This window comes from Carcharhinus amblyrhynchos, chromosome 26 (assembly GCF_965287045.1).
Source record: "Carcharhinus amblyrhynchos chromosome 26, sCarAmb.v2.hapA, whole genome shotgun sequence".
Taxonomy (NCBI): Eukaryota; Metazoa; Chordata; class Chondrichthyes; order Carcharhiniformes; family Carcharhinidae; genus Carcharhinus; species Carcharhinus amblyrhynchos.
The window spans coordinates 11,663,173-11,807,351 of NC_137349.1; the positions used below are offsets into that span (position 1 = coordinate 11,663,173).

General features: G+C 43.8%; 1 protein-coding gene across 1 annotated transcript; it reads left to right on the forward strand.

The window, feature by feature from the left end:
• Window positions 1-11,725: 11,725 nt before the first annotated feature.
• LOC145358860 (solute carrier family 71 member 1-like) lies at window positions 11,726-81,945 on the forward strand. The gene is made up of 12 exons (XM_080213204.1): window positions 11,726-11,921; window positions 44,837-44,932; window positions 46,339-46,401; window positions 48,490-48,617; window positions 49,569-49,683; window positions 56,476-56,694; window positions 58,032-58,145; window positions 62,154-62,225; window positions 62,436-62,548; window positions 65,952-66,049; window positions 68,566-68,732; window positions 70,710-81,945. Exons 1-12 carry the CDS (start codon window positions 11,841-11,843, stop codon window positions 70,920-70,922), a joined length of 1,479 nt encoding a protein of 492 aa, XP_080069330.1. The 5' UTR covers window positions 11,726-11,840; the 3' UTR covers window positions 70,923-81,945.
• Window positions 81,946-144,179: the final 62,234 nt, after the last annotated feature.

A 144,179-nucleotide genomic window follows, 5' to 3' on the forward strand; every position in this document is an offset into this window, starting at 1 on the left:
GTTGATCATATGTTTGTACATCACAGCAAAACGGGAATAAAAGAAATCCAGTAATTGGGAATATGTTCTGGTGGTTGAATGTTTAAAGGAAGAAACAAGCTATTTTTAAAGTGGAAATTAGACACAAGAGATGCTAATTAACCGAATAACACAGTGAACCTAAGGCAAATTGGTAATAGTGGAAGTTGGAGATGAGTTTCACATTTACATTCGAAATGGTGAGCTCATGTAATAAAGGTAATTAAGAGTAACATCCGAGAAGGTTAGCTTGGATAAGGAAAGATCAAAAGAGAAAACAGTATATCAGAGGTAAATTCACTCGATGCAAGGGAGCTGTTTTGAGACCATAGCCCATGTGGCGGGAAGCTTTGCCCACTCCTAACAGGCTGTGCCTGGAGAGAGTCTTTTCTCAGAAGCCAATTGTCTTTATTCTAAGAGAGAAAATGCTGGAAAATCTCAGCAGGTCAGGCAGTATCTGTAAGGAAAGAACAGAGCTGATGTTTCAAGTCCAGATGACCCTTTGACAAAGGGACTTCTGGACTCAAAACATCTGTTTTTTCCTCTCCTGACAGATGCTGCCAGACCTGCTGAGATTTTCCAGCATTTTCTCTTTTGGTTTCAGACTCCAGCATCCACAGTAATTTGCTTTTATCTTATCTTTATTTTACATCAGAAGCAACCTTTTGGCCTTTATAGCGAGGGGGATAGAATATAAAAGCAGGGAGGTGTTGCTGCAGCTGTACAAGGCACTGGTGAGGCCGCCATCGGAGTACTGTGCGCAGTTTTGGTCCCCTTATTTGCGAAAGGATATATTGGCCTTGGAGGGAGTACAGAGAAGGTTCACCAGGCTGATACTGGAGATGAGGGGGTTGGCTTATGAGGAGAGATTAAATAGACTGAGCCTGTACTCGTTAGAGTTTAGAAGGCTGAGGGGGGATCTTATAGAGACTTACAAGATAATGAAGGGGCTAGATAGGGTAGAGGCTCGAAGGGCTAAATGGCCTACTCCTGCTCCTATTTCTTATGTTCTTTAACCTCAAAAGATGCCAGTTGCTGATGTTGGAATGATTGCTAGATTTTACTCACAGTTTTAAAACCAATGGGATGTTGTTTGCAGACATTTAGTTCTGAGGTTCGGAAAATTGAGGGGTTTGAAACTGATTAAATTTGAAGATTGGACCGCCATTAATGTTGTTAAGTGTATTCTGTTTGTTTTCCTTGCTGTGTTTTATTATTTAATAAACATTTATTTTGTTTAAAATCACCGGTGTGTCACATAACTAATGATAACATTGGATCTGTTGCAGTGACTAATGGTAACACGCTGTAAGGGTCAGCTGACCCAGTAAACTATGTAACCAATGACAAAATTATGTGGTGGTCAGCTGACCAGCTGAGCATAAATAAGAAGCTGCTGGGGTTTGTGGATGTTTGGAATGGCCCAGGTTGAGGCCTCAAGTGTTGGAGTAATGATGTTTCTTTATTAAACATTTTGCTTTGCTTTGCTTTGCTTTGCTTTGTAAATTGGAGTAAGTTTTGTTTCATTTTATTGCCTATAACTGAAGAGTTCCTTCTGCTGATCAACAATGGTGATGGATATGTTGGGTGACCAATGCCTTCACTAAGGAGCTAGGGCAGCAGAAAGCGGATATTATGCAATGAAACCTCCAAGAATACATTCACCCAGAGTTGGCGACCCACCCCTAGGGTATAAAACATTAAAGGATGGGAAGTTTGTTCAGTGTCAAAAGGTTAACACAGCAGAGCCTCAGAAATTTCACAAAAACTAAGTTTGCTCATAGAAACATAGAAATATTGAAGATAGGATCAGGAGGAGGCCATTCGGCCCTTTGAGCTTACTCCACCATTCATCACAGTCATGGCTGATCATCCAACTCAATAGCCTAATCCTGCTTTCTCCTTATAACCTTTAATCCCATTCACTCCAAGTGCTATATCTAGCTGCCTTCTTGAATACATTCAATGTTTTGGCATCAACTACTTCCTGAGGTAACGAATTCCACAGGCTCACCAGTCTTTGGGTGAAGAAATGACTCCGAATCTCCATCCTAAGTAGCCTACCCTGTATCCTCAGACTGTGACCCCTGGTTCTGGACTCCCCCACCATCGGAAACATCCTCCCTGTATCTACCCTATCTAGTCCTGTTAGAATTTAATAAGTCTCTTTGAGATCCCCCGTCATTCATTTGAACTTCAGCAAAAATGATCCCAATTTAGTCAATCTCCTCATACATCAGTCCCGCCATCCCCGGAATCAGCCTGGTAAATTTTTGTTGCACTCCTTCGAGAGCAAGAACATCCTTCCTCAGAAAAGGAGACCAAAACTGCGCACACATGCTTTTACTTGCCCTTGACACTGCAGGCATAGAAGCAGCATCTAAAGAAGCAGTTTCTATCAGATAGCCCAGTCGGTTACTCATTGCGTTTTTCAGAGCTGTGGAACGCTCAGTCTTTATTAATTTGAAACAGGCAGATGTTGAAGGCAGTGGCTTAGCTGATAGCACCCTTTCCCCGAAATAAAGTGTTGAATTCAGATCCCATGCCAAAGATTTGAACACAAAAACTCTCAGACTCCCACACCAGTCAATGCTGAATAACGCTGCCTAGTCGGAAATGCTGATGTTTTGAGACATTAAATGAGACTCCATCAGTTCTCTGAGATGGATGCAAAATATCCTAAGAACAGTGAATTTATTCTTAAAATTCTTGTCACTATTTGATCCTAAACCAACAACACTCAGAGCAGATTATCTAACTATTATCACATTGATGTTTATGGGGAACTTGCTGTGCAGAAATTGATTGTTGTGTTTCTCACATTACGACATGACATCACTTCAAAAATACTTATTTTATTACATTAACCCGGTGTTGTGAGACTTCTCACTGTGCCCACCCTAGTTGAACACAGGCATCTCCGCATCATATTTTATGTAAAGCACTTAAGATTGTTCTAAAGCTGTCAAAGGTGCGAGAGAAATGTCGATCTTGTTACTGAAAAAAGTCACAGGAGGGAAACGAAGGAGAGTAGAGAATAGATCCCATTGGCCGAAGGCAGTGTGATGGTGGTCAGCACTGACACAAAATATATTAAGATAAGGAGCGTGATAATAACTTACCTTAAAAAGACAGACATCAGTTAGCCTTGCTTCGCATGACCTGCATGAACAAGACACTCTCAACCAATAGTTTTAGCTTCCACACTTGGAGTTCAAATGTTCAAGGTGAATATTTAAAGGAAGAGCAATGAATGAAACAATACTGAGTTTGACATTATGGCTTCCAAAATAGCCTGTTGAAGGTTTATACAGGAATTATAGATACTTGGAATTAATATCCAAAGAGAGTCAGTGTGTGTGAAATCCCTACCCTAGTGAGACTCAGTCTGTGCTGAACCCCTACGACAGTGACAGTCACTGTGTGTGAAATCCCTACCCTAGTGACAGTCAGTGTGTGTGGAACTCATACCCTGTGAGAGTCAGTGTGTGTGGGACCCGTATCTCAATGAGAGTCAGAGTGTGTGGGACCCATGCCCCTGTGAGAGTCAGTGTGTGGAACTCATACCCCTGTGAGAGTCAGTGTGTGGAACCCATACCCCAGTGAGAGTCAGTGTGTGTGGGTCCTGTACCCCAGTGAGAGTCAGTGTGTGTCTCTGGAATTCTCTGCCTGTTGAAGTGGTGGAGGCTACCTCACTAAATATATTTAAGTCATGGGTAGATAGGTTTCTGATAGTCAGGGGAATTAAGGGTTATGGGGAGAAAGCGGGAAAGTGGAACCGATCCACTTCAGATCAGCCATGATCTTATTGAATGGCGGGGCAGGCTCAAAGGGCTAGATGGCCTACTCCTGCTCCTATTTCTTATGTTCTTATGTGTGTGTGGAACCTGTATCCCAGTGAGAGTCAGTGTGTCTGGGACCATACCCCAGTGAAAGTCAGTGCCTGTGGGACCTGTACCCCAGTGAGAGTCAGTGCCTGTGGGACCTGTACCCCAGTGAGAGTTAGTGTGTGTGTGGGACCATACCCCAGTGAGAGTCAGTGACTTCAGGAGTAGATTTTGCTTAGGGAGATGGGACCACAGAAAAAGATTATTGAGAAAGGTTTAAGGGCTAGTAATGTCCTGAGCTCTCTGAGATTCAATCTTCTGACTGAAGTGAGGGAACATTTGTCAAATTAGGATTCTCCTGTTCACCCACTGCCTTCTGAATCACTGGAGGAGCTGGGGCATTCTTGACCAGCATGTAGGGCAGTCTGAGACAAGACTTTAGCAAAATCAATGGAAACTGAAAGCTTTGGCTCTCCAGAATAGATTAATTAAGCACAGAATCTTACAATAATTTGGCATGAACACTTGGCACAAAGCGATGAAAACTTCCACAGTGACAGGCTGAGGTAACATCACTACGATGCAATTGGCCCAGTTCTCCAATTGTTCTGCGCTATCTATTCCTGTCAGCTTTGTCCTGTTCCACATGCCTGTCCCAGAAAGATCAGCAACTTTGTCTGAAATGGGTTTTGACTCCAGACTTGTCCCTGTTTGCAATTCATCTTCATATCTTGGCTCTGACTTTCTTGGCAACTATTTAATATTTATTATCTCAAGTTAACAACTTTCCCATCAGTGGATGTAATTTTTCCTGATTGAAACCCCTGACATTTTCATAGAATCCCTACAGCACAGAAGGAGGCCATTCAGCCCATCAAGTCTATACTGACCACAATACGACCCAGGCCACATGCATTTATCCTGTTAATCCGCCTGACACGAGGGTCAATTTAGCATGACCAATCAACTAACCTGCACATCTTTGGACATTTTGAACACCTCTATTACAAGTTCATCTTCTGTGTTCAAAGGAGAACAACTGCAACTTCTGAAATCCTCCTAGATACTGATATCCCTCATTGCAAGAGTCCTTTTGTTCAGCAGCACAACCTCCTCAGCACCCTCTCAAAGGCTTTGACATCCTTCCCAAGATGCAATGCTCAGAAATGCCCATCACATTCCAACTGGGGCCTAAATGTTTACTTACTTGCTTTTGTAAATACCAGTGTCTTTTTTCATTTGGCTGTTCTTCCCACTGAGAATGTCTTTTTGTGATACACAATGATATTGGACATTTACCAAGCACAACATGTAGCTGGAGAGCAGAAAGAATATTGAGATGTTTTTGGGAAGAAGCACTTTGCATTATTCTCATAAGGAAGGCTATAAATTGCATAGGTTGAGGCAGCCAGCAATTATTAGAGGCTTATAAATGCAAAGTTAATTAACTTCTTTATAATTCAGTGTTTGTCCTTTTAATCTCAATTACACAGATGAGTCCAATGCCAGGAATATTAATGGCTGTCATTGGCAGCCACATTTTCATGCAGGCAGTGATTACAGCTGTTAATCAATCAGTGAGACATTGGATTATGCAGCAAATTAATTACCAGAACATGTCAGAATAGTTTCCATATATTTTTAAGAATTTTCTTGAGGGACCACTTCCACTTCAGAAGGCACTGACTCTCACTGGGGTACGGATCCCACACACTGACTCTCCCTGGGGTACGGGTTCCACACACTCTGGCTCCCACTGGGGTACGGGTTCCACACACTTTGACTCTCACTGGGGTACGGGTTCCACACACTCTGACTCTCCCTGGGGTACGGGTTCCACACACTTTGACTCTCACTGGGGTACGGATTCCACACACTTTGACTCTCAATGGGTCTAGGTGCAACACACTATAACTCTCACTGGGGTTTGGGGTCCACAAACACTTACTCTTACTGGGGTTGGGTTTCACACACACTGACTCTCCCTGAGCATGGGTTCCACACCTACTAACCCTCACTGGGATATGGGCTCCACACACACTGGCTCTCACTAGCGTACCAGTTCCACACACAATGACTCTCACTGGGGTATGGATCCCACACACATTGACTCTCAATGGGGTACAGGTCCCACATGCACTAACTCCCACCAGGATATGGGTTCTACACATACTGACTCTCACTGCGGCATGGGTTCCACACCCACTGGGATTTGGGTCCCAAACACACTGACTCTCACGGGGGTATGGATCCAACACACACTGACTCTCACTGGGGTACGGGTCCCACACATTGCCTCTCACTGAGGCATGAGTCCCACACACACTGACTCTCACTGGGGTATGAGCTCCAAACACACTGGCTCTCACTGGGGAACAGGTCCCACACACACTGACTCTCACTGGGGATTGGATTCCACACACACTGACTGTCACTCACTACAAGTTCCACACACACTGACTCTCACTGGGGTACGGGTCCCACACACACTGACTTCCACTGGGGTATGGACTCCACAAACACTGACTCTTACTGGGGTACGGGTTCCGCACACACTGACTCTCACTGAGGTATGGGCTCCACACACACTGACTCTCACTGGGGTATGGGTTCCACATGCACTAACCCTCACTTGGGTATGGTTTCCAAGGATTCACCCTTCCTGTGTAAGTGTAACAAAGGATGATCAACAGACAGTTTTGGAGTGTGTTAGCTGAGATTAACACTGTTCTCTTCAGACACTCTCCCTGTTTGCTATCGAGCAATTACGTTCGCTCACGCTGTTTTCCCTTTCCTTATGTTGGAATGCCGGTAGAATTAGAGTTGCAACCTAGTTCAGATCAGTGCTGCCTACATTCTGAAGGTGTGAGAATCTCATCTGCAAAGTTCACCACAACATCCAGTGGCTTACAAACTTAAGCACTTGACGAGTAAACAATGTTTTTGGCTCCATTTGAGAAACTTATTTGTTGAAATAGTAGCTAAAGTCACTTTTCTAGGAGCTACTCCATCTACTTCAAAGATGTGCAAGTTAGGTGGATTGGCTATGCTAAATTGACCCTTGAGTCAGGGAGATTAGCAAGGTAAATATGTGGGGGTTTACGGGGTTAGGCCCTGGGTGGGATTGTTGTTGGTGCAGGCTCAATGGATCGAATGGCCTCCTTCAATAGTGTAGGGATTCAATGGATTTTCAATTACTTGGAAAATTACTTGAAACAAAATGGGGAAAGGACAGGAGATTGGTGTGTGTGTATTAATGATATGAAAGGCATGATCGCTCAAAAGGGATTGTGCAAACACATTGTAGACTCATTTATTAAATCTAGGCACACGTAACATATAAACCTGGATAGGAAATGCAGGTATTGCAGGTAGCGCATGAGATTCCAGTAGGAGGTCATTTAGGAGTAAGGAAAACTCAAGCAAAAATATATAAAAATGTTTTTATTGGCTTGGACTGCAAAAAGTTTAGCAATTGACAAAACCCTGCAGTTGAATTTTGCCATCCATGTCACACATGTCAGGTAACAGGGAAACGTCAAGTAGTAATCAAACCTGCACCCTTAATAATCATTCTGGCATTTGAGGAACCTATTTCAATTGTTCTCATTGATTGGGTGCGACCCCCTGCCTAAAACAAAATGTGTGGAATCATTATTTGTCCACCATAATGGATGTGTTTATTAGATTTCTGGAGGCCTTTACATTATGTGATATGGTAGCTAGAAGTATCATAGACGAGTCACTGCCTGCAGAGATTCAATGAGATCAGGGATCGAATTTTATGTCAAAGCTGTTCAGGAAAGTTAGGAATAAAGCAGTTTAATTCAACTGCAAACCATCCCGAATCACAGGGAGAGTTAGTACGGTTGCATCAAAATTTAAAGACCATGTTGAAAGTCAGTAGTTAGCATTATCCAGATGAGCAGGTGCAGAGACAGATACAAGAAAAGCTCCAGGCTGTTAATCTAAGTCAAAGCAAGTATCACTGGGTTTATTAACTAGTTTTAAAGTGGAGCATTGGCTGGGAATTTTTTGCTGTCGGAGGTATTCTGCAAGCTGCTGAAACTCACTCTTTCTCTCTGAAAGCTCCATGACTGTTTCCATGCTGTAAACCTCTATGACTTTATTATGATGGGTATAGAAGGATATGGGCCAAATGCGGGCAATTGAGATTAGCTTAGGGGTATTAAAAAAAGGGCGGCATGGACAAGTTGGGCCAAAGGGCCTACTTCCATGCTGTAAACCTCTATGACTCTAAACCTTCATGATTATTAACAAAGGCAGGTACGCCTGTGTTTTGCCAATTGTGTTTTAAGTCTATAAGAGAAATATCGCTTATTTGGAACAATTTGGAACTGATAAAGTGATAAGTTGAACTTCGAGTTGGTTTCTTTCATTTTAGGTATTGTTCAACTGTTAAAGAGTAAGCTAATTAATTTGGTACAGTTAAACTGTGTTGATAAAGTTTGATTTGATGACATTTAGCCCACCAATGCTTCTACTTTCTCAGAAGACTAAGGGAATTTGGTATGTCAGCTACGACTCTCACCAACATTTACAAATGCATCACAGAAAGCATTCTTTCTGATTGTATCACAGCTTGGTATGGTCCCTGTTCTACTCAACTCCGCAAGAAACTACAAAAGATCGTGAATGTAGCCCAATTCATCACGCAAACCAGCCTCCCAACCATTGATTCTGCCTACACTTGCTGCTACTTTGGCAAAGCAGCCAGCGTAATTAAGGTCCTCACGCACCCCGGACATTCTCTCTTCCATCTTCTTCTTCCATCAGGAAAAAGATACAAAAGCCTGAGACAACGTACCAAATCAAGAACAGCTTATTCCCTGCTACCATCAGACTTTTGAATGGACCTACCTTGCATCAAGTTGATCTTTCTCTACACCCTAGATATGACCGTAACACTACATTCTGCACTCTATTATTTCTTTCTCTATGAACAGTATGCTTTGTCTGTATAGCACACAAGAGTCAATACTTTTCACTGTATACTAATACATGTGACAATAATAAAATCACTCAAATCAAATCAAAAAGCTCCTCAGTTTGTCAGTAGAATCGCACCTGGAGCAAAAACATTATATGAATTTATGTCAAAATAGAAAGATTGTTGGGGTTTACTCTGGCTTCATAATATGCCATGGGGTTCTGATCTGACACCCTAGCAAATCACCAACACAACAATTCTATCTATCAGATTGGTGTCTGAAAACTCACAGTTTGTACTCTTTTCCCTGCACCTACTGATAAAGTGGTCAATGGATTCTATAGGCTGTTGGCAAAATGACATGAACTGTTGCCAATGAAAACGGAACCTGATATTGAACGAGTCTTCCAATGCAATCCATACCTTTTGAAGAGGCAACGGCCTAATGGTATTATCGCTAGACTATTAATTGAGAAACTCAACTAATGTTCAGGGGAACCACATTCAAATCCTGCCGCAACAAATGGTGGAATTTGAATTCAATAAAATATATCTGGATATAAGAATCTACTGATGATTATGAAACCATTGCCGATTGTCAGAAAAACCCATCCAGTTCACTAATGTTCTTGAGGAAAGGAGATCTGCTGTCCTTACCTATTCTGGCCTACGTATGAATACAGATCCACATCAGTGTGGTTAAATCTCAATTGCCCTCTGAAATGTCCTAGCAAGCCACTCAGTTCAAGGGCAACTAGGGATGGGCAATAAATGCTGGCCAGCCAGCGATGCCCATGTTCCACAAATGATTAAAAAAAAGGAAGAAACTGGTTAGTCCTTGGTTAGACCCACCGTTCAATGCAATCATGGCCAAACCAATGACCTTACCTCATTGACTCATCTGTATCTCTTATTAGACAAAAATCTATTCAACCCAATTGTAAAATTAACAATTGATCAAATGAGAGTTGCTGTTTGTAGATGAGTTCCAAACTTCTCCTACATTTAAAATTGCTTCCCAGTTTTACTTATAAACAATTGGTTTAGGCTATGTTGTCCAGTCCTAGGTTCCCCAACCAGCAAAAACAGTTTTTAACTATCTTTGAAAACTTCACCTCTCCTTAAATAGGCAATTTTCTGTGATTTCTGCCATTAGGGCACTGTGGCGGACTCATTGTGTGACAATTATATTCCTTAAAAAGAGTCTGTGTGAACTGCAGCAAATCCATGGGCACCACTGAGGTCTTCAGTGCTCGTTAGGCACTGCGGGGACTGGGTGGAGAGTCTAGAGTTAAGATCTCAAGCGAGACCATAAAATCCCACCCTAGGTCAACGGACATTTCCGTTATCTGCTCCTCACCCGCTTTGAATCCATGGTGAGCGAGGCAGTGGAGTTCAGGTGAAAATCTTCATTGATTCAATTGTGTTCAGCAACAGTTGCGAATAGATGGCCTCCACTCTGTTACACAAATTTAGAGAATGATACTGTTTTCTCACACTGTGCCTCGGCTGTAGCAAAAGTGGTGATGTTTTCACGGAATCAAACAGCACAGGAAGAGGCCATTTGGCCCTTTATATTCAACAAAAACAGCAAGTGCCAGAAAATCTTAGCAGGTCTGACAGCATCTGTGGAGAGAGAATAGACATGATGTACAGATACTGGCATTGGACTGGAGTAAACATAGTAAGAAATCTCACAACACCAGGTTAAAGTCCAACAGATTTATTTGGTAGCAAAAGCCACTAGTTTTCGGAGTGCTGCCCCTTCATATGGTGAGTGGGAGTTCTATTCACAAACAGAGAACATAAAGACCCAAACAAAGTCACACTATCTGTAACCCCCACAACTTACCTAGACTTGCAAACTCTCACTAATTGTCCTGTCTGGAGACAATACACATCTTCTTAACCTGTGCTTAACGCTCTCTCCACTCACATTGTCTGTACCTTTAAGACTTGATTACCTGTAAAGACTCGCATTCCAATCATTACTTTGTAAGTTGAGTTTGTGCCTTTATATGCCCTGTTTGTGAATAGAACTCCCACTCACCTGACGAAGTAGCAGCTGTCTGACAGCTCGTGGCTTTTGCTACCAAATAAACCTGTTGGACTTTAATCCTGGTGTGGCGAGACTCCTTAATGAGAGTGAATAGAGCTAACATTTCACGTCAGGATGACCCTTCATCAGAGCTTTTATCAGCAGCCCTTTATATTTGTGGCTCGCATTATTCAATCGGTTCTCTCAGGTGGATGTAAGGGGTGTCAGAAGCACTACATTCTGCACCCTCTCCTTTCCTTCTCTATGTATGGTATACTTTGTCTGTATAGAATGCAAGAAACAATACAGTTCCCAAAAGAGAAAATGCGGGAAAATCTCAGCAGGTCAGGCAGCATCTGTAAGGAGCGAAAAGAGCTGACGTTTCAGTCAGTCAAAGTGAAGCCCAGATGATCCTTTGTCAAAACCATGTCATTATCAACTCTCTTTTGGTTTTCAGATTCCAGCATCTGCAGTAACTTGCTTTTAAGCAATACTGTTCACTGTATCCCAATAGACAGTAGAATAATAAATCAAATCGAAACAGAGTAGAAGGCCCAGTGTCCAGGCTTCTGCAAGTTCCTCTGGAAAACCTTTCCTTTACCAAGATGGTGGTTATGTGACGTCATTGTCCGATGTGTACGCCCGTCGTTGCAGACAGTTTCCTGTCGAAATATGATTGGCGAATTCTAGATGATTGACAGCCATTCGGACCAATTAGAAACAGAGCAACTCCGCCCAGCCCTGGCATTGCGTGATCGGGACGGGCCAATAGGTGTGAAGGAAGGCGGAGTTGTCGAAGGTAGTGGGCGTGGTCAGGGGCGGCGTGTCAGCAGGTTCGGTTGCGGTCGCGTGGCTGGCGATTGGACGGCTCGGCAGGTTCGGTTGCGGCAGAGGTGGTGGCGGCTGTCTTTGGAAAATGGCGGCCGGGGTGTTTGGTGCCTGTCCGCTCCGGCCGTTTCTATGGCGATGAAGCGGGTCGGGCCGGCTCGGGCCGCGTGAGCGAAAAATGACCCAGGGGAAGAAAAAGAAGCGGCTGAACCGCAGCGTCCTGTTGGCCAAGAAAATCATCATCAAGGATGGAGGCACGGTGAGGCTGAGGAGGGGCCGGCCACAGCTGGGGAGGCCCGAGAGAGGAGGCTGGGGGGGTTGAGGGCAGCATTGAGCGGGGAGGGGGTATTGGGAGTGGGGTGGGGTGTGGGGGGCATTGGGAGTAGAGTGGGGTGGGGTGCGGGGGGGCATTGGGAGTGGGGTGGGGTGCGGGGACGCATTGGGGGTGGGGGGAAGGGTATTGGGAAGGGGGTGGGGGGAGGGGCCTTTGGAGGGGTGAAGGGGGCCTTTGGAGGGTTGAAGGGGGCATTCGGCTGCATGGAATTGGGGTGTATGTAGGGTATGTTTGTGCTGCCTCTGAGAGAGGGTATTTTGGGGGATTGTGAAGGGGGTGAGAGTGTATATTTTCAGTGTAATAGAGGAGGTGGGATGTGTTGCTGCTAGAGTGGATGGTGGATGTGTTTATGGGCTCTACAGCAGGAGTGGGTGATGTGACAGTCTGAATTGGGACATATGTCAACCTTCAGTGCTGCAGTGGATTGAGTGAATATTTGGGTGGAGAATTGATTGGGGGTGGGATATTTTAAGAAGCGATGGATGAAATAAGTTTGTAATCCCTCTAGTGCAGAAGAAGGCCATTTGGCCCATTGAGTCTGCACTGACCACAATTCCACCCAGGCCCTATCTCCATTACCCCATGCATTTACCCTAGCTAGTCCTCCGGACACTGAGGGGCAATTTAGTATGGCCAGTCCACCTAACCCCGCACATCTTTGGACTGTGCGAGGAAACTGGAGTACCTGGAGGAAACCCACGCAGACACGGGGAGAATGTGCAAGTTCCACACAGACACTTTCTATGCCTTTTGACTTTGACAAGGGGTCAAAACATCAGCTCTTTTCTCTCCTTATAGATGCTGCCAGACCTGCTGAGATTTTCCAGTATTTTCTTTGGTTTCACACAGACAGTGACCCAAGCTGGGAATTGAAACTGGGTCTGTGGTGCTGCGAGGTAGCAGTGCTAACCACTGTGCTGCTGAAAAGGACAGGTTGGGGTATGTAAGGGCTAGATTGGAGGGTGGAGTATGTTTGTGGGTGTTGGGAAGTGCAGTTCAAAAAAAATGATGGATTTTCGTTGGCCTCAATGAGATGAGGGACAATATTGGGGAGGGCGAAGTTGGGTTGGATGAGTGAGCTTGTAGGATATTAAACTATGCTTGGTGGCTGTACTAACTTACTTTGGGGTTGGTGAAATCGTGGGCTATATTTTAATTGCTTGTGGAGAAGGTGGGATATTTTCGTACCTCATTAGAGGGTGTGAGATATTTTGGAATTGATAAGGGGTGGGGTATAAAAGTCTTAAATGGGAGGTTTGGCATTTGCTTGGGGCAGTAGACTGGATGGGTTATTTTGGTTGGTATTGAGGGACATGGGATACATTTTATGACCAAGTAGAGAGGGTGCAATATATTAGTCCAGTGGGGGGGGCTGTTATATGGAGGAGCTGGAGTGGTGTTGGTACTGGGTGCTGTCATTATGAATAAAGTTCGTAGAGTTGTGGCTATAAGTGCTGAGGGGGTTGGGTAGGTGGTGGAATTAAACAAGTGAAGACAAAGTAATGGAAATGAGTAACAATAATGAAAGAGAATCGTGAACAGAGAGCTGGGGCAGAATAATAAGTGTGGAAAAAGTAAGGATAAGGTTATGTGCAAAGGCCTGGAGGGGGTGGGGGGGGGCAGTGGGGTAAAGATGGCATTAAAAAAAAATTAGTTTTTGGAGATTGAGGGAAAAGATGAAGGGAGGCTGAAGTAGCAGACAAAGCAACATGTGGAATGCCAGGCCAGAGTGAGCAAAGAAACTGAGATTGAGTCGGTAACTGCAAGTGAATTTGGATGAAGGGGTACATTGGGCAATTTAGTTTGCTGGAGAACGAACATAAGGAACTACAGCAGTGGACTTGGATGTGGGTGTAGTCTGCACTGATTGCTCAGAGAACTGAGTAGTATTGTTTGTCATTCAAGTAGATAATTGCCATACGTGATTCCCAGTGGTGTACTGTTAATTATTGGGCCAAGCTGTTTTGACTTTTTGTTTGCAGAAATATATTTTATACATAAAATATCTGAACCAAAAATAAAATATTTCAAATAGTACAGGAAAGTGCAATTATATTCACATATCAGAGCATTGCAAACATTTTAAAGTGGCCATGACAGCTTGATCATGTGTACCACTATCTTTTAAGAACTCTCAAAGTCTTACTGTAGTTTTGTCTATGGCTACATATCTCCTTCAGTTCTCCACTCTATCTTTTGTAAGAGATTTTTGAGATTTCGGTTTGTTAACTTGGGTTGCATATTCCGTGTCTCTGGACCATTGTTACAGGGAGTATGGTTGCACATAGTTGCTCAAGATAATCTCTTTGACTCTGTGGAGAACTCCGTTCGATGCATTAGGGAGTTGCACTTAGGAATATTTGATCTGTGTTGTTTGGAATTTTGTGATCTAAAAAGAATGATATGCTTTTATATCAATTTGCACATAGCAAGCTCCTACAGGCGGCAATGACCAAACAATGTTTTAATGATGCTGATTGCATGATTAGACTTTGCCCAGGGCACTGAGAATTCCCTCTACCATTCAAACAGGGCCATACAATAATGTGCACCTAGTCGAGAGGACAGACAGAAGCTCCGTTTAATATCTTATGTGAGATGAATGTTACACAGTGAGTTGTGTAATCTGGAATGTACTGCATGAAAGTCTGATAGAAGTAGATTCACTAGTAACTTAGAAAAGAAAGATCGATAAATATTTGAATGGAAAAAGTCTACAGGCCTTCAGGGAAAGCAGGAGAATGAGATGAATTAGGTTGATCTATCAGAGTCAGCACAGGTACACTGAACCAATGGTCCCCTCCTGTGCTGTATTATTCGATGATTCTAAGTTAATTTAGAAGCCTTGGATGTGTTATCTGAGGGCAGGAAAACTAGACCAGTGATGACTCCCGGGAGCCAGTTTGTAAAGAGTTTTCGTGTGAGGATTTTAAAAAAATCCTTCAAGACTTGTGGATTTCGCTAGCTAAGTCAGCATTTATTGCCTATCCCTAATTGCCATTGAGAAGGTGTTGGTGAGCTGACTGCTTGAACCTGCTGCGAAACATATGATGTAGGTGCACCCACAGTGCTGTTAGGAAGGGAATTCCAGGATTAAGACTCAGTGAAGGAACGACAATGTAGTTGCGAGTCAGGATGGTGAGTGGCTGGAGAGGAACTTTCAGGAAGTGATGTTCCCATGTGTCTGTTGCCCTTGTCCTAGACAGTAACAGTCATGGATTTGGAAGGTACAGTCACAGGAGCCCTGGTGAGTTCCTGTAGTGCATTGTGTAGATGGTGTGCACCACTGCAGCTGTTTGTTGGTGGTGAAGAGAGTGAATGCTTGTGGTTTGCATGCCTGCCAATCAAATGTAGCTTTATCCTTTTGTTTTGATTATTGTCACATGTATTAACATACAGTGAAAAGTATTGTTTCTTGCATACTGGACAGACAAAGTATACCGTTCATAGAGAAGGAAAGGAAGGGAGAGAGTGCAGAATGTAGTGTTACAGTCATAGCTGGATGATGTCAAGCTTCTTGAGTGTCTTTGGAGCTGCACTCATTCAGGTAGATGGGGAGAATTCCATCACACTCCTGACTTGTGCCTTATAGTTGGTGGTCAGGCTTTGGGTAGTTAGGTGAGTTACTCACCACAGGATTCCTAGCCTCTGACCTGCCCTTGCAGCCATAGTATTTATATGATTTGTCTAGTTCAGTTTGTAGTCAGTGGTAACCCTCAAGATTGTTTGTAGAATTGCCATCTCGTGTTGCATTGTTTAACGAAAGAAAAATAGAAGAATATGCTTATCAGTTGAGGGGGGCTCATCTGGTGTACTTGCATGAGCATAGACCAGCTGGGTCAAATGACCTGTTTCTGTGCTGTGCAAAAATGTATAATGTTTCTGATCTAGAGTATGTATTTCAAGTAACCAATGACAGTAGAGTACTCACATTGCCAATTTCAAAATGCTAGCAACATCCAGATGTGACAATGTATTTGTAATCGCACCTTTTATAATTTGGTGAAAGAAAAAAATGCTGTAATATATTTTCTTCTTGCCTGGCGGCGGTTTAGAACGGAGTTGAGGAAGAACTTCTTCACTCAAAGGGTGGCGAATCTCTGGAATTCTCTGCCCGTTGAAGTGGTGGAGGCTACCTCGCTAAATATTTTTAAGACGCGGGTTGATGGGTTTTTGATAAGGGAGGGGATTGAAGGTTATGGGGAGAGGGCGGGAATGTGGAACTGAGCCACGACAGATCAGCCATGATCTTATTGAATGGCGGGGCAGGCTCGAAGGGCTAGATGGCCTACTCCTCCTATTTCTTATGTTCTTGTTCCAACAGTCTCATGATTAAAAAATTCCATGTAAATTATTCTATATTTTCCTCCATAATTAATGAACTTGGAAGGAAACACCTAGCCAGTAGAATATGTATTTTGGATTTGCTATTGGATCCTGTTTTGTACTATGATTCCAAACTGTGGAGGCTTTTTAGTAGTGTTATAGTCGCAGTGTGGATAGAGTAAGAAGTCTCAACACAGGTTAAAGTCCAGCAGGTTTATTCAGTATGGTGAGCTTTTCAGAGCACTCCTTCATCCACATCATAACTGTGTGGATTGGCAGCAGACTTGTAGGGCTACATTTGTGTTGGCTGTTACAGCAAGGAACCCAAGCAAGCAGGATCCTTATTGAGTCAGTCAGGTCTTCAGTCTGACCACCTTGTACATGGTTGCAAATTATTTTCACTTCCCTCCCAGACTCCTTTAAAGATCAAACAATTGGAGAATTCTGATGAAGGCCTGTGGCCTTTGTCTGTCTGAGGTTGTTTTGAATATTGTGGTTTAGGCAATTCAGTGATGTCAGAGAAAAGGGATTCAATTAGCCTCAGCATACATTCTTGGCACAGTGGCTGGCACTGCTGCCTCACAGCACTAGGGCCCTGGGTTCGATTCCCGCCTTGAGTCACTGTCTTTGGGGAGTTTGTATATTATCCCTGTGTCTGCATGGGTTTCCTCCCACAGTCCAAAGATGTGCAGGTTAGGTTGATTGACCATGCTAAATTGCCCCTTAGAGTCATGGTGATTGGCAGGGTAAATGTGCGCAGTTGCAGGAATAGGGCCTGGGTGAGATGTGGTCGGTATAAATTTGATGGGTCGAAAGGCCTCCTTTTGTGCTGTAGGGATTCTATGATTAGGTCATTGTGGTGTTGTGCAGTTTTGTTGTATCAGTTCCATAGCCTATCCAGTTGAAAAACTCCAACAATCCCCTCATCACACTTAAACAAAGGTGCACAATAAAGTAAATGCTGAAAAAGTTCAAGTACATTAACATATTTGTGAAGGCTCACATTGATAAGGCTCCCTCCTTGAATTGTCAAAATTCAAATGTTTGTTGTGTTTGGATCAGGTGGAGGAAGATAAATCTGTTTATTTTGGTTGGGGCTGGAGAGGGATGTGGGGTGCAGGAAATGCCACTGATTGAGGAAACTAACCAGAGCAACTTGTCAGAACCTGTTGCTGCACAGCATGGTGTGTGCTGCTTTGCTTCATCTTGCTATGGTTGTTGGGTAAAATTGCCTCATTATTGCTAGTACTGTACTCTGTCATTTACTCCAGACCTCAGGCTCAGTTGAAATCTATTTGTTTTACTTAAAACATATATTCAGTCCAGTGATGTTTGCATTAGTGTTACTTCTTGTCCCTTGAGAATATCGTGGTGTGAGCTATTCCAGTCCATGTGGTTTAGACAAACCCACAGTGCTGTTATGTAGGAAGGGACCAAATGGCCGCCTCCTGCACTGTAGGGATTCTATGGTCTGTCAGTCAAAGAATAGTAAGTCTCAACACCGAGACACAAACTCAATTTACAAGATTATGGTTGGAATGCAAGTCTTTACAGGTAATCAAGTGTTAAAGGTACAGACAATGTGCATGGAGAGAGGGATAAGCACAGGTTAAGGAGATGTGTATTGTCTCCAGCCAGGACAGTTAGATTTTGTGAGCCCAGGCAAGTAGTGGTGATTACAAATAGTGTGACATGAACCCAAGACCCTGGTTGAGGCTGTCCTCATGTGTGCGAAACTTGTCTATCAGTTTTTGCGCAACAATTCTGCGTTGTCATCTGTCGAAGAATATCCAGAATTTTAACTGCGCTACGATGAAGGAATGGTGGGGTACACACAAACCAGAATGATGACTATGTCCCCATAGTGTTCCAATGCCCTCATCCTTGTAGTTGATGGAGATTGTGGGATTTGGAGGATTTTGTTGAAGTTATTTGGGCCTAAATTTTGCAGAAAGCTGTGAAGCACAGCTCTCCTTTTAATAAATTTATGAAACAGCCTGGTTATGCACCATTCAAGTATTTTTTAAAGTCCCAGTTTTATTAATGTCACAAGTAGGCTTACAGTAACACTGCAATGCAATCACTGTGGAAATCCCCTAGTCACCACACTCCGGCGACTGTTCAGGCACAGTGAGGGAGAATTTAGCATGGCCAATGCAACGAACCAGCACGTCTTTAGGACTGTGGGAGGAAACTGGAGCACCCGGAGGAAACCAGACACGGGGAGAGTGTGCAAACTCTGCATAGACGGTGACCCAAGCCGGAAATCGCACCCGGGTCCCTGGCGCTGTGAGGCAGCAGTGCTAACCGCTGTGCTGCCCTATTACTATTAGACAGTATAATGCAAAACCTTGAACATCATTCAAAAGCATCAGTTTCCCCATTTGCATTGATGGCACACATTTTGAATTCACCACCATCTCTCTGCAGCCCATCACTGATTTGTCTGACAATCAGACCCAGGTGAACTAAAATTTCCTCCAGTTAAATATTGGGAAGACCCAGATCATTGTCTTCAGATCTGTCACAAACTCAGTTCCCAGCCATCGGCTCTAACTTTATTCTCTTGCCACAGCATTGGGTTGAAGCAGACTATTTGCAACCTATTTTACTCTAAACTGAGCTCCCATCCATATACTGCCTCATTGCCTAGACCATCTACTCACCTCTAACCAGCAGCCTTCTCCCTTGCTCGTCTGCTGAAACCTTCATCTGTGACATTTTTTAATCTCTAATATTAAAGTCCATAAAATTTATGGACTTAACCTCAAGTCCATAAGCCTGAGCTTATCACAATCCTACTGCCCCTATCCCTTTCATCTTCTGCTTGCTGAACAATATTGCCCCTTAGTTAAGCAAAGTCTGTAAGATTCTTCTGGTTTTTGAATTCCTGTGTGGCCTCTGCCCTCCGAGTCTGAAATCATCCCCAGTGTGTTTTCAAAATCTCAACAGTTCTTCAGTTCTGGCCTCTCGGTTGTCCCTGAATTTCATGGTCCCACCATTGATGGTGACTATACTCTCAGCTTTCTGGGCTCTAAACTGTGGAATTTCCTCCATAAATCTCTCCATCTGCAAACAGAAGAGTTAGGAGCAAGAGTAGGGCACTCACCCTTGAGCCTGCTCTGCCATTCAACAAGATCACAGCTGATCTGATTGTAACTTCAACTTCCTGTCTGCCCCTTATAATCTTTCACTCTCTTGTTAACCAAGAATCTATCTAGCTCTGCTCCTTTGAGATATTCCTTAAAAAGCTCCTTTACCTTGTCACCCATCCTAATATCTTCTCGTGACTGTGCCAAATTTCGTTTGGTGGTCCTTTGATGAGCCTTGGGATTTCTGCTATGTTAAAGGTGCTATAAAAACACAAGTTAATGTGCGTTGTGGGTTTTGGGAATTGGACAAACAGTTTCCATGGTCACCCAAAGCACCATGAGGAATTTCCCCATTGATGATCAGAACATACCCACGCACAACAGTCCCTTAGAGGCTTGGTCCTTGAATTCTGCCAGTGATTAACTCTGGTGCTAGGAGGCACAAAATATTAGTGGGGAGGGCAGTGGATGCACTAGGAAAGTGGAGTTAAGGCACAATCAAATCACCCATGATCATATTAAATGGTGGAGCAGGCTTCAGTGGCTTCATGGCCTACTGCTCCTATTTACCATATTATTATAATGACTCTGTAAAAGCGCGCACAGTTCTGGGAATCAGAAGGCCTTTTTGAAAAACAAATCTTTCTCCTTCACAGGAAACAATTTGACTTGCTCTGTTTTATCAATGTCTTTCCTGATCCTGAAAGTCTTAGCTCACATCGAAGTTTTTTTTCTGTAAGAGAAAACCCATTTCAGTTCTGAGTCCTGGAATTGTTCGCTTCCCTGCTTTTTGGAAGGTGATGATATCTTTCCCAGGATTGGGTGACTGGAATTGCATGTAGAAAGCTGGATGGGATTCTGCCAATTCTTAAATCTTCACATCAGGTGCTAATATTTGCAAAGAGCCCAACCTGTTTTCTCATGCTGCATGAAATGTTTGTGACTCCACCTGGCATTTGCTGAAGTGGCTAAGCTTAGATCAAGAACTAAATGTGCTGGGGATGAACGCGTGCCCTCCTGTGCAGTGTTGCTTTTTGTTTTTGCTCCAACTCTGTGTTGCCCGTATGTTGAGCAGCCTTGAACTTGGTTCTTAAAACAAGACGTTTTCAAATAATATTTGCACTGCTTCAACTTTGCTTTCCCATTGGAGAACCAGCATCAGAGTTCTTATCTCCCTGGTCACTGAGGCCGAAGCTTTCAACCTAGTAGAAAGAGGGGATATATTGAAACATGAAACTAGGCATGCTCCATTTGATTTACGCATGGCAAGCATTTGTAGCAAACTAAAGAGCCAAGAATTTCTCTGCAAATTTGTCAACGTCACCACTGAAGCTTCTTAAATCACAACTTCTATCAAAATCACTAGGAAAGTGTCTTTATTAGTGTACCACAGCATAATAAAGAGCTCCATTTTAGCCAAACTCTGCCAATGCCAATCAATTTAATAATTTACCCCACAAATGTGTTACACATGCATAATTAATAAAAGATATTGAATGTAAAGTTCCTGGATTCCAGGATTAATACTCAAGTTGTGAATTATGCAGTTGTCTTTCCGAATGCATGATGTGGAGATGCTGGCGTTGGACTGGGGTAAACACAGTAAGAAGTCTCACAACACTAGGTTAAAGCCCAACAGGTTTATTTGGTAGCAAAAACCACTAGCTTTCAGAATGCTGCCCCTTCGTCAGGTGAGTGGGAGTTCTATTCACAAACAGGGCATATAAAGACACAAACTCAATTTACAAAATAATAGGAATGCGAGTCTTTACAGGTAATCGAGTCTTAAAGGTTCAGACAGTGTGAGTGGAGAGAGCATTAAGTGCAGGTTAAAGAGATGTGTATTGTCTCCAGACAGGACAGTTAGTGAGATTTTGCAAGTCTGTGAGGTTACAGATAGATGAACCCAAGATCCCGATCCTTAAAGCCTGTACCTTTAAGACTTGAAGGAAAGCTAGTGGCTTTTGATACCAAATAAACCTGTTGGACTTTAACCTGGTGTTGTGAGACTTCTTACTGTGTTTTCCTAATGCAGGCAGACACTACAAGTGCTCAGGGAATCCTGCATTCTCAGAGGTAATATTCTTTTGATGAAGCATTAAACTAAAACCAGTTTTTGTTTGTGCGGATGTTAATGATTCCATGATACCATTTGAAGAACATGGGGTTTTTGTGTCTTGATCAGCATTCTTCTTCAACAGTCACTCGCTCTCGAATAAGATTGTCCACCTAAGAAACTGTGTTGCTGGTCATGGGTTCTGTGGGTACTTATTTGGCTGATGAGACTGACCCTAGAGCTACATCTTCGACTGCGCACTTGGCAATTATTTCCTGGAGCTGGGTTTGGTCCTTGGACTTCAGATCACTGTGATTACTTTCTCAGACCCCTTTCCGGGCTTCCTCGTGCTGTCGGCGTCTTTGAAGAATTGTGCCCCTTCAGACAGGAGGTTCCTCCTAGTTGGTGTCTTTGGAGCAACAGTCTCCCAGGCATTAACTTCTTGCCTTCAGGATGTCTTTGAAGTGGGAGCCTTCCATGAGTTAATGTGTGCCCCCCACCCCAAAATAAAGTTTTCATCTTGTGTTGTGGAACCTTTCTTATTTGGCAACTAAAACAACAATGATGGCATTTCAGAGAAAACGAATTAGCCGAGAGTTGCTTTGCGAGACCTGCAGGTCATGAATGACATTGGAGAAATCTAAGCTTGTTCTTCTTTAAACATCAATAATAACTTGTATTCTCTTCCTAGGAGATTTCATGAAGTGTCACACAAATGAGTCAATTTCCAGATTCTTTCCTTCCTTCTACAATCATGTTTTTCATTGTGTGACCTGGGGTGAAGTGCTATGGTGCTGCTAGGCACCAACAAAGCTTGCAAATGAAAGACACTGCTCTCAGTTGAAATATAGCGAATCCAAGATGCCATGGTTGTATTTAAAAAGCCTGAAATGGAGGTAAGGGGGGTAATAATGAAGTAAAGTAGAAAGTGTCACATGTTTGAAGCTTACCATGAACAAGAAAAGGAAGTTCTGAAGTGCACTGAACGTAGAAACTAGTAGCAGGAGTAGGCCATTAGGCCCTTTGGGCCTGCTCCGCCATTCAATTTGATCATGGCTGATCATTGAATTCGATATCCCGATTTCCATCACCCCCCCATCCCAAGAGCTATATCTAATTTCCTCTTGAAATCAGACAACATTTTGGCCTCAGCTACATTCTGTGGGAATGAATTCCACACATTCACCACCTTCCGGGTGAAGAAATTTCTCCTCACCTCAGTTCTGAAAGGTTTAGCTCTTATCCTCAAACTATGACCCCAGTTCTGGACTTCCCTATCATTGGGAACATTTTTTCTGAATCTATCCTGTCTAACCCTGTTAGAATTTTGTAAGTTTCTGAGATCTCCTCACACTCTTCTAAACTCCATGAATACAATCCTAACTGACTAAAGTCTCTTCTCATATGAGAGACCTGTCATCTCAGGAATCAGCCTGGTAAACCTTTGCTGCATTCTCTCGATAGCAAGGACATCTTTCCTCAGATAAAGACACTCATATTCTGTCCAAAGATGTATCCTAACTCAACTCTCTCAATTCCTGAGCCATTTATTACTCAAGAGTGGCCAAGTTATTTTCCCTTGCTTCTCTTGCATTGTTTTCAGCTCCATGTCCCTTCACCCATGTTGGTAGCAACTAAGAGGAAAGAGTCCACCTACACTTAATGATGGGATGGAATGAACACATGTTTGTTATGTTGTAACTTTACAAATATTTAATTGTTTAGCCCAGGGCTAAGGGAGGGGTTTTCTCATATGCCAACATAAGCTGATTTCCAATATCGTTGGTTCATTTTAAATTTTAGCTGCATGCAGCAGATTTCAAATTGTGGTCTTATTTATGAAGCATTGATCTGATTTGTGGCCCAACTCAACTTCGAACAGAGAATGTAGCCGTTTTGTTGACTTAAATTGCAGACTGTGTTAAGTAATTTTCCAGTTTAGTTGAGTTATTCTAACTATTGAGCTAGCTGAAGTCTGTAAGCTGTTGATATGCTCAAGCTCCTGTTAGAATGCAGTAAAGGTCATGAAAGATGTGGTTTTGCCTTCCTGAACTGGATGGAGTTGAGTGGGTGTGAGGAGGGTGGGCTGGCAAAGAATAGAAAAGGGCCTTGTAAAAGGTGGATGAAATGCCAGCTAATTTAAATGTGGTCAATGTGGCCTTCTGGACTAGTTTTAATTGCTTCAAGGCCTCTGAGGAAATTCACAGATTTTTCTTCCTAACTGGTCTCAGAGTTTTACTTTTTGTTAAAAAAAATCTCCCAGAAGGCAGCTACTGATGTGTAGGAGGGTATTCCTGAAATCATGACTGAGGACAGATTCAATAGAGTAGGTGGTCTTTTCCTGCTTTTCGTTGTTTGTTTGTGACTGAAGGCTGTGCTTCACACTCTGAGCTTCTTAATTCCCTGTCGTCCCTCCAACCTTGCCTTTTAAAACCAAGAAGGCAAAAGTCTGTCTTGAGAGGTTAGGAGTGTTCAAAATACCCCTCAACATTGGGAGAGTTGTGAATGGAACACAAAAGAAACTAACAGAAAATGGTCAAAAGTTAAAGTAGAGAATAACTTGATACAGTGACATTCCAAAGGCATAATTTATTCAGTACAAGCATTACATGAACAGTTATTTAGATTGCTGTACTTCTAGCCTCATTCTCCTTGAGGATCTTCATATATTAAAAATCTTATTTCATCATTCTACATTTATATATCTACATTTATAATGAAAACCGTCAGTGTAAAGTTGTCATAGAATTATACTCTCCTGTCTCTCCCGGATATGTGATAGCATTACTACCAGTGAGAGGGCATCATCAGAGCATGATAAGTTTATTTAACCATTTCCCATTATAAATGTGGATACAAGAATGTATAATGAAAGTATAAAATAAAGTCAATGCATATGTTCCCTGTTGTAACTATCCCTTATCACCTAAAGCTCGATTCACCTGAGGCCGACACTTTGATTGACTGTTTCTTTGTTCTCAACAAGAAGTCGACTACTTCTTAAATCCATGGATTTGCGCCAATGTCCATACTGCCACATCATGCTTGAATTGAAAGTGGCCAAACCACTCTTATTCTATGTGTTAAGTACAAGTTCTTAATTCCTTTACATTATTTGAATTTTGGATAGAGATTGCATTATATTTGACTGGGTGTCTTGAGGCCAGAGTACATTTGAGAGAATGAAGCTCGAGTATAGGGAGTGGGATAGCTTGATCTTGGGATTGGACATAGCTCGGCACAAATTGAGGGCTGAAGGGCCTGTACTGTGCTGTAATGTTCTATGTTTCTATGATAACCTTGTGCATCCTTGTGAACAATTTACAATCTTGGGCAAACTCCCAAATATTTGGATCATTTGGGAATGCTTTATTGACAGTGAGGGACATTCATTTCTATTTTAATTTTTGAAACAGGAAAACTGATGTCTTCCAACTAGATAACAGCAGATATGTAGGCGGCACAGTGGTTAGCACAGCTCCCTCACAGCGCCAGGGACCCACGTTCGATTCCGGCCTTGGGTCACTGTGTGGAGTTTGCACATTCTCTCTGCGTGGGTTTCCTCCAGGTACTCTGGTTTCCTCCCACGCTCCAAAGGTGTGTGGGTAACGTGGATTTTTTTTTATATAGAATCCCTATAGTGCAGAAGCAGGCCATTCGGCCCAATCGAGTCTACACCAACCACAATCCTACCCAAGGCCCTATCCTCACAACGTCAAACATTTATCCTAACGGGTCCTCTGACGCTAAGGGGCAATTTAGCCTGGCCAATCCACCTAACCCGCACCCCTTTGGCCACCCAAAGAGACACCCACGCAGGCATGAGGAGAATGTGCAAACTCCACACAGACAGTGACCCAAACTGGGAATCTAACCTGGGTCCCTGGTGCTGTGAGGCAGCAGTGCTAAACACTGTGCCACCCAGTTTGACCATGTTAAATTGACCATTAGTGTCAGTGGGAGTGTGGTGTTAGCAGGATAAATACATGGGGTTACAGGAATAGGGCCTGGGTGGGATTGTTATTGGTGTATACGCAATGGGCCGAAATGGCCTCATTCTACACTGTAGGGATTTTCTGATTGAGTGAGCTAGCCGCAAGTGCTGGTTTTGCAGAGAAATTATGTATGATGTTGACACTTCCTTCATATTGAATGGAATAAAATGTAGCTACCTGGAAGTGTAATCCAGGCTCATGTGCAAGATGGTAAATCACAAAAGCAAATGTTGGAATGGTTTGTAACTGTCTTTTGAACTTGTAGGTTAGACTATTCATCTTGGGTTGCTCTTGGATATTTACTCTTTTTGATAATCAGCTGTGAATACTGTATAGCGGTTTTTATTAAATTCTTGGACTGCTTTAGTACTGGCAGTGCAAATGTTGGCTCTGTTGTTGGCATGCTGTGATGTTTGTAGTGAACAATGCTAACCCAAATACTAGAAGCTTGAGTGCAATGGATGATGAAAGGTCATTGACTTGAAAAATTAACTTTGTTTTCCTCTTCATAGATCTTGCATGACCTGTTGAGTATTTTCTTTGTTGTTCCTTTTCCCAGTTTCCAGAATCTGCAGTACTTTCCTTTGTAACCTGCTCGTACTTATGTCACCATATCCTTATTCCTGCAATATTCCTCCACTGAAGTATCATGTGGATGAAGTGCCTTCTTTTTTGGACAGCCTCCAAGCAAATCTGAAGTGGCTTTTTATTGTATTGCAGTGGGAAAGTGAAGTGGATGGGAAGTACAATTTTCAATCATTAATTTTCTGCTCCCTACCCTTTCTGAAATTGTTGACTGAGTTACTGTTCTGTGGTTGCTGGTTACTTTCTGGAAGTGGTCATTATTCATATTTGAGTGCATACAGTGAGTGATGGCAACCTATTCAAATCTGAATAATCAAAACTGAACCAGGCCAATGCTCCTCTTACTCAACACCAAAACCCAATTGTATGTACAGACTTTGTCTAGAGATCATTGCATAATGATTTAGAATTCTGAACAGTGACAAATTTATACCCTTCCTGTCCCAAAGCTAATTGAACATCCCTACAGCCCCGTGAATGACAGCCAATTAAGCTTAGGACAGAGATTCAAGTTGGGACTTTTCTAAAGCTCGTGTTTCAGTTACTTACTGAGCTGTCAAACAGGTAATTTATTTTTTGGTGTTTTAAATTGAGGGAGAATATAAATTGATCCACTTCTGAAGATGCAAGAAACTGGAAGGTGACAGCATAGGCTCTATATCCTTCGCTCCACTGCCCTTCTCCTCTTGGTCATGCTGGTGTGTGCATACAGAGGCCAGAAGGGAGGCATGCTTGGATGCCCTTGCACTCCAATCTGGTGAGTTCAAGCTGGAATTAATAAAGGTGACTTATCTCTTCTAGACTGCAGAAGCTGTGTAGTACAGAGGATTGAGAGAGAAAATTAAATGCAGAGGAAAACTGAGAGGGGTAAAAGAGCAGAATTGTGTTTTTGAAGAGGACATGCTTAAAACAGCAGGAACTTGTGTAATTTTTTCATAAAAATCGTAGGCAGAAAGACTTGCAGTTATATAATGCCTTTTACGACATGAACATCCCAAAGAAATTTAGAGCAAATTGTCCTTTTGAATTGTAGTCTGATGCAATGCAAAAAGCAAAGCAACTAATTTTTAAATGGCAAGAGCTCGAAAACAATAATGAACATAACCGCATAATCCTTTGTCTAGTGAGATTGATTGAGGGATGATTATTGACCAGGATATCCCTGAGAACGCCCCTGCTGTTCAAAATGGTGCCTGTGGGATCTTCTATTTATATTTAAATAGAATAGATATAAGTATTCTATTACATCTATAAGTAGACATACTGTTTATATCTAGACAGGGATCTCAATTTAAAATCTCATCTGAAAGACATAATTTCAAGTAAATAGTAAGTTGTGTTTATTATTAGTGATTTTCTTGCGTTAGGTACTTCTAAGATAATTATAAAAAATTGAGTTCCAGAGACAACCAGTTTTAGAAATTTAAAGAGATAAGAAATTTGGGAGTATTTTAAAATCTGGAAATATATTTATTGATAAATATATACAAAAAAAACCCAGAATGTAAACCCATGGGCCACAACTTCCCAGTACATTGCTATCTTATAACCATGGATAGCATAGGGCAACGCATAACAGAAGTGCTGTCTTATGGCTTTTTTAAGCTTGTAATACACAAGCTGCTGCAGAATTTCATAAATATGTCAATAATTTGCTGTGAGCTTGTATAATTTTCCTTTTTAGATTCATACAGTGGTTCTCCACACCTTGGAATCAGCATCTTAATGGTTATTTCATGTTTAGTAACTGTGCCATCTTCAAATGTGACTCATTCAGTAAGTTAAACTCTGACTCCCTTGGTCTCCCCCATTTCCACCATCAATAGAGTTTTAAAATCCACACATGGAATTACTTAATCATTGCTCTTGATTTATCTTGCCCTTTGGCTTAATCATTTCATCATTATAATAGTCATGCAATCAATCACTTTTGAAGTGTACAGACTTGCTCTGGCCTCTTGCTTATCTCTGCATTTAATCTTGCCAACTTTGTGACTGTGTCTTCAGCTGCCTGGGCTTCAAACTCTGGAACTTCCTAAACTATGCAAGACATCTTGGACAGTGTAGCTTTCTTTCTAGGTTAGGCACTCTAGCCTAAAAGATGTTCGTTAAATCCATAAACTTTGGACCCAAAGGTGATAGAGCTGACTTAAGCTAATACATGACATGGCAGAACCCTTAAGAATATTGATAGGCAGAGGAATCTGGGTGCACAGGTACACAAGTCCCTGAAAGTGGCAATGCAGGTGGAGAAGGTAGTCAAGAAGACATACAGGGCATGCTTGTTGTGTTCATTGGCTGGGCCATGGAGTTTAAAAATTGACAAATCCTGTTGCAGCTTTATAGAAACTTAGGCCACACTTGGAATATAGTGTTCAATTCTGGTCGCCGTACTACCAGAAGGATGTAGAGCCTTTGGAGAGGGTACAGAAAAGATTTACCAGGATGTTGCCTGGTATGGAGGGCATTAGCTATGAGGAGAGATTGGAGAAACTTGGTTTGTTCTCACTGGATTGACAGAAGTTGTGGGGTGACCTTAGAAATCTATAAGATTGAGAGAAGAGTGGATAGTCAGAAGCTTTTTCCCAGGGTGAAAGCATCAATTATTAGGGGGCACAGGTTTAAGGTATAAGAGGCAAAGTTTAAAGGAGATGTACGAGGCAGAGTTTTTACGCAGAGGGTGGTGGGTGTCTGGAACTTGTTGCTGGGGGAGGTAGTGGAAGTGAATACGGTAGTAACTTTTAAGCGGCGTCTTGACAAATGCACGAATAGGATGGGAATAGAGGGATACGGTCCCCGGAGGGGTAGGGGGTTTTAGTTCAATCGGGCAGCATAGTCAGTGCAGGCTTGGAGGGCCAAAGGGCTGTTCCTGTCCTGTAATTTTCTTTGTTCTTTGACATTCTCTACTTAACCAGTTTCCTTGGCTGTTTGAATTTTTGTGCCATATCTGAACCTGCATGAGGGTCAAAGACCTGGTTGACAGTTTGTGATGGATGATTGGATGTGCAAGAGTGGCCTGTGATGTCTTTTCTCTCTTTGAACCCCCCACTGCCCCCTCCCCTGTGGTCTTGCTGCTTCAGATAAAGAACTCAGTGGGAAATTAGGGTGAGCTGCAAGTTTTTGGTATGGTATGTCCAAGTTCCAAAAATCTCCCTTGGTATTTTGGGCCGTTCATGTGAGCTGTACTTTATATACTGCTGAAGCACCTCTATGGAAAAATATGAATACAAAATGAAAGAGTTAATTTGTTAGAGGTGTTGGCTTTCAAAATTTGATCTTTTCATGAATTTGAATGATAGTAGATTCACTATCTTCTCTTTTGCTTGTTGATGTTCAAGTAGAATTTCTTGAGTTTTGTACACTGCACTGATTTTATGCATTAGTATGGAGGTGCTACCAAAAGTTTCAAAAAATAGAATGTTCATTTTGTTCTCGGCACCTTTGCATATTTTCTACTTCTGCCCTGAACGCATGGGGTATGTAATGGACAGTGGCTGCAATACCTGAACGAGATATCAGTATAGACCCTGTTGGGATTGAACTTGGGACCTTCTAGTTTGTACTGTTAGGTATTACTTACTTAGGTATCAGCTGTGGCTCAGTTCATACTACTGTCATCTCCGAATCCCAAGATTCTGGGTTCAAAGTCCCACTTCAGGCCTTGAGCACAAAAATCTAGCTTGACATTTAATGCAGTACTGAAAAAGTGCAGCTCTGTCTTTCAGTTAAATGAAAGCTCTACTAGTCGTCTTGTAGGTGTGAGAGATTCCATCTTTTTCGAAGAAGAGTAGGGGAGTTATCCGTAATACTTATCCCTCAATCAGCACCACAAAGAAGCAATGATCTGCTTATCTTTGGCTGCAAAAGACTTTGAAATATTCAGCAGCCCTGAAAAGTGTACTTACAAATGCACTTTTTTGTATGGTGAATAGCTCAAATAGCAATACTAACATTGACTATTTCTAGAAATTGCAAAACGTATATTTTGTAATTGAAATGGAATTGTGACTTATAAATGTTGATGATGAAATTGATGCCAGAAATTATCCAGGGGTTAACCTGTTTCCCCTCTGCCCATGGCTATTACATAATTGGTGACTAAGTACAGTCATCTGTTTACTGTCTGCAAATACTTCAGACTCTAGTAGAATGAATATTATTCTGGTTGCAGCAAACAGTATGTAAAGTTGTTCCTCCTACAGGAACAGGAGTGCTAGTTGTTTTTAATCCCTTCCTCTCCCTTCAGATCTGGAGGGCTAAATGAACGGTTGGGACTGAGGCTAGTTGCAGTAAGCTGTCAGCTAGCTCTGCATAAACCAGTGATTGAACCCATCCTCTGTGTGTATGTGCCCCAGTATTACACAGTGTACAGGAGTGTTTTGATACAGTGCAAGCTGAATGTTTCTACCTAATTCTAGATTCAGTTAGCACATTGTCTGCAGAGACGTGAGCTTTCGTATGAAACTACCTTTCAGAAGTAACTCAAGATCTGTAATCTGTAGCTGGATAGAAGTTTTAGCTTGAAGGTGGTGGACAGATTTTCCTTTAAACTGTTTCAAATGAACTTTTTTGAACTGATTTAGTATTTTTGGAGGTGTGATTGTGCGTAGTCTTTGCAACAGTTGACTGGGACATGGTCCCTTTTGTATAGTATTGAAATATTTTGTCCAAGGGAACCAAGATCATGATGTGCCAAGGAATTTTGCAAGTTTTGTGGATTTCCTAACTAATAAGCTATAGCTATTTTACAAGTGTGTGTTCCTTTTAGTACCTCAACCAACCCTTCTGTCTCCATGCATAGCTTGCCTTTTTGGTGTCAGTTGATTCTACCCCTCCTTTTACAAACATTTTACGACTTGTTTGCCTGTAGAAGATTTTTGGATTCCCTTTTGTGTTAACTACCAGTCTCTTCTCATGCTCTCTCTTTGCCTCTCATTTCCTAGTCATTTCCCCTCTGAGCTTTCCAGATTCAGCCTGGTTCTCACTTGTATTATCAACAGGACAACTGTCTTGTTCTGCTTCATCTTGCTATCTGACTCCGGCTACAAGAGCAGATTAGAGGCTGGCAATTTTGCAGCAAGTATTAACTCTTGACTCCCCAAGCGCAAGTCAGGAATGTGATGGAAAACTCTCCACTTGACTGAATGAGTGAATTCTAACAACACTGAAAACCCAACACTATCCAGGACAGAGCAGCCTGCTTGATTGACACCCATCCACCACCTTCAATGTTTATTTCTCCCACCACCGAAGCACAGTAGTAGTAGTATGCAAGATTAACTGCAGCAATTTGTCAAGCATTCTCTGACAGCATCTTTCAAATCTGCGATCCCTAGAAGGTTAAGGGCATTAGATGCATGGAAACACCATCACCTGCAATTCTTCATGCCATGCGCCACCCAAGCTTGGAGTTGTATCCCTGTTCCTGCCTTGTTAGTGGGTTCCTAGTAGCAATGTGGATGTACCTACACTGATTGGAGTGCAAGAAATTCAAGGGGACAATGCTCATATTCTATGAAAGAATTTTAAAAAGTGTTACAAAACCGAATGAGTTGAGGCATCAGTGAGTCATTATCTGACTGGCAGAACAGGCTCTGAATGGGCATTCCTGTTCCTGTGTACCTCCCTGTGCCTGCAGAGCTAATTGGCATTGAGGTTGAGATTAGAACATGTATAACTGTATTGTTCCCTTGTGGCACGGTATTGGAAGTCTCACTGTTGTGAAATTGGGGCAAGCGCTGATAGAACATTACAGCGCAGTACAGAACCTTCAGCCCTCGGTTGCACCGACCAGTGGAACCAATCTAATGACCCTCTAACCTAAACTATTCCAATGTTATCCATATGCCTGTCCGCTGACCATTTGAACGCCCTTAAAGTTGGCGAGTCCACAACTGCTGCAGCAGAGCATTCCGTGCCCTTGCTACCCTCTGAGTAAAGAACAGAGTAGTACTGTCACTGGACTAGTAATCCAGAGATCCAGCGTAATGCTCTGGGAACACGAGTATGAATCCCACCTTGTTAGATGGAAAAATTTGATTTCAGTAAAAATCTGGAATTAAAGCAGTGGTATGTGGCAGTGATGACTAATTCTGTGACTGAAGCCAGTGCTGTGGGGACAGCTTTAAATGAATCTGGAATATAAAGTACCGCTACCATCTATTGTTGTAAAAACCCATCTGATTCTCTAATGTCCTTCAGGAAAGGCAATTTGCCATCTTACCTTGTCTGGCCTACATGTGACTCCAGATCCACAGCAATTGTAGTTGACTCTTAAATGCCCCCTAAAATGGCCTGGCAAGCCACACAGTTCAAAGGCATTTGGGATGGACAATAAATGGCTAGCAACACCATGAACAAATAAAAAATAATCTTGTGTTTTTTTCAGTTTTTTGGTTATGTCATTGCATCAAATTATTCAATTTTGCAACTAAACTGAATAATAATGGATGCTGCTTAATTTATTTTTTCCCCCGCAGATGTCATTGAATCTATTTGTCTGTGCTGTTCCTTATTGGAACTGACAAAACTAAAAAGTACCGGAAGTAAATGTGGGCAGTATGGTGGCACAGTAGTTAGCGCTGCTGCCTCACAGCACCAAGGACCTGGGTTCAATTCTGGCCTCGGGTGACTGTGCAAACTCCCCACAGAGATTCTCCCTGTGTCTGCATGGATTTTCTCTGGGTGCTCCAGTTTCCTTCTGCCGTCCAAAGATGTGTAGGTTAGGTTGATTGGCTATGATAAATTGCCCCTTCGTTTCAGGGGATTAACAAGGTACGTTTATGGAATTACAGGGATAGGGCCTGTGGGTGGGATTGTCGTCAGTGCAGGCTCAATGTGCACTGTAGAGATTCTGTGATTCTAAATGAACTGATATTAAAAAGCTTCAGTTGAATTCTCTTTGAACCTTTTTTGTTACTTTTTTCTGTCTAAAGAGCAAATGTCCAATCTCTGTTTAAACAGAAATGAGCTGGCTTTGTCCGACCTCTGAATGGAAGATTCTGCCTTCAAAACAATTGTGTTCAGCCCAGTGTACCTTTACTGGTGCATGTGAGAACCATTATTATGCAAATGTGGATTCCTGCTTTGGCTTTTTATTTTGTAAAGACATTTTTGTGTTAGATGCTAGCTGTCGTTTATCATGTGTACATATGTTTTGAAATGTTGGTGAATTACTTTTTTTGCCTTGCCAATTTCTAGCATTACATTACAGAGGTAAAATATGAGGAGAACTGGCTCAAGCACAGCTTGTTCACAAGTTCCAATCAAGAATGATGAAAGTCTCATGTAGGGGTTTCATGAGGATTTGCTTGCAAAGTTTCAACCCAGTTCCTAATGGGTTTGGCTAACTGCCCAAAATTGCTGTTAACTTGACACACAATTTGCAAGCTCAATCTGGAATGCTGATATGGGAAATAGTAAACTTGAATTCCTCTGCTTTGAGTTAAAATTAAAAGGTCACAATTGCAGGATATGGCACTGGCCAATTAGAATGAGATGTGAGGGTTCTTTTTACTCAAGATTGTGAATTCTTTAAATTTTCCACTGAGAGTTGGCAATGTTCATTCATTTTAGTATATGCAAAACAGAGATTAATGGATTTTTGGTAAGAAGGTAAAGGAAGGGACAAGGGCTGGAGTGTGAGGTTGTAGAGGAATATCAGCCACGTCCTATTGAATAACGTGGAGCAAATTTGAGGGGCTGTATGTCCTACTCCTTCTCCGCTATGAACTAGATTAAGGTAGTTTTCCATTATTCTTGTAATTTTTCAATTTAAATTGATTAGTAAACTTGCCATTGAAACCGTTTTTCTTGATTAATGGATAAATGGTTATTTGTATTATTTGCTGTCCTTTTAAAGAATATCCCTTATTGCTTTCCAAACTTGCTCTCTCTCACTTAGCCCAACCTTTTCAGCAGCATGACACACTTCAATGAGACGAACAATCCACAGCACACCACTTTTCTTTCCGGCTGAATCGATTGAATTGTACATTTCATTTCTGTTTTAAACTAGAGCAATTACAGATTGATGTATTTAGTCCGTCACGGATAGGGATATATTTAGTCCAGACATCTGGTCTATGAATGTCCTTTCGGGAAGGAAACCTGCCATCCTTAACTGGTGTGGCCCACATGTGACTCCAGAGCCACTGCAGTGTGGTTGACACATAACTGCCCTCTGAAATGGCCTAGCAGGCCATTCAGTTCAAGGGCAACTTGGGATGGACAATAAATGCTGGGCAACCAGCAACACCCATGTCCCACAAATGAACAAAAAAAAATCCTTGCAGTTATGTTCAGCAGTATTAGCCTGGTGCCAAATTGTATTTTTTTTAAAAAGGACTCTTTTTCTGTAAAAGTAAAATATAAATAACTTCAGTTATGGGATGTTGGTGGAATGTGCTGAGTCTGAGAGCTGTTCGCACAAATGTGATGTGGAGATAAGTGAGTGAGAATGTGAAGGAGGCACAACGCAAGCTAACAAGACAACACTGACTGCATCTGGGAAATGTGCTGCGCAAACACACTCGACATTGAAGGCTATTGTCATTGCGTTGATGTACAGTGTAGATGTACTTTCTCTTATGTCGTGCTGCTGGCACTGACAATTTCCGAAATTGTCTGCAATGCATTCATAAGTTATTCACTGAGTGATGAAATGCTGAGTGAGCACAAAGTGAGTGAGAGTAAAGCAATGAGCACAGACTGAAGAACAAAAATTGAGTTAATGCAGTTTGTACAACCTTGGGGAGGCAATAGCCTAGTGGTATTATTGTTAGACTATTAATCCAGAAACTGAGCTAATGTTCTGGGGACCTAGGTTCGGCAGGTGGTGGAATTTGAATTCAATAATAAAAGAAAATCTGGAATTAAGAATCTACTGAGGATCACAAAACCATTGTTTATTGTCGGAAAAACCCACCTGGTTACCTAATGTCCTTTAGGGAAGGAAATCTGCCGTCGTTGCCTGCTCTGATCTATCTGTGACTCCATCGCCACAGCAATATGGTTGACTCTCAACTCCCTCAGGCACCTAGGGATGGGCAATAAATGCTGGCCAGCCAGCAACACCCATGTCCCACAAATGAATAAAAAAACTGGGGTGCACAGTCTGTGAGTGTGGACTGGGTGAATACAGACTGAGTATGGACTGCTGAATAAAGCTTAAAGTAGTATCGCTGAAGATCATGAGGTTTGAGAGCCTAGCCTGTTGAGTTAAATTGAGAGAACATAGATTTTTTGAACATATATTGAGTAAATACAACTTCAAAAAACAGATGGGAGTTGGGAGTGGGGATGGGGAGTGCACTATTGAAGCACAGTTAGAGTAGACATGACACAAATTGAATGTGTACTGATTCAGCAAATAATTTTCTACTTAGAACAGAACAAAAATAGGTCAAGGGAACACTGATGGACCACAGTAACACTGAAAAATATGGAGTCAATTGACACAATGAAGAGAAGAGATTGATTCTGCATTCTCTCGTTCTTTGCTCAATGAACAGTCACAGATTGTCTGAGTACTGGCACTGTGGATGCAGACTGCATTAGTGCAGACGGAGCAAGAACAGAATGGATAGTGCTGGATGTATTAACATAGACTTAAAAGAGAAAATACATGCAAAATGGGATTCAAAAGTAAAGCATATATGTGTTGATGCACAACAAACTAATGGAGAAAAATAGAAACAGTTAAGTAAATTGCAATAAGGTGAATGTCCCTGTAGTTGCATGGAGCATGAAGGGAGATCACAATTTTTCTTGTCTTAATTTTGAGTCCAGTACATGACTGCGTGTGTTTCTGAGCTCAGCACAATCATAATTAATTGCTTCTTCAGTGACCTTTCTTTGATCATATGGAGTGGGTTGCTGTTTAGTTTTGACCGTAGCTCCTCAGTTAATCAAACAATAGGTGTCTGCCATGTAACAAGGTCCAGATAAATTTAAGTCTTGACCATGCCATACAGAAGTAGGGAAATGACAATCTCCAAAATAAAATCATTTTATCTCGAAATGTAATTGTTGTTGATTATACCATTCCTTGCAACCTTGTCATTACCTTTGAGAAAAGAATTAATTATTTTGTTCATATAATGCGTCTTGGAACAGGTTAGGGACCTGGAGCACTCAGTCTGTAGCTTCCAAGACAAAACTGTTGGTTTGATCTACACATAACATAAGAACATAAGAAATAGGAGCAGGAGTAGGCCATCCAGCCCTTCGAGCCTGCCCCGCCATTCAATAAGATCATGGCTGATCTGTCGTGGCTCAGTTCCACATTCCCGCCCTCTCCCCATAACCCTTAATCCCCTCGCTTATCAAAAACCCATCAACCCGCGTCTTAAAAATATTTAGCGAGGCAGCCTCCACCACCTCAACGGGCAGAGAATTCCAGAGATTCACCACCTTTTGAGTGAAGAAGTTCCTCCTCAACTCCGTTCTAAACCGCCCCCCCTTTATCTTGAGGCTCTGCCCCCTAGTCCTACTGTCCTTTCTGAGCGGGAAGAGCCTCTCCACCTCTATCCTATCCATCTCATTCATCGTCTCAATGAGATCTCCCCTCATTCTTCTAAACTCTAACGAGTACAAGCCTAGTTTATTCGGCCTCTCCTCATAGCTCAACCCCCTCAACTCCGGTATCAGCCTAGTAAACCTCCTCTGCACTCCCTCCAAGGCCAAAATATCCTTGCGTAAGTACAGCGACCAAAACTGCACACAGTACTCCAGCTGCGGCCTCACCAATGCCCTATACAGCTGCAGCAAGACCTCCCTACTTTTTTATATTCAATCCCCCTCGCTATGAAGGCCAGCATCCCATTCGCCTTCCTGACCACCTGCTGCACCTGCAGGCTGGGTTTTTGCGACTCATGCACAAGGACCCCGAGGTCCCTCTGCACTGTCACCTGCTGCAGTTTTTCGCCCCGTAAGTAATAGTCCTTCCTACCATTATTCCTGCCAAAGTGGACCACCTCGCACTTGCCAACATTAAATTCCATTTGCCATTTCCTGGCCCATTCGCCCAGCCTACCTAGATCCTTCTGCAGACTCTCCACGCTCTCTGCACAATTTGCTGTTCCACCAATCTTGGTGTCATCAGCAAATTTCGACACCATACACTCGGTTCCCTCCTCCAGATCATCTGTATAAATGGTAAATAGCTGAGGCCCCAGCACCGACCCCTGGGGCACTCCACTAGTCACCAACCGCCAATCCGAATAGCACCCATTAACCCCCACTCTCTGTCTCCTATTTGACAACCAATCCTCTATCCACGCTAACACCCTACCCCCAACTCCATGCCCCCTTACCTTCTGCAATAACCTCTTGTGAGGTACCTTGTCAAACGCCTTCTGAAAATCAAGAAAGACCACATCCACCGGCTCTCCTCTATCCACCGCCCTAGACACATCCTCATAGAACTCCAATAAATTTGTCAGACATGACTTCCCCTTAACGAAACCGTGCTGCGTCTGCTCTATCAAGCAATTCCCCTCAAGATGCCTCGCTATTTCCTCCATGATGACGGATTCTATCATTTTACCCACAACAGACGTTAAACTAACCGGCCTATAATTCCCTGCCTTTTGCCTGGCACCCTTCTTAAACAACGGCGTAACATTAGCTGCTTTCCAATCTTCCGGCACTTCCCCGGAATCCAGCGACGTCTGGAAAGTAACCACCAAGGCATCCACTATCACCTCCGCCATTTCTTTCAGAACCCTCGGATGCATTCCATCCGGTCCTGGGGACTTGTCCACAATCAGTCCCTCCAGTCTGTCGAGCACCGCCTCTCTAGTAACAATAATGTCATCAAGACCCTCCAGTCCTACCACCTTTCCATCGCTAACACCCGGCAAATTATTCACGTCTTCCTCCGTGAAGACCGAAAGAAAAAAGTTATTCAAGATCAGTCACCTTAAGGCTTAAAGTGCCTAAAGACTGCACTGGGCAAATGAGTGGTAAAGGGCATGACTAATTGCAGAGGAATAGATGTTTTCTGACATGCAGTCACCTATCAGCTGATTAGTTCAATGAAAACCTGACTGGCGCTGTTTAATAGTTGCTCTGAAACTGAAGTAAAGTCAGGGCCTGGGGTCTGCCCCTCAGCTGTGGCATACTTACACGCTTTTCGCAGCATAACCACTGACCTAGCTAATTTGTTTTTCTAAACCAATCTGATCTAGGTGTCAAACAACTTCCCCCTCCTTTTTAAAGTTTTAAAGTAAACCTTTATTGTTGATGTTTGCAACATGACTGCAGCTTTATTGTGATGGTCATTGCTTACTCTTACTTTTGTCATCTGTATGATTTCATTTCTCAACCATATCTAGCAACACCTGGTTATACTCTCAGAAGCCTTACTGTCACCTACCCTATCACTTTTCTAATTTTTTTGCAAAAGTAAGCACCCTCCCTCTTCATTTGCCGCCCCCACATTTGCTGGATGCCTTCATTCAATCTGTCCCAGAACTGGTGCCAATGCTCACTGAAGTGGTACCCCTCTACTTTGGGGGTCACGTAGAAAAAAGGTTACTCACCTGTCCACAATTGTAGTGGCCTGAGCATTGCGGTGAGCGCACTAGCCAAGCTAGGAAATAGCTGGGGAAGTAATCCTGAGATTAGCAACTATTTTGTTCAACTCCTAAGAAGAACAAGAAATTTACAGCACAGGCTCAGTGTGGTTGAAAAATAGCTATCCAACCTAATCCCACTTTGCTAGGTTACTAGGTTACAGCATTTCAAGTGCCTATCCAAATTTTTTTTAAAAAAAGCAATGAGTTTCTCCCACCTTTTTCAGGCATTGGGTTCCAGATCCCTGATCAGCTGCCTTGAAAAATAAGCACCTCAAATCTCTCTAATTCTTCTGCCAGTTAATTTAAATCTCCACCTTCTGGTTATTGACCTCTCTGCAAATGGAAAAAGGTCCTTCCTATCTAGGTTCTTCAGAATTTTATCCATCACAATTAAATGATGCATTCTCTGTTCCATAGAACCTCCTGGCCTAACTTTCCTCATAGTTAAATTCTCTGTTCTGTCCTCTATCCTCAAATTTCCTCCACCCTCTAATACAATCATGTTCTTCCTGTAATGTGGTGACTGGAATTCTACTGTGGCCTAATTTGTGTGTTATGCAGTTCTAATGGAACTCTTGTACTCTATGGCATTACTAATAGAGATGGCACAGTTAATAGGTGAAAGTACCCAAAAGCCACCCTATGTACTGGTGCTCTTTTAGGCGTCTGTGGACATTCACTGCAAGGCAGTTTTGTTCTTCTATACTTGGTATCTCGGAAGGAGTTAAAAGCAAAAAAAAGTTTTGGAATGTAATAGGAAATACTGGACATGCTGAGGCCGAACGTCACTGTGGAGAGGGGCACAGTTAACTTTTCAAAAGTTATCTCCTCCCCTTGACATAGGCTTGGAGGAACTGACTGCAAATGGCTAGATAAAATTGTTCAGATGTAGGGCAAAGCTAAGGGGTGATTTGAAAATCAGGATAAAGTTTGTGTATAAGGAGGAACAGATAGCCACTGGAGCTTGGATGGTGATTGTATGACTTCCTGACAGATGAACTTGGAGACATGGAAATAATTCACAATTTCAATGGTTTTTTTTTGGGCCAGTTGATATTACTTTGCATCTATTCAATTGTCCAAAGGTAAACTGATTGTAGTTGAGTTTTACTGGGTTCTGTTGTGCTACTGTTTCCATATCTTAAGTTGTTCCTGGTGTTTGAGTAACTTTATAACCTAATAATTTAGGTTTTCAGTGTCACTGTGTGCCAGTTGAAAACCTACAAGACAATTATAACTCAAAAAGTCAAATCTACTTCAGCCTATTTGAGAGTAAATCTCTGACTAAATAATTTGAGTAGTGGCGAGGTGGTGTTTGGTGTGATAATTGCCTCTTACGTGGTTCCATAAGGCAGCCCTGCACCAAAACAATAATCAAAAATCCAGCAAATAGTTTTAAGATTTAAAAACTTCACTTGAAGACTACTTTGACCTTTTTCCCTGATGATTTAAGTAATGATTTATCCTGTTGATTCAGGATAATGGACAGAGAACAACTTTCTTGTGACTAAGTCAGCTGCTAAGCTCATGAACCGTTTATTGTGTGCATTTTTGAGTTGATTTCTCTGGACTGTAGTGGAAGGATGCTGAATTTATTGTGTAACGCAAGCAACTTTTTTTGTATATGTTCTTGTGGATTTATGTTGTTGTTTATTGCCAGACGTATTCACTATTAAAAATAGGAAATTTGAATTTGCTTAGATCACTGCTAGTCAAACTACCAGCACTAGAATGAAGGGATTGAGTGCATTAACCACTCTTTAACATTGATACACTAGGGGTTTTTCTTTCCTCTGACTCTGCATCTATAGAATCTGAAGTTGAGGGCAGGCTTGAAGCACTGAAGTGAAAATGTGACTTTTCCCTGGAGGAAGGAGCCAGTTCAACTGCATTTCAGAGTTGATGCAGATTATAACAATCGAGTTATACATAAAGTTTTAGCAGCAGTGCCCAGCTGAAATTACTTGTCAATTTGTAATGACACATTAGTGTCAGAGATTGACTGCAGCAGTGTTGTTTCATCTCGGCGGGGGGGGGGGGGGGAATTCTTGATGTAAGCTCAGTTTAGAGTCTGGATGACCCTTTGTCAGAGTGATGAAGAGTCATCTAGACTCAACGTTGGCTCTCTTCTCTCTCTGTAGCTGCTGTCAGACCTGAATTTTTCCAGCATTTTGTTTCAGATTCCAGCATCCGCAGTATTTTGCCTTCACCCACGAAAAGCTTGTCGTTCGTCAGATTAAATCATAGAATTAACAGTGCAGACAGAGGCCATTTGGCCCAGAGAGTCCCTCCAATCACAATCTCACCCAGACCCTATTTGCATAACGACATGCGCATGGTGGCACAGTGGTTAACACTGCTGCTTCACAGCACCAGGGACTCGGGTTCGACTCCTGGCTTGGGTCAACTGTCTTTGTGGAGTTTGCATGTTCTCCCTGTGTCTGTGTGGGTTTTCTGAAGGTGCTCTGGTTTCCTCCCACATTATGAAAAATGTGCTGGTTAGGTGCATTGACCCAAACAGGCGCTGGACTGTGGCGACTAGGGGAATTTCACAGTGATGTAGTAAGCCTTACTTGTGATTAATAAATAAACTTTACATACATTTACCCAGCTAATCGCTGTAAAGCTAAGGGACAATTTAGCATGGCCAATCAACCTGACCGGCACATCTTTGGAGTGAGAGAGGAAACTGGAGCACCTGGAGAAAACCCACGGAGACACGGGGAGAATGTGCAAACTCCACATAGACGGTGACCCAAGCCAGGAATCGAACATGAGTCCCTGGCACTGAAGCAGCAGTGCTTATCATTGTGCCACCCACCTTTCATGAAGGTGACTTGTTAATTTGTGCAGCAAAAATAATAACTTTTTAAATAATACAGTACCAAAGAATAAGAGCAGGAGGATAAGCTACTCCTGACATCAGCCCTGATTGGCCTGGCTCTAATTTTAAGGTTATATCCTTTCATCCGCACTCTTACCTGTTGTGGAAACAGTTTTTATCCACCCTCGCAAATGCTTCCAAAATCTTGAACCTCTTAATTACATCACTCCTTATTCATAAACGCTCAAGGAAACATAAGCCAACTTTGAAACCTTTCTTCCTAATTTAACTCCTTTAACTCCAACAGTCAATTTAATTATAAAAAGATCAGAATGGATATGCTCCCGATAGAGCAGTCAGCTCTCAGGATACATAACTTGGAATACTGGAATCTTCAGAACAGACAAGTAAATTCTTTCAGTTTTTTAATGAATATTGTTATTAGGAATTTTCCACTTTACGTTTATCACAAAACGTGACAAATCCCCTAAATATACAAAACCTAGTACAATATAGAATGATCTTTATCCCACAAACATACAGAAAAGGCTAGCAAATATTCATAGAAATGATTCCATTAATCAATCATTGCAATTATTGTCAACACCACCTCTTGTATGGATAAAGAAAGGATACGAAGAAGAGTGAGGAATCTTGGGATAGCAGGATATATTCATGAACATGTGGCCCCATAGTGCACACTCCCCCTCCACAGGATAACAGAGACAGAATTACACATGAGACAAATCCCTTGTCGGATAATATGCAACCAATCAGAGCCTAATTCAACATCCCAAGACTTCTCAGCAATAAAAAGTTCACTAAGAAAAGGTGAACTTCAGCTTACCACCATTGTTACAGGATGTGACATGCCATTTTCCACCAACAAAACCCCACTAACAAGTACAAAAAGCATCGTCAAGAAATCCATCAACAAGGTATCTTGGGAAGAGATACAATCCTTCTCCATGATTAACTGTAACAAATGGGATCCTTTATCAGCACCCCCATCTGAATGAAGAAAGGAAGCCCCAGAAAAGTACCTGTGGTAGAGCATTTTCTGGTTCAGCAGTCCTCCATAACACAATTCTTTTCAGCCCTTTCTTCACTACGTAATTTAAGTTGATGTTTGTTCATTATTAACTGCCCATCCTGAGGAAGTGATGCTTCCATATTCATTCAAAAATGTTCAAGGTTTAAAATACTCCATTGCATTTCTTGGGTGACTCAAAACTCTCCCTACAACTGTGGTTTCCAATCCCTGATCTTATCCTCATGAAATGCCCTTTCTGAAAATGGATAGACCAAAACTTCATCCAGAAATCCAGCGGTGACCTCATCGTTGCGTAGTCCAAATTTTTTTATTCATTTATTGGACATGGGCATCACTGGCTGGCCAGTATTTATTGCCCATTCCTAAGTGCCCTTGAGAAAATGGTGGTGAGCTCCCACCTTAAATCATTGCAGTCCATTTGCTATGAATTGACCCACAATGCTGTCAGGGAGAGAATTCCAGGGTTTTAACCCAGTGATTGAAGGAATGGCGATAAATTTCCAAATCAGGATGATGAGTGGCTTGGGGAGGGAACTTGCAAATGGTGTTATTCCCATGTATCTGCTGCCCTTGTCCTTTCTAGATGGTGGTGGTTGTGGGTTTAGATGGTGCTGTCTAAGATCTTTGAATTGCTGCAGTGCATCATTTAGATAATACACATTGCTGCTACTGAGCATTGGTGAGGGAATGGATGTTTGTGAATGTGGTGCCAATCAAGCGGGCTGCTTTGTCCTGGATGGTGTCAAGCTGCTTGAATGTTGTGTTGTTCACTCTTGACTCTTGCTAAAATGCTTTTCATTTTTTTAATTGGGTCATTTAGCCACCTCCCTCAGTCATCTATCCCCTTCAGTTTCTTTCTGTTGTAAGTATGCATACCTACCTTATTTTTCCCCCCCACATTAAATTGCACCTGGACCTTGTCTGCTGAATTCTAACCCCTCTCCATCTTCCTTGCCATTTATCAAAGTAAACAGCAATTTTTGTGATTCTATTCCTGTACCCACATCCAAATCATTTCTACCAACTGAGGACAAAACTGGGCATAGAACTTGAGATCGTGTTCCAGCTTGGATGATTTCCATCAATGCTGAATCTCTAATTCCTGCCCGTTAACCAGTTCTTCAATCATGCTGCTATGTTATCTCTCATACCATGTGTCTACATTTGTTTAACAGGTCTCTTGTGATATCTTATCTAATACATTTAAAGAAACCTATTAAACATTGCATCCACTCTGTTCCTTCTTTACAATCACTTTTCCCAAAAAAAAATTTCAACTTGTCTGGCATAACTGTAGCAGGTTGGCAAAGTTTCATTAACCCACAAATTCTATACCTGATCTAATTTTAACACAAATTATGGATTCTAAGAGTTGTGGAGGGAGACAGTGACCTTGTATTATCACTAGACTATTAATCCAGAAACTCAGCTCGTGTTTTGGGGACCTGGGTTCGAATCCCGCCATGGCAGATGGTGGAATTTGAATTCAAGAAAAAGAATTTGGAATTAAGAATCTACTGATGAGCACGAAACCATTGTCGATTGTTGGAAAAACCCATCTGGTTCACTAACATCCTTTAGGGGAGGAAATCTGTTGTCCTTACCTGTTCTGGCCCATATGAGACTCCAGAGTCAGAGCAATGTGATTGATTCTCAACTACCTTCAAAGGGCAACTCGGGATGGGCAATAAATACTGGCCAGCCAGCGACACCCACGTGCCATGAATGAATAAAGAACTGGTACTCAGCTTGTTATTTTTCTCTAATCAATCTTCTCTCCTTTCTCTGTACTACATTAGCTACTGTCCAATTCATCAATGTAATTTGCAGGTTTATGAAAGATTGAAGTAGATTAAGAGTCGGTCACTTAACTGGACCCCTCTTCTTTCATCAAATCGTTGGCTCCTTGGAACTAGTAGAGGATTGCATGAGCAATGTTTCCTGTTTGGATAGTTCATGGGCTGTTAGCTTGGTTGGTAACAATGTTGTACTTGATAATGTTCACAGAATGAGTTCAGTCCCTGCACTGACAAGTGGTTCTTGGGTCCTGCCCGCTTACTTGCCCCAATGTGAATTCATGACATAATTGAGCCATGATTAGTACTCCTCAGATAATGAAGTTGTTGCATAGAGAGAGAAAATTTGCTATCTTTCTGCCACCAGATTGGCAGAAGGGGCATCCATCAATCCTGGATTTAATATTAAATTGTAAGCCAGTCTAAGGTCCTTGCCCCCTCAATCTATGTGTGACCAAACCTGATACTCCAGCTAAGGGTTATGAAAATTATGGTGTTTCTTTGGATTGATTTGTTTTCCTTTGTTTCCAGCCGCAAGGGATAGGTGAACCAAGTGTTTACCATGCAGTGATTGTCATTTTCTTGGAGTTCTTCGCTTGGGGATTGCTGACAACTCCTATGTTAACAGTGAGTACAATGTTTACCATTCGTCTTTCTTTAAATAGTGATTCCCATTGCGTGGTTCAGTGCAAAAATTCCCAACAGGGTGTTAACTAAGCCATGTGCCTTTGGCAAGTGCAATGTTCCATTGCTAGTTTCTCAGCTGAGATGGAGAGCTGTTGGCATCCTTAGAGAAGTCATGCTGCTCATCGCTGTGCCACAACTTGACTGTTGCTGAAATATGCACAAGTAACGAGCTAGTATTCACTGACCAGACTGTCTTGGGAAAAATAGTTGGTTGTGTAACTATTGATGGGCTGTCAGTCCCTGCAGAATTATTATTCATTTTGTTTTAAGCACCACTCTAGCCAAAATGCTACAGTGCAGCTGCATGTTTTTTGAATCCCTCAGCACTATGCATCAACCGACAAAGCAGCAAAACCTGCAGCTCAAGATCCTACCACTGTTTAGTGATCCCTGCGGAAATGCATTGAAAGCATTGGTCAGGATGAAGACGCAAATTTTTGTGGTCCACTCATGTGGATTCCTCAACAAACAATTTTCAAACAGTTCTTCAAAAAAGATAATGAGAGGAGATAGTTCGCAGTGGATTTGAGGGGGGGGGGGGGGGGAGCGATTAAATACTCGGGAAATATTTTGAAAAGGCTCTTACAATTGGGATGTTTTGCCTTGCTTCACCCTGACCCCTAGAATCTGTATATTCTCGTTGTGGAATAAACCTTGAGAATAGGAATACTCTGGCTCTTGTATCGCTATGAAAGAAAAATAAATTGCACAAGTGCCATCTGTTTCTGATACACTGATGGCGCAGCATGGTGACACAGTGGTTAGCATTGCTGCCTCACAGTGCCAGGGACCTGTATTCGATTTCCAGCTTGGGTCACTGTGTGGAGCTTGCACATTTTCCCTGTGTCTGTTTAAAAAAAAGTCAAAGTTTATTTATTTATTAGTCACAAGTAGGCGTACGTTTTCATTGCAATGAAATTACTGTGAAATTCTCACTCTCTGGCACCTTTTTGGGTCAATGCATCTAACCAGTCTGTGTGGGTTTCTTCTGGGTGCTCTGGTTTTCTCCCACAGTCCAAAACACCTGTTTAGGTGCATTGGCCATGCTAAATTCGCCCTCAGTTTACGCGAACAAGCGCCTGAGTGTGGCGACTAGGGGATTTTCACAGTAACTTCATTGCAGTGTTAATGTAAGCCTACTTGTGACTAATAAACTTAGTTGTCCAAATCGTGCAGCTAGTATCATCACCAGATGTGGCAAGGATATGTTGATTTTGCTGCTGGCTGCAAGAGGCCCATGTGTTGTCAGATTGTAGCAGCAGCACAGTGTAAAGTGACTTAGCAAAGTAATGTGCCTCTGCAACCCAGCATTATAACTTCATGAGATAACATTTAGTTTTCCTTAGGTTTTGCATCAGACATTCCCTCAACACACGTTTCTAATGAATGGACTTATTCATGGGGTGAAGGTAAGAAAATGCAATTGCATTGAAAGCAAAACATGTCAATATTCTGTTTGACTTAAATGGCTAATTTGAGATCGAACATCTTACCTTATTTAAGAGCCAGCATCAGCTTTTTGTTGCATGTGTAAAATTACAATTCTTTTGAAAGTAGTAGAAAATAATCATGTGGGAAATGAATGAAAGAAAATGATAAAAGAATTCTGCAAATTCAGGAGTGTGAAAAATGAAGGGAGCTTAATGTTTAAGCCTTGATTCTTTCAGATGACTTGACTTACACTGTGCCATTTCAGCAGTTTGTTTAGTTCACAAAAGCACCAATTAATACACTCCAGCTAAGTGGACTAACCGCTTATAATGTGCTGAATGTATATCCCTTGAATTACACATGTAACAGTCAACCACCTCCAAGTGCTTCTCTCTTTCATCCCTTCAGTTATGACATACGTCATCTGGGTACTTTGTGTCATTACATTTGGGGTGAATGGCTCTTTGGAGTGAATGATGTCATTTTGATCGTCCCTAGCACCGTTACTCCACTTTTGGGAGTATATTAGAAAATCTTCCCTCAAGTCAATCTCCCATGTCAATTTGTCAAGTTCACTTCCCACCATGGATCAATGGTGTGGTGAATCTGGCAGAAGGTCACAAAATCTCAACGGGTTCGAGTCATGCCTGGCACAAAGGAAGATGTTGCAGTTGTTGCAAGTCAACAACCTCAGTTCCAGGACATCACAGCAGGAGTTCCTCAGGATAGTACCTTAGGCTCAGCCATCTTCAGCTGTTTCATCGTTTCATCATTTCATCATAAGGTCAGAAGTGAGATGTTTTATTAATTGCACAGTGATCAGCACCACTCATGAATCCCCAGATACTGAACAGTCCATATCTAAATGCAGCAAGACTTGAACAATATCCACGATTGGCTAACAAGTGGCAAGTAATGTCTGTGCCCCACAAGTACCGGGCAGAGAGAGGTTGCTCAGTCCTGCTTGACCATTCAATAAGATCATAGCTGATCTGATTGTGGACTTAACCTCCACTTTCCATCCTATCCAGTATACCCTTGAATTCTGGATTGACAAGGGCATCAATCACACTCGCCCATGAAAATATTCAATGGGCCAGCTTCCACCACTCCTTGGAGAAGAGAATTCCACAGACTTGCAACTTCTGAAATAATTTTTTTAATCCTCATCCCTGTCTTAAGTGGGAGACTCCTGATTTTTTAAACTATATCCCTTAGTTCTGATGCCCTGCAAAGGGAAACATCCTTTCAGTGTCCATTCTATCAAGTTCCCTCAGGAACTTGTTTGTTTCAATAAAATCCTGTTGTTCTTCTAAACTGCAATGGAGACAAGTCCAATTGGTCCAACCTTTCCTCACAGGATAGCCCTCTTAACCAAGGAGTCAGTCAAGTGAGCCTTCTCTGAACTGCTTCTAATGCAATTATGCACATTTTTAAAATGAGACCAAAACTGCACAAGATACTTAAGATATGTTCTCCCCAAGGACCTGTACAACTGTAGTACTTTTGAATACCATTCTCTTTGCATTTCCCTTGTCCTATGAGGAAGTAGAAATATCACTGCAGCTACTCAGTCTTGGTCAAGGCGAGTGGTATCAGCCTTAAAGAACGGCCCTTCTAACAACAGCGCATTGTTTGTTTTCTTGCTTTCAAAAATAATTCTGTTCAAGAAGTTAGCTGAACTGGATGATACAAGCAAATTTAATTGAGATACAATTGTTGCCCTCTGGAACTTCCAGTATTTATGTAGTTACAATTCTTTAGAAGCCCCTAAGATGGTCAGATCAATAAATCTTCCCAGCAGTAATTGTTGGAACATGCACATCTTTCACGTTCAGCCTCCCTGCTGTATTACTACTTTTGGACGGGTTCTAGTGAAGGATTTCCTGTCTCTGCTCCACTCTGTTGCTAGTAGGCCTAGTGTACGCTTCCAACATTTTCAGATTTACTGTTTCAGATTTGCAGCATTTTGATCTTTTTATTCATTATCTAGAATCAAATACTCTGATTAAACCAGGGTGTGTGTAATATTTTAATTACTTCTAATGCCTTGTTTTGATCCACAGGGAATATTATCGTTTCTCAGTGCTCCTCTGATTGGAGCTTTGTCAGATGTTTGGGGCAGGAAGTCCTTTCTTCTCTTAACTGTGTTCTTCACCTGTGCCCCCATTCCTCTCATGAGAATAAGCCCCTGGTGAGTGTCTGCAATATGCTGTATTACATTGTACATCAGAGCAAAAACACAAAGTATTGTCTGATACACTTGTAATATGTTTCTAAGCCACATTGTGACAGTAGGTTTGATTGTTTTATACTGATTTCAGGAAATAAATAAGATTGTAAAGTATGTTTTCAAAACTTATCCTGTGTTTCAAATTGTTACGATTGACATTTAAGTTCCCTTCTTGATGCACTTGAGAGTGGCGCGCAGCAGGTTTATACCAGAGTCTTTTATGTAGCTTGTTCCTGATCTTGCCTTTCACTGTCAAAGCTGGGGTTTCCTGGCTAGCCGCTTATGGCAAGATCATTGTGGGTATCAAGAGCTTGAGTTACAAGGGATGGCCAACAATGTTGGAGGAGTTTGCAGGTTTCATAGTTGTAGAGAGATTTGACTAGTTGAACTAGCTAAAATTGATTATTCTCTCCGTGAGTTCAGACAATGTTAGAAGAACGTGAGCAATGAGAAGGATAAGATTTGAAAAATAAGTCGAATGAAACTTTTCTGAGGTGGCATTGAAGCCCACAGTACAAATAGCTTTAAGCCAATTAACTGGTTTTCAGCAGCAAGAAAGGACATCTAAATAGGTGGACCTGGAGTGCCGGAACCCTAAGTGTCATGTGTCTGTCTAAAAAGTGAAGGGAACTTGCTGCTAAACACAGTTTTGTACCCCACTAAAAGTCCTGATGTTCTCAGAAGGGCTCAATGGGTGGGAATTAGAAACCATAGCCCTGCTTCAAAGTATCTCTAATACACTTTGAGCAAAGGTTGTTCCATGTATGCTGTTGCTTGTACCTGTATATTTACAGCTTATATGCTGACCCAGATGCCATTCATTTCCAAACCAGCTGTTTTTCTACTCTTGGTTTGTGTTTGGGGTTCCAACAATCTGAAACTTAGTTTTTTTGTGTGTGCTTTCCTCCATAGGTGGTACTTTGCGGTGATTTCTATGTCTGGAGTATTTGCGGTCACGTTTTCAGTGATATTTGCCTACGTAGCAGATATAACTCAGGAGCACGAGAGGAGCACAGCTTATGGACTTGTAAGTTTCAAAACTGGAGCTGAAAAGGACATGCCTTATTCCATTCTGAGGCCTTGTTCAGGATTTAGCCCACCAAGGGGCTTTGGCTAATTATTATTACTGGAGATTCACCTGCACCTCTTGAAGCAATGAACACTTGTTCAAGAGTCATCTCAAACTCAGCTCTGGGACTCGAACTCAGAGCTTCTAGCTCAGAGACGCAGGGACACGACCCACCTCAAAACCACCTTCATGCATGTCTTCAATACGTAGTCTGTGTCAGCTGTCCACAGAAATATTGGAGAAATATTATGTTCTCTGACATGGCATCCTTTAGATGAGATTCTAAACCATGTTTTCCTCCCCAGCACCTGCCCACCCCAGCTCCCAACCTGGTTGAGCATGTTAATAATTCCATGAGCAGGGAATTCTCCCTGGCGCCCTGGCTGACATTCCTCCATCAATGTGGCAGCACACAAATGACTAATCAGCTGGTCATTAATTTACTTACTGTTTGTGGACCATTGCAGCTTGTGGATTGTGAAGCACTTTAAGGCATTCAGCGTGATGAGACATTGATCAATAACAAATAGTTTCATGCATACAATCAGGTGTGAAACTTGTAGATGAGACAAGGCTCTTGGGTGCATTAGCACAGGAACGCTGAATGTTAGCATGCAGGTGCAGCAGGCAAATAGGATGACAGGTTGGCCTTTATTGCAACGGAATTGGAATACAAGAATAAGGAAGTCATGTTGCCGTTGCACAGGGTTTTGGTGACATTGTACCAGGAGTACTAAGTGCTGTATTGATCTTTTTGGCCTTGGCCAAAATCTTTTTATCCTTGGCCAAAATCTTTTTATCCTCTAGCCATGGATAAGGTACCAGCGGATTGGAGAGTAGCTAACATTGTTCTTCTGTTTAAGGAGGCAGAAGAGAAATTACAGGCCTGTGAGTCTGACATCAGTGATGTGGAAATTATTGGCAAAGGTTCTCAGATATGTGCTCATATCTGGAAGTGAAGAGGCTTATTAGTGGTAGGCAGCATGGTTTTGTGAAGAGGAGATCATGTCTCTCAAACTTGATTGAGTTCTTTGAGGAAGTGACAAAAAAATTGACCAGGACAGGACGGTGGATGTTGTGAGCATGGGCTTTAGTGAAGCCTTTGATAAGGTTCCTCGTGGCAGGTTGATACAGAAGGTGAAGTCATATGGGATCCGAGGTGAGGTGGTGAGATGGCTTGAGCAAAGAAAGCAGTGAGTAGCAGTAGAAGGGTGCTTTTCTAACTGGAGGTCTGACAAGTGGTTCCACGAGGATCAGTACTGGGACCTCTGTTCTTTGTCATATATAAGAACATAAGAAATAGGAGCAGGAGTAGGCCATCCAGCCCTTCGAGCCTGCCCCGCCATTCAATAAGATCATGGCTGATCTGTCGCTGCTCAGTTCCACTTTCCCGCCCTCTCCCCATAACCCTTAATCCCCTCTCCTATCAAAAACCCATCAACCCGCGTCTTAAAAATATTTAGCGAGGCAGCCTCCACCACTTCAACGGGCAGAGAATTCCAGAGATTCACCACCCTTTGAGTGAAGAAGTTCCTCCTCAACTCCGTTCTAAACCGCCCCCCTTTTATCTTGAGGCTGTGCCCCCTAGTCCTACTGTCTTTTTTGAGCGGGAAGAGTCTTTCCACCTCTATACTATCCATCTCATTCATCATCTTATACGTCTCAATGAGATCTCCTCTCATTCTTCTAAACTCTAACGAGTACAAGCCCAGTTTATTCAGCCTCTCCTCATAGCTCAACCCCCTCAACTCCGGTATCAGCCTAGTAAACCTCCTCTGCACTCCCTCCAAGGCCAAAATATCTTTGCGCAGGTGCGGCGCCCAAAAATGCACACAGTACTCCAGTTGCGGCCTCACCAATGCCCTATACAGCTGCAGCAAGACCTCCCTACTTTTATATTCAATCCCCTTCGCTATGAAGGCCAGCATCCCATTCGCCTTCCTGACCACCTGCTGCACCTGCAAGCTGGGTTTTTGCGACTCATGCACAAGGACCCCGAGGTCCCTCTGCACCGTCGCCTGCTGCAGTTTTTCGCCCCGTAAGTAATAGTCCTTCCTACCATTCTTCCTACCAAAGTGGACCACCTCACACTTGCCAACATTAAATTCCATTTGCCATTTCCTGGCCCATTTGCCCAGCCTATCTAGATCCTTCTGCAGACTCTCCACACCCTCCGCACAATTTGCCGTTCCCCCAATCTTGGTGTCATCAGCAAATTTCGACACTCTACACTCGGTTCCCTCCTCCAGATCATCTATATAAATGGTTAAAAGCTGAGGCCCCAGCACCGACCCCTGGGGCACTCCACTAGTCACCATCCGCCAATCCGAATAGCACCTGTTGACCCCCACTCTCTGCCTCCTATTTGACAACCAATCCTCTATCCACGCTAACACCCTACCCCCAACTCCATGTCCCTCGACCTTCTGCAATAACCTCTTGTGGGGCACTTTGTCAAACGCCTTCTGAAAATCTAGAAAGACCACATCCACCGGCTCTCCTCTATCCACCGCCCTAGACACATCCTCATAGAACTCCAGTAAATTTGTCAGACACGACTTCCCTTTAATGAAACCGTGCTGCGTCTGCTCTATCAAGCAATTCCCTTCAAGATGCCTCGCAATTTCCTCCTTAATGACAGATTCTAACATTTTACCTACCACAGACGTTAAACTAACCGGCCTATAATTCCCCGCCTTTTGCCTGGCACCCTTCTTAAACAATGGCGTAACATTAGCCGTTTTCCAATCATCCGGCACTTCCCCGGAATCCAGCGACGTTTGGAAAATAACCACCAAGGCATCCACTATCACCTCCGCCATTTCTTTCAGAACCCTCGGATGCATTCCATCCGGTCCTGGGGACTTGTCCACAATCAGCCCCTCCAGTCTGTCGAGCACCGCCTTTCTAGTAACAGTAATGTCATTAAGACCCTCCAGTCCTACCACCTTTCCATCGCTAACACCCGGCAAATTATTCACGTCCTCCTCCGTGAAGACAGAAACAAAAAAGTTATTCAATACCTTAGCCATATCCCCATCCCCTACCACTAGGTCCCCTTTCTCATCCTCTAAAGGACCAACATTCACCCTAGCCAGCCTCTTCCTTTTTATATATTTATAAAAACTCTTGCTATCCTTTTTTATATTAAGCGCTAGCCCAGCTTCATAGTTTCTCCTATCCTTCCTTATCAACTTCTTTGTCAATCTTTGTTGACATTTAAACCTCTCCCAATCCTCTTCTCGCCCACTACTCTTAGCTACTCTAAATTCCTCCGCTTTTAGTTTAACACTTTCCTTCACCTCCTTCGTTATCCACGGCTTATTATATATAAATGATTTGAAGAAAAATGTAGGTGATACAAAAATTGAGAGAGCAGTGGATAGTGAGGAGGATTGTCAGAGGATACAGCAGGATATAAATCAGCTGGAGATCTGGGCTCAAAGATGGCAAATGTGAGGTGATGCAATCTGGATTGAGTATAGGAATTGGAAGATCATTTTGCAGCTGTATAAGACATTGGTTAAGCTGCATGTGGAGTATTGTATACAATTCTGATTGCGACACTACCGGAAGGATGTTAATGCTTTGGAAAAGGTGCAGAAGAGATTTAGCAGGATATTGCCTGGTTTGGAGGATATAGACTATGAAGAAAGGTTGAACAAACTTGGATTGTTTTCATTGAGTGTCAGAGATGAGGGAGAAACCTGGTAGAGGTTTACAAGATTATGACAGTCTTTTAACCAGGGTTGAAGAGTCAGTTACTCAGGAGCATGGGTTGAAAATGAGAGGAGAAAGTTTAAAAGAGATGTAAAGGACAAGTTTTTTTTACACAGGATGGCGAATGCCTGGAACGCGCTGCTGGAGGTCGAGAGGGAAATAGATTCTATAACAATGTTCAAGAGGCATCTGGATAAATATGTGAATAGGCAGGGAATAGAGGGATATGGACCACTTAAAGGCAAGAAAATATTAGATTAGAGAGGCGTCTATGTCGGCGTAGACTTGGTGGGCCAAAGGCCCTGTTCCTGTGCTGTGCTGTACTGTTCTTTGTTCTTTGGAACTCCCAGCCGGAGAAAACAAAGAACAAAGGCACACAACCCTCAGAAAAAATTCTACTTATCTCTTTCTTGAAGGGTGACCTGTAATTTTAAAATGGCTCCCCCTCATTCTGGACTTACCCACAAGTGGAAACATCCTTTCCATGTCCACCTTGACCATTCAGAATCCTGCATAATTCAATCAAGCCATTCCTCACTCTTTTAAAAACTCCAGTGGAAACAAGTCCGGTCTGTCCAATCTATCCTTGCAAGACAGCCTGCTCATTCCAAGTGTCAATGTAGTTAACCTGTTCTGCACCACCTCCAAAGCATTTGTACCTTTGTTATATAAGGGACCAAAAATTACACACGCTAGGTGTGATCACACCAATGCTCTTGTAATAAAAGAAAGTATTCCATTAGCTTTCCTAATTCATGCATTAACTTTGTGACTCGTGCACTAGAACACCTGGATCCTTCTACATCTCAGAATTCTGCAGCTGTTCTCCGTTTAAGTGATACTTTTTTTATTCATCCCATCAAAGTAAACAATACATTTTCCCGCATTATACTTCATCTGCTAGATTTCTGGTCGCTCTTCACAACGTTGTTTCCTACCTATCTGTGCCATCTGAAAATTTAGCTACCATGCCCTCACTTCCCTTACCTAAGTCATTGATACGAATTATAAAAGGTTGAGACTGTAGCATAGACCCCACTTGTTACATCCTGTCAATCAGAAAAAGACCTATTTATGCATACTGTTTTCTGTCAGCCAGTCAATTTTCTATCCATGCTAATACATTACCCCCCTCCGACCCACACATATGCACATGTACATGTATATATACCAGGAGCTTTTACTTTCTGCAATAACCTTTGATGTGGCACCTTATCAGATACCTTCTGGAGACCCAGGTGCAGCATGTCGTAAGGCTCTCCGATATCCACAGCACATGTTACTCCAATAGTTTGGTTAAATATGATTTCCCTTTCACAAAATCATACTGATTCCTCACCTTTATCTTGAGTTTCTCTAAGTGCTTAGCCCTTAATGACTGATTCTACTATCTTCTCCAGGACAGATGTCAATCTACCAGCTCTATAGTTTTCTGCATCCTTCCCTTCATTAGCGGGGTTATCTTTGCTACTTTCCAGCCTCAGTGAACCTTTCCAGATTCGATAGGGTCTTTTAAGAGACTTTTGGACAAGTACGTGGGACTTAGTAAGATAGAGGGTTATAGATATGCCGAGTAGGTAGTGATATGTTCGGCACAACTTATGGGCCGAAGGGCCTGTTTGTGCTTAGTTTTTCTATGTTCTATGTTTCCAAAATCTAGCAAATATTGGAAAATTAACACCATCACATCTGCTACCTCATCAGCCACTTCTTTTAAGACTGAAGGGGGAAGTCCGTCAGGTCCCGGAGACTTGTCAGCTACACACAGCTTGATCAATTTGCTCAGTACAGCTTCCTTGTGATTTATAATTTCACCAAGCTCTCCTCTCCCTTCCACCTCTAGGTTTACAGCTATCACTGGATTTTATTTCTCCTTTTAAAGTGAAGACAGAACAAAATATTTGTTCATTACATCCACCATTTCTTAATTTATAATTAACTCCCCATTGTCATTGTAGAGAACCAAGACTCACTTTGCTTTTTTCCTTTTTAAATGCCTGTAGAAACTTCTGTTCTGTTTTTACATTTCTAGCCGCCCTCTTGTACTGATTTTTTTCCCCTGATTAACTTTTTAGTCATTCTCTGCTGTTTACGTTTTGACCAATGATCTCACTCATCTTGCACATTTGTGCACTTTATCCTTAAGTTTGATGCTTTCCTTACCTCCTCTAGTTAACCGTGGATGGTGGGTCCTACACTCAAAAGATGTTTTTATAGTAGGAGTGTGGTTATCCTGAGTATTCTGAAATATTCCCTTATTAGACACGTGCAATTTGAATTGTACATTTGCTATTTCTCTTGTTCCCTGTTAATGTTTCTTTGCGCTAACACAATGGATGCATTGAGGAGTTAGATAAACTTTACCTGTTTGGAAGTGAAAGTTGCTTCAGAAGAATAAGGCTACAATATAAAATAAGGAACCTCCCTAATTCAAAATTTCAGATACATTGAAACATTAAGGTACCTGAGTAAGAATTTTTATCGAATTTAATAGATGACTAAATGTTTTTTTAAGCACTAGTATTTTGCCTCTTGGACCCAGATTTAAATTACATGCTCATAAGATAACTTTAGATTCTTTTCTTCTGACTGTAAGAGCCTATGCCAACTGAAGAGAGCAATTGGAAATAGACAATTTCAATAAGGTGGCTCACCACTACCTCCACGAGGACAGTTAGGGATGGGCAACGAATGCTGGCCTGGCCGGCAACAGCCACATTCCATGAACGTATTTAAAAAATGTGCAAGGTGCTTTTTAAAATTTTGGGCTGAGGTGTGTTATTGGACAGTGTTGAGGGAACTTTTACACCTTATCTTATTCATGCTGTACTTGCCCTGGGAGTGTTTGATGTCATAGCATACAGGGAATTTACTCTGCATCAAACCCTGTGCTGTCGCTGTCCGGGTGTGTTGTAACTAGCACTCGTGTCTTAAATGGAAAGTCTGGATGAGCTCAATATTTACTGAAATGTAACAATTTAAAAAAGTCTCGAATGGAAAGTAGTCAATTATTTCTTCTCCCAATCACAGGTATCTGCAACGTTTGCAGCTAGTCTTGTGACCAGTCCAGCCATTGGAGCATACTTGGCCAGAGCATATGGAGACAACCTTGTGGTAGTTTTGGCCACTGCTATTGCCTTGCTGGACATCTGTTTCATTCTTGTGGCTGTGCCAGAGTCTTTACCTGAGAAGATGAGGCCTGCTTCCTGGGGTGCACCAATTTCATGGGAACAAGCAGACCCTTTTGCAGTAAGTAACTGAATTCATTCACCAGACCATTCTAATGTATTGGTATTGTTCTTTATCCTGCTTTTGATCTGTTTAATTATAATTACATACTTTCATTGTTGGCATCCTGTCCTTTTTAAGTTGTGCAGACCTGTTATACATTGGCTCCCTGTCCCTGTTGTATTGTATTGCATCCCATCCTCATTCACAAATCCTGTCATGGCTTTGCTGCATCTGCTAGTGCTACATTATCCTGAAATTTTCAGTCTGAGCTCCTCCATACTCTCATCTTCACCCATTTTGAAAAATCTTGATGTCTTGTTCCTAGCCATGATTTCAGTGTGCATTGGCCTGAAATTTAATCATCTTTGGTGAATTTCCCTTTTTTAAAGTATCAACCAAAAGATCTGATGCCTCTTCAGCCCTTCCTCTCCTGAAGGTAGCACATCACCAAAGGCTGCGCTTTCACATTATGACAGCCCTCCTGGATGTAACTTGAGAGGTTACTTTTCATTTGTAAACCTTGACATTAAATATGAAAATGCTATTTGATAAGAGTTTGAAACCAATCAAAACCTCATTCCTTCCTCCCACGGTGGTTAGCACAGCGCCAGGTTTGATTCCTGGTTTGGGTCACAGTCTTGGTGGAGTTTGCATGTTCTCCCCGTGTCTGCGTGGGTTTCCTCCAGATGCTCTGGTTTCCTCCCACAGTCTGAAAGACTTGCTGGTTGGGTGCATTAGCCATGCTAAATTCTTCCTCAGTGTGCCCAAACAGGCACTGGAGTGTGACGACTAGGGACTTTTCACAATAACTTTATTGCAGCGTTATTGTAAGCCTACTTTGACAGTAATAAATAAACTTTAAACTTTAGAAACGACAATTTAGATTCACTTTCCAGCATGGCTGATTGAATATGATTTTGGCAGGAATCCCATCCTCCTCCCAGGATCCCTGATTATTGTAGCTAATTGGTCAGACCAAGGGATTAAACCTGGTTCTTGCATGGTCTGCTTAACTCAGTCCCAATCTGACCAGTGCATTTGTTATTGGGAGAGCTCATGCGGCAGCCTTGAACCTCTTGGAGATGATGCTCAGTGATGTGTGGTGGGTAGTAATTAAGCATTAACCGTACTTACCATAAACATTGCTGAGGTATCATTAACATTAATATAAAGGTCCTATTGGGTAACATTGTGTTTGGATGCTGATTTCTATGACTGAAATTGAGATATGTAATATCCTGCTTCCTGATTTTTAAATGGTTGAATAATCATGCACGGATGCCCTTTGAAGGGACGACTTCTCTCAGTTCGCTGTTTTCATTAATGTATCTTTCTCTCCATCCATCTGATTTCAGTCTCTGAAGAAAGTGGGTCAAGATTCAACAGTTCTGCTGATCTGTATTACAGTGTTTCTCTCTTACCTGCCTGAAGCAGGCCAGTATTCCAGCTTCTTTCTTTATCTCAGACAGGTAAAATGGCCCTGTGAAAATTTTAAATCTGTTATGTTATCTTTGAAGCAAATGCTGATACTTTACTGACAGATTGCTTTGCTTTACTTTGCCTCCCCGGACAGCAAGGAGAGAATGGTGTAGTGGTGTTGTCACTGGACTAGTAATCCAGAGACCTGGGGTCAAACTCCTCCACGGCAGATTATGGAATTTGAATTAAATAAAATGCTGGAATCAACAGTCTAATGAAGACCATGAAACCATTGTCGATTATTGTTTAAAAAAAAAACCAGCTGGTTCACTAATGTTCTTTAGGGAAGGAAATCTGGCATTCATTCCTGGGCTGGCCTGCATGTCACTCCAGACCAAGTTGGTTAACTTTTAAGCCACTCCGTTCAAGGAATGGGTAACAAATGCTGGCCTTACCAGCGACACCCATGTCCCATGAAATAATAAAGTATTGTTTTCTCATTTCCCTTCTTCCTGAAAGTGTAGATCTGGTCTGTTGGTTCTACGCCAGAGTAAACCAAGAAGACAATAAGAAAAGCAAATGGAATGTTGACCGTTATTTCAAAGGGACTGGCGTATAAAAATAGGGAAATCTTATTAAAACTGTGCAAGGCACTAGTTAGACCACACCTGGAATACTTTTCTTATCTAAAGAAAGATACATTGGCTTTGGAGGCATTCCAGAGAAAGTTCACTAGGATGATCCCAGGTATGGAGGAATTTTCTCATGAGGGGTTGAGTAGGTTGGACTGCACTCATTGGAGTTTAAGGATGAGATACACATCGGATTCTCAGGGGGCTTGACAGAGCAGATGCTGTGATGTTTCCTTCTGTGGGAGAGGATAGGACCAGAGAGCAAAATCTCGGAGTAAGGGTCACCCTTTAAGACAGATGAGGAGGAAGTTCTCTGAATCTGTGGAATTCTTTTATCACGGCGGGCTGTGGAGGACTAATCCAGACCTGGGGTCAAATCCCACCACAGCAAATTGTGGAATTTTAATTAAAATGTTGCAATCAGAGGTCTAATGAACTCCGTGAAACTATTATTAATTGTTGTAAAAGCCCATCTAGTTCACTAATATTCTCTGGGGAAGGAAATCTGCAGTCTTTACCTGGTCTGACTCTTGATCAGCAAGGTGGTTAACTCTTAAGCCACTCAGTTCAAGCGATGGGCAACAAATGCTGGCCTTGCCAGCGACACCCATGTCCTATGAAATAATGAAGGATAGTTTTCTCATTTAAAAGTAAAGTTTATTTGTTAGTCACAAAAAGGCTTACATTACCTCGACAGTGAAGTTACTTTGAAAATCACCAAGTCACCACACTCCAGCACCTGTTTGGGTACCTGATGGAGAATTTAGCATGTCTTTCGGACTGTGGGAGGAAACCGGAGCACCTAGAGGAAACCCGTGCAGACATGGAGAGAACTTGCAAACTCCACACAGACAGTGATTCAAGCTGGGACTTGAACCCAAGTTCTTGGTGCTGAGAGACAGAGGTGTTAGTCATTGTGCCACCTTGCCGCACTGTCCCTTCTCTCTAAAAGTGTGGATCTGCTTTGCTGATTCTAAATCAGAGTAAACCAAGCAGATAATAGGGAATGCAAATGGGTAATTAAGTATGTTCATGGTTGAGATAGACATTTTTATTCAATAAGGGAATCAAGGGTTATGAGGATAAGGTGGGAAAGTGGAGCATAGGATTATCAGATCGGATTGGTCATGATCTCGTTGAATGATGGAGCAGATTGATGGGCCAAATGGCCTATTTCTGCTCCTGTGTCTTATGGTTTTATGTTGTTACTGCTTTATCCTCTGCTTTTCTTTCCCTCTGCTGGGAAAGGTAACTGACCTGTGCACATGCATTCCCATTCACTGATCAGTGGAGGAAATCAAACTGTGGAGAAAAGCAAACTGCATGCAGTCTCACAGAGTTAGAACGTAGACTGTGTGTTCCAAAGCTGCAGCTTTGCCAATGTTTCGTCCATTGAATCCATTTTGTATTCCGCCACGTCAGACACTGGAATCTGAATTCGGTGAAAGCATCTGGAATTAAGAATCTACTATGTCCATGAAGCTATTGTCGATTGTCAGGAAAAACCCAACTGGTTCACTAATGTCCTTTGGGGAAGGAAATCTGCCATTCTTAGCTGGTCTGGCCTACATGTGACCCAGACCCACAGCATTGTGGTTGACTTTGAATTGCCCTCCAAGGGCAACTAGGGATGGGCAATAAATGCTGGGCAGCCAGCGACACCCACGTCCCATGAATGAGTTAAAAAAAAAAAGCATCTACTTCAAAATACCTGGAGTGGGTTTAGGCTCCAAGTTAATTTGCCCAGAGGTCTCACCCCTCAGGGTGAGAGCTGATTTGTATATGCCCAAGTTTAACAAGTGTGCTTTTCATTGATCATGCTTTCAATCCATCGACTCAGGGTAGCTTTGAAAGGTTTTGCTGCGTTAAAGGTATGAGTTAAGAGAGTTAGTTTTCATGTCAGAAGCTATTGGCTTTATGTGCTGGAGGGGGCATTTTTGGCTGCAGGGCTTGAGTGTGATGTTGGGAGCGGGCGTAGCGATCAATGTTTGGAACAATTTGGCCATCATGGGGATTGCAGCTGGAGAGCTTGAGTGGGAAGTGGTGGAGCAGACCTTATCCTCCTGTTTGGGGAAATGATGAACTGGTAGGAAACAGATACTGAGCAAGTGAGTAAAATCCTCAGGTGGAGGGTTACAGTCTGTATGGGAGTTAAGGCAATTCAGTTGGGTTGAAGTTTTCTCCACCTACATTTTTTATGGTTCAATATGTCTTTACTATCTGAATTGTTGTCAATTTGTTGGTGATTTGGGAATAGTTTTGGGGCCAGAAATAGTAAAACTGGATGTTTCAAAATTCTAGACCAATAAATTTGAGCTGGATTCAATGAGTTCTAAATCGGGATTCTTTGAAATATGTCCAAATCAATGATCTTGATATTTGTTGTGTGGAATTTCTTATTGTTTCATTAACAGTGCAGCTCCAACATACTGGGATCCCTTTGCAGCATAGCTGTTCTTTTAATACTGCTGCTAACTTGTCTCCTGTCAGTCTGATCATAAGCATCTTTGTTTTTCATCCTTTTATGTTGGCTTGGCTCAGTGGGTCGTGCATTCACTTCCAAGACAGAGGTTTGTGGGTTCAAGTACCCACTTCACATATGCAGTAAGATGTGTATAGAGGGATATGGGCCAAGTGCGGGCAATTGGGACTAGCTTAGGTGTTTTTAAAAAAAAGAGTAGCGTGGGCAAATTGGGCCGAAGGGACTGTTTCAATGCTGTAAACCTCTGACTCTGAATGCAGGGTGACGTTGCTGTACAGGACTGAAGGGTGTACGTGCTCCATTAGCAGATGTGTCTTTCTGGTGCGAGCCCATTTGCTTGTTCAGATGAACATAAAAGGTGGATGCAATATGGGGACAGTTGGCCTTGGTCTTTCTGGACTCTGGAAGATTTAAACATTTAATTTATAAAAATGAAGAAATGAAATCCTCCATGTAGTAGCTCCACTTCCTCCCAAAGTAGGCTGGAGTGCTTGATGGCTTGAGCTTAGAATCCATAACAACTCTGGATCAGCACACTGTGTCTGATGTGAATTCAGCTCCCCAGCATCATTGAGCTCTAACTCCTGGTTCATCCTCTGCTGACAGAGCACTGAGCTGTCTTGCTGAATGGAATTATGATTACAGAATCACCTGGAAGGTTATTCCACATGGTGGTTAAAAGTCACAAGTCACTACCACTAGCTATTGTGGTGAACAGCACAGATGTTTTTGAGAGGAAACCAGATAAGTGCATGAGAGAGAAACGAATGAAAGGATGTGTTAATGGGGTTAGATGGAGAAGGATGAGAGGAGGCTTGTGAAGCATTAACACAGCCGATGACCTGTTGGAGTGGCTTGTTTCAGAGCTGTAAACATTTTAAGGTACATGTGTGTATTTAAAATATTAATTCTCCTATTTATTGTGTGATTTGTGTGTCCTCTAGGTAATTGGATTTTCCTCAGAAACTGTAGCTGCGTTTATTGCAGTTGTGGGAATCCTTTCAATTTTAGCTCAAGTAAGTGCTTACCTACATAAAATAGGAACATCTTATGTGTGATATGTTTAGAGCAAGTCAGCTGTGAGAATACTGTCGTTAAATCTATCAACAAATGACAGAATATAGAGTTGGTGGAAATGAGGATTATATGCTGATGCCAACTGAGTTTTTCCAGCATGTATTTATTTCCTTTACCAGACATTCATTTCACTCGTATTTTGTTTGCAGACCGTAGTGCTTGGTATCTTGATGAGATCCATAGGGCATAAGAACACCATCCTCCTGGGCCTCGGCTTCCAAATTCTGCAGCTAGCTTGGTATGGCTTTGGGTCTCAGCCCTGGTAAGTGTGCGTTTCCTTTTGAAGGATCACGCAAAAATAAGAAATAGGAGAAAGCAATACAGTCTGTCAAACCTGCTCCTTCTTTGATAAAACCATGGGTGATCTTGGACCTCCACTCCACTTTGCTGAGTGACCATGAATCTCTTGATTCCCCTCCAGTCCAAAAACCTATCAATCTTAACCTCAAATAAACCCAATGACTGAACATCCACTGCCTTTTGGGAGAATTCCAAGGATCACCTTTCCCTGAGTGAAGAAATTTCTTGTCTTGGTCCGAAATAGCTGACTCTTTATCTTGACTTGTCCCAAAGTTCTACACACTCAGGCAGTTGTCAGTGTCCTGTTTATAAATTAGCATTTTTTTCAGTGGAGGATGCCTTTAAGATGCAAATAATTTCCAGTTTTACTTGTTTTGGTTTCCATGGTGATCAGAGGGGCTTTTTAAAGGTTATAATATAAATTGTACAATGCTGAAAGGAAAGAGTGGAGAGGAGATTGCAGGATTGTGCAGGAAGCGTGGGGAGCTAATGAAAAGCTCTTCAAACCGATGCAGGCTCAATTTACCAGATGATGGCCTCTTGTATCATTCACTTATTATAATATCAGTGGTTACGTGGAAAAACTAGACAAGTTTCAATTTTTCACTTTGGAACAGGAAAGGTTAAGGAGATACTCAGTAGAATCATGGAATGATTACAGCACATGAGGCAGCCATTTTGCTCATTGTGTCTCTGGTTCACTGAAGAAGTAATTTACCCAGAGCCACACTCTGCCACAGCCCTGTAGCCCTGCATATTCTTCCTTTTCAGATAATAATTCAACTTGCTGTCTCCACACACTAAGGCAGTGCGTTCCAAATCCTGACCATTCACTGCATGAGAAGGTGTTTTTTCATGTCTCCTTTGTTTCTTTTACCAGTTATCTGTACCTTAACCCTGTGCTCTTTGGTTCTCTATCCTTTTGCCTATGTAAATAGCTTCTCCCTACTTAGTCTGTCCCGATCCCTCCTGATTTTGCATACCTTCATCAAATCTTACCTCCACCTTCTCTTTTCCAAGACAAACAGCAACAACTGATCCTAGATCTGATGCAGCAGTGTTAGTAACAGATTAAAGCATTTACCACAATGCCCCCCTCTTTCCCTCAGCCACCAATAATCCAGGTGCTTTGGCCCTCAACATCTGTAATTTCACCATTAAGGCACATCAGTTGATTGCTATGCTTAGTCACCAGCAATATTATTATGTCGTGCCTACTAGGCCACAAGGGGAAATAGATGGATCGTGGTCTTTCTTCAGCTACTAGGTTCCTAGGGCAGTTTTGCATCCAGCAATATTGCTTACATAAGTAGCTTTGTGTTGGGACTCTGTGCCCACTCCAACCTGCAGGTTGCAGCTGCAGGCTGCAAGACTCTTGCGTTTATATAGCATCTTTTACAACCTCAGGATATCCTGGAATTGGGAGCACCCAAGTGTGGATCAAGCTGGTGTTTATGCTCCACGTGAATTTTCTTCCATGCTACTTCACCTCCCCCTACCAGCATAACCTTATGTTCTCTCATGCTGACTTTGCATCCTCATTATTGTATCCATGATGTGCATCCCAGTCACTCCTTGCAGTAGCCAGTGCCACATTTTTACCATTCGCTGGGTGAAGAGGTTGTCCTGAATTCCTTTTTGAGTTTTGTCAGTAACTTCTTTTGGTTTTGATTTGTGTGGACTGTTAAATACATTTATTTGCTATTAGTTTTCAGTTTGCGCCATCCCTTTTATTTCCACCGCTACTACCCCTACCATGGCCCGTTATTTAAAAAAAAAAGTCGTCCTCCTCCATCTCCACTCCTTCCTGGATATGAAGCCAAAACAAAACATACGCTAAGGTTAACAGCAAGCTAATTAGGCCGCAGCCTAATTGAAGTGTAACCACAGTTCAATCTATTTTATCCCCTTTCACATCTGACTTCTTGACATCGCCAGAGCCACCTGCTCCTTGCCCTCTTCCGTTAGGTCAAAGGACATGATGAAGCAAAACTGTCTTAGAGCATTTGCCACGGCAACTTAAGAACCCCAAGGCGTTATAGCGCAAGTTATGGCTGACTGCATATAAATTCAGCTGGTTGCAGTCCTAGCTGTCTATATGAAACTTGTAATAAAGTACAGCAGACAACACAAAGTAACTAGAACAAATGAGTGTGCTTAAATTATGCTCACTTACTGCATGCGAAGCAGCCAATTTTGGGGAAAATTAGTTATCTTTTTGATGACGGCAAAGCTTGCAAATCCCTTTAAATGGGTGTTTTTTAACAATTTCAATCAAAATGTTTTCACACCAGTTGTGAAGCTGTCAGTCCCAGTCAATGATATGTATCAGATCTGTAAACCCGTAATTCTGTGTTGTAAGGTTGACTTACTGGAGTTTGAATAGGTCTTTTTATGCTGTCTATTTCCCACACTAGGAACAATATAAAAGTTTAACAAATATTGATGCTCTCTGGTGCTTTATTGTTTCACTTTCACACTGGGTACAGTAGCGTAAATGAAGGTGTATTTGCACAATGCGATGAGAACTGGCGCCATGTGCTTACATCCCTGAAACCAGCTTCTGTAGCACTATATTTTGCACTTTGTCCTTTCCTTCTCAATAGATGGTATGCTCTGTCTGCGAAAAACAATACTTTTCACTGTATACTAATACAAAAGAACAGAGAAAATTACAGCACTGGAGCAGGCCCTTCGGCCCTCCAAGCCTGCACCAACCATGCTCTCCGACTGAACTAAAACCCCCTACCCCTCCGAGGACCATATCCCTCTAATCCCATCCTATTCATGTATTTGTCCAGTCGTCCCTTAAAACTCACTATCATATCTGCTTCCATTACCTCCCCCGGTAGCAAGTTCCAGACACACACCACCCTCTGTGCAAACAACTTGCCTCGTACACCTCCTTTTAAACCTTGCCCCTTGCACCTTAAACCTTTGCCCCCTAGTAGTTGACTCTTCCACCTGGGAAAAAGCGTCTGACTATCCACTCTGTCCATGCCCCTCATAATCTTGTAGACTTCTTTCAAGTCGCCCCTCAATCTCCATTTTCCCAATGAGAACAAATTAAGTTTCTTCAACTGCTCCTCATAGCTAATGCCCTCCATACCAGGCAACATCCTGAAAAATCTTTCCTGTACCCTCTCCAAAGCCTCCACATCTTTTTGGTAATGTGGCAACCACAGTTGAACACTATATTCCTAGTATGCGACAATAATAAATCAAATCAAGTCCCTATTCCAAGGGTGCACTTGCATTTTCAAGGGTTTGCATTGTTGCTGAACTGTATATTAGAACTAGGCTTGGAGAATGAGTGTTGTCCATTGATACATTGGCACTGACCAGTTTTTGTGTTGATCCTGCAGGATGATGTGGGCAGCAGGAGCTGTGGCCGCCATGTCCAGTATCACCTTCCCAGCGGTCAGTGCCCTGGTTTCCCGGAATGCTGATCCAGATCAGCAAGGTAGGCTGTTTCTTCCTCCTCCTCCTCAGACCACACACCCCGTGTATAACAGGGGCAAAATGATTTTGGACTCTCCCAAGAATTGCAGACTAAATAACTGGGGAGCCATTGTCAGAATGTTATAAGCAGCTGGTAAAGTGTGGGTTTGATGCTCCTATTTCCAAGTTCCCACTGAGTTCTTGGGTGAATGTGAAATGCCGTTTCCTGTACGATTTCTGATTGGAGGATCACTGCACTAATAATCTAAAGCCACACAGCCAGCAGGTCTCTGGTCAAATGCCTTTAGTGTATAAGCTGATCTCAGCATCACTACAATTGGTCTTGATGCCTATGGGATGGGACAGAGGTGAGTTAGTGAAGGAAGATATCAGTCAAGGCTCTGATTTCAAATGGCTATCAGGCTATTTAAGGAAGGATTTGCTGGCCTGAAAGGGTCCAGAGGAGGTTCACAAGAATGATCCCTGGAGTGAAGAGCTTATCGTATGAGGAACAGTTAAGAACATAAGAACATAAGAAATAGGAGCAGGAGTAGGCCATCTAGCCCTTCGAGCCTGCCCCGCCATTCAATAAGATCATGGCTGATCTGTTGTGGCTCAGTTCCACTTTCCCGCCCTCTCCCCATAACCCTTAATCCCCTCTCTTATCAAGAACCCATCAACCCGCTTCTTAAAAATATTTAGCGAGGCAGCCTCCACCACTTCAACGGGCAGAGAATTCCAGAGATTCACCACCCTTTGAGTGAAGAAGTTCCTCCTCAACTCCGTTCTAAACCGCCTCCCCTTTATCTTGAGGCTGTGCCCCCTAGTCCTACTGTCTTTTTTGAGCGGGAAGAGTCTCTCCACCTCTATCCTATCCATCCCATTCATCATCTTATACGTCTCAATGAGATCTCCCCTCATTCTTCTAAACTCTAACGAGTACAAGCCTAGTTTATTCAGCCTCTCCTCATAGCTCAATCCCCTCAACTCCGGTATCAGCCTAGTAAACCTCCTCTGCACTCCCTCCAGGGCCAAAATATCCTTGCGCAGGTGCGGCGCCCAAAACTGCACACAGTACTCCAGCTGCGGCCTCACCAATGCCCTATACAGCTGCAGCAAGACCTCCCTACTTTTATATTCAATCCCCCTCGCTATGAAGGCCAGCATCCCATTCGCCTTCCTGACCACCTGCTGCACCTGCAAGCTGGGTTTTTGCGACTCATGCACAAGGACCCCGAGGTCCCTCTGCACCGTCGCCTGCTGCAGTTTTTCGCCACGTAAGTAATAGTCCTTCCTACCATTCTTCCTACCAAAGTGGACCACCTCACACTTGCCAACATTAAATTCCATTTGCCATTTCCTGGCCCATTCGCCCAGCCTATCTAGATCCTTCTGCAGACTCTCCACACCCTCCGCACAATTTGCCTTTCCCCCAATCTTGGTGTCATCAGCAAATTTCGACACCCTGCACTCGGTTCCCTCCTCCAGATCATCTATATAAATGGTAAATAGCTGAGGCCCCAGCACCGACCCCTGGGGCACCCCACTAGTCACCAACCGCCAATCCGAATAGCACCCATTGACCCCCACTCTCTGCCTCCTATTTGACAACCAATCCTCTATCCACGCTAACACCCTACCCCCAACTCCATGTCCCCTGACCTTCTGCAATAACCTCTTGTGAGGTACCTTGTCAAACGCCTTCTGAAAATCCAGAAAGACTCTGGGTCTGTCCTCTTGGAGTTTAGAAGGATGAGGGGGGATCTCATTGAAACTTATTGGATACTGCAAGGCCTGGATAGCGTGGACGTGGAAAGGATGATTCTGGTAGTAGGAAAAGCTAGAGCCACAGGGCACAACCTTAGACTAAAGAGATGATACTTTAAAACAAAGATGAGGAGGAATTTCTTCAGCCAGAGAATGGTGAATCTATGGAACTCTTTGCTGCAGGAGGCTGTGGGGACAAGGTCATTGAGTGTCTTTAAGACAGATAGTTGGCCCTCGATTAATAAGGGACCAGGGTTTTTGGGGAAAAGGCAGGAGAATGGATATGAGAAAAATATCAGCCGTGATTGAATGAAGGAGCAGACTCGATGGGCTGAGTGGCCTAATTCTGCTCCTATGTCTTATAGGTAACCATTGTATATGTGTACATGCATACGTGTGTGTGAGCTGAGATGCCTCTCACAGCCGTTCAGACTTGGCAATGAATACAAAAGCCAAATACGGCAAGTGTTGGAAACCGGAAAAATAAACAGTTATAGGTGTCAGCGCTTTCCCATGCTCTGTCTTGGGTGAGGTAGAGCCATAGTCATTTGGGGAGCCATTTCCCTCCCAATAAAGCTCTGGTATCCAGAGGACATTTTGGAGGGGCTCAGTGATTGGTACGTGCAATTCTGGAAGAGTTTCCATTGTTCAAATATAATTAAACTCAGTTCACCTTCATCTGCTCAATCCTTGATTAATTAACAATAGTTAGAATGTGAAGCCTTGAGTTAGAGGATTTACATTTGAAATGGCCTTTCCTTTTTCCTACAGGGGTTGTGCAAGGAATGATCACTGGAATTCGTGGACTCTGCAATGGCCTTGGTCCAGCATTATATGGATTTGTATTCTACCTTTTTCATGTGGAGTTGAATGAAATGGGAGATGTTGATAACCCAGGCAAAATTCCGAAAGGAAACATGCAGAATCCAACTGATGAGGTAAAGAAATAATTTTTGTGTGGGCCCAGCTCTCTCATACCTTCCTGAAGCACAATCAGCATACCCTAATGTTTCAAAAGGTCGTCATAGAATCCTACAGTGCAGGACGTGGCCATTAGCGACCACAGTTCCTATCCCTATAACCCCATGCATTTAGCCTAGCCAGCCCCCCTGACACTAAGGGGTAATTTAGCATGGCCAATCCATCTAATCCACACATTTTTAGAATGTGGGAAGAAACCAGAGGACCCGGTGGAAACCCACGCAGACATAGGTGAATGTGCGAACTCCATACAGACAGTGACCTAAGCTGGGAATTGAACCTGAGTCCCTGGCGCTGAGAGGCAGCAGTGCTAACCACTGTACCATCATGCCACCCATAATGGGATCCTTATCTTTATAGATAGAGGAATAGTGTACAAATGTCAAAGAAGTTATGCTAAGCTTTTAGAAAGCACTGGTTAAGACCAGTTGGAACATTATGTTCAGTTCTTGGCAGTAGGAAGGGTAAACTATTTCCGCTGTCAGGTTAATTACTAGAATACAAATTTAAGGTACTTGACAAGAGTCTGGCAGTTGAAGATCAATTGTTTAATGCATCAAGTTATGATCTAGAATTCATTGCCTGAAAGTAGGTGAAAGTCGTCGCAATTGTTGATTTAAAAGGGAGCTGCATAAGGAAAAATGGAACAAAGCACATGAGACCAGTTGATCAGCTCTATTGAGGAGTTGGTGCAGGAAGATGGGCTGAATGGTTGCCTTCTCTGCTATATCATTCTACTTCACGCCAGGCCCAATACTATTCTAACAGCAGCAAAAGAAAGCTATATGTCCACAGAACAACCTGCTTGTGATCAGTGGAATACCAAAAACTTCTTGTGTCATTGGAATTGCTGTCTTTCTGATAAAATGTAAATCCACACCAAAATCTGTGTTTAAATGGATGTTTTTATTCTTCCATGAAATATGGATATCACTGGCCAGCATTTGTCGTCCATCTCCTATAGCTTTTGAACTGAGTGACAAGCTGGCCCATTTCAGAAGACAGATAAAAGTAAACTGAGTCTGAAGTTACAACCTTATTGGGCAGACTGGGTAACAATGGCAGATTCCCATCCCGAAAGGCCACTCATGAGCATGGTGCTTTTTTTAATGACAATTGACAGTAGTTTTATGGTTTACCATCACTGAGACTAGCTTTTTGGTTCCAGATTTATTAGTTAATTGAATTTCATTTCCACCAGCCGCCATGGTGGGAATTGATCTTGTGTCTCCAGAGCACTAGTCTGGGCCTCTGGATTACTAGTCCAGTGGCATTGCCACTACATCACGGTGCTTGGAGGAATCGCAACAACAACAACAGTTGCATTTATATACTGCCTTTAATGTAATAAAACATCCCAACACAATTTGCAGGCGTGTGTAATGAAACAGAATTGACGTCAAACCGCGAGGAGGTATTGCAACATTGTGGCCAAAAACCTGGTCCGAGAGAGGTTTTAAGGAGCACCTTCAAGGGGGAAAAAAAAGTGTGGAAGCTTAGGGAGGGAATTCCAGTGCTTGGGGCAGGCACCTTAAGGCAAAGAATTCTCCTGTTTTGACTTCTGTTCCTCCCTCAACTAATGCCACTAAAAAGTGATCAAGTTTATTCACTTTGTAACTGTGCAGACAACATACAAAATTGCTGCCCTGTTTCCATGCACAAACTGTCACAGTTCAAAACAGTTTTTCAAGCCTGAAGCATTTTGGAACGTGATGTTCATGCATGCCACCTTGCTGATATCCCTTCTCATTAATAGATTTTACAGTCGTGAACATTAGAAAAATGAAAATATCGACAAACTCCCTTGCATGAAATCCTTCCTAGAATGAATTTGAAAAATAAGCTGTCCCTTTGAGTTAAATCATTTTTTAACAATCTTGCATGATTATAACTTAAGTAATTCTGTGTATTTTTTTCTACCTTATTCTCCTCAGAGTACTATAATCCCAGGACCTCCTTTTCTTTTTGGTGCGTGCTCGGTCTTGCTGTCTCTGCTGGTCGCCTTATTCATCCCCGAGCACAGTGGCCTCCCCCTGCGCTCTGGCAGCTGGAAGAAACACAATAATGGGTCACAGGGCCACCCGCACAGTCCCCAGAGCGTGAGCCCCGATGGCAAGGAGCCTCTATTACAAGACAGTTGTGTATGATGGTCAAGAGCTGCCCACTCTTGGGTAGCTGGAAGTGGAGTTAGACATCAGAGGCATGGCTGCAAAGCCAAGGTTTTCATTTCGGGAATACTAACATTAGTATTTTTCTTTCTGGATTTTTGGAAGTTGAAAGGTTTGTCTCGTCTTTTTTAAAAATTTTAATGTGTTTAAAAACAATTCCTTTCATGCCACTTTCTGGTTCTGCTCCTGATTGGTTTACTGAAGCCTGGATACTCTTGGGTAGCTTAAATAGTTGGCAAAATCCAGAGTTCCTTAATTGCAGGATGTCACTCCTCCCTGTTTTGCTGCCTTGCACAAGACACCAGAAGTCCATTACAATCAGTTGATCATTTTTTTTTCTGCTACTTTGACCTGTGTTTTTTTTAAATTGCACTGTTGCTAATATTTCCTGGAGACATGAGTGCCACATGGATGATTGCAAGTGAAATATAACACTGCCAGGATTTGCTGAGATCACAGGAAAGGATGATCCACTTCAACAAAAATATATTAAAAATCACTTCTCGCAGGCTGTCTTTATGAAAGTCCTGGTTGTTTTAAATTCAGCTTGTAGCTAGCTCAGCCAGACTTGCAAGTCTTGGATCTGATGGCAATCCACTACAGGTTTCTTGCAATCCTAAAGCAGCTTCAGTCATAGTGGGTGGGGCAATGGTTTGAGGTAGTTGTACATGCTGGAACCTGTCTGTCTGGTGTCCTGGTTAAGCAACTAATTATTTTCAGAAGTAGCAAATTGGCATGTATGTCTCAGTCTCTGATCTTCCAGCCATGTCCTAAAGTGATCATGGCAACCTCTGAGTTTTCCTCTCCCTGCACCTCCCATGCTAACAAACCCTTGGCTTTTTTTAAGGGTTCTTTGTGCAGTTGAAATCCACACTTGATGATTCCGTACCTGTTGCTGATGGGGCATGGGGGCTTCCCCTGTGCAGTGACTACTTTATTGCAAACAGACTGCTGAAGGTGCTTCCTGCTCCACAGAGAAAACTCTACAAGACCAATTCTTTTATTTGAGCAGCATTCTTTTGTTTTATAGAAGTGAGGAGAACCCTATCTGTACACAGTCCCTTTGTTTTTTGGGGGTTAAAAAGCAGGAAAAGGACTCAATGAGCATTAATTCCCAGGCCAATCATAGTCTGCATATGTTCAGTTCATTAATTAAATCACAAGCAAAGGGCAAGTTGTCTTCTAGGTCATAAACATTGTCACCCTTTTATCACATCATGTTCCTTAGACATGGAAGCTGTCTGCCAGTCCAAGGACTGAATAGCTGAAACATATCCAATTGTCTTCTCTCCAGTTACATTTTTCCCATTTGATGCAGGACACATTGGTCTCAGTTATATATCCTAACCAACCTGTGATGCAAAAACGAAGTCTTTTGCTGAGTTTAACATTGCACTAAGTCAAACCCTAATGGAATTCTGGAGTTGCTTATTATACTGGCACCTGTCTCAAACAAGCTCGATATTCTGGTGCAGTTTTATCCAACTCTGAAGTTCACAGCACTTCACAACTGTGACACTTAGTTTGAAACATTCTGAAGCATTAGCTGCCTAATGTTGCTCCTGCAATTAGCAGCTAGGCTTTAGAGGATGGTTTGTAGCTGATGAACTCTGCACTGCCTCCCGTTTTCGTTCCAACAATCAATTTAAGCTATCATGATAATAGTTGGGATTTTTATCCCTGGATTGTATTTAGCCCCAAGGAAAACTGGTTAATGGAGGCTTCATTGTAAACCAATTGGCTGATTTCATCTTTATTTTCACCTAAAATTTGGTTAAGGGTACTTCCAAACTCTGCCAGACAGATCCCAAATTCCATTTGCAATCTTTGTTAGGTTAGTAGGTTATGTTAAAATCATGTTAAAGTTCACCTCGGCACCCTTGGGCAGAGGGGAAATCATTCAGAGTGGACAGTCCTGAACACCAGGTAGTCACTGTTACTGGAAAGTGTGCTGTGCTGTCTGAATGAGGTCGGTACTTGCCTCCACTTTGTCCCCCAAATTGAAATCTGCAGACTCGCTGTCAGCATTCACATAAGGGCAATGTCATTTTGATGAGCTATTATATATAGGGTGTGCTGCACCTGTAAAAGATATTCCCTCAGAGCCTTAGGAGGGAGAAAAGCAACAAATTAACTTTCTGATCTTGACTTCAAAGTTATTTTTCTTAATTTGGATGTTTGTACAGGTTAGAATCTGACACATTATTGTCTAGACTGTGGGGGCAAAGTCTTTGTAAACCAGATTGCTAACAATCCAAAATTGCCAAGGCAGCAGTTTGCATTTGTGCAGTTCTTGCTTTGTAATGGAATTTGGGTGTAGGATATTTTCAGGGGTGGAATGAGTTTGGAATAATTGAGTAATTACCACCACTTCATCTTTGGAAATGTACTATGTATTCTGTACTTTCAGAATCCTTGTTTCCCAGCTCTCCAAGTACTCTATCCCAACTGTTCATGTGCCTCTACCTATATTCTAACAACATAATAGCAAACTCTGATTCTGATGAAGGAAAAATGTATCACCAATTCCAGAGCCCCCTACTCTTGTTTGCAAGCTAGCGCAAGGGTTGAACCACTACTGATAACATCTGATCCTTTATTGATGTGCCATTATTTTGTTTTCCTATATTGTGCCCTGTTTTATTCCAGCTTTAAATTTAGTTGAACTTTGCTGCCTGTATTGTGGTGAAATAATTTTAATATTGAGGGGAGAGAGAGAGAGAAAGAGACAGGAATTACCATGATGCCTTTTTGTAAAGCTAGTGGCCACCATTTCTTTCCTTGTTGAAGGGCAGTCAGTCCACAGGAGGAAAGGAAGATGCTTGATTTTCCACAGTGTGTTCATTCCTCTTTTTATTTCTCACATTGAATTTCTACAATCAGTGACGCTCCCTCTGTTGCTGTGGTATATTACATCTTGTAGCGTGTCTGTTGAAAGATAGCAATTTGCCACAGTCACAACGCATTCCTTCCCAGCATGGTTTGGGGTGGGTCCTCCTTTCAGCTAAAATCACCTACAAATCATATAGCGTTCCCATTCTCTCACATCCCAAGCAACTACCATATAATGTAATGTAATCTTTGCCATGGATTTGTTTTTGGATGAAGTCTTGTAGACTGTGATGTGCATCAGCCAAGTGACCTGACCACGGCGATGCCTTAACTCTCATTGCAATGTTTGGGTCAGCAAGTGGAAGTTGTTTCTTTTAATACATGCAGCTGTTCCTTACAAAGAATCATCTTAGACAGAAGGATACTCTGCTGAATATTTGTAAGCAGAAGCATGTTTGGGACTGGGTAGGCTAGAGAGAAAGAGAAAAGCTGGTGATGCAGCACTTAAAGTCCAAACTAATTCATTTGCCTACTTTGTGTTACAATGCACTCTGATTAAGATATATTCAACAAAAAAATTGCAACTTAGACAAATTATGACTTTTGATTATCCATATGACGAGTACAATCTGATTGGATAATTAGAATTATTGATGCTCCAATATGAGCATTGGGAGGTTGGTATAGGCCTCAAAGGATAATTGTACTTGTAATAAAGTACACTCAAATTCTGTAGGATAGTTTGTGTAACATGTATTGTAAAGGTTTATAATTTAAATAGAAATATATATATATATGCATTGCCATTCTAGGTTTTTTGTGGCAATGGCACTAGTCAACTTGCCTTTAGTGTTTTCTGGATTAGGCCTATTGTGGAATTAGCATTGTAGTTGGACTTTTGTCAGGGATGGAGTAATGCTTGCAGCAAAATACGAAAGGCTGCCAATGGCCTCTCTAGGCTGTCCAATGACCTTGCACAATGGGCAGGTAGGTTAAATTTCCAGTGAGTATGGGGGAATAGGAGCTGGTCTTCCTTATTTTCACATCAATGGAAGCTTGCAAGATGGTTATGACAAATTAATGGCAGTGTGGTCAGGCCACGTTAGCATTGGTAGAGATAGCCATGCAGCTTGGAAGTTGCAGGGCCAGTCCTTCGTCTGCAGCAAGACGACTAATCGCAGCCAGGTCAGATGTTAGGAGCATAAAGTCTATAGGTGATCTGAACATCAGCCGTTCTTCTTTTCTACTCATTGCTATGCACAGGCCCTGCCGGTATGTTAGACCAGGACATTATCTTACTGTGCTGTGATATCCCACACGGTCAGAGTTTAATGACAATTACTGTCTCTAGACTCATGCATGGTGATTTGTCAATTGGCTGAGGTATCAGTGTGACTACAGGAAGAAGCTTCATGTATAGATCTCCGGACTTTGTCGAAGTCATCTTTAAATATAGTCCAGCTCTGAAATGTAGGCAATGAAATGCTGTTGCTGTTAGTTTGTAGCTGAAAGAGTGACTTAATACTCATTTGTGGTGAAACAAAGGGTTGTGCATTCAGTATGGAGACTGGGGTATGGTCTAGCTTGGGTTTTGAGGTGTTGGTGTTGGTTAGAATTTACCTTGATTAGAGAAGGAGTAATGAAAGCCATTTCTTCCTCAAATGTAGAAGTGGAGCTTGAAAAATCTTGATGCAAATGCCCCCTATCTCTCGCAGTGTCTGTTGACACCTCTGTGTTAGCCTAATGAGTTGGAGTGAAGGAGGAACTTACAATTAGTAATCTTATGTGTACAGCCAAACAAGTCAATTTTAAAGGCGTCATTACAGATCAAAGGAAATAAAATAAACAATCAAAAGTACAACTTGCTCTGGATAAAACGAAGATTATTTTTCCCGCAAAGCACTGGGTAGAGGAGAGTTGCAAAATCGTGTGCAAAATGAATTGCAGTCATTTAACATTGGAACGGTCTCCAAGCATGATTATGGGAAGAATGACTCCATCATCCCCATTCTGGTTAAGAGTAGTGGCGTCCTTGTACACAGCCGTCTCCAAAACCATCCCAGATAGGAAGAAGATTGTACAGCTGAACACACCATGTAGCCAATTTAAGAAGTATATTTATGCCCAAGTCAATGCTTTAAAAGAAATGTTGAGTGATTTTCATTTCCATTCTCTTTGCCCCTAAAAATGAAAAGTCCTCTCGCCAATTGGGACAACATAGGGTACAAACGTGGACCATCCATCACATTTGAATGGTGCTTAGTGATTGGCTGAGGGAGGATGTTCTCACTCTAGCTCAGCCAATGTTGTCCTTTTTATAATTCGAGCAATAAGGGTTTTTTCTATTTTTGCTTGAAGATGATTTCTCACAAACTACTGAGATCTTGATTCCATAGCAGATTTTTTTAGTATTGCCTAATACCCATAGCCATCCAAGGACAGTTCTCCCAGAGACTTTTATCCTATCTGAAAATATTTCAGCATTATTAGTAAGTCAAATGGTTGTTTAATTCTGCATTTTATAGCAGGAAAAATTTGTCCCATATTTAAAGCTCTGCTAATTTACAAGTTACAAGAGTATTTGTTGCTTGTGCATTCTCAGTGTCAGTTTTAGACTAGTGACATTTTCTTGTTGGGAGAATCTAGTGCCTTGAAAAAATGAATTATTACCCTGCCATGGCTTAATATCTTTTAGTGTGCAAAACAGTGGGTGACACCCCACTGCAGCACTGAGAGAGTGCTCCACTGTCAGAGATGTCAATTTTCAGGATGGAATATTAAACTATGCTTGTGCTCCCAAATCTAAGTAACAAGGCTTATGGCACTATTCTGGTAAAGTGTGTCCTGGCCAATAATTATGTCTCAACCAGCATCTCTCTTTTATTTTACAAATAAGAGTTTTTATGCAATTATTATGTTGCTGTTTGTCAGGATTTGCACTGTGCAGATTTGGCTACCACGTTTCCTACATTACAATGCTGATTATGCTGCGTGAGTATTTAATTGGCAGGAAAGTGCTTTGTGATGTCCTGAGGTCATTAAAGGTGCTACGTAAATGCATCTTGTTCTAGTTTTTCTATTGCCCTGTCATGTGTTCCACTTATCTCACTGCAGTTGTAAAGCCCATCAGTCAAGGTGCTTCTCACCTGCCACAATACTGCCTGTAACCATGAGACCTAGCCATTGTCGTAGTAGACACTTCTGTCATCAGGGTTAGTGCGGGTAGACTGAGACTATGAAGCACCACTCGTGAGCAGTAGTTCTGACCTCCCTCTGTCCTCACTCAACAATAAACAGCACTAAAGCTTCATTGTGCCAACCTGCACTGATTGTCAGCGAGATGTTCCTGAGGTAATGACGCAAGACTTGAATCAAAAAATTATCCGAATCTCTCTCTCCTTCCCTCCAACTCGCTGTGGCCTTGACCTCGTGTGGTTGATTGCGTTGAACTTTTGGGACAGAGATTGGCTGTTTGGAACAGCTGACCTGAGCTAATCTACACAAGGAACAGGAGTGAAACATTTAACCCTCAAATTTGTTCTGTCAGAAGGTGACTCCCTATCTCTCAACAAAATGAGCATAACCTTCCATTCCTTTCTCCCTCCTGTAGTTATCTACAAGCCTCTTAAGCCTCCTCTTAAAGTTCATAAATTAATATTTCAGGATCGTGTGAATCCATGATCTGTCAATGCCATGTCATCGCAAACTGACTTTTTTTGTCCAGATGAATAATGATAAAGCCTTCCAGGGTATCAACTAACTGAGTTAGTCATTAGCTCCAGAAAATTGCAACTTTGATCACATCATTTATCCAAAGCTGTAAGTCAGTTATGAGTCTTTCTTCCTTTTAAAAACAACCTCAGTGGTTCCAGCACCTGATTACTGAATGCCCTGCGTCAGACAGATCAAGATAAAATGCCTTAATTTTTGCAGACACATTTAGTTAATAAATATAATGGAACAGCTGATCTCCCTTCAGTTTTGAGGTGCTGAGTGTCTGATGGATTTAATGTGCTAAAGAGTCTCTGAACAAGACCTCTGAGCAATCCACATAGACGCAGGTTTTGTTTATCCAATTTATAGAGTGTGTGCACACCCTGTACAGGGACAGACCTTTCCCTAAACCCACATTACCATAAACTACGATTGACTGTGCAGAGATAGCACTGCTGTTCTTAACCAGCTAAAGTGCTCAGATCAATGAATCTGGTTGGCTGATCTAGACTAATTCAGCATAGGTCTTGAGTATCCTGCAACCCCAGGCTGATCAAACCCACTGTAGTTTCACTGCTGAACAATTATTGCATATTTGCAGTTGTGGGATGCAGTGCATGGTTTGACCAGCTGCAGTGCAGCCAAAGATCAGCAGTGTACTGAGCCACTTTGCACAATTCTCTCATACAACTCCCAAACAGTGGTTAAGAATAAATAAAATGCTTTTAAATGCTGAGCACACATAGTTCACCTGATGTATTGTACCCGATATTGGTGTAATCGTTTGCAGTGGACTGGTGTCATGTGTATTATTTAATTTAAGTTGGTAGGTTATCGGCAGTCAGTTTAAGAATAGGAAATCTTACAATTGGGTACAACCAATTTCATTATCAAATAAAATGGGCCTGAGGTTGGGGAGGGACTAAGTAGTAGTTACATGCAGGGAATGGTGCATTATTCGAGCATCTTTCAGTTGTACCATGAAATTCCCCCAGGTGCGAGTGTTAGAAGGGTATCCCTAGAAAATTCTTCTCTCCGGCCCTTTCAGGGGCTTCAGCAGATCCCTGTGCAAGCAGGTGTATCAGTTCCAATGCATTCCACAGGCATTGTGGCATTACTGGAGTCAGATTGTAGATTCTGGAGCAGTAGATCATCACCTTCCATTGGAGCGGCCCAAATGAGAACCAGAAGTGTTCCAAAAGATTTTGGTCTCCACAGAACTCTGCTCGGTATTGGAAGGACAGATTAGCTTTGCCTCGAGTAGGCCAGCCTGGCCATGCAAATACTCCTCTGAAATTTTGATCAGAACCTCTGGCTTTTGCCTGGGGATTCCACTCTGCTGCGCTTGCACTTGATGAAGCAGAGTCCCAGAAAATCCAGGCTAGTGGTATTATTACAGATTGATTAATTTGAATAAATCTTAGCGAGGGGCACCGACAGTGAATAGCTCCAAATGTGACTAAGAAATGTGAGAGTTTAATCTTAATTCAAGGCTCCCCCCAGATATAAGTTTGCATGCTGGTGAAGGATGACAATGCATTCAGCTGTCTTTTAATTGTACTAGGTTCAGTGAACAAAAGCATGTATTTGGGGTGTGACTTGGGTTTTATAATCTGCTCCATTGGGCTGTTTGTCATGGCTGTTCAGGTGTTCTAAATCACAGGCTGTAGGGTAAATTAGAATGTTAAAGATAGTTAGTCCACCATTCCGTCTTGGGAATGTAGTAGTGTTTATGTTCTGTTTTTGAGTTGCATGCTCATTTGGCTGGCATTTGAAAAACAGAAGTGTAGATCTATTGCATTTCTTGGCAAGTTGTGATCCCAATCAGGTTTTGATTTCAAAGGGATTATGAAGACTGTAGACTGTTTTGTTTGTCAGAGAAGGAGGGATAAATAACAATTTTACTGGCTGGTGCCAGTTTGAGTAACAGAATGGGTCGTGTTTCTAGAATCCAGCTCCAGGCCATCCCTGTGCACACAATTACTTTCTGTCAGGATTGAGCAGTTGGATGGAGGGATTTCAGAAAGGCAGGCAATCAGTGGGAAGCGGGGATGAGTTTAATAGCAATGGAAATTGCATTCATTAGATTTCATAAATCCAGTAAGTACAATAGCTGGCTACGTCTCCTGTTTCCCCCTCACTCAAGTGGCGTGTGTCATGCAGTGCCCAGACACAGCTGTGATTCTGTGCTTTTTGTTGATGGATGGTAGGTGCTGCTGTAATAGACCAGAGTACATACCACTTAATATTTTAGTATGGAATGTCTGCTTGAAGGCCACATCAGTCCTTCTGCTTGCCTACTGCATATCATTCAGGGTGTTCTGCATGGCTCTGCATTCTTGGTGTATCCTGTTGACATCATGGCCCTCCTGCCAGCCACAAAGCTGCAAATCTGATTTTTTGTTTTTAAATTTTGAGGTATAGTTGCTATCAGTTTTTTGTACGTTCTTCTCCTGGCCTCACCTCCAACAACATTGCTCATTTTGCCCACCTTCTTGTGGCTAGCTGAACAAGCAGAATATCTGTTGATTTACAGTGATGGACTGAGCCTGACTTGATTCCATGCGCTGTCTAGTAAAAGTTTCACTTGCCCCCTTGAAAGGGGTAAGAAAAATGTCACCTTTTATATTGCCTTTTTAAAAAAAAATTACTGTGAGGTGGTTGACATGATGTTCTTGGTGCTCCCCAGAGCACTCGATCACTATTTACATCTCCCTGACCCTAGGAGCAATGCAGTGTGTGTGTGTGTTCAGCTCTCCAGCTTTCCTTGTGTTATGTCACATGTTCATGTGCTCTGAATTAGAACGAGCTCTGAATTTGCCTTGCCCAATTCTCCCTCTACCAGCCTCCATTGAGAAGGCATCGCACAATGTGTGCGATCACTGCTGGGAGTGCTCTCTGCTAAGAGCAAACCTCAAGCACGACGGTATACCCCATGTGAAGTTTTACACTGTCTAGGAAGAATGATGACTGAGAGGAAGAGTGGGATGGTGTGGAAGTTGCAGAGGGTGCTCCCTATGTGTAAATCTGTGTCCCTGGAAAGAGAGAGAGACACTGGAGAGGGAAAAATAGAAAACTTGAGCTTAACTGTTTTGACTTGCCGGTTGAAATGGTGCAATCCCATGGTTGGGTTTCTAAATCATACTCTGCACAAGGCTGAAAAGTGTAAGTAGTTTGGAGTTTTTGATCTTATTTTCCAAAAAGTTGCCAATCAGTTAATGGGTGAGAAATGATGTGAATGCACACACTGATCTGCAGTTTGCCGAGTCAACATAGATACTGAAGATAAATGTCCCAAATCATTTTCTGTTCAGTTCTTTTCTATTTGTTCAGTTGCCTGAATCTGGAGAGTTGATGCATGCTGCAAAATTCAAACCACACCAGGCCCATGTCTGCTCAAGTCCTGTCAGATTTTTAACTCCTTATCCAAGTGCGCTGGCTTTCCTTTCCCACATTCAAATATTATGCTGTTGTCTATTGATTTGCAGTATCTGTTGAGCAATGTTCATTTAAAAAAACTTCAGCCTATACCTTCAAACCAAAGCAAAGGGCTTAGTGGACACTGAATTGAGAAATCATTCTATTCACTTTCCAAATCCTCCTCACTTGTTTAAAAAAAATGCACACAAACAATATTGTATTTGGAAATCTGCTGCAGATTTACATTGAGATTTGCAACATAACCCTGTACGCCTGGTGAACACCTATCAACTATGGGTCTGCATTAGCCGCCTTGTGTCTGAGACACAAGATTGGAGTCCCATTCCAGGGACTTGAGCAAAAACATCCAGGTGGACGCTCCATTACCAGTGCAAGCAAGTGCTGCACTATCAGAGGTGCCATCACTCGGCTGACATATTAAACCTAGATCCCATTTTCCCTTGGTAGATGTAAACATTCCCTGGTGTCCTGGCCAATAGGTGCCCCTCAACCAACACTTACAACAAATTATCTGGTCACTTATCTCTGCTGGTTTTTGGCGGCTTGTGTGTAAATTGGCTGCTGCATTTCCTATATTGCAATTGACTACAATTCCAAAAAAAAAGTATTTCATTGGCTGTAAAATGCTTTTAGGATGTCCTTGAGATTGTGAAAGGTGCTATAGAAATGTAAGTTCTTTCTTTACCCACTTAAGTGTTGAACAGACAGCCATCGGTATTTTGAAGTAACGGAACGTCTCCAGGTTTGTTAGCAGATGTTTCTGCAACATACCTTGCCATATGTTTAAAAAATGCCCTGCTCAAAAACATAGCTAGAAATATCTGCCTGTCTAAATTCTCAGACACTGGATTCAGTGCAGCTCCTGCAAAAATTGCAAGGTGTAACATTTCAATTTGTCTTTTGGAGGTTTTGGTTAAAGCTTGTTGCCTCCTTCAAATGTGCCTATCAAACTGTACAAATTGTAAATAGGAATTGTCAAAGAAAAGTATTTATTAAAAATGTACATGAAACCGAATGTAATTGGTTGTGACTTTTTTTTATTTACACCATCTCCTATTCTCTAGACAAGCAAAGGCTGAGAAGTGACTGAATAGAGGTTTTCAAAATTACAAAGGGGTTGGAGCAATGAGCTTAGATGCAGGGAGGATTTTTCCACGTGCCGGAATCTGAACCAAGTGCCATAAAGAGAAGAGGGAGATGAGATTTTTTTTATGTGCAGTGCTAACTGGGACATGCTGTCTGAAAGGTGGGTGAAATCAATTCAGTGGCAATCTTCAAAAATCAATGAGACAAATACTTGAAAAGGAAAAAGTGCTGGGCTACGGCAACATAGTGAGGAGAGTGGTCCTAATTGGATAACTCATTCAAGAAGATTAAGTAACTCAAAGATAAGGGATGAAACTTGGAGTCTTTTGATCTATATGCTGACACTCTTGTACAACATGATTGAGTGCCAAACTCTCGGTGGTGCTCCCAAAGGTGGAAGCAAAAGGATTCACCCCTCAGCCAACACCACTGAAACAGAACATTTTGGTCATTATCACATTGTTATTGTTAGGAGCTGGCTTTGAACAAATTAAGAGTCAGAGGGTTACAGCATGGAAACAGGCCCTTCGGCCCAACTTGTCCATGCTGCCCCTTTTTTTTAAACCCCTAAGCTAATCCCAATTGCCCACATTTAGCCCATATCCCTCAATACCCAACGTACCCATGTAGCTATCCAAATGCTTTTTAAAAGAAAATTGTACCTGCCTTTCCTGTTATCTCTGGCAGCTTGTTCCAGACACTCACCACCCTCTGTGTGAAAAAATTATCCCTCTGGACACTTTTGTATCTCTCCCCTTACACCTGTGCCCTCTAATTTTAGACTTTCCTACCTTTGGGAAAAGATATTGACTACCTACCTTGCCTATGCCCCTCATTATTTTATATATCTCTATAAGGTCACCCCTCAACCTCCTATGCTCCAGAGAAAAAGTCCCAGTCTATTCAGCCTCTCCTTATAACTCAATCCGTCAAGTCTTGGTAGCATCCTAGTAAATCTTTTCTGCACTCTTTCTAGTTTAGTAATATATTTTCTATAATAGGGTGACCAGAATTGCACACGGTATTCCAAGTGTGGCCTTAACAATGTCTTGTACAACTTTAACAAGACGTCCCAACTCCTGTATTCAATGTTCTGACCGATGAAACCAAGCATGCCGAATGCCGCCTTCACCACTCTTTCCACCTGTGACTCCACTTTCAAGGAGCTATGAACATGTACCCCAGATCTCTTTGTTCCGTAACTCTCCCCAATGCCCGACCATTAACTGAGTAAGTCCTGCCCTGGTTCAATCTCCCAAAATGCATCACCTCGCATATGTCTAAATTAAGCTCCATTTGTCAGTCCACTGGCCCAATTGATCAAGATCCTGTTGCAATTGGTGATAATTTTCCTCACTGTCCACTATGCCATCAATCTTGGTGTCATCTGCAAACTTACTAACCTATATTCCTCCTATATATTCTCATCCACATCATTAATATAAATGACAAATAACAGTGGGCCCAGCACTGATCCATACCACTGGTCACAGGCCTCTAGTTTGAAAACAACTCTCTACAACCACTCTCGCAGAAGCCAATTTTTTATCCATTTAGATACCTCACCCTGGATCCCATAAGATTTAACTTTGTGCAACAACCTACCATGCGGTACCTTGTCAAAGGCCTTGCTAAAGTCCATGTAGGCAACATCAACTGCACTGCCTTCATCTACCTTCTTGGTTACCCCTTCAAAAAAACTCAGTTAAATTGACTTGCAGATTACAATGGTGACGATGCTTCAGAAGTACTTCATTGTAAAGTGCTTTTGGTGACCCCAAATCATAAGGTAACTGAAAAACGACGGTAAATGGAAGCCCTGTTCAGGTGGATTGCCATTACGCTATTTGAAAAAAAGCAGTGTGCTCTCGGTATATCAGTCAGTGATTTTGCTGTTTATAGGATCATGCTAATGGCTGCCTACATAATATTGTTATTCCATTTAAAATGATCCACTGTAAATTATCTTTTGATGTTTTATGTAAGGCTAAAATGTAAGTGTATTTTTCTTTAGGGCTGTACGTCCACCATTTCTGCATTGATACTGTAATATAAAGAGACGGTACTGGTCTCGGGAAGGGTTATGGAAGAATTATAGTATTTTAAAATCCACAATACCTGTACCTTGACGTCAAAGATGATCTCCCGTGCAAACAGCTTTCAAATTACATCTGGACAGTATATCTGTAATATGTATCTGCAAAAGCTTTTGCCCCAGCAATAATGTTGGTGATAAAGGGATATTGATAATTTAATCTAATTTTTCTTTCAAGTTTAATAAAACATTTGGCTGAGTGAGTCAGTCTATGGCCCAGTTTGAAGTCAACACATAAATAAAGACGGCTTTATCTGAAACCTCAAGTTCTTCATGGAAAATGCTTTGTTAGTGACTTGCGTAGGTAAACCTCAGGACCAATTTTCACACTGGAAAACCCCACTACCTCCTGGCAATAAATGTCCAGTTAATTTTGGTGGTGTTAGTCAAGGAAGTCCCCAATCTTTGAGAAGTACCCTGGGATCTTTCATTATCCACCCAAACTGCTGCGTCAGGCAGTGGGGAAGTTGATTCAAGAGGGAGTAGCTCTGCAAATGCAACATTGCAGGTTCGGCTAAGGAGTGGCGGCATATTGGCTATGTTGCTAAACCAGTAATCAGAGATAATGAGCTGGAGCCATGAATTCAATTTCTTCCACACCAGCTGCAGACTTTAAATTCAACTAACTAAATCTAGAATAAAAAGCTAGGAATAATAATTGTGACCATGAATCTATTGAATTGTGGTTTACAAACTCATCTTGGTTCATTAATGGCCTTTATTGAAGGAAATTTGCTGTCCTTGATTGGTCTGGCTTATGACTCTAGGTGTCTAATGTGTTTAACTTTTAACTACCATTTGAAATGACCCATCAGGTCACTCCATTGTCTGTCTGAAGGTGATGTGAGGGCCATTAGGGATGGCCAATAAATCCTGGCCTTGCCAGCATCCACATCGTGCGAATGAATGGTTTAATGGTCATTACTTGCAGATTTTTTTTATTGAATTCAAATTTGCCACGGTGGGATTTGAACTGAGGTACCTAGAGTATTAGGCTGGGTTTCAGGATTGCTAAGCCAGTGACAATACTACTACTACACCATCTCATCCAGCACAAAAGCATGCTCTGGTTGTTATATTATGGGTGTTTGCTGCATGTAAGTTGGCTGCTTTCTTTCCTAATTTATAAAAGTCACTACACAACTAAAACGATTTGATTAGCAGTAGTGTTTTTTTTGTGGGATTTTGAGGTGAAAGGTGCCATAGAAATGCATCCTTTGTACATTGCTCCTAAGCAAGTCAACAAGCTCTTGAAATGAACTTCAACTCACGTGGGCTTACCAAGGAATAGCTTGACAGTTCTCAATTTTGGCTGTAGTCCACAGATGTTCATAGGAAGGACTTTGTAGGTTTGGCTCGAAAGGATGTATCACTGCTGTTTCCAGGTGGTCTGTCTGATTTTATTCTTCAACCCTTCAATACAATTCAGAGAATTGCTAGGCCATTTCAGAGGGCAATGATCATTGTGAGAACTTTTTTGATTCTCTTCAAATCTGCCAACACCAAGTGACCACAAACAATGGTCCTGTGACCTGCAGGGAGGAAAATGAAAATATTGGATTTCCATAAATATCTCATCTGTGTGCTATTAGCACGTAGCAGGATGTTGTGCTTAATGTTTGTGCCTCATTTTTAAAACACTTTTGGAACTTCTGCACAGAGGTTAAACCTCGAGAAATTAATCATTATCAACTAAGGGGTCCCTGTGTTAAGCAGCTGTTGTTGAGACCTTCAAAGTTTCCCCAAATTCTTTTATTTAATGTGAAATTGAGAAGCAAAGGGGTGAAGTTAAGGGCAAGTTTTAACCTGCTGTAGAGAAAGAAATTCTTATTTTATTAAGTACCAATCTCTGACCTGCCTGTCCACAATTAATCAATTTTTCCCCTCACCTCTGTACCAGGTAATCGTTTTCTCATTCGCAATCCCTTTAACTAAATAACTGTCTTGTGTAACTTTTTAAAATCGGTATCCTGCCTTAATGTTCTCACGGCTTCTTCTGTTCTTACCATTTTGAAGTAGAGAAAACTGTTCTTTAAGGATGTAAAAGCTACTCAACTCCTTACAACAGCAATGGTTTGTATTTATATATAGTCTTTAACATTATAAAACATTTCAAAGTGTTTTACAGAAGTGTTTTAGATCAAAACTTCACACAGACCCACCAAAGGACACATTAGGACTAGTAAACAAAAGCTTGATCAAGGATAGGGGCTTTAAGGAGCTTCTCAAGGGAGGAGAAAAAGGCAGAGGGGTTTAGGGAAGGAATTCCTAAATTCAGGGCCTAGTCCCGGCAGGCACAGCCTATTGCAGAGGAATGGATTATCTGTAATTTATCTCATTGCTGTTTGTGGGGGCTTGCTGTGCACAGTTTGTTGCCATGTTGTAATATTACACTTTAGTTACGTGGATAGATTGGAGAAGAGATTGAGAAAAGATTTGCTAGAGGTGGTCAAAATCATAAGGTTTCTGGACTGAATAGATGGGAAGAAATGTTCTTACTGGCAGAAGGATCAAAAACCAGAGGGCAAGGGTTTGAGATAATTGGCAAAGAAACAATGGAAACATTTTTACATAGCCAGTGGTGAGGAATTGGAACACACTGCCTGAGAGTGTGGTGGAGGCAAGTTCAATCGTGACATTCGAGAAGGAATTGCACTATTATCTGGAAAGAATGAATGTGCAGTGCTATGGGGTGCAGAACTAGGTGAATTGCTCCCTTACAGGGCCAGCACATTAAATTGGGGTGAATGGCCTCCTATGCTGTAACTATTCTACAGTTGAGGTGGGAGGGAGGGGAAGGAGTGAGAGCAGAAATATAGGAAACAGAATGGATACAGTTGAGGGTCCTGTCAAACGTGGCGGAGGGTTCCTAGGTTTAGGACCAAGGAAGTCATATTTGGAATTGTTGGTATGGAAAGTTGGTTCACAAAAAAAGAATACTTCGTTGTTTCTGTCCAGCTCTTTGGGATGTCTGAAAGATGAGAAGTATTTTATAAATACAAGAGCTTCCGTTATTCAGGGACTGAACTCCTTAAACTCTCTCTTACAACCCAACTTTAAAATTCTTAACCTCCTTATCATATTTCCTTGACCTTATCCTCTGTTTCTCTATAACCTCCTGAGATCTGCCATTAGCTCCCTTTGGAGTATGGTAGTTTAACGGTAATGTCACCCTAGGGTAATGCTCTGGGGACGTGGGTTCAAATCTCACTGCAGCAGCTGGTGGAATTCAATTACAATTAATAAAATGGGGAATTGAAAGCTGGTCTCAGTAATAGTGAGAATGAAGCTATCATTGTTATTAAACTAGTACACTAAAGGAAATCTGTCATCCTTATTTGGTCTGGACTACATGGATCCATGGTCAAGTGGCTGACTCTTAACTGCCCTCAAGTGATCGGACAGCAAATACAGGCCTTGTCAGTGATGTCTCCATCCCATTAAATAATGTTTAGAAGCTGTCTGGGCCTTAATCTCTGGAATTGCCTCCTCATCAAAAAAACCATAAGATATAGGAGCAGAATTAGGCCGGTCGGTCCATTAAGTCTGGTCCACCATTCAATCATGGCTGATATTTTTCTCATACCCATTCTCCTGCCTTTTCCCCATAACCCCTGATCCTCTTATTGAACAATAACCTATCTATCTCTGTCTTAAAGACACTCAATGACCTGGCCTCCACAGCCTTCTGTGGCAGAGTTCCACAGATTCACTACTCTCTGGCTGAAGAAATTCCTCCTCATCTCTGTTTTAAAGGATCATCCCTTTAGCCTGAAGTTGTGCCCTCTGGTTCTAGTTTATTCTACGAATGGAAACCTTTTAAACCTCTCAACTGGACTTGCCACTTTGAGACAATTCTTAAAATCTATCTCTTTTGCCCAAACTTTAGGTCATTTTGAACCTGAATGTTTCCTTATTTGACTTGGAGTTAACATTTTAAAATAACATTCTTGTGCTGCACTTTGGGACAATTTATTGCATTACAAGTGCCAGATGGCACAGTGATACAGTGGTTTGCTCTGCTACCTCTCAGCACCAGGCACCTGGGTTCAATCCCAGCCTCAAGTCTGTGTGGAGTTTGTGCATTCTCCCTGTGTCTGCATGGGTTTCCTTTGGTTACTCTGGTTTCTTCCCCACAGTTCAAAGATGTGACAGTTAGGTGGATTGGCCATGCTAATTTGCCCCTCAGTGTCAGGGGGATTAGCAGGCTTAAAAATATGTGGGGTTACAGGAATAGGGCCTGGGTGGGATTGTGGTCAGTGCAGACGCAATGAGCCAAATGGCCTCCTTCTGCACTGTAGGGATTCAGGGAAAAATGCAATTGTTGTTAAAAAATTCCAACCTATTTTTCTTTCCTGTATTTGTTCTGTCATGAATTATAACTTCGGCCCAATTCCCTTTTCTGTCCAGAAGTTGGCCCACCTGTTTCGTTGCTTCCCTCCCTGACACCCGGAAGGAAACTCACCTACCAGGTTGTCTAATCACCTGGATGATAACATAAGAACATAAGAAATAGGAGCAGGAGTAGGCCATCTAGCCCTTCGAGCCTGCCCCGCCATTCAATAAGATCATGGCTGATCTGTCGTGGCTCAGTTCCACATTCCCGCCCTCTCCCCATAACCCTTAATCCCCTCTCTTATCAAAATGGTACCCACATTAATATCTGCCTTCATGCGCACACATAGACTGACTCTTAGTCTTGGCTCTAGTTGTATTTCCCCAGTTATATAACTTGACCACCTTCTGGAGTTGCTTATTACCTCAATATAGTTTCCCGAGACACTTTACAGGAGTGATTATCGAATCAAATTTGACCCTTGAGCCACATGGGGTTATTAGGGCAGATAACCAAAAACTTAGACAGTGAAGTTGGATTTAAGAAGTGTCTTAAGGGAGAAGAGAGATGAAGTGGCAGAGAGATTCAGGGAGATAATTCCAAACTTTCAGATCATGGCAAATGGTGGAGAAATGGAAATCCTGGTGCCCAAAAGGCCGGAATTGGAGGAGCCCAGCTATCTCACGCAGGGACTTACAAAGATAAAACCATGTGAAAAGTTTAAACATGAGATGTTGCTCAGCTGGAGCCAATGTAGATCAGAGAGAACAGGAATGATGGGTAAATGGGACTTACCTAGAGTTAGGATGTGGGCAGCAGAGTTTTGAATGAGCTTCAGTTTATATAGGATGGAAGATGGGAGTCTTGCAAGGTGCAGGTTAGGTGGATTGGCCATGCTAAATTGCCCCTTAATGTCCAAAGATGTGTAGGTTAGATGGATTAGCCACAGTAAATGTATGGATTACAGGGACAGAGTGAGGGAGAGGGCCTGGGTCAGATGCTCTGTCAGAGTCAATGCAGACTTAATGGACTGAATGGTCTCTCCTGCACTGTGGGGTTTTTCTGATTCTATGAAGAGAGTACAGGAACCAGGAAATCAAGAGGCAACGTGGAAGAGGATCTTTGGCAGCAGATGGTAAGAGTGGAGTTGGACAATGTCTGGAAACAATTCTTTACATGAAGGGGAATGAAAATCTGGAATTCTCTATCCCAAAGTCTGTTGGGGCTAGGAATTAATTGAATGGTAAAAATTGAGATTGGCAGACCATTGTTAGGCAAGGATATTAAAGGTTACTGAATCGAGTTGAATAAATGGAATTAAGATACAAATCAGCTGTGGGCTAATTGAATGATGGAACAGGTTCAAGGAAATGAATAGACTCCTCCTGTGTTCCTAATGATCATTTCTAGAAACAAACAATGGATTTGTTCCCTGGGAAATTTCATTTCAAATTGTGGTTTCTACAGCTAACACAGCTGAAATGTGCAATGAGAGAAGTGACCCTTGGGAAATCCCTCTGAGGGGCCAGGATATAAAAGGCAAGACAAGATCCATCCCTTTTCCTTACAGGAAGAGAGAGAGCCCTTCATTAGAAGTCCAGGACTCATTGAAACCCACAGCGTCTGGAGAACCGTCTACTGGGAGAACAAAATCTGCTGTGTAACAAACTCAACTTCTGGAAAAGCCTTGCAGAGTTGTGAGCTTGGAGATAACCTGGGCATCAATATTATAGCGTGAATTTAATTTAAGTAGTTTACCCCAGGACTATTCATTTAAAAATAGCTGACATTCCAAAAGTGACAAGATGAGAAAAATCTCTTCCCCAATTTTTACTTTATTTGTACTCATCCAGATTCTAGGTGGGTATTATTTACTTTACAATTTCAAATCTCAACCTAAATATTTATGGACAAAACCTGTACTTATAAACTTAAAGGTAACTTTAGTGATTTTAATTGTGAGGAAGTTGAGAAAAAATGTTTGAATTGTAGTGTTTATTGAGAGATGTTGAGATGCATTGATTTGAAATATGTATCATAATTCAATGAAACATTGATCACAGCTTTGGTATCTGTGCATGTTTTGAGTACAGTGTAAATTCACAGGGTTGCTATCGGGAATGGAGGAATTGAGCATTGAGGAGACTGGAGACAGAGGGGCTGTTTCCACTCGAGCACTTTTGAGTTGGAAGGAAATCTTCTAATACAGGTTTTTAAAAAAGATATATCAAGAGTTTTGAGGAAGAATGGGTTTCTACTAATTAGAGAGTCAACAATGAGAAGATCACCAATCTAAAACTGTTATGGAGATGGAGGCTAGCGGTTACAGAAAGTGTATTTATAGAGGTTTTTTTAGAGAATGGAGTAATTAGATTCAGCAAGTCCTTGAGGTAGAGACCATTGTTACTTTCAAAGGAAAATTAGATTATTTGTAACAATAGGATAGTGGCATTTAAGGGGCAACTAGACAAATACATGAATAGGATTGGAATGGAAGGATATGGACTCTGTAAGCGTGTATGGTTTTAGTTTGGGTAGACATCGTGATCAGTGCAGGCTTGGAGGGCCAAAAGGTCTGTTCCTGTGCTGTACTTTTCTTTCTTCTTTGTTCTATCACCTGGCGAGTAGAGCAGTGGGACCAGTTTAGGAATAGTTCAGTAAACACTAGCATGGGCATTGTGCCATGAATGACCAATGCCCCTCAGCCCTGAGTTTGAACCTTCTATGGTTCAGTGGGTTAGGTTCTCTGATAAATAAGCACAAGTTAAATGCGAGAAAATAAACCCGAGTAAACTAATCAATAAACCAACAAGAGTTCAATGTTTATTAAATTATTAGTTACAAGAAGGCTTACATTAACACTGCAATGAAGTTGCTGTGAAAATCCCCTAGTCGCCACACTCCGGCACCTGCACGGGTACACTGAGGGAAAATTTAGCATAGCCAATGCATCTAACCAGCATATCTTTTGGACTGTGGGAAGAAACTGGAGGAAGCCCACCCAGACACGAGGAAAAGGTGCAGACTCCACACAGACAGTAACCGAAGCAGGGATCGAACCTGGGTCCCCGGCGTTGTGAGGCAGCAGTGCTGACCACTATGGCACCATGCCGCCTGCAGTACCTATAGTGTTGAGATTCCTTTGCACTCTCTCATCAAACACCCCAGTGACATTTTTGTAGAACCCTGTGGTTTATTGACTAACTCAATATATTAAGAACATAAGAACATAAGAAATAGGAGCAGGAGTAGGCCATCTGGCCCTTCGAGCCTGCCCCGCCATTCAATAAGATCATGGCTGATCTGTCGTGGCTCAGTTCCACTTTCCCGCCCTCTCCCCATAACCCTTAATCCCCTCTCTTATCAAAAACCCATCAACCCGCTTCTTAAAAATATTTAGCGAGGCAGCCTCCACCACTTCAACGGGCAGAGAATTCCAGAGATTCACCACCCTTTGAGTGAAGAAGTTCCTCCTCAACTCCGTTCTGAACCGCCCCCCCTTTATCTTGAGGCTGTGCCCCCTAGTCCTACTGTCTTTTTTGAGCGGGAAGAGTCTTTCCACCTCTATCCTATCCATCCCATTCATCATCTTATACGTCTCAATGAGATCTCCCCTCATTCTTCTAAACTCTAACGAGTACAAGCCTAGTTTATTCAGCCTCTCCTCATAGCTCAACCCCCTCAACTCCGGTATCAGCCTAGTAAACCTCCTCTGCACTCCCTCCAAGGCCAAAATATCCTTGCGCAGGTGCGGCGCCCAAAACTGCACACAGTACTCCAGCTGCGGCCTCACCAATGCCCTATACAGCTGCAGCAAGACCTCCCTACTTTTATATTCAATCCCCCTCGCTATGAAGGCCAGCATCCCATTCGCCTTCCTGACCACCTGCTGCACCTGCAGGCTGGGTTTTTGCGACTCATGCACAAGGACCCCGAGGTCCCTCTGCACCGTCGCCTGCTGCAGTTTTTCGCCCCGTAAGTAATAGTCCTTCCTACCATTCTTCCTACCAAAGTGGACCACCTCACACTTGCCAACATTAAATTCCATTTGCCATTTCCTGGCCCATTCGCCCAGCCTATCTAGATCCTTCTGCAGACTCTCCACACCCTCCGCACAATTTGCCTTTCCCCCAATCTTGGTGTCATCAGCAAATTTCGACACCCTACACTCGGTTCCCTCCTCCAGATCATCTATATAAATGGTAAATATTCTTTGTCTGTTCTCTAGTTCTTGTGACAGGGAGAGAAGAGATTCTGCACATTATCCCGAAAGTTCTTGTTGTAAAGATTGGTGAGAGAGTGGAGCTGATGTGTGAGTCTTCCTGCCAAAGTGGTCAACCAAAGTGGGAGGAAACCATTGATACAACCCCCGGAAAAGTGACTTCTTCCAGTTCAAACTTGGTTTTACATATCAACAAGGTGCTGGATATATATGAGGATGAATACACGTGCACCATCAGGTGTGAAGGAAAATTCTTCAAGAGCAAGGCCTTTCTCGCAGTCTACTGTAAGTGACAGAGAGGTCAGTAAATGAGAGAGAAACATCAAAGCAGTATGTCTAGGGCAGAAATTTGTCTCAGCTTGTTACATTCTCATCTGTGTTATTTGTTCCCTGTTCTACATGCCCCGCCCCCCCAACCAGATTATATATCATTATGCAAAATTTTGAGGTCAGACAGAGATGCGCGCACACACAGGATGAAGCAAGAAGGGAGACAGAGACCGAGAGAGAAGCAGAAGCAAACAAAGGAGAATGGCTGCTGGAGATCTGAAATAAAAACAATCATAGAAAAATTACCACGCAGAAAGAGGCCATTCAGCCCATCATGTTTGCAACAGCCAAAGAAGAGAGAAAAGAAACTAGCCACTCATTTTAATCCCATTTTCCAGCACGTGTCCATCACCTTGCATGTTCCAACAGTTAAGATGCAGATGCAGGATCCTATTCAATGAGTTGAGTGTTTCAGCCTCAAACACCAATTCAGGCAGTGAATTGCAGACACCCACCATCCTCTGGGTGAGAAAGTTTCTTCCCTTGTCCCCTCTAACTTCTGTCTGTTCCTGTGCAGTAAGAAGTCTCACAACACCAGGTTAAAGTCCAACAGGTTTATTTGGTAACAAAAGCCGCTAACTTTCGGAGCGCTGCTCCTTCGTCAGGTGAGTGGGAGTTCTGTTCACGAACAGGGCATATAAAGACACAAACTCTACGTCTTAAAGACTTGATTACCTGTAAAGACTCGCATTCCAACCATTATTCTGTAAATTGAGTTTGTATCTTTATATACCATGTTTGTGAACAGAACTGCCACTCACCTGATGAAGGAGCAGCGTTCCGAAAGTTAGTGGCTTTTGTTACCAAATAAACCTGTTGGACTTTAATCTGGCGTTGTGAGACTTCTTACTGCACAGGAACAGACTGAAGTTAGAAAGAAAGAAAGAAGAGAAAGGTGCAGACACAGAGAATGAGATAAAGAAAGATATGTGTGGAAAGAATGATATTGAGAGAGGGGTACAAAGTGAGGGAGAAAGGAGGTGACCACAATAAGGATCACAGCAATAATTTCAGTAACAAGGAGGTGGTTACATTTGATGCATCGGGACTTTGATATTTCTTTCTTTCAGCATTCCCACACAATCCCATGATGGAATTATGCTCACTCAGTCCAGTTTCTGGGCAAACCGTGACCCTGGAGTGTTTAGGGCGAGATCTTTACCCTTGTGACAAGATTGATGTTCTTTGATATCAGAACCTCGAGCTGCTCAGACGTGAGAGACAAACACCGCTTTGGAATGTAACCAATGTAGCTGCATGTAACGTAGCCTCTCAGCTAGCCTACATGACGAACACCAGAAACAGAGACCTCGCATTCACCTGTGAGATTCAACTGGGTCTGACCAGAAGTGGATTGAGAAGCAAGAACAGTTCACTGGGGGTGCATCTTAACAGTGAGTCGCTCTGTACTGGCCCTTTGAATTCCAAAACTAGGAACAAATACAAGATATTTAGCAAAAAAAATCCAAAAAGGAAAAAATACACTTATTTCAAAATCCTTTGAGAAGGAAATTAGATGAGAAAAGGATTATCATAGAATCCCTACAGCGCAGAAGAGGCCATTCAGCCCATTGCATCTGCACTGACTGTCTGACAGAACATCTTACCCATGTTCCTCCCCCTACCATATCCCAGTAACCCCACACATTTATCATGCCAATTCCCCTAATCTACACATCTTGGGATACAAAGGGGCAATTTAGTATGACCAATCCACCAAACTTGTACATCTTTGGATTGTGGGAGGAAACTGGACAACCTGGAGGAAACCCACGCGGAGATGGGGAGAATGCGCAGACTCTGCACTCAGTGATCCGAGGCTGGTGCTTGAGGCATCAGTGCTAACCACTGTGCCACCATGTCGTGCAATTAGAAAGATATATTGAAAGGTTGAGATGAGGCAGCTGGAATGGGAGGAGGTTCATGTGGAGCATAAATATCAGCACACAGTAGTTGTGCTGAATGTCATGTTTTTATATCATCCAAATATCTAGTTTGAGCTTTTAAAGGCATAAAATGATTTGATAAAGTATTGTGTCCAACTGTGGACATCACACTTCAGGAAGGATGTCAATGCCTTGGGAGTTGTGCAAAGCAGATTTTTATTTTATACTTCCATGTCCTCCATCCCTAATTGCCCCTGGGCTCACAAGTCCAGTTCAGAACGCAGGGGGAAATTAAAAATCAACCACATTGCTGTGGCTCTGGAGTCATATGTAGGCCAGACCAGGTAAGATGACAGATTTCCTTCCCTAAAGGACATTTGTGAACCAGATGGGTTTTTCCAACAATCGATGATAGTTGTCAGAGTCACCAATACTGACACAGGCTTTTATAATCCCAGAACTATTAATTGAATTTAAATTCCACCAGTTGCTGTGGTGGGACTTGAACCTGAGTCTCCAGAGCATAAGCCTGGGCCTTTGGATTATGAGCTCTTTAAAATAGATCCCCAGTAGTGAAATTCTCTCATTTAAATAGATAAGACAGTATTAAGGAAGATGTTTCCATTGGCAGGTGAAACTAAAATGGCCTCAAAATAAGGTGGAGCAGATTTAGGACTGAGTTGAGAAGGAACTTCTTCACCCAAAGGGTTGTGAATCTATGGAATTCTCTGCCCAGTGAATCAGTTGAGGCTACTTCATTAAATGCTTATAAGGCAAGGATAGATAAATTTTTGAACAGTAAGGAAATTAATCATAGAATCTCTATAGTGCAGATGCAGGCCATTCTGTTCATTGAGTCAGCACTGACCCTCTGACAAAGCATCCCAACCAGGCCCTATTCCTCTTACCCCAGACATTTTGTATGGCCATTCCCCCTAACCTCCACATCTTGGGACACGAAGAGGCAATTTAGCACGGCCGAGCCACCTAACCCGCACATCTTGGGAGTGTGGGAGGAAACCGGAGCACCCGGAGGAAACCCAGACAGACTCGGGGAGAACCGGGTCCCTGGCGCTGTGAAGCAATGGTGCTGACCACCGTGCCACTGGATGGGGAAGCCCAGGAAGTGGAATCGAGTTGACTCTCCTGCCACAAGATGGCGGAGCTGAGCTGCTGCTGGGCCGAATGGCAGACTCCAGTTGATGTTTTCCTGTCAGATTTCTGGAACAAGAGGTTTTCTTTGCAGCCGATGCCACTGAGCACCCAGGGTTGTGGTTACTAAATTCTCTGCAGTGCTTGCTGAGCCTCGGCAATCCTGCTGGAATGCTTTCCTGGAGGATTCATCCTCAGATTTCCCATCTTTAATAAATTATTCAAAGGCAGTTACTGACAGTATTTCAGAATTTTAAATCCTGGAGACTCCAGGACAAACCTGGAGGGTTGGGGACCCTTGGGGGTTAAAAATTGACTTTTTTTAACAGGCCCTTGATAGAGTTTAAAAGGGAAACAGAGTTAGGAGGCAGCGGGTGCTGGGCATGTGGGAAATGCTGTGACTTTTTTATATTAATTCATGGGACATGGGCATCGCTGGCTGGTCAGCATTTACTGCTCATCCCTAGGCACCTGAGAGTCAACCACATTGCTGTGGCTCTGGAGTCACATGTAGGCCAGACCGGGTAAGGACGGCAGATTTCCTTCCCTAAAGGACATTAGTGAACCAGATGGGTTTTCCCAACAATGGGTCATCCGTAGATTCTTTATTCCAGATATTTTTTATTGAATTCAAATTCCACCACCTGCCGTGGCTGGATTCGAACCCGGGTCCCCAGAACATTAGCTGAGTTTCTGGATTAATAGTCCAGCGATAATACCGTGAGGCCATCACTGGGACACATGACAGCAGGATTTTCTGGTTGTTTGTTTCCTCATTTTCCAGACGGTCCCCGGAATGTTTCCATTGACAGTGGGGGCAGTGCCATGGAGAGCGAGACGCTGGCATTAACCTGCCAAGGAGACACCAACCCTGAACCCAACATCACCTGGGGTAGGACAGACCCCAGCAAGCAGTGGGGTGGAACATTTCCAGCTCATGAGGGAGGTTGGAGCTGAGGATCGATTCTCTGGCACCTGATGACCAGGCACTGTACGAGTGTGTGGTGGAGAATGAACTGGGTGAAGTGAGGCTGAGAGCTCAGGTAGCTGTGGAGTGTGAGTATCTCTATTACATACAGTCCGAGATTATGAAGGGGGCTTCATAAAGCCAAGAGAATGTGTTTTACATACAGGCTAACACACAGATGGGGGTTTAGTCCTTTCCAATAAAGACTCTGTTTAGAAATAGCGAACGTTACAATACTGAAGGAGGCTATTCAGCCCACTGTGTTTGTGCTATCCCTTGGGAAGAGCCATCCAATTAGACCCACTTCCTCTGCCTTTCCTCAAAGCCATACAAATATTTTCCTTTACAAATATTTAACCAGTGTCCTTTTTAACATTCCAGATGACTGGATAATCCATTTTGCTTACAGAGCCCTCCCAGTGAGGAATGAAGGGAATCCTCAATCCTCCAGGATAGAATGATGCATTGCAATTTAGCATCAATGTCTTTAAACAGGAAATTGGATTTTTCTTGGAGACAATATGTGGCTTTGCCCCAGGAATTAGAATTGAACAGACATATCGGTTACCAAACGACACAGACTGATTACTGAGGCAAAGGCCAACTCCTCTTCATGTTTCCTTGGAGGATTTCCAGAATAACAGGTTCGTTTTGCAGCCAACACAACAGAATAGAATCAATCACTTCGGGGTTTATTTTACTGAATTCTCCCTAATGTTTACCTGGAGTTGCTGACATTACATGGATGTTCTCCCTGAGGCAGTGGTTCCCAAAACATTTTCCAACATGACCCTGTTTTAACATTTGAAAATGTATGTGACCCGTGACCAACAAAAAAACCCACCAACCACGTAGCATAGTAACATTGCGGGGGACATGGTGGCACAATGGTTAGCACTGCAGCCTCACAGCAACAGAGTCCTGGGTTTGATTCCCAGCTTGGGTCACTGTCTGTGTGAAGTCTGCACATTCTCCCCATGTCGGCGTGGGTTTCCTCCGGGTACCTCAGTTTCCCCCCACGATCTGAAAGACATTCTGGTTAGATGCATTGACCCGAACAGGCGCCAGAGTGTGGCAACTAGGAGATGTAAACCTTAATAAAACTTTAAACTTCACATTGTAATTAGTATGATTGCTAAAATTCAGATATTATAGATCATCGCATAGTATACAATATAACTAACAAATTCTGTGTTTTGAAGTACCGAGTAAAGGTGTTCTTATTTTATGTATTAATTAGATTTCAGTCTCATTAGTGACAGGAGACTTTGTGAATCCCCTGTCCTCCTTCCTGACCCATATCCTTTTGACGACAGGAATAGCCCTGGTGAAGCTATTGATGGCTGACAGGTTGGGACTAGGCTTAAACTGATGCTCCCAAATTTGGGCAGAGAAGTTTGGTTGAAAGAAGAAGCCCAGAAAAGGGGACCACAATGCTCAGAGACCGGTTACAGTCTTCGGGCTGGGAGTTACGGTCCACATGAGGAATTTTGGTGACGGCTCTATGTGAATTACAGAATGATTCTTGAAAGAAACTAGAGCGATGTCATATAGGGTGCAAAGTAGAGAGAAGACCTTGCAAAAAACACATTGATCATCTCCGTCACAGGGAACCCTCCACAGAGGCAGCGGGCTCTACCATTATATCGGCATCCCTTATTCTAGCCTGAGGTCAGGACATTCCACTCACAATAACACCAAGAGACAGCCTCAGGATGCTGATGATTCTGGTTCCAATGTGACAGAGGAGGCAGAAACCTAGTCCGAGTTGCCACTAAGGAAAGCCCCTCACAGTGGGTCTTCAGCGCTCTGCATGGAAACAGTTTCCCAAGCTGTTACACCCCCCACCCCCCCCCACCTCGATCAGATCCTCCCAGCAATGGAAAGGAGGCCAAAGGAGAAGGACTGAGAAGTCCCCATCGGTATGGGAGTGAGGGGAGACCCTCACACTCAGTGGTGGGGGTGGTGTTAGCAGTTTGATAACTGCCACAATGTCCATGGGGAATCACTGACTGATCTCCCTCTGGGGCTCGTTGAGTATGAGTTCCCCTGATAACAGGCAGTGACCTGGGGCGGCACAGTGGGTTAGCATTGCTGCCAGGGATTTGGGTTTGATTCCTGGCTTGGGTCACTCTCTGTGTGAAGTCTGCACGTTCTCCCTGTGTCTGCGTGGGTTTCCTCCCACAGCTGATTAGGGTGCATTGGCTGTGCTCAATTACTCCTCAGTGTACCTGAACAGGCGCTGGAATGTGGCGACTAGGGGGTTTTCACAGTATCTTCATTGCAGTGTTAATGCAAACCTAACTTGTGACTAATGAATACACTTTAAAAGAAACTCATTACCTGGGCCTTCTATAAGGCAGGCCTGGGACTGGGCCTGCTGAACTGTAGTCCCAGATAGGGACAACTGTGTGTGTACACTGTGGATGTGGCTATACTTTCCATTCTATCATTAAATGATGTTCCTATCTAGTCTGGTTTCCTGTGTTATTACACTTTCTAACAAGCTCCAATTACGTCTTCCTTTATTTCCCGTCCCACATTATGGTTACGGTTAAGGAGCTTTTATCATTTCTCATATCTTTTGTTCCATGTGGGTAAGGTTAACGAACAAGCTACAGAACCTTCTTTTTTAAATGCCCCTACTCTGATTCCCTGTTCCCCAGGTAGTCAATACAGCAGGATTTTACGATGAGCTAAGGTTTGTTTCCTGATTTTCCAGACGGTCCCCAGAACATTTCCATTGACGGTGGGGGCAGTGCCAGGGAGAGCGAGACGCTGGCATTAACCTGCCAAAGAGATGCCAACCCTGAACCCAACCAGGACAGACCCCAGCAAGCAGTGGAGGTGGAACATTTCCAACTAATGAGGGAGGTCGGAGCTGAGGATCGATTCTCTGGCACCTGATGACCAGGGACTGTACAAGTGTGTGGTGGAGAATTAACTGGGTGAAGTGAGGCTGAGAGCTCAGGTAGCTGTGGATGTGAGTATCTCTGTTATATACATTACGAGATTATAAAGTGGTTCATTAAGTTAAGAGAATGTGTTTTACACACAGGTAGGGGTTCACACCGTTCCGATGAAGAGTCTTTTGATTTTGATTGATTTATTATTGTCGTACGTATTAACACACAGTGAAAAGTATGTTTCTTGCATACTATACAGACAAAGCATACTATTCATAGAGAAGGAAACGAAAGAATGCAGAATGTAGTGTTACAGTCATAGCTAGGGCGTAGAGGAAGATCAACTTTGTGCAAGGTAAGTCCATTCAAAAGTCTGACAGCAGCAGGGAAGAAGCTGTTCTTGCCTCGGTTGGTATATGATCTCAAACTTCTGTATCTTTTACCCGAAGGAAGATGGTGGAAGAGAGGGTGTGTGGGGTCCTTAATTATGCTGGCTGCTTTGCTGAGGCAGTGGGAAGTGTAGACAGAATCAATGTATGGGAAGCTGGTTTGCGTGATGGATTGGGCTACATTCACAACCTTTTGTAGTTCCTTGTGGTCTTGGGCAGAGCAGGAACCATACCAAGCTGTGATACAACCAGAAAGAATGCTTTCTGTGGTGCATTTGTAAAAATTGGTGAGAGTCATCGCTGACATGCCAAATTTCCTTTGTCTTCTGAGAAAGTAGATGTATTGGTGGGCCTTCTTAACTATCGTGTCAGTATGGGGGGATCAGGACAGGCTGTTGGTGATCTGGACACCTAAAAAGGTGAAACTCTCGACCTGCACAGAATCATATAAAATTGTACACCACAGGAGGCCATTCAGCCTGCTGTGTCTGTGTTTGCTCTTTGGACATGAAATAGTAATTTGAAAGTTTATGACAGTGTGAAATTTTGGACCGATTGCAGAAATATCTTGTGCTAAGTGAAAATCAAGATTTAAAACTGCACCCACTGCAGTAAGTTATTGTTGTACAAGCCATCTGTAACAGAATGGTTTGTATTGTGAATCAAATACCTGTGCAGCAACAGATGGCATCATAGTTTTTATTCCAAAAAACTTGGGTCACTGTCCATGTGGAGTTTGCATATTCTCCTCGTGTCTGTGTGGGTTTCCTCTGGGTGCTCCGGTTTCCTCCCACTGTCTAAAGATGTGTTAGTTTGATTGGCCATGCTAAATTGCCCCTTAGAGTCCTGAGATGCGTAGGTTAGATTAGTGAGTAAATGTATAAGGGATATGGGGGTAGGGCCTGGGTGGGATTGTGGTCGGTGCAGACTCGATGGGCCCACGGGCCTCTTTCTGCACTGTAGGGTTTCTGTGATTCTTAAAAAAAAAAAGCAAAGAATACCGCACAGGAACAGGCCCTTCGGCCCATCGAGTCTATGCCGATATGTGGTTTCTATCTCACTGTTCATCTCCCATTTCATGTGTCTATCAAGATGCATCTTGAACATTGTTAATGTGCCTGTTTCCACCGCCACCTCCAGCACTGCATCCCAGGTACCCACCACCCTCTGTGTGAAAATATTCCCTGTACGTCTCCCCTCTGACCTTAAACCTGTGCATACCTTGTAACTGACACTACCACCCTGGGAAAAAGCCTTTGACTATCCACCCTGTCTATGCCTCACATCATTTTGTAGACTTCTATCAGGTCCCCCCTCAGCCTTTGTCTTTCCAGTGGAAATAATCCAAGTTTACCCAAACTCTCCTCATAGTCAACACCCCCGAGACTAGGCAACATCCTAGTGAACCTTCTTTGCACTCTCTCCAAAGCATTCGTGTCCTTCTGGTAGTGTGGTGGCCAGAACTGCATGCAATACTCCAAATGCAGCCTAACCAAGGTTTTATAAAGCTGCAACATGATTTCCCAACTTTTATACTCTGCCCCGGCCAGTGAAAGCAAACATACCTTCTAGACTATCTTAACCACCTCTGTTGCTACTTCCAGGATATCGAGGATCTGTAAATTTTAAAGTTCATTCATTAGTGTCACAAGTAGGCTTACATTAACACTGCAATGAAGTTACTGTGAAAATTCCCTAGTCGCCACATTTCGATGCTTGTTCAGGTACACCGAACGAGAATTTAGCGTGGCCAATTCATCTAACCAGCATGTCTTTTGGACTGTGGGAGGAAACCGGAGCACCCGGAGGAAACCCACGCAGGGAGAAAGCGCAGACGTCACACTACAGTGACTCAAGCTGGGAATCGAACCCAGGCCCCTGGCGGTGTGAGGCATGGCACCCTATGTACAGATCCCTGCTGGGGTTCTATATGCCCAGATCCCTCTGTATCTTAATGTTCCTAAGGATTCTGCCATTTACAGTATAATTCACATCTGAATTTGGTCTTCCAAATTCCTCACCTCACATTTGTCTGGATTAAACCCCATCTGCCATTTCTCTGCCCAAGTCTCCAACCTATCTATAGCTTGCCGAATCCTCTAACAATCCCTATCCATTTTAACCTGGTTAGTTGGTCGGTTTTGTGCGTTTGAATACATCAATAACTGGTCCCTTTAAACATTATACCTCAACGAGTGTCACAAAATCATTTGAGGGCCAGATCCTCAATGGCAAATCATCTTGGTGAATGTTTGAACGTTCAAAGCCTTCGTTCTGCTCTATTGATGGGGTTCACAGTCTGTTTCAAACTTTAGGAATTTTATTCTCTGGAGGCAGAACATTTTCCTCCAAATATACTAGGTTTGGGATGTTTCCGGCTGGAAATATACCCGCCTATAACAAATCTGTGACTGAGGCCTTCCCAATGCTTCTTGCTGTTTTTCTAAATCAGTGCTGGTAAAGTGTCCTTTCTAAACTGGAGGAAAGCCCAGGACAGTTAAATTGTGAATCTTTATCTCTTTCTGTGCCTTTTGAAAAAGCTGTCTAGTTAGAACGAAGAACAGTACAGCACAGGAACAGGCCCTTCGGCCCACCAAGTCTACGATGACATATAGATTATAGAATCCCTACAGTGCAGAAGGAGGCCATTTGACCACAATCCCACCCAGGCTCTATCCCCATTACCCCAGCTAATCCCCCTGACACTAAGGGGCAATTTAGTACTGCCAATCCACCTAATCCATACATCTTTAGATGGTTTTGGAAGGCACATGACACCTTTCTAAATTAAAGACTAGTAAAAACTATGTAAAGTTAGTAGGGGGCGGTACAGTAGCACAGTGGTTAACACTGCTGCCTCACAGCACCAGGGACCCGGGTTTGAATCCCGGCTTGGATCTGTATGGAGTCTGCATGTTCTCCCCGTGTCTGAGTGGGTTTCCTCTGGGTGCTCCAGTTTCGTCCCACATCTGAAAGTCCTGCTGGTTAGGGTGCATTGACCCGAACAGGCACCGGAGTGTGGCGACTAGAGGAATTTCATAGTAACTTCATTGCAGTGTTAATGTAAGCCTTACTTGTGACACTAATAAATAAACTGTAACTTTTTTCCACTCTCTCTGTGCTCTCTCCTCATTGGGCCTGTATTTCTCTCCCCCCAACCAAGTATTTCTCCAATTCCCTTGCGAAAGTTAATGTTGACGTGTTTTCTAAAGTCCTTTTCAGCAGATCACAACAACTCGCTGCGCTCAAAAATTCTCCCCATCTCCTCCTCTTGGTTCTTTTTGCCAATCCCCTCAAACCCACGTCCCTCTGATGACCAACCCCGCTGCCACTGGAGACGAGGTTTCTCCTCATTTGCCCACTCCAGACTCTTGAGCTGCTGCGCCATTCCAGCATTTCCTGCTCCTGACACCAGGTGGGGCTGTTTTACACCAAATGCCCAAGGCTGCATGATCGCCAACGAGTGGCAGAAATAAACTTCAGGAAAGTGAAACAGCAGCGAATGGATGTGGAGTTTTTTCTTTTATTCTTTCGTGAGATGTGAGCAAAGCCAGCATTTGTTGCCCAACACTAATTGCCCTCAAAGTGAACATAGAATCATAGAATCCCTACAGTTAGCCCATCGAGTCTGCACCAGCCACAATCCCACTCAGGCCCTACCCCCATACCCCTACATATTTTACCCACTAACCTACGCATCTCAGGACACAAAGGGGCAATTTTATTAGCACGGCCAATCAATCTAACCCGCACATCTTTGGACTGTGACAGGAAACCGGAGCACCCGGAGGAAACCCACGCAGACACGACGAGAATGTGCAAACTCCACACAGGCAGTGACCTGAGCCAGGAATCGAACCCAGGTGCCTGGAGTTGTGAGGCAGCCGTGCTAACCACTGTGCTACCGTGCCGCCCAAACATTTCATAGGTCAGTAAAGAGGTCCGGAGTTACGTGTAGCCATGATTTGGAGTTGCCGGCATTGGACTGGGGTGGGCACATAAGACATCTCCCAACACCAGGTTAAAGTCCAACAGGTTTATTTGGTAGCACAAGCTTTCGGCGCGTTGCCTCTTCTTCAGGTGAGTGAAGGGTTGTGTTCACAAACAGGGCATATACAGACACAGATTCAGCTTACGAGATAATGGTTGGAATGCAAGTCTCCACAGATACAGACAATGTGAGTGGGGAGAGAGTCAAGCACAAAGAGGCGTGAACCATCTCAAACCAGGACAGTTAGTGAGCCCAGACAAGTCATGGGGGTCACAGAGTGACACGAACCCAAGATCCCAGTCGAGGCCGTCCCCACGTGTGCAGAACCCGGTCACCAGTCTCTGCTCGGCGATTCTGCGTTGTGGTGTGTCGTGAATGCCGCCTTGGAGAACGCCCATCCAAAACTCAGGGACTGAATGCCCGTGACTGCTGAAGTGTTCCCCGACAGGAAGGGAACATTCCTGCCTGGTGATTATCGAGCGGTGTTCATTCCTCAGTTTTCGCAGCGTCTGCATAATCTCGCCAATGCACCTTACCTCGGGACATGCCCTCCCACAGCATATCAGGCAGACAAAGTCATGTTCGTGTCGCACTATCTGTGACCCTCATGACTTGCCTGGGCTTCCAGAATCTCACTAAATGTCCTGGATTGAGACGGTTTATGCCTCTTTGGCCCTCTCTCCACTCAGATTGTCTGTACCTGTGGAGACTTGATTGCTTGTGGAGACTCGCATTTCAACCATTATCTTGTAAATTGTGTCTGTTTATGCCCTGCTGTGAACACAACTCTTCACTCACCTGATGAAGGAGCGACGCTCTGAAAGCTCGTGCTGCCAAATAAACCTGTTTGACTTTAACCTGGAGATTTCTTACTGCCACATGTCAGCCAGACCAGTTAAGGACGACAAATTTCCTTCCCTAAAGAGCATTAGTGACCCAGGTGGGTTTGATGACGATGAATAATATTTGTACATCCTTTATATTCCAGATTTTTAAAATAAATTTAAATTCCACCAGCTGCCATGGTGGGATTTGAATCCGTGTCCCCAGAACATTGACGCAGGTCCCCGGATTATGAGCTCATTTCTATTATTACTGCGCCCACCCAGCTCAATGTGGGCAGCATGGTGGGCACAGTGATTAGCACTGCTGCCTCACAGCGCCAGGGACCCAGGTTCGATTCCGGCCTCGGGTCACTGTCAGTTTGCACTTTCTCCCCGTGTCTGTGTGGGTTTCCTCTGGGTCTCTGGATTCCTCCCACAGCCCAAAGATGTGCGGGTTATTTGGATTGTCCATGCTAAATTGCCCTTTAGTATCCCAAGATATTTGGGTTGGGGGATTAGTGGGGTAAATATGTAAGGCTATGGGGTAAATCTAGCTAAGAGGCAGTGCAGACTCAATGGGCTGAATGGCCTTCTTTTGTACTGTAGGGATTCTAAGTGTTCTAAATGCCGCCTTCCCCGGAATACAACATGCATCTGGAGGGAATGTGGAAGGAGTGTGGAGCTGGATGTAAAGTTAATTTATTAGTCACAAGTAGGTTTACGTTAACACTTAATGAAGTTACCGTGAAAATCCCTTAGTTTCCACACTCTAGTGCCTATTCAGGTACACTGAGGGAGAAAGCAGCATGGCTAACGCACTAACCAGCACGGCTCTCGGACTGTGAGAAGAAATTGGAGCAGCTAGAGGAAACCCATGCAGACACGGGGAGAACATGCAGTCTGTGCACAGACAGTGACCCAAGCCGGGAATTGAATCCAGATCTCTGGCGCTGTGAGGCAGCAGTGCTAACCACTGTGCCACCGTGCTGCCCAGGTGAATGTGGAGTGAGTGCAGAGTGAATCTGGAGTAAATGTAGAATGGACAGGGAGTGGGTGGGGCCTGGATGTGGAGTGGACAGGGAGTGGGTGGGGCCTGGATGTGGAGTGGATTGGGAGTAGGTGGGGCCTGGATGTGGAGTGGATTGGGAGTGGATGGGGCCTGGATGTGGAGTGGATAGTGGATAGGTGGGGCCTGGATGTGGAGTGGACAGGGAGTGGGTGGGGCCTGGATGTGGAGTGGACAGGGAGTGGGTGGGGCCTGGATGTGGAGTGGATTGGGAGTGAGTGGGGACTGGATGTGGAGTGGATTGGGAGTGAGTGGGGACTGGATGTGGAGTGGATTGGGAGTGAGTGGGGACTGGATGTGGAGTGGATTGGGAGTGGGTGGGGCCTGGATGTGGAGTGGATTGGGAGTGGGTGGGGACTGGATGTGGAGTGGATTGGGAGTGAGTGGGGACTGGATGTGGAGTGGATTGGGAGTGAGTGGGGACTGGATGTGGAGTGGACAGGGAGTGGGTGGGGCCTGGATGTGGAGTGGATTGGGAGTGAGTGGGGACTGGATGTGGAGTGGATTGGGAGTGAGTGGGGACTGGATGTGGAGTGGATTGGGAGTGAGTGGGGACTGGATGTGGAGTGGATTGGGAGTGGGTGGGGCCTGGATGTGGAGTGGATTGGGAGTGAGTGGGGACTGGATGTGGAGTGGATTGGGAGTGGGTGGGGACTGGATGTGGAGTGGATTGGGAGTGGGTGGGGACTGGATGTGGAGTGGATTGGGAGTGGGTGGGGACTGGATGTGGAGTGGATTGGGAGTGGGTGGGGACTGGATGTGGAGTGGATTGGGAGTTGTAATAAGTCTATGGAGGCAAAAATCCCTTCACCAAAATCCTTTTATTTCCAATTCCAACAGCAGTACACGGAGTGCTATCAGTCAGCAGACTACCTTCGGGTGTCCCAGAGGAACTGACACTCCCAGTTAAATACAAGGAAAAGACTACCTGATTGGTCCATCAATTCGCTCCTTAATCAGGGAGTTCATATTCCAATCGCCCAACATCAATGGCCTGATTGAAGTCATTACAGCAGTAAATGGGGTGTGGATTGGGAGTAAATGGGGTGTGGATTGGGACTAGATTGGGAGTAAATAGGGTGTGGATTGGGACTGGATTGGGAGTAAATGGGGTGTGGATTGGGTGTAAATGGGCTCTGGATTGGGAGTGGATGTGAGGTGGATACAGATTAGATGCGGGTTGGATGGAGTTAAGATAGACTGGGCTGGAAGTTCATAGAGTTATTGAGTGTTTACTGTGCAAGATGCTGACTGATTAAATTCAAATGTGTTTCTCTCTAAGTGAGCCTGAGCAGCTTCTGGAACCCGACTCACAGACAGACATGTTCTCATCTGTAACTTTGCGCAATAATTAATAATTTCAGGAAATTCACAGAATTGAACCACAGAAAAGTTTAAAAGCAGAAGTTGGCACGGTGACTAACTCAGCCTCACAAGGACAGGAATTATCTCAAACCCTGATACGGTGGTTTGTGTAAACATGACCAGTACAGGGTTTGCCAGTCTGCTGATTTCACAACACTCAGTCTGAGAGGAGACATTCAACCAGGAGGGTAACACTTAGACACTGTGAATGTATGTGTGGAGCAAGTGATGAGGAGGGAGGGAGTGAGGATGCGGTGGAGAGAGTCAGTGAGCACACAGCAGGAAATGATCCACGCCAGAATCAGAATCAGATTCAGATTCTGATCAGAACAGAGAATTTTGTGGTTCAATTTCCAGTCTGAACTCGATCCAATTACTAACAGTTCCCAACTTTGGGAAATTCAGTTTGAGAAATGTTGATAATCTGTCAAAATGTGACTCTTGATCACTCAGAGTTACTGGGAAAGGCAACCAATATCTTTGTCAAAAAGACAGGTTTTACCAAGTGTCTCAGAGGGGGAATGAAGGTGGAGCGGTTTAGGTACGGAACAACAGAGCTTAGAACCCAGGCAGCTGGAGAAACCGCGGCTAAGGCTGGGAATCTGGGAACCAGGAATATGCAAGAGGCTAGAATTGAAGGAGAACAGAGATCGCAGAGGGTTCCAGGAGCTGGAGGAGGTTTCAGAGATAGGGAGGGGTGTAGAGGCTGGAGGAGGTTATAGAGATAGGGAGGGTTGCAGGGGTTTGAGGAGGTTATAGAGATAGGGAGGGTTATAGGGGCTTGAGGAGGTTACAGAGATAGGGAGGGATGTAGGGTCTGGAGGAGGTTACAGAAATGAAAAGGGTTACATACAAATGTGGAGTAGGATTTAGGGTAGGTGTATCTGTCAGGTTAATGCCAGTTTAATTTTCTCACTGGCGCCAAGGCACTATAACCCTCCCTATCTCTGTGATCTCCTCCAGCCCCTACAACCCTCCCCATCTCTGTAACCTCCTAGAGCCACTACACCCCTCCCTATCTCTCTAACCTCCTCCAGCCCTTACAACCCTCCCTATCTCTAACATCCTCTAGTCTCTACAACCCTCCCTATCTCTTTAGCCTCCTCCAGTCCCTACAACCCTCCCTATCTCTGTAATCTCCTAGAGCCCCTACAACCGCCCCCCCCATCTCTGTAACCTTCTCTAGCCCCTAAAACCTTCCCTATCTCTAACCTCCTCCAGCCCTTACAACCCTCCCTATCTCTGTAACCTCCTCCAGCCCTTACAACCCTCACTATCTCTGTAACCTCCTCCTGCCCCTACACTCCTCCCTATCTCTGTAACCTCCTCTAGCCTCTACACTCCTCCCTATCTCTGTAACCTCCTCCAGCCCCTACAACCCTCTTCATCTCTGTAACCTCCTGCAACTCCTAGGTGATACTAGAAAGATATGAAGCACCGATACGGCCACGCAGCGGGGATACTGTGTGTAGATCTGGTCACCACAGGAAAGATGTAATGTGCTGAAGTGGGGAAGAGAGGAAATTTACAAGGATGTTGCCAGGACTGGAGAATTTTAATCTAAAAACTGGATAGACTGGGCAAACAAAAATAAAATACTGAGTGCAGGAAATGTGAAATAAAATAGAAAGTGCTGGAAAACCTCAGCAGATCTGGCAGCTTCTGTGGATATTAGTCATGATGTGGAGATGCCGGCGTTGGACTGGGGTAAACACAGTAAGAAGTCTGACGACACCAGGTTTAAGTCCAACCAGCTTATTTGATAGTAAACTCACAAGCTTTTGAGGTTAAACTCTTTGTCAGGCGAATGGAACTCCCCATTCACCTGATGAAGAGACAGAGTTAATTTGAGTCCCTACGACAGACTCTGTCTCTCTCTTCACAGATGCTACCACACCTGCAGAGATTTTCAAACACTATTTGTTTATGTTTCAGGTGGACTGGGGTTGTTTACGCTGGAAAAGGTGAGATCATTGAGGTGTATAAAATTATAACCAGTCTGGATATGGAAGTACTTGTTTCCTGTGGCAGAGAAGTCAGTAACCAGGTGGCAAATATGAAGTAAATGGTACAACAGTTCGAGAAGATTGTTTCTCCCAGAGGGTGAAAGGTGCTAGAAGCAGAGACCCTTTTCATGTGGGCAGCACAGTGGGTTAGCACTGCTGCCTCACAGCGCCAGCGACCTGGGTTCGATTCCCAGCTTGGGTCACTGTCTGTGCAGAGTCTGCATGTTCTTCCTGTGTCTGTGTGGGTTTCCTCTGGGTGCTCTGGTTTCCTCCCACAGTCCAAAAGACGTACTGGTTAGATGCATTGGCCATGCTAAATTCTCCTTCAGTGTAACCCAAACAGGCACCAGAGTGTGAAATTTTCACCATAACTTCATTGCAGTGTTAATGTAAGCCTGCTTGTGACACTAATAAATAAACTTTAACTTTAATTAAGTTGTGGGATTTCTACATGAGCTACCGTAACCCGTAGGGCTACAGACCAAGAACTAGACAATGGGATTAGGCTGAATAATTCTTTCCCAACTAGAACAGTGATGATGGGCTGAATGGTCTCCTGTTCAATAAATCTTTGTGACTCTATGGGACAGACAGGGATTTAAACATGATGTGAATTTTATAGTGAAGCTGTTGCTTGGTGGTGTCACAGTGGTTAGCACTGCTGCCTCACAGCACCAGGGACCCAGGTTCAATTCCGGCCTCAGGTCACTGACTGTGTGGAGTTTGCATGTTCTCCCCGTGTCTGCGTGGGTTTCCTCCGGGTGCTCCGATTTCCTCCCACAGTCCAAAGATGTGCGGGTTAGGTGCATTAGCCATGCTAAGTTGCCCCTTAGTGTCAGGGGGACTAATAGGATAAACACGTGGGGTACTGATGATAGGGCCTGGTGAGGAATTTTGTTGTGGCATGCTTGATGGGCTGAATGGCCTCTTTCTGCAGTGTTAGGATTCTATGGATTGGAAGCCAGTGCATATTGAACACACGACGGGTGATGGGCATGTGGGAATTGCTCTGAGTCAGGATACAAGACAGCAGATTTTTCTGATGAGCTGAAATTTGTTTCCTGATTTTCCAGACGGTCCCCGGAATGTTTCCATTGATGGTGGGGGCAGTGCCAAGGAGAGCGAGACGCTGGCATTAACCTGCCAAGGAGATGCCAACCCTGAACCCAACATCACCCGGGGTAGGACAGATCGCAGCAAGCAGCGGAGGTGGAACGTTTCCAGCTCACGAAGGAAATCAGAGCCGAGAATTGATTCTCTGACTCCTGATGACCAGGGACTGTACGAGTGTGTGGTGGAGAATAAACTGGGTGAAGTGAGGCTGAGAGTTCAGGTCACTGTATTAGGTACGTGTTTATCACTTTCATACTGCATCTCTCGAGACAGTCAAAGAACCTTAGAATCCCTACAGTGCAGGAGAGACCATTCGGCCCATCGAGTCTGCACTGACTTACTGACAGAGCATCCCACCCAGGCCCTATCTGTATAACCCCACATATTTACCCCACTAATCCCCTTAACCTGCACATCTTGGGACACTAAGGGAGAATTTAGCATGGCCAATCCACCCAACCAGCACGCCTTTTGGATTGTGGGAGGAAACCGGAGCATCCAAAAGAAACCCACACAGACACAGGGAGAATGTGCAAACTCCACACAGTGACCCAAGACCAGAATTGAACCTGGGTCCCTGGCGCTGTGAGGCAGCAGTGCTAACCACTGTGCCACCATGCTGTCCAGTAAAGGCCTATGAAACCCAATGAGGGACAAGGCCTTGGGCAGAATTTTCCAATTCCGCCCTCCGTGGGAATCGTAGCGGGAAGGACAGGAGCATGCAAAGGTCCCTTGACCTCAGGCGAGATTTTCTGGTCTTGGGGCAAGTGCGGAGGAAAATCCTGCCGCTTGTCTGTAATGAAGTCAATGGTTGTGTGGCTTCAGAGGTTAGTTGAAGTTAATGAAGGATTAATGAAGGCAGAATATTACAAACCTGCGGACTGTGTGAAGAGTGGAATACTGAGGGAGAGAAACACTTAGAATTTCAATCACTCTGGGGAACAAATTGAAAGTTGCAGTAAATGGTGATTTCTGTACAGTGAGTGGGGGGGGAGGGGAGAGCGTGTAGAGATGGGGGTTTGGAAAGTTCAGGGAGAACTGGCCATGTAGAGAGAGGACAAAAAGCAAAAGAAAGAGTTTGCATTTCCATAGCAGCTTTCACAACCTCAGGATATCCCAGAATGTTTTGGAGCCAGTGGAGTTCTTTCGAAGTATTTGCACTGTCACCGTGGATAACCTAACAGCAAACTCCCACACAGGCTAGGCAGCATGTACAGAGAAGGAAACAGGGGTTAATGGTTTAGATGATTTTTGATTTGATTTGATTTATTATTGTAGTATGTATTAACATACAATGAAGAGTAGTGTTTCTTGCGCGCTATACAGACAAAGCATATCGTTCCTAGAGAAGGAAAGGAGAGAGTGCAGAATGTAGTGTTACCATCTTACTTAGGGTATAGAGAAAGATCAGCTTAATGCAAGGTAATTCCATTCAAAAGTCTGACACCAGCAGGGAAGAAGCTGTCCTTGCATCAATTAGTACGTGACCTCAGACTTTTGGATCTTTTTCCCGAAGGAAGAGAGAATGTCCACGATGCGTGGGGTGCTTAGTTATACTGGCTGCTTTGCCGAGGTAGTGGGAAGTGTAGACAGAGTCAATGGATGGGAGGCTGGTTTGTGTGATGGATTGGGTTACATTCACAACCTTTTGTAGTTCCTTGTGGTCTTGGGCAGAGCAGGAGCCATACCAAGCTGTGATACAACCAGAAAGAACGCTTTCTATGGTGCATCTGTAAAAGTTGGTGAGAGTCGTAGCTGACATGCCAAATTTTCTTGGTCTTCTGAGAAAGTAGAGGCATTGGTGAGCTTTCTTAACTATATAGTGTCAGCATGGGGAGTCCTTCCATCAGAACTCACTCCCTCTCACTGTGGGTAAGGGATCAAATGTTTCTCCAGTGATGATGTGGAGTTTGATTAATGAACATTTTCTGTTTGTCGTTCCAGGGCCAGCTCAGCAGGAAGTTATCGCTCTGGGCCTCTCTGTATCTCTGGCCAGCTTGTCGGGGTTCAGACTTCTGATTTGCTTAATTTGCAAATGGCTGATCAAAGACTTGATAAAGGGAAAGTCTTCAACTCGAGACAGCAGCTCCTCAAAAAGCCCATCTACGCAGATCAGCTGTTGCTGAACCCCCTTCCTCCAGGACCTCAGGCAGTGGGGGCCACCACACTGAACTGTTACAGACAACTCAGTTTAATTGCTCAATGCAAAAAAAACAGCTGAAATGCAGCAATTTGTATATTGCTTTCGAGGGACTAGCACCTCCTTCATTGACTGACTCTGGCTCCCAGTCCAACAACATCTCCATTTTAAACCTCTCACCTTTTGTTTTTCAAACTAAAAGCTACTGACTGTGGATGCTGGAATCTGAAACCAAAAGAAAAAATGCTGGAAAATCTCTGTAGGTCTGGCAGCATCTGTAAAGGGGGAAAAGAGCTGACATTTCGAATCCAGATGACCCTTTGTCAAAGTTTTGAGATTTTCCAGCACTTCCTCTTTTGGTTTTGGTTTTGGTTTTTCGAATCCTCATGTGGCCTCACTCCTCCCCACCACCTCCCCCCCACCCCAGACACCTCTGTTATCTCTTGCTTCTCTATAACTCGCCCAAATAGGGCGGTACTGCTGCCTCGCAGCACCAGGGGACCCAGGTTCAATTCCGGCCTCGGGTCACTGTCTGTGTGGAGTTTGTACGTTCTCCCTGTGTCTGCGTGGGTTTCCTCCGGGTGCTCTGGATTCCTCCCACAGTTCGAGATGTGCGGGTTACTGAATTGGCCGTGCTAAAATTGACCCTAGTTTCAGGGGGATTAGCAAAGTAAATGTGTGGGTTATGGGAATAGAGCCTGGGTGGGGATTGTTGTCAGTACACATTTGATGGGCTGAATGGCCACCTTCTGTACTGTAGCAGTTCTGTGACTCTCTGTCTGCCCCTCCAATTCTGATCTCTTGAATATCACCTATTTTGATCACTCCAGTATCAGTGGCCGTGCCTTAGCCCTGAGCCCTGGAATTCTCTCCCTGAACCTCTTCGCCTCTCGATCTCATTTTCCTTCTTTATGACAATCTTTAAAATCTTTGACCAGTTATTTGGCTGTCCGTTTTATAAAGCTCATCTGAAGCACTGTGAGATGTTTTACTGCCTTAAAAGCAGAATAGAAACGCAACTTGCTGTTATTGTGTTTACATTGATAGAACCATAGAAAAGTTACAGCGTGGAAGGAGGCCATTTAGCCCTTCTTTCTCATGCCAGCCCGATTTGACCCAGGTACTCTTCCTAATCCCACCTTCCTGCACCCAGCCCATAGACCAATGAATTACAAATGGTGGCGAAATTTGTCTGACAATTTTGGGCTCGTCAGGAATCAGATCCTCTCTGAATTTCCATCGTGGTAACGTGTTATTACAGCACTTTTCATTATGTCAGGCTATTGCAACGTGCATTCCAGCCAATGGCGTATTTTCTGAATCATATTCACTGTAATGTAAGCAGTCAATCTCAGCATAGCAAGATCCCAATAAATTTTTTTATTGGTGTCAGTTGAGGCCAGAGAGGAGCCCCCAGCTCATCTTTGAGATGGATGTAAAAGATTCGACGGGCACTGTTGCAAAGGGTTGGGGGGGTTGGGGTTCCTATATGCTTCAAGAAGATGACCATCGTCCCAATACCAAAGCAGCGTCCCTATTGGCTGGTGGCTCTGATATCCATCATTATGAAATCGAGAGGTTAGTCATGGCACGGATCAATTCCAGCCCCCCAGACTTCTTGGATCCACTACAGTTTGCCTACCACCACAACAAGTAGAAAGGGTTAAAACTTCAAGTTTTACGTGTCCAGATCACCAACAGCCTGTTCTGGTTTCCCCCCATGCCGATCCTATAGTTAAGAAAGCCCACCAATACCTCTACTTTCTTTGGATTTTCCTTAATCCTACCTGCCAAAGCCATTTCATGCCCCCTTTTTGCCCTCCTAACTCTCCTTTTGAGATCCCTCCTACTCTCTCTGTATTCCTCCAATGCTCTCTCCTTTTCCAGTTGCTTAGGCCTAACATACGCCTCTCGTTTCTTCCTGACCAGGTCCTCAATATCTCTTGTAATCGACATCTCTCTAATCCTACCTTTCCCATCCTTCCTCCTAACCGGCACATGCCTTTCCTGCACCCATTTCAGTTTTCCCTTGAAAGACTCCCACATACCTAATGTGGACTTGCCCTCCAACAGCCTATCCCAGTCTGTATCCCTAAGCTCCTGCCTAATCCGGCTGTATCTAGCTTTCCCCCAATTTAGCACCCTCCCCTTAGGACAGCACTCATATTTTTCCATAGTATCCTAAAGTAGACAGAGTTGTGGTCACTATTAGCCACATGTTCACCTACTGTAACCTCAACCACCTGACCCAGCTCATTGCCCAGAACTAAATCCAGTATAGCCCCCTTTCTAGTCGGGCTATCTACATACTGCTCCAAGGACCCTTCCAATACGCATCTTACGAGTTCCTCCCCATCCGAACCCCCGGCTCTAGGCACCTTCCAATCCACCCCAGGGAGATTAAAATCTCCCACTACAACAACCCTGTTCTTCCTACACTTATCCAAAATGTCTCTACATATACCCTCTTCCACTGCCCGCGGGCTGTCGGGCGGTCTGTAGTATACCCTGAGCGTAGTAATCGCTCCCTTCCTATTCCTCAACTCCACCCACAGCGACTCAATTCCTAACCCCTCTATATTATCCTCCCTCCGCACCACTGTGATGTGCTCCCTAACTAACAGCGCCACTCCCCCACCTCTTTTAGACCCTCCCCTGTCATGCCTAAAACACTTATACCCAGGAATATTTAGCTGCCAGTCCTGCCCTTCCTTTAACCACTGGTTAAAGGAAGGCTTATCTCCGTCACTGCCACCACATCTAAATTCCTCGCGAACATTAAGGCCTTAAGTTCATCCATCTTACCCGTCACACTCTTCGCATTAAAACAGATGCACTGAAGACCCTCAGGCCCACTCGGATCCTCCTTCTGGGAGATTTTCCTATCATCTAGACTTACCCTGTCACCCAACTCGCTCCCAATCCCAGTGCCTACTGAGCTATCTGACTCCTCCCCACCCCCGCCCCCCCCCCCCATATTAGTTTAAACCCTGCCGAAACACTCCAGCTAACTTCCCAGCTAAAATATGTGTGCCCTTCCTATTTAAATGTTCCCCATCCCACTTGTACAGGTGCCCTCCCCTCACAAAGACTTCCCAATGGTCTACAAAACTGGCAGGGAGGGTTAAGGAAAATCCAAAGGCATTTTACTCCTATGTTAGGAACAAACAGGTGGCTAGGGGAAAAATCGGTCCCCTCAGGGACAGAGGAGGGGAATTGTGCTTAGAGTCCGAGGGAATGGGGGAGATCCTGAATGAATACTTTGCGTCGGTATTCACGAAGGAGAAGGGCTTGATGTCTGGTACGGTCTTCGAGGGAGCTGTAGACCAACTGAAGGAACTTTCGATTACGAGGGAAGAAGTGTTAGGGCTTTTAGGTAGCATTAAAATTGATAAATCTCCGGGCCCTGATGGCATTTATCCTAGGCTGCTTAGGGAGGCGAAATGAAATTGCTGGGCCTCTGACGCAAATCTTTGTCTCTTCTTTGGACACAGTGAGGTCCCAGAGGACTGGAGGATAGCGAACGTGGTACCATTGTTTAAAAAGGGTAGGAGGGATAACCCGGGTAACTATAGGCCGGTGAGTTTGACGTCAGTGGTAGGCAAGTTGATGGAGAGGATTCTTAGGGATAGGATGTATGAGCACTTAGAGCATTGCGATCTGATTAAGGATACGCAGCATGGCTTTGTAAAGGGGAAGTCTTGCCTTACGAATCTGGTAGAATTTTTTGAGGAGGTGACCAAAACGGTCGATGTAGGATGAGCTGTTGATGTCGTCTATATGGATTTTAGTAAGGCGTTTGACAAAGTCCCTCATGGTAGGTTGGCAGAAAAGATTAAGGCTCATGGGATACAAGGCCAGGCATCTAGATGGGTTGAGAACTGGCTTGCTAAGAAGAGACAGAGAGTAGTAGTGGAGGGGTCCTTTTCTAGCTGGAGGTCTGTCACTAGTGGTGTGCCGCAGGATTCGGTACTGGGACCTCGTCTCTTTGTAGTGTATATAAATGACTTGGAAGTGGGAGTAAGTGGTGTGATCAGCAAATTTGCAGATGACACTAAGATGGCTGGATTGGCGGGCAGTGAGGAACAGTGTCTGGCAACACAATGGGATATTGATACGCTGGTATATTGGGCAGATATATGGCAAATGGAGTTTAATCTGGATAAATGTGAGGTGATGCATTTTGGCCGGAATAATGTAGGGGGGAGTTATATGATAAAGGGTAAGCCTATAAAGAGTATAGAAATGCAGTGGGACCTGGCGGTGCAAGTGCACAAGTCTTTGAAGGTGGCAGTACAAGTGGAGAAGGTTGTGAAGAAAGTCTATGGTATGTTAGCCTTTATAGGAAGGGGTATAGAATGTAAGAGCTGGAGTCTAATGTTGCAGTTGTATAGAACGTTGGTTAGGCCGCATTTAGAGTACTGCGTCCAGTTCTGGTCGCCTTACTACCGGAAGGACGTGGAGACTCTGGAGAGAGTGCAGAGGACGTTTACCAGGATGTTGCCTGGTATGGAAGGACTGGGTTATGAGGAAAGATTGAGCAAATTTGGGCTGTTTTCCCTTGAAAGATGGCGACTGAGGGGGGACCTAATAGAGGTATATAAGATTATGAAGGGTATAGATAGAGTAAACAGAGGTAAGCTATTTCCTATGTTAGAGACACACAGTACAAGGGGCCACGGGCTTAGGGTGAGGGGGGAGAGGTATAACACAGGTATTAGAGGGAGGTTTTTCACACAGAGGGTAGTGGGGGTATGGAATGCTCTGCCAAGTAAGGTGGTGGAGGCAGACACGCTGGAGTTGTTTAAGAGTAACTTAGACAGGCACATGAGTGGGTTGGAGATGGGAGGATATAGGAGATTGTTTTAAATAAGGTTCATTAGCGTTGGGACATCCCTGGTAATGTAAAAGGATATGGTATGATACTAATGTTTTTCTCTTTTAATTCACAGGTTTTAAGTCGGTCCACCTTGTTTTCCAACAAGGGGCATACACGCGATGGGTTGTACTTGGGCTGCTGTTGAATGTTCGAGAGTAGCCTAGTGCTTCATGTCGTTAGTGTGTGCTTAAACTGGACCAAATGCTGGGCAACACGACAGTTCAGTGACTATCACTGTTTGCTGTGCAGACACATGGATTTGGGCCAGTGTCTGTGGGAGTTTGCGCATTCTCCCCGTGCTGGCGTGGGTTTTCTCTGGGTGCTCCGGTTTCCTCCCACACCCCAAAGATGTGCTAATAGGCTGATTGGAAGTAATAAATTGTCCCTAAATTAGTTTCCCTCAATGTGGATTGCCATAAAACAATAGATAAGTGTCATGGGTGGAGGGGGTGACTGGTAATGTTAAAATGGCGGCGCGGGCTCGTTGGGCCTGTTTCCTGGGCTGTTTTTGTTCTTTGTTCTAAATACACCCACACGATTCCTCTTGAAGCACTCCCTGTGGGGGTGAGCCCCACCTTCTCACCGCTCTCTGGACGGAGAAGTTTCTCCTGAATCCCCTGTTAGATTTATTAGTGACTGTCCCAGAGTGTTGTTTTCCCCACTCTTGGAAACATGGTACTCAGTCACCCTCAATCGTTTCGCTCGGTGTAACAGTAGTGGGTGGAACAGTGCTTAGCACTGCTCTTGCCTCACAATGCCAGAGACCTGCGTTTGATTCCCGGCTTGGGTCACTGACTGTCTGGAGTTTGCATGTTCTCCCAGTGTCTATGTGGATTTCCTCCGGATGCTGTGGTTTCCTCCCACACTCCAAAGATGTGCAGGTTAGGTAGATTGCCCCTTAGTGTGAGGGGGACTAGCTAGGGTAAATGTATGGGGATGAGGCCTCGTGGGCTTGTTGGCAATGCAGGCTCGATGGGCCGAATGGCCTACTTCTACACTGTAGAGATTCTATGAAACCCTCAGTGTACTCAAACAGGCACAGGAGTGTGATGACTAGGAGATTTTCACAGTAACTTCATTGCAGTGTTAATGCAAACCTACTTCTGACACTGATAGATAAACTTTCAATGAGTGGACGACAGTGTAAGATAATGTCACCTGCAATTAAACTTGGACATACCAAGACCTGGCTTGTGTGAAAGGGAATCTGTGAGAATTTCGTTATTTTTGTGCACCTGGGCTCATCAGAAATTGATTTCTCTTAAAACGCTGAGTTCCGGGAATTAAGCTTTCGCTTTCATTCTATCAGCCTGCAGTCTTGGGGGAGAGAGAGAGAGAGCGTCAATGTGTAAACATTACTGAGTGTGTACAGGACTGGGGTCCTCTGCACAGTAAGAAGTCTCACAACACCAGGTTAAAGTCCAACAAGTTTAATTGATAGTAAACCCAAGCTTTTGGGGTTTGCCCCTTCGTCAGGTGAACGGAGAGTTCTGGTCTCAAACATATAAAGGCACACACAGTTTACAGAATACTGATTAGAATGCGACTCTTTACAGCTAATCAATTCTTAAAGGTGCAGACAATGTGAGTGGAGATAGCATTAAGCATAAGTTAAAGAGATGTGTATTGTCTCCAGACAGGATAGTAAGTGAGATGTGGCAAGTCATGGGGGGTTACAGATAGTGTGACATGAACCCAAGAGCCCGGTTGAGGCCAAGCAGAGCTCAGGGACTGCAGAGTCCTGGCTCAGTGTCTGTGGGAGTTTGCGCATTCTCCCCGTGCTTGCGTGGGTTTTCTCTGGGTGCTCCGGTTTCCTCCCACACCCCAAAGATGTGCTATTAGGCTGATTGGAGGTAATAAATTGTCCCTAAATTAGTTTCCCTCAATGTGGAATGCCATAAAAACAATAGATAAGTGTCATGGGTGGAGGGGGGGGACTGGTAATGTTAAGGGGGGTGGCGTGGGCTCGTTGCGCCGAAGGGCCTGTTTCCCGGGCTGTTTTTGTTCTTTGTTCTCAGGAGACTAAGGAAAGTTGGCATGTCAGCTACGACTCTCCCCAACTTTTACAGATACAACCAGAAAGAATGCTTTCTTTGGTGCATCACAGCTTAGTATGGCTCCTGCTCTGCCCAAGAAACTACCAAAGGTGGTGAATGTAGCCCAATCCATCTCGCAAACCAGCTTCCCATCCATTGATTCTGGCTACACTTCCCGCTGCCTCAGCAAAGCAGCCAGTATAATTAAGGACCCCATGCACCCGGACATTCTCTCTTTCACCTTATTCCACCGGGAAAAAGGATACAAAAGTCTGAGGTCACATACCAACCTACTCAAGAACAGCTTACTCCCTGCTGCTGTCAGACTTTTGAATGGACCTACCTCACATTAAGTTGATCTTTCTCTACACCCTAGCTATGACTGTAACTCTATATTCTGCACTCTCTCCTTCCCTTCTCTATGAACAGTATATTTTGTCTGTATAGCGCACAAGAAACAATACCTTTCACTGTATACTAATACATGTGACAATAATAAATCAAGCATTCCCTCATTAACGGCACTGAGTGTCAGTCTGGAGTAACTGGACTGAGATTCAAACTCAGGACTGTCAGACTCAGGGGCAGGAATGCTACACGCTGACCCAGAATCCAATATGTGGAGTCGGCTGAAACATTCACCGCTGAGGTTGAGAGATTTTTCTGAGGTGAAGCTATTTTAGGATATTGGATTAAGCTGAGTGGGGCAGCAGACCAGCTGTGACCCGACTGAATGGTTGAGCAGGCTTGAGGCAGTGAATGGCCTCATCTCCTAGCCAACCCTCCCTGCCAACCAATAACTCCCCCCCCCCCCGACAACCAACCCCCCTGCTAATGAACCCCCCTGCCAACCAACCCTTTGCCAACCAAGCCGCACTGCCAACCAAGCGCCCGCCCCCCCCGGACAACCAAGCCCCCCCTGCCACCTTCCCTTTACAGTTACTGAGCATCTATCACAGGCCATGGCTTTGATGTCATGGCAACTTTTGGACCCCTAGATTGTGACCTTCAACCCTTGCCGCCCCCTCCCCCAACCCCAGCAACCTGCTGTATTTCTCCAGCGATGTTTCTTATATCAGCCACATGGAAACAGGTCAGGGTTCAAGGATTGTGGGTGAGGAAGATTTTCATCGCTAACCAATGCTTTTACTCAGCACTGATTGGCTGCGGGTCTCCCTCCTGCCCCCTGCCCAGATTGCCATTCTCAAAGCACCCAGATGGGGCTGGAGTGGGGGTGGATAGCTTAGTTGATCTTTCCTCACCTAAAGCAATGAGTAGGGGTCCAGGGTGGGGAGCAGGGGTTGTGTGGACTGATTTTCCCCAGTGGGGGGGCTGCTAATTGGGGCAATCCAAACTTCACCCAGACAAGAGTTGATCTAACTGGCCAATGGGCAATGGCGGATGGATGAAGGTGTCATCTGGTCTAATCAGGCTGCTGTTGGAACAACCTCTCCACCAGTGTACTCCTATTTACCCCAGTGGATAGCATGGTCAATCCCATACACACAGCGGGAGAGGCACAGTCCGTGGGAACATCCTTTGGGAGATTGAACACGGTCCCATGCCTGCCCCCCTTCTCAAACTTGTGTCCTGCTGTTAATTGGCTCTTTATCTGGAGGGTGGCACAGTGCACAGTGGGTTAGCCCTGCAGCCTCACAGTGCCAGGGACCCGGATTTGATTCTCATGTGGGTCACTGTCTGTGTGGTATTTGCATGTTCTCCCCATGTCAGTGTGGGTTTCCTCCCACAGTCCAAAGATGTGCATGTTAGGTTGACTGGCCATGATAAATTGCCCTTAATGTCAGGGGAATTAGTGGCGTAAATATGGGGGTTACGAGGATAGGGCCTGGGTGCGATTGTTGTCGGTGCAGACTTGATGGGCTGAATGGCCTCCTTCTGCACTGTAAGGATTCCATGGTTCCAACCATTGAACTGAGCAAGACTCTGTTGGAGATACTGAGTTGCTGTCAGTCAGTATTTACAACACTTGTCTCTGGGACTGATCCAGTTTTAAACCGACAACACAATCAGACACCGAGTAAGAGTTCCCAGAAATCAGACCTTTGAATGAGATAAACACAGATTCCCTTTCAGTGCTGAGTTAGAACAGTAATCAAAATAATCCCAGCCGGACACTGCGACACTCTATAATTAACTGCCCACCCTTACTTGGAAAGTGAAATTAGCCTCTTGATGAGTCACTCGTTGGGCTCATTATAAACAAATTATAAATATCTGTTACAGACACGCCTGAAATGATCCCAGGCAAACACCAGGACAAACACCCAGATAAACACCCAGTGGGTCTGATTCTCTTTCTGAAAAGCTGCTCATCTCTCCATCAACAACAATGTAAATAGCAGAGGTTATCATGATTTACACATCTGTGCCCTATCACAAATTCAGGACAGGTACAGCACAGGGTTAGAAACAGAGTAAAGACCCCTTTACACTGTCCCCCATCAAACACTCCCAGGACAGGTACAGCATAGGGTTAGATACAGGATAAAGCTCCCTCTGCACCGTCCCCATCAAACACCCCCAGGACAGATACAGCAGGGGTAAGATACAGAATAAAACTCCCTCTACACTGTCCCCATCAACACTCTCAGAACAGGTACAACATGGGGTTAGATATAGAGTAAAGCTCTCGCTACACTGTCCCCATCAAACACTCCCAGGACAGGTACAGAACGGGGTTTATACAGAATAAAGCTCCCGCTACACGGTTCCCATCAAACACTCCCAGGACAGGTACAGCACGGGGTTAGATACAGAGTAAACCTCACTCTAAACTGTTCCCCATCAAATATTCCTAGGACAGGTACAGCACAGGGTTAGATACAAAGTAAAGCTCACTCTGCACTGTCCCCATCAAACACTCCCAGGACAGGCACAACACGGGGTTAGATACAGAATTAAGCTCCCTCTACACTGCTGTCATCAATCACTCCCAGGACAGATCAGCAAGGGTTAGATACAGAGTAAAGCTCCCTCTACACTGTTCCCCCATCAAACACTCCCAGGACAGGTACAGCAAGGGTTAGATACAGAGTAAAGCTCCCTCTACACTGTTCCCCCATCAAACACTCCCAGGACAGGTACAGCATGGGGTTTGATACAGAGTTAAAGCTCCCTGCTTCCCTGTGCAACGGCCTGAAAGAGTTTGCCAAATACAGTAGTGTTAGAATAAAAGGTGGCGTCACAGTTGCTCACTGCCTGAAGGTTAAGCTAGAACTCAGCTCAGAAGATGCCACTACCTTTGGTGACGTTTTCGTTCTGGGCACAGAGCTGGCTGGCTGGTGAGGTGGGACTGTGGCCAGCGATTGGGTATTGAGTTCACACACGAGACAATATTAAACCCACTGACCCATGGACACACGCACAAGCTGAAAGCAGGAGGCCGCCAACTTTCTGCCTGCCAGTAAATAGGCATCGGCCAACACAGCGGTTTAGCTATAAAAAGAGATAGTATGCACACTTTCCTAATGTAAAGAAGGATGTTGATGTGGGATTAAGTTGCTGTTATTGATTGAAACAGGTCTCTTTACCTTAGCTGACATTGTTTCCACTGATGTGCCAATCATTTCCCATCTGTCCTTGTGGCGTCCTTCAGTGCACCCCACCAACGGGTCTCAAGTGGGATGAAGGGGGCGGGTATGGAAGGAAAGTTGGTGGGATTTCCATCGTACCCCAATCTGGTGTTGCCCTCACCCCGCAGCTCCAGCTTCTGGTATTGCTTCAAATGGCCTGAGCTCCTGATGGTGTCCTGAGGCGATTGAGATTCCCCCCCCACCTCTATCCCCACACCACCCTTCTCTACCTCCCCCCTCCCCTCCCCCAATCTCCTTCCCATTCCCTTCCCATCTCACTGAGCAAGGTTGACATGACAGGACCTTCCAAGCTGCCTGACTCTGTGCTGCAGGAAGCAGCTCAGGGAAGCAAGGCTGGGAACAGGGGCAAATCGGAAGCAACCCTATCCAGAAGGAAGCTAACCAGATCAGTCTGGGTGGCTGAATGGTTAGCACTGCTGCCTCACAGCGCTAAAGATCCAGGTTCAATTCCAGCCTCGGGTCACTGTCTGTGTGGAGTCTGCACATTCTTTGCGTGGGTTTCCTCCGGGTGCTCCGGTTTCTTCCCACAGTCCCAAGAACATAAGAACTAGGAGCAGGAGTAGGCCATCTGGCCCATCAAGCCTGCTCTGCCATTCAATCAGATCATGGCTGATCTTTTCGTGGACTCAACTCCACTTGTGCACTCACTCGCTCTTAATTCCTTTACTGTTCAAAAATGTATCTATCTTTGCCTTAAAAACATTCAATGAGGTAGTCTCAACTGCTTCACTGGGCAAGGAATTCCACAGATTCACAACCCTTTGGGTGAAGAAGTTCCTCCTCAACTCAGTCCTAAATCTGCTCCTCCTTATTTTGAGGCCATGCCCCCTCGTTCTAGTTTCACCCACCAGTGGAAACAACTTCCCTGCTTCTATCTTGTCTATTCCCTCCATAATCTTATATGTTTCTACAAGATGTGCAGGTTAGGTGCATTGGCCATGCTAAATTCTCCCTCAGTGTGCCCGAACAAGCGCCAGAGTGTGGCGACTAGGGAATTTTCACAATAACTTCATTGCAGTGTTATGCCTACTTATGACACTAATAAGTAAACTTTAAGCTTCAGTGCTGTCCTGGGCAGTGTCAGTCTGGATTATAGGATCAAATTTCAGGAACAGGGTTTAAATCCAGAACCTTGTGTCACGTCTGCTGAGTCATGGCTGATAATGATCTCCAAAGTTTCTGTTAACCAGCGAGACTGCAAGTTATGACAAGGTTTGATTCCACTAAACCATCATTGATCTGTCTACGTGCCTTTCTGACAGTCGAAGAAGGTGCTGCTTCAAGATAACCTACTTTACAGGAAAAATGAAGAATAGAGTCAATTGGGAAATCTTCTGGAATTCCCCACACTTTGAGTGATGTTTGCAAACAGGCGCCAGATGCAGCAGCAGCAGGGTCGGAGCTGGAGGTGGCAGCCTTGTGCAAACTCTGACTGCCCCCAGTCCAATTCTGTTAACGCAAACCCAGGATCCTGAATAACGCGTGCATAGACTTGGCTTAATACAGACCGGTGAGCCAGGACTCTGCAGTCCCTGGGCTCTGCTTGGCCTCAACCGGGCTCTTGGGTTCATGTCACACTATTTGTAACCCCTGTGACTTGTCTGGACTTGCAACATCTCGCTTACTATCCTGTCTGGCATCAATACACATCTCTTTAACTTATGCTTAATGCTATCTCCACTCACATTGTCTGCACCTTTAAGAATTGATTAGCTGTAAAGAGTCGCATTCTAATCAGTATTCTGTAAACTGTGTGTGCCTTTATATGTTTGAGACCAGAACTCTCCGTTCACCTGACGAAGGGGCAAACCCCAAAAGCTTTGGGTTTACTATCAATTAAACTTATTGGACTTTAACCTGGTGTTGTGAGACTTCTTACTGTGCAGAGGACCCCAGTCCTGTACACACTCAGAAATGTTTACACATTGACTCTCTCTCTCTCTCCCCCAAGACTGCAGGCTGATAGAATGAAAGCGAAAGCTTAATTCCCGGAACTCAGCTTTTTAAGAGGAATCAATTTCTGATGAGCCCAGGTGCACAAAAATAACGAAACTCTCACAGATTCCCTTTCACACAAGCCAGGTCTTGGTATGTCCAAGTTTAATTGCAGGTGACATTATCTTACACTGTCGTCCACTCATTGAAAGTTTATCTATTAGCATCAGAAGTAGGCTTGCATTAACACTGCAATGAAGTTACTGTGAAAATCTCCTAGTCATCACACTCCTGTGCCTGTTTGAGTACACTGAGGGTTTCATAGAATCTCTACAGTGTAGAAGTAGGCCATTCGGCCCATCGAGCCTACATTGCCAACAAGTCCACGAGGCCTTATCCCCATACATTTACCCTAGCTAGTCCCCCTCACACTAAGGGGCAATCTACCTAACCTGCACATCTTTGGAGTGTGGGAGGAAACCACAGCATCCGGAGGAAATCCACATAGACACTGGGAGAACATGCAAACTCCAGACAGTCAGTGACCCAAGCCGGGAATCAAACGCAGGTCTCTGGCATTGTGAGGCAAGAGCAGCGCTAAGCACTGTTCCATCCACTATTGTTACACCAAGTGGAACGATTGAGGGTGACTGAGTACCATGTTTCCAAGAGTGGGGAAAACAACACTCTGGGACAGTCACTAATAAATCTAACAGGGGATTCAGGAGAAACCTCTCCGTCCAGAGAGCGGTGAGAAGGTGGGGCTCACCCCCACGGGGAGGGGAAACTGGATAAACACAAGAGGGAGAGAGGAATAGAAAGGAATGCTGATAGGGTGAGATGAAGAGGGGATGAGAGTATAAAGACTAGCATAGATCCAATGGACCAAATGGCCTATTTCTGTGCTTGATGTAGCTCAATGGGTGTTGCAGTGGCTGGAAGCATGTGCAACATCAATTTGCATCTTAAACACTGGCGCTTATGTATGTACAGTGCACGAGGCGACCTGTAGAATTACAGCTTTGTAGTTACAGTAATGAGATTGTGATTGGCTTGGTGATGAACAGACAGATTTGGGTTCTGCAGCAGCCATTGTGGTTTTTTTTTCATTGAGCTGGGGTCATTGACTCACCATTTGCTGTACCCCTGTGGCGGATTGCAGATCTCAGCTCATTTAGTCCACAGGCTAGGACAGTGACGGGTGAGCTGGGCTAGTGAGTGAGCTGCATGAATGGCCTCTCCTTCCTCTTAGCGGGCTACAAGATTGAAATCGGGCTTGTTCGCTAACCGTAAATCAGATAAGATTAATTCTCGCTGAATATTTCGTAATGAGTTATAGAAAATGCTTCATCATTTATATATGAATAAAACTGCCATCAACTGCAAATGGTAAAAATAACAGAAATATTTACGCTTTGATTGGAGCCAGAGAGAGCACACGGCTCTCACAGTCAATGTTGTGAGAAATCAGCGCGCACCTCACTTCATGGGTGTTGTTGCTTTATGTGAGAATCAGTTCAGTCACAGACCCGGTGGAAAAAACACTACACAGACAGAAATCAGCCGAATGTGGCAATTGTGCGCCTGGGCAAATGGTCAAAAAATATCTCGTGGGTCCGCACTCAGAACCCTGATGGGCCACAGGTCACAGGTTTCTCACCATTGGGCAGAAGATGTGGAAATGGAAGGGATTGAAGCAGAACGCCACCTGGAGGAGTTGTTAGACGTTGGTTGCCGTGTTCCAGGCAAAGGTTATGAGAAAGAGGTCACTGTAGCAATGGGTGATCCATTAGAAGCTCTCAAGATTGGAAAGTTCTTGAATCCACTTTCAAAGCAATTGGAGTCTACGTTGACCTGCGGTTGCCACTGAAGAGCTGAATTTGTCAATTTGCCGCACTGAGTCCACCGATGAGATGGTGTGTAGGCCACTAGCTGAGCACGCGAGCTGTCCAGAGAAATCCAAAGGTGCATCAAGCAGCTGGAGTCGACGTAAAGTCTAGTCGTTTTGTGTGAAAGTAAATCAGGTCAAACCCCAGAACACGGACTGCAACAGTTCAAGAAGGCAGCTCACCACCACATTCTCAAGGGGCAACTAGGGATGGGCAATAAATGCTGGCCCAGCCAAGCGATGCCCATGTCTCACGATTGAATTTTAAAAAGTTGATGCCTGAACTTCAATCAGCGAGTCATCCTTCCTTTTAAAGTGGTTCCTCAGCAGAGGCCAAATCTACAGTCTGTCCAGTTGAAGAGATCTACGCAGGAATTTCATTTGGAAGCAGCCCTGGAGATTCATTCCATTGATGAAGATGGCACTGTCTTTCCAGTCATCCCATTGCCCGCAGTGAGGCAGCTGGTGCTGCAGCAAGCATGGCAATGTTACCACCACCGACAGCAAGTAATCTTGAATATTTCAATAGCTCGCAATGTCCACAGCTTCAATATTCCTCTCCTGTCTTCCAGATTGATTCATATCTGAGGTACTGAATACCGCTTTTTGTCTTCAGTGCGTCAGTGAATGATCCAGTTGTACAATTCAAAGTTCATCTTCTCCGGATATTCTCCACTGCCTTAAGATGAAGTAGAGGATTCTTGAGAGAGTGCCCACTGCCATCTGCCGGTGGGGGCTGCATCTCGGGTGGTGTGGGCTTTCGCAATCGGCCATGGGCCCCCGCGACTGTGATGGTGGGGGGGAGAGTTTGTGAGGCTGCCTGCAACAGCAGGAGTGAAAACAGATTTGTGATTGACAATTTTCAGGGTACAAAGTTTGCATTTTCATGTACCAAGAATCCAGAATAAACAGCACTGCTTTTCATATCCTAAATATTTGGTGCGGGCAGTGTAGAACGAGTTTTACTCTGTATCTAACCCCGTGCTGTACCTGTCCCCATCAAAAATAGCTGAACATTTAGAGTCAATCTCATAAAATTCCACCCATTGAGACTATACTTGAAGGAGATGTAGATTAATGGGTTAATAGTTATGGTAATGAAATACTGATATGTATCATAATGTTAGCAGACATGGACAAAAGATAGGGAGGATGGAATAGTCTATGGGACAGAGATGTATTTACCAGGACAACAAGAATGTGTGATGATGTAACTAAAGGATGTTTTGAAGAAACCAACCAGAGTTAGACCTAATTAATTCATCAACGGGAGAAAACTTCCAAAACCAGAACAATCTACAAGTTACCAAAGGAGAGGTCCAAATAGTATTTAAGTTGGAACCAAATCACAATCCAATATCACATTAAAGTAAATATTGCTCAGTCTGAGCCAAGCAGGTTCCTTATAGACAGACCCACTGTGTACACTAAACACAGTAGAACCACCAACCCCCCCCACCCCCCACACTGTCCCCATTAAATACTCCCAGGACAGGTACAGTACGGGGTTAGATACAGAGTAAAGCTCCCTCTACACTGTTCCCATTAAATACTCCCAGGACAGGCACAGCATGAGGTTGGATACAGAGTAAAGCTCCCTCTACACTGTCCCCATTAAACACTTCCAGGATACGTTCAGCATGGGGTTAGATACAGACTAAATCTCCCTCTACATCGTCCTCATCAAACACTCCCAGGACAGGTACAGCATGGGGTTAGATACAGAGTAAAACTCCCTCTACACTGTTCCCATTAAACACTCACAGGACAGGTACAGCACGGGGTTAGATACAGAGTAAAGCTCCCTCTACACTGTCCCCATTAAACACTCTGAGGACAGGTACAGCACAGGGTTAGATACAGAGTAAAGCATAGTTTAGAGTCATAGAAGAATCATAGAAGCCGTACGGTGCAGAAGGAGGCCATTTGGCCCATCGAGCCTGCACTGACAATAATCCCACCTGGGCCCTACCTCCATAACCCCACATATTTACCCACTAATCCCTCTAACTGATGCATCCTGGGACACTAAGAGGCAATTTAGCATGGCCAAAGCACTTCACCGTCGGGTAAGTATTTATTCCTGAGTTCTTCCATATTACAGAAGATAAAAATGAGTGTTTTTGGATGTGTCTTTTGGCGCCTCCTCTTTGTGTAGCTCTGAGGGAGGAGGCAGAGAGTGAATGTTCCTAAGAGGTTGCACTCTGGGCCCCTTGGGGTAAGTGCACAGCCCCCTGGTGTATACCCCTGACAGCTGCTAAATGTCAGTTATGTTAAAGGTCATTCCATGGAAGTGCATGGGAAGGGTTCACAGTTCTCATCAAAGTTTGGACTTCAGTCTGGCGGACTGAGTGTCCATCTTGTGAAGAGGGAAAGAATGTACTTGCATTTTCTAAAGTGCCTTTCCTTGTTTCAGGAAATTGAAGTGCCTTCCAGCGCATGAGGTATTCTCTAATGCGTAATCGCATAACGGACAATATACGGGAACCAATTTGCACATAGTAAGATACCACAAAAAGCAATGGTCAGATAGTCTGTTGCGCTGAGTCTCTGCCTCACAGTGCAGGGGACCCAGGCTCATTTCCAGCCTCGGGTCACCACTGCCAGTGTGGAGTTCGCACTTTCTCCCCATGTCTGCGTGGGTTGCGTCTGTGCGCTCCAGTTTCCTCCCACGGTCCAAAAGATGTGCAGGTTAGGTGGATTGGCCATGCTAAATTGACTCTAATGTCAGAAGGATTTGCAGGGTAAATGTGTGGGGCTAGGGTGGGATTGTGGTCACTACAGACTTGATGGGCCAAATGGCCTCCTTCTTTACTGTAGGGATTCTATGGTTTAGGTTCTGGGGGAGCAATAAATATATGCCACAAGATATCTGGGAGAACTCCCCTCCTTGTCTTTGGAAAGTGCAGTGGGATCTTTTATGTTGACCATTGATCCTCAGAGGTGCCCGAGCTTTCTCAGATTCTTTCCCCAAATATCCCCCATTTTAAACAAAACTGCACGTTCATATTACCATGGGCGCTGACTTAAAGGCTCTCTTTATAACTGAATGCACTCCTTCATGATTGTGTGTAACAATACACCATCCACAAAGGCTTGCCTTGGCCTGTGTGACTCAACCACACCCTTCCTGTGCTGAACTGTGTCACAGTTTCATGTACAGTTGCCTCCTGCTGTGTTGGAATAAGAGATGTGCTTCTGTGCGTCAACCTAGCACAGGCCATTATCACCTTGTTCTTCTCATGCAGGTATCTCTCAACAAACTGATGAGAGAAGGAAAGGAGGACTTATATCTATATCTCAGGACATCCTGCAACATCTGACAGCCAATTGAATACCCTTCTGAAGTGTAGTCGTTACTGTAGTGTAGGAAAGACGGCAATTTGTACATAGCAAGAGTCCACAGAAATCAATCGAAATGATTGAACAGAAAATGATGCATGAGATGTGAGGAAAAAGGGCGTGGCAACAAGACGCCCCCTGGGACAGTGGGGCAGGCATGAAATTCCAACCCTGAGATGTTCAGCAAGAACAAAGTGAAGATAGAACACAAGACTGGGGCAGGTTTGGGGCGGGGGGTATTAGAAGGTAAATCTGCAAGGGTTTTGCAGCGCTGATCTTCAAAGAACCAAAGTCTGTGATGCCAATTCATGCACTGCGGAACTCATTACAAACCCGAATTTGATGCAAAACTATTTGACCAAACAATGTGTCTGACTTGGTGCTGTGTCTTTGTGTCTGTGGCATTTAGACTTGATGTAAGGATAATGCCATAACCGCCTGCGGAGTGGCTTTGGGTGTGTGGGAGAGGAACATTGACAGGCTGTTCTTGCTTGTTGTAAAGTGCAACCACTTTTATCCGTCACCAGATCCAGAAGAGACACAAAATGAAGGAAGGCGAAGCCAGGGAGCTGAGAACTCAGATCAATTAGCACTGGTGTCAGTATCTTCCAGAGTTTTCCTACCTATAGTAAGAGCAGTAAGAATGAAAGACATTCCAACAGAGAGGAAACTATTCAGCCCATCGTGCTTGTACTAGCTTTTTGAAAGAGTTATCCAATTAATCTCAAACTCTTGTTCTCTCTCCTGGGCACTGCAGTTTTCTTTTCCCCAAGTATTTACCAAACTTCCTTTTTGAGGTTATTATTGAATCTGCTTCCACTGCCCTTTCCAGCAGCGCGTTCCAGATTACAGCCACTTGCTGGTTAAAAACACTCCTCATTTCCAAACTGAAGATTTTACCAATTATATCAAATCTCCAGTTACTGACCCCCCCAGCCAATTATTACACTTGCACTCCATCTACTCTAGCACAAGTCCACATCATTCTGAACACCTCCATTAAATTCCCCCCTTAACCTTCTCTGCTCTAAGGAGAACAACCCCAATTTCCAGCTTCTCCACATAACTGAAGTCCTTTATCCTGGAGACCATTTGAGTGCATCTCCTCTGCACCCTCTCTGAAGTCTTGGCATCCTTCTTACATATAAACACGCAAATTAGGCGCAGGAACGGGCCGTAGCATTTAGTGCCCCTCCTGAACTCCTTGAGAAGGTGGAGGTGAACCATTGAACCTGAACCATTGCCAGTCCATGTGCTGTTAGAGAGGGGGTTCCAGCATTTTGACCTGGCGACAGTGAGGGAACGGCCGATATATTTCCAAGTCAGGATGGTGAGTGGCATGGAGGGGAACTTCCAGAAGGTCCTCAGATCTTCCCTGCCGTTAAATACAATCATGCCTGATCCACTGTGGCTTCAACGCCAGTCTTCTAATAACATTTGGTTTCTTGTTGCTCAGGACTCTACCTGCCTCGGCCTTAATGTGAACACTCTGAATCTGTGATGCCCAGAATTAGTCACACTTCAAAAAAGCGAAAGATCCCATCAGATTTTGTTAACCATCTTCTCAATTGTCCTGCTGTACTCAAAGACTTGCATGGGTGGCATGGTAGCACAGTGGTTAGCACTGCTGCTTCACAGCTCCAGGGTCCTGGGTTTGATTCTTGGCTCAGGTCACTGTCTGTGTGGAGTCTACACATTCTCCTCGTGTCTGCGTGGGTTTCCTCCCACAGTCCAAAGATGTGCGGGTTAGGTTGATTGGCCATGCTAAGAAATTGCCCCTTAGTATCCAGGGATGTGTAGGTTAGAAGGAATAGTGGGAATAATATGCAGTGATCTGGGTTAGGGCCTGGGTGGGATTGTGTTCGGTGCCGACTCGATGGGCCGAAGGGCCTCTTTCTGCACTGTAGGGTTCTTTGAATATGGAATCCTGCCTGTTCTTCCAATCCTACACTTCCTTTAAAATTGGACATTCTAATTTATATCACTTAAAATTGCAGCAAGCATTTCCAGCTAAAAGACTGGCCCACTAAACAATTGGCATGACCAACAATTCCTTTAGCGTTTGCCAGTGGCTTACTCTGGCCAGTCCCGTGATCTCAACCTGATCATCAACTGTGGCAGGAGGTATCAGCTGTTTCTCGCGAGTTTTCTTTTATCTATGGCAATGCGGGTGCCGCATTTATTGCTCCTCCTGAACTCCTTGAGAAGATGGCAGTGAACTTTCTTGAACCCAAACTGCTGCAACCCATGCGGTGTAGGTACACCCACAGCGCAGTTAGAAAGTTCCAGCATTTTGACCCAGCGACAGCGAAGGAAAATCGATATATTTCAAGGTCAAGATGGTGAGTGGCTTGCGGGGGGGAACTTCCAGCTGGAGGTGTTTCCGGGTATCTGCTGCTTTCGTTCTTGTATACGGTTTGGAAGGAGCCTTGGAGAATTCTCGCTGCATCTTGTGGAGCTGACGGAATCAGGACTCCCAATTAGGTGGCAAGAACGAGCGACAGTGCGATGCCCGCCGGAGTTAAATGACCTCTTAACGCTCTCAAGCGAAGGGAATGGATCATCAGAATAAGGCATTGGAGAACTTCCACTCTGCCCCCACCATCTCCCCACCCCCATCAGCCCTCACCTCCCTTCCATTCAAAATACAACTCAACACCTCCCTGTTATCTGTGTAGGAGGGAAAGGTGGAGTGGATATAAATAAAAACTTAAGGTCACGCTTTAAAAAATACCACATCTGTAGGGTTAGGGAACTTGTGACTGGATCAGGCGATGTGAGGTTTTGTGTTGCCACTGATACTTTGCTCTGTCTCTCTCTCACACATACACAATAAACTGAAAAATCCCCCCATTGTAATCGGCTTCTGTTTAAAGGGCTGAGGAAGTTGCCTTATTATCTGATGTTCTCATCTCGCTCTTGCTCAGAGTTGCATGCAGCGCTGAATCAGTGAGTCGACAAGTACACACGCCATTGGCTAGGCATGCCAAAAGCCCTGTTGCTAAGCTGACTTTCCTCGGAATCCTATTGGCCGGAGCACTGCTTAAAGGCCCTGATTGGCTGTGCCCTGATTACTGTCGCCTACTCCGCCTGTCCCTTTAAACCTCAGTAGGCTGATGTTTAAATAGGCCTATCTACTTCCTGCCACCTGCAAGGGTTTAAATAACTCACGTTGGCGCCCCACTCATCAGTACAACTTGTTCTGTGGTTTTCTGATTATTTAGACCAGAGATTCTCACTGGTTAGACGACTGTAACAGGAAGCTCCCATCCCCCACCCCCCCCCAAAACTTTCACCATACTTACACCCCCTTCACCCAACCCCAGACACAGCCTCACAGTTTCAGAGAATTAACCCTTTGCTGGACTGCAAGACCTGAGTGCAAAACACAGGCAAGGCAACAAATAAGCTTACATCTGCGAAAGAACCAAAACCTGTGATTCTCGTGCCTTCCCCAAGCTCAGATCACCTCAAAACACTTTGCAGCCAATGCTACACTTCCTGACGCGTTTCAACATAAGAAACACAACAAACAATTTACGCACAGCAAGATACCACAAAAAACAGCAGTGTGACAATGATCAGATCATCTGTTTTAATGATCATAGAATCACTACAGTGCAGAAGGAGGCCATTCGGCCCACCATGTCTGCACTGACTACAATCCCACCCAGGCCCCATTCCTGCAATCCTTCTGTTTACCCTGCTAATCCACCAACACTAGGGTTAATTTAGCATGGCCAATCAACTAAAACCCGCACATCTTGTGGGAGGAAACCGGAGCACCTGGAAGAAACCCACACAGACACAGGGAGAACGTGCAAACTCCACACAGACAGTGACCCAAGGCCAGAATTGAACCTGGGTCCCTGACACTGTGAGGCAGCAGTGCTAACCACTGTGCCATTGTGCCGCACCCAACGATGTTGGTTGTGTGATAAATATTGGTCAGAACAATGGCAAGAACAACCCCACTTATGGGCAGGACGGTGGCACAGCGGTTAGCACGGTTGCCTCGCTGCGCTGGGGCCTTGGGTTCAATTCCCGGCTTGGGTCACTGTCTGTGTGGAGTTTGCACATTCTCCTCGTGTCTGTGTGAGTTTCCTTCAGGTGCTCCAGTTTCCTCCCACACTCCAAAGATGTGCTGGTTAGGATTGGCCATGTTAAATTGACCCTCTGGTCAGGGGAATCAGCAGGGTTAATGCTTGGGGTTACAGGAATAGAGCCTTGATGGGATTCGTTGCAGTCTCAATGGGCCAAATGGCTTCCTGCTGTACAGTAGGGATTGATTCCTCTTCAGAATAGTGGTCATGAAGCTCTTACAGCCACCATCGGGGAGTCAGTTAGCTCGGTTGGCTGGACAGTTGGTTTGTGATGCAGAACGATGCCAACAGCATGGGTTCAATTCCCGTACTGGCTGAAGTTATTTACTAAGGCCCCACCTTCTCAACCTTGCCCCTAGCCTGAGGTGTGGTGATCCTGCCCCCGATCCTGATGTCCTACCCTGACTCCAGCTCAACAACTTTCAGCTGCAGTTGATCGAGATTCCACCATTTACTGTAAAGTTTCTGGGATTACTGTGTTCTGCACAAATTCTCCACATCTCCCGCACTGCTACCTCAATCCCAATTAATTCTTCGAAGGCAATCTGCAGCAGAACGCTCAATTGTATCAAACAATGGTACATTGGACAGCATGGTGGCGCAGTGGCTAGCACTGCTGCTTCACAGCCTCAGGGACCCAGGGTCAATTCCCGGTTTGGATCACTGTCTGTGTGGAGTTTGCATGTTGTCCCCATGTTGGCGTGGGTTTCCTCCGGATGCTCCGGTTTTTCCTCCCACAGTCTGAAAGACGTGCTGGTTAGACACATTGACCGTGCTAAAATTCTCCATCAGTGTACCCGAACAGGCACCGGAGTGTGGCGACTAGGGGATTTTCACAATAACTTCATTGCAGTGTTAATATAAGCTTACTTGTGACACTAATAAATACATTTTGAACTTTACTCTCTTTGGACAGCCTTGTGTCTCTTTGTCAGTGCTTGTCCAAGAATCAGTGACAGTCAGGGTGGTGAGACATTGCTGATGAAAACATGAAGACAAAAAATAGAAGCAGAAGTAGCCCATTCGGCCCTTCCAATCTGTGCCAGCATTCGATAAGATCATGGCCTTTCTTTTTCATTTTCCATTCAATCCCTGCATCTCTCGATAACCTCAGTGCAAAAAATGTCTTGAAAAAGCACATCAGTTCAGAATCCACAATTCTTTGGGGCTGAGAACCCCAAGGATTTACAACCATCTGACTGAAGACATTCTCTCCAAATTCTGTCTTAAACGGCCGACCCTTTACCCTGAGACTGCGTCCTCTTGTTCTAGATTTCCTTCCAGGATGAACCAATCTCTCAGCAGCAACCTTGCCAATGCCCTTAAGACCTTTAAGATAAAAGCAAAATCCTGTGGATGCTGGAATCTGAAATAAAAAAAGAAATTGCTGGAAAATCTCAGCAGGTCTGATGGTGTCTGTGGAGAGAGAATGGAATGGAGCCAATGAGAGACAAAGCTCTGACAAAGGGTCATCTAGACTGGAAACATTGGCTTTATTCTCTCCTCACAGATGCTGTCAGACCTGCTGAGATTTTCCTGCATTTTCTGTTTTTGTTTGTCCCTCAAGGACTTAATGTGTTTCAATGAGATCACCTCTCATTATTCCAAACTCTGGGCTAAGTAGGCCCATTCTACTGAATCCCTATCTTCCACAATCCCATATAGTTCAACCATCCAACCTGGGAGTGGCTCAATATTAAATAGCAGAAAGGTACATTGGAACCAGAGGATAGATGTATTAACCCTTTGTGTAATCCACAAATTAAGACTGACCTGGAGAGAGTCACCAACTCAGGTTAGAGGTATTTCTGCACATTTCAATCCAGACTCCACCCACTCCTGCCACGCTCCTTCCATCCTGGTGGAGCCCCACCCCCAAACACAAGCTATAGGTCGATTGACCTCCTAGCATAATAGGAAAGTGAGTAGCTTCATTACCTGATTGGATAATTCTTAACTGTCAATCAAATAACTTTTCTTACCAATCCCAGCATTTCTTCCCACCCGAACTCATCCCACACCAACTCCAATAACTCAACATGGAGAGCCTTCATGCTCTTCAGACTTTACTCCTGGTTGTTCCTCACATCCAGTCTCCTGGAGATGAACCAATGATTCCTGGAGACTCCAGGGCCATCCTGGAGCATTGGCGACCCTACGCACAGAGGGGAGAGAATTGGGGCCATTGGTTGATCTGTCTTGCTCAATGAAACCGAGAAAATCATCAAAACCATAGAATCCCTACAGCGCAGAAGGAGGCCATTTGGCCCATCAAGTCTGCACTGACAACCATCCCACCCAGACCCTATCCCTCTAACCTCACATATTTACTCCACTAATCCCTCTAACCTACACATCCCAGGATACTAAGGGGCAAGTTAGCATGGCTAATGCACCTAAGCCACACGTTTTTGGGAGGAAACCGGAACAGCTGGAAGAAACCCATGCAGACAAGGGGAGAACATGCAAACTCCACACAGACAGTGACTAAGCCAGGAATTGAACATAGGTCCCTCTGGAGCTGTGAGGCAGCAGTGCTAACCACTGTGCCACCATGCTGCCCGTCAGTGCCTCACTCAGAGCTGCCAGGCAAAGCTCCAATGAACTACCCTTCTGCCCTCTGTACCTTCTCCACTGCAATCTATAGACCCCCTCGGGAGGTCAGAGTCTGTGATTGATTTATTTTAAAAATAACCATCAGAGTCAAGCCAGTAGCTCGAATAAATACACATTGAAGGTCAGTAAAAGATGACATGCTTCACAAAACAAAGCACCCTGTTTATACAATAGCGCACATTTGTTGACAGTATTGATGCCCTATAATCATTCCTGTTCCAATACTGAGAAAAACACAAAGCTTTGAGTTGAATCTCTTGCTCATGCTCATTCCCTTACACAACTTGTGGAATGATTTTCGAGGTTGGTTACCTGCTGCCCTCTGAGGTACATTAGTCGAACGGTTATGTCGCTGGGCTAATAACCAACCCAACCACCTGAGCTAATGACCTGGAGTCGTGAGTTCAAATCTGATCACATTAGTGGGGAATTCAAATTCAACTAAATAAATAAAATTAGAACGAAGGTTTGGTGTCAGGAATGGTGATTGTGAACCTATATGGATTGTTGTAAAAGCTTATCTGGTTCACTAATGAGCTAATGAAGGGGAGATGGTGGTATAATGGGAACATCACTGGACTCATAATCTAGAAACCCAGGCTACAGTTCTGGGACCGTGCGTTCAAATCCCACCACAATCGACTCTCAGTAATGCTGAAACTCTCATCAGTGGAGGTGATGGCCGAGTGGTACTGTCGCTAACTATTAATCCAGATTTAGCTAATGTTCTGGAGATCTGGGGTTCGAATCCCACCACGGCAGATGGTGGAATTTGAATTCAATTAAAACAAATTTGGAATTAAGAATCTATGATGATTATGAAACCATTGTCAATTGTCAGAAAACCCATTCAGTTCACCAATGTTCTTAGGGAAGGAAATCTGCTGTCCTTACCTGATCTGGCCTACATGTGACTCCAGAGCCACAGCAATGTGGTTGACACTCTGAAATGGCCAAGCAAGCTACTCAGTTTCAAGGACAACAAGGGATGGGCAATAAATGTTTGACAGCCAGAAAAGCCCATGTCCCACAAATGAATAAAAACAAATTATCATAAAAACCCATCTGGTTCACTAATGCCCCTTTAGGGAAGGAAATCTGCCTGGTCTGGTCTACATGTGACTCCAGACCCATAGCAAGTAGCCTAGTAAGTCACTCAATTGCATTCAAGTATGTAGCACACCACCAACTCCACAAGGGCAATTAAGAATGGGTAATAATTGCTATGATGTGGAGATGCCGGCATTGGACTGGGGTAAACACAGTAAAGAAGTCTCACAACGCCAGGATAAAGTCCAACGGGTTTTTTTGTTAGCAAAAGCCATTAGCTTTCAAAGCATTGCTCCTTCATCAGGAAGGGGCAGCGCTTTGAAAGCAACTGGCTTTTGAACCAAATAAACCTGTTGGACTTTAATCTGGTGTTGTGAGACTTCTTACTGTAATAAATGCTAGCCAGCTAGACTTGAATTTTCGAAGTGCATTATAAACGAAACCTGTTCAGGAAACTGAAATCTGTTGTCAGGATACTGTGACAAGCTTTCGAGATGTTTCCTGTGCTGTCTAACTGGAGATGTTAACCACTGTAGTTCCAAACACACCCTGATTACTCAGCTCAAACTTGTTATTGATTCCAAGAGTTTGCTGTTCCACTGAAGCCATTTTTTACCCAAAACACTGCTGCCCAAGTCCTTCCTTACACCATTCATCTGTCACCTTCCAATCCCATTCTCATTGATTATTACTGGCTTATGGTTTGGCAAGATGAGTGGAGTTGGCACATTCTCCCCGTGTCTGTGTGGGTTTCCTCTGGATGCTCCAGTTTCCTCCCACCACCCGAAAGACGTGCTGGTTAGGTGCATTGGCTGTGCTAAATTCTCTCTCAATGTATCCAAACTGGCGCCAGATGTGGCGACTAAGGGATTTTCATAGTAACTTCATTGCAGTGTTAATGTAAGCCTACTTGTGACACTTAAATAAATAAACTTAACATTTGCATCCCTACTTTCAAATCCTTCTGGAACCTCCTCCACTTCCACAATCCTTCGAGATACTCATGCTCATCAAATTCTGGTGTCTAGCATCCCCAATTTTAATCACAGCATCATTGGCAGTTGTGCCTTTTGTTATCTGGGCCCTAAGCTCTGGAATCCTCTCCAAAAATCTCTCTCCAGCTCTGCACTTCTCTCTGTTCCTTAAGATCTACCTATTTGACCAAGCTTTTGGCCTCTTACCCTAATATCTCCTGTAAGACCATAAGACATAGAAGCAGAATTAAGCCACTCGGCCCATCGAGTTTCCTCTGCCATTCAATCATGGCTGATATTTTTCTCATCCCCATTCAGCTGCCTTTTCCTCATAACCGCTGATCCCTTTATTATGGGGCAGCACGGTAGCACAGTGATTAGCACTGTTGCCTCGCAGCGCCAGGGACCCGGATTCGATTCTTGGCTTGGGTCACCGTCTGTGTGGAGTTTGCAATGTTGTCCCCATGTCTATGTGGGTTTCCACTGTGTGCTCCTGTCTCCTCCCACATTCTGAAAGACCTGCATTGGCTCGAACAGGCCGCTGACCTGTGGCTTCTAGGAAATTTTCACAGTACCTTCATTGCCTTAAAAATAAACTTTACTTTAATCAAGAACCTATCTATCTCTGTCTTAAAGACACTCAATGACCTGGCCCCCACAGCGTTCTGTGGCAAAGAGTTCCACAGATTCACCACTCTTCAGATGTGGTTTGATTTCAGAATTTGCTTTTTAATGTTCCTGTGAAACATTTTGGTGCATTTTATTGTTTTAAAGCAGTTATGTAAATACATAAAGATGTCAGCATAAGTTGTTTTTCCTTCAGAGTGTTCCAGATATTAATTAGAGGAGGGACTTTCCTTTGTCCTCTTGATGGGAAAAGTGTTCGTAATTCAAGCCGTTCCTTCTGGTGAATCCACACTGCACCTGTTCCCAAACCAATACCTCCTCCCTGAGGGGTGCAGTCAGATGTGGAACTCACACTGACTGGGATTTCTCAGAGATCAGAGTTATGTGGGCAGACTGGAGTGGCTGAGTATGTTCATCTCAAAGTTGGGAATAATTAAGGGGAGAATTATCACAGGTGCTCAAAATGTTCTTATATCTTATGACAAAAGAACTGGTAATAAGAGTCACATATTTAATATGACAGGCAAAAGAATGAGGATAGAGATAAGGAGGCAATTTTGGGTGGGTGCTTTGGTGCAGAGGGAACTGGGTGTCCTTGTGCAGAAGTTGCAAAAAGATAGTATGCAGGTACAGTGGGTACTAAGGAAAGCAAATAGAACTTTGGCACTTATTATTAAAGGAATAGAGCATAAAAGTAAGGAAGGATTGCTGGAGCTATACTAGGCAATGATGAGATTGCGCCTGGAGTACTGAGGACAGCTTTGGTCCCCTTACTCGAGGATGGACGCTGTTGCATTGGAGGTGGTTCAGGGAAGGTTCACTAGATTGATTCCAGAGTCGGGGGGTTTGTTTTACTAAGAGAGATTGGCTAGTTTAGTCCGATATTCCCTGGAGCTTAGAAGATCTAATTGAGGTGCACAAGATGAAAAGGGGAATTGACAAAGCAGAGGTGGAGAGAATGTTTCCTCTTGTGGGGCAATCTAGAATGAGAGGTCACAGTGTTAGGATAAGGGGTGTGTAGATTTAAAACAAAGATGAGGAGAGATTACGTCTCTCAAAGGGTCAAGAGTCCGTGGAATTCCCAACCCCAGGGTGCGGTGGATGCCAGGACATTGAATAAATTTAATGAAGAGGTGGACAGATTTTTAATGAGTAAGGGCTTGAAGGGTGACGGTGAACGGGCAGGAAAGTGGAGTTGAGGCTGAGTTGAAATCAGCCATGGTCGTTTTGTATGGCAGAGCAGGCTCGAGGGGCTGAATGGCCTCCTCCTGCTCCTAGTTTTTTTTGGTCTTAGGAGCAGAGCAAGTAAATCCCGTTCCACTGTATTCAGTATCTCAGAATGAGCTTAAAACAAGGTCTCATTGTTGAACTCTCTTGTATTTGAGAGTTGGCACTTTTTCAGCCAGTTGCAGTTGTCCTTGGCAATGTGCTTTAAAGTCACAGTGTGAAAATACTCAAAGTTTGACGGCCTCCGAACCACAGATTATTTTTAGACGTTTATCCTTGCTGTCAGTTGGTCTCAGTGCTGTTAACCCTGAACTGCCCTATAGAAATAGACAGTGAATTAAAGCTTTTGTCTCATTTCCCCTTATCTAATGCTACGGAGATTTTGAAAGTTGAGCTATTGCTGGGAACTTCTGGAACATTCCTGCTCTATTCAGTCAGTTCTATCACCTTAGACCATGCACTGTCTGAGGATATGCCCATGTCTTATCTCAGTGCGCAGCAATCTCACTTCTGAATTCAGTAGAATATAGACTCACGTCCCAGTGCATAGACTGAGAGTCCAGGCTGAGTACTCCTGCTCCTATTTCTTATGTTCTTATGTTTTTATGTCTGGTGTACTCTCTCAGTATCTAAAGCCCTGTCCATTCCCAGGTGGACGTAAAAGATTCCGTGATCACGATTAAAGGATAAAGCGATGTTATTCCCTCTGTCCTGAGACAATGTTTATCCCTCAACCAACATTGCACAAAAACAGATTGTCAGATTATCATCTATTGCTGTTTGTGGGAGCTTGCTGTGCATAAAATGTATGTGGCACGTTGGCACAGTGATTAGCACCGCTGCCTCACAGAGACCAGGTTTGCTTCCTGGCTTGGGTCACTGTCTGCGCGGAGTCTGCACGTTCTCCCCATGTCTGCGTGGGTTTCCTCCAGGTGTTCCAGTTGCCTCCCACAGTCCAGAAGATGTGCTGGCTAGGGGCATTGGCCATGTTGAATTCTTCCTTGTGTAGCTGGAGTGTGGTGACTAGGGGATTTTCACAATAACTTACTTGCAGCGTAAGTCTACTTGTGACACTAATAAATAAATGTTAATTTTATACTGAAAATAGATGTTGAGTTTCCTGCATTATAACAGTGATTGCAATTCAAAACTACTTCATTGGCTGAAATTGTGAAAGGTGTTGTTGAAGTCTTTGCTTTTCACACACGCACTCACACAGGCACAGACACACACACACACACACACACACACACACACACACACACACACACACACACACACACACACACACACACACACACTCATATCATACACAAACACACTCACACAGGCACTGACACACACTCACTCACAAAGACACACACACACTCGCACAGGCACACACACTGACACACACACTCACTCACAAATTCACAAAGACACACAGACATACAGATGCACACATGCTACATAGATACACAGCCACGCACATGGACACACAAACACAGATGAGCACTCACAAAGACACACAGACACACACACAAACACACACATACATACGCATATGCAGAAAGACAAACAAACATGTAACACATACACACGCATGGACACACACAAAACACAGACAAACAAAAACACAGGTGCACACACAGGCACATATATAGGCCCACAGACACACAGACAGACAGGTGCACACACACACACACACACACACACACACACACAAACACACACAGTCAGTGTATCCTGAACTCAGACATTAGAACTCTGCAGAAAGTTTCAGAAATACACAGGAATTCAGGATGCACCTGGACAGGGAAATAGTTAACAGGTTGAATTTAATGCCCACCCTCAGGGTGAGTTTGGTGGTGGGGTTATTTAATTGGGTGGGAGGTTGGTGAGTGGAGAACCCCCACATTCTAGCCTCCACTCAGAGTGCCAGGACTCAGAAAGGTCTGCCCTCCATGTCAGGCCCTTAGCTGATCAATTAATGCCCATTTAAGGTCCTCAACCCTTCACTACGGGTATTAATCCAGTGACCAGCAGATGTAATAGAGTCGTAGAGGTTTACAGCATGGGAACAGGCTCTTCAGCCCAACTTGTCCATGCCACCCAGTTTTTTCTACTAATCCGGTCCTAATTGCCTTCATTTGGCCCATCTTCCTTTATACCCATCTTACCCATGTAACTGTCTGAATGCTTTTTAAAAGACAAACTTGTACCCGCTTCTACTACTACCTCGGGCAGCTTGTTCCAGACACTCACCACCCTCTGCGTGAAAAAATTGTCCCTCTGGACCCTTTTGTATCTCTCTCTTCTCACCTTAAACCTATGCCCTCTAGTTTTAGAATCCCCTATCTTTGGGAAAAGGTATTGACTACCTAGCTGATCTATGCCCCTCATTATTTTATAGACCTCTATAAGATCACCCCTCAGCCTCCTACGCTCTACGGAAAAAAGTCCCAGTCTATCCAGCCTCTACTTATAACTCAAAACATCAAGACCCGGTAGCATCCTTGTAAATCTTTTCTGCACTCCTTCTAGTTCAATAATATACTTTTTATAACAGGGTGATCAGAACTGTACGCAGTATTGCAAGTGTGACCTTACCAATGTCTTGTACAACTTCAACAAGATGTCCCAATTCCTATATTCAATGTTCTGACCGATGAAACCAAGCATGCCGAATGCCTTCTTCACCACTCTGTCCACCTGTGACTCCACTTTCAAGGGGCTATGAACATGTACCCCTAGGTCTCTTTGTTTTTTTAACTTTCCCCAACACCCTACCATTAACGGAGGCTCACTGGCCTGTAGTTCCCAGGCTTTTCCCTGCAGCCCTTCTTAAACAAAGGCACAACATTTGCCACCCTCCAATCTTCAGGCACCTCACCTGTGACTATCGATGATTCAAATACCTCTGCTAGGGGACTTATGATTTCCTCCCTAGCCTCCCACAGTGTCCTGGGATATACTCTATCAGGTCCTAAGGATTTATCTACATTGATGCACTTTAAGATTTCCAGCACTCCCTTCTCTGTAATATGTACACTCTTCAAGACATCACTATTTATTTCTTGAAGTTCCCTCACACCTATGCCTTTC

Bases quoted from the DNA above. Each gene is read 5' to 3' on its own strand.
- LOC145358860 (XM_080213204.1), top strand. From the start codon at position 11,841: ATGACCCAGGGGAAGAAAAAGAAGCGGCTGAACCGCAGCGTCCTGTTG. The intron at 56,695-58,031 runs GTAAGTAACTGA...ATCTGATTTCAG, and splicing joins AACAAGCAGACCCTTTTGCA to TCTCTGAAGAAAGTGGGTCA. The intron at 58,146-62,153 runs GTAAAATGGCCC...TGTGTCCTCTAG, and splicing joins TCTTTCTTTATCTCAGACAG to GTAATTGGATTTTCCTCAGA.